The sequence below is a fragment of the Cucumis sativus genome, chromosome 2, assembly GCF_000004075.3.
Source record: "Cucumis sativus cultivar 9930 chromosome 2, Cucumber_9930_V3, whole genome shotgun sequence".
Classification (NCBI taxonomy): Eukaryota; Viridiplantae; Streptophyta; class Magnoliopsida; order Cucurbitales; family Cucurbitaceae; genus Cucumis; species Cucumis sativus.
This window is the reverse complement of record NC_026656.2, coordinates 6129956-6253196: the sequence shown is the minus strand read 5'-3', so window position 1 is coordinate 6253196 and position 123241 is coordinate 6129956. Positions and strand designations below refer to the sequence as shown.

General features: G+C 33.8%; 7 protein-coding genes, 2 long non-coding RNA genes and 1 other non-coding gene across 18 annotated transcripts in view; 4 read left to right on the top strand and 6 right to left on the bottom strand.

Annotated features, from left to right (window-relative positions):
- Nucleotides 1–2063: 2063 nt before the first annotated feature.
- LOC101220950 (cleavage and polyadenylation specificity factor subunit 1) lies at nucleotides 2064–51982 on the bottom strand. Of its 4 annotated transcripts, XM_011650696.2 has the most exons (26): nucleotides 51525–51982; nucleotides 51126–51272; nucleotides 50457–50610; nucleotides 50070–50205; nucleotides 43277–43422; nucleotides 39574–39669; nucleotides 39345–39397; nucleotides 38453–38584; nucleotides 38280–38331; nucleotides 38002–38121; nucleotides 32943–33077; nucleotides 28495–28623; nucleotides 28328–28405; nucleotides 27534–27674; nucleotides 26030–26124; nucleotides 21687–21883; nucleotides 13741–14522; nucleotides 11621–11701; nucleotides 11470–11535; nucleotides 11301–11378; nucleotides 7386–7613; nucleotides 3882–4013; nucleotides 3512–3688; nucleotides 3203–3388; nucleotides 2706–3088; nucleotides 2064–2480 (listed from the first exon to the last, which is right to left on the bottom strand). In XM_011650696.2, the coding sequence occupies exons 1-26, from the start codon at nucleotides 51842–51844 to the stop codon at nucleotides 2366–2368; spliced, it is 4359 nt and encodes a 1452-aa protein (XP_011648998.1). In that variant the 5' UTR covers nucleotides 51845–51982; the 3' UTR covers nucleotides 2064–2365. The 4 variants fall into 4 exon arrangements, with proteins under 4 accessions (XP_011648998.1, XP_031736800.1, XP_031736799.1 ...); XM_031880940.1 differs by lacking the exons at nucleotides 50457–50610; nucleotides 51126–51272; nucleotides 51525–51982 and having other exon boundaries at nucleotides 43277–43384; nucleotides 50070–50204; XM_031880939.1 differs by lacking the exons at nucleotides 50070–50205; nucleotides 50457–50610; nucleotides 51126–51272; nucleotides 51525–51982 and adding an exon at nucleotides 48002–48348.
- LOC116402304 lies at nucleotides 38974–39052 on the top strand. Its single transcript, XR_004214816.1, has one exon. It is a non-coding gene; the product is annotated as a small nucleolar RNA Z195/SNORD33/SNORD32 family (small nucleolar RNA).
- A 5880-nt stretch (nucleotides 51983–57862) lies between the features above and the next one.
- LOC101221419 (probable auxin efflux carrier component 1d) lies at nucleotides 57863–64320 on the bottom strand. Its single transcript, XM_011650695.2, has 5 exons — nucleotides 63321–64320; nucleotides 62883–62997; nucleotides 59950–60193; nucleotides 59485–59561; nucleotides 57863–58215 (listed from the first exon to the last, which is right to left on the bottom strand). The coding sequence occupies exons 1-5, from the start codon at nucleotides 64069–64071 to the stop codon at nucleotides 58143–58145; spliced, it is 1260 nt and encodes a 419-aa protein (XP_011648997.2). The 5' UTR covers nucleotides 64072–64320; the 3' UTR covers nucleotides 57863–58142.
- A 5153-nt stretch (nucleotides 64321–69473) lies between these two features.
- On the bottom strand, nucleotides 69474–76973 carry LOC101221660 (TMV resistance protein N). Of its 3 annotated transcripts, XR_004214766.1 has the most exons (7): nucleotides 76189–76973; nucleotides 73210–74341; nucleotides 72824–73114; nucleotides 72189–72595; nucleotides 71174–71514; nucleotides 70995–71087; nucleotides 70121–70257 (listed from the first exon to the last, which is right to left on the bottom strand). XR_004214766.1 is itself a non-coding variant. In XM_031881574.1 (6 exons), the coding sequence occupies exons 1-6, from the start codon at nucleotides 76680–76682 to the stop codon at nucleotides 69601–69603; spliced, it is 3501 nt and encodes a 1166-aa protein (XP_031737434.1). In that variant the 5' UTR covers nucleotides 76683–76962; the 3' UTR covers nucleotides 69474–69600. The 3 variants fall into 3 exon arrangements, 2 of the variants coding, with proteins under 2 accessions (XP_031737434.1, XP_031737435.1); XM_031881574.1 differs by having other exon boundaries at nucleotides 69474–70257; nucleotides 70995–71514; nucleotides 76189–76962; XM_031881575.1 differs by lacking the exon at nucleotides 70121–70257 and having other exon boundaries at nucleotides 70918–71087.
- Nucleotides 76974–80356: 3383 nt separating this feature from the next.
- Nucleotides 80357–81670, top strand: LOC101208674 (photosystem I reaction center subunit XI, chloroplastic-like). The gene is made up of 2 exons (NM_001280718.1): nucleotides 80357–80535; nucleotides 81039–81670. Exons 1-2 carry the CDS (start codon nucleotides 80374–80376, stop codon nucleotides 81528–81530), a joined length of 654 nt encoding a protein of 217 aa, NP_001267647.1. The 5' UTR covers nucleotides 80357–80373; the 3' UTR covers nucleotides 81531–81670.
- On the bottom strand, nucleotides 81646–92705 carry LOC101208917 (putative pentatricopeptide repeat-containing protein At3g23330). The gene is given in 11 exon segments (XM_011650694.2): nucleotides 81646–81729; nucleotides 82758–84983; nucleotides 86826–87014; nucleotides 87443–87502; nucleotides 87613–87696; nucleotides 88496–88584; nucleotides 90567–90639; nucleotides 90813–90911; nucleotides 91128–91268; nucleotides 92198–92263; nucleotides 92361–92705. Coding segments are annotated over 10 exon segments (3054 nt in total). The 5' UTR covers nucleotides 92454–92705; the 3' UTR covers nucleotides 81646–81729; nucleotides 82758–82823.
- Nucleotides 92706–92896: 191 nt separating this feature from the next.
- LOC116402250 lies at nucleotides 92897–94670 on the top strand. Its single transcript, XR_004214741.1, has 3 exons — nucleotides 92897–93515; nucleotides 93660–93879; nucleotides 93972–94670. It is a non-coding gene; the product is annotated as an uncharacterized LOC116402250 (long non-coding RNA).
- Nucleotides 94671–104766: 10096 nt separating this feature from the next.
- Nucleotides 104767–105822, top strand: LOC101209160. Its single transcript, XR_968661.2, has 2 exons — nucleotides 104767–105155; nucleotides 105304–105822. It is a non-coding gene; the product is annotated as an uncharacterized LOC101209160 (long non-coding RNA).
- Nucleotides 105823–110891: 5069 nt separating this feature from the next.
- Nucleotides 110892–118216, bottom strand: LOC101221890 (ABC transporter B family member 21). Of its 4 annotated transcripts, none has more exons than XM_031881328.1 (13): nucleotides 118004–118216; nucleotides 116338–116700; nucleotides 116179–116233; nucleotides 115918–116093; nucleotides 115598–115819; nucleotides 115159–115397; nucleotides 114531–115056; nucleotides 114171–114444; nucleotides 113038–113921; nucleotides 112694–112960; nucleotides 112326–112589; nucleotides 111928–112221; nucleotides 110892–111753 (listed from the first exon to the last, which is right to left on the bottom strand). In XM_031881328.1, exons 2-13 carry the CDS (start codon nucleotides 116665–116667, stop codon nucleotides 111388–111390), a joined length of 3897 nt encoding a protein of 1298 aa, XP_031737188.1. In that variant the 5' UTR covers nucleotides 116668–116700; nucleotides 118004–118216; the 3' UTR covers nucleotides 110892–111387. The 4 variants fall into 4 exon arrangements, with proteins under 4 accessions (XP_031737188.1, XP_031737189.1, XP_031737187.1 ...); XM_031881329.1 differs by having other exon boundaries at nucleotides 116338–116695; XM_031881327.1 differs by having other exon boundaries at nucleotides 118111–118205.
- Nucleotides 118217–119087: 871 nt separating this feature from the next.
- Nucleotides 119088–123241, bottom strand: part of LOC101209574 (ABC transporter B family member 4) — a 6277-nt gene continuing 2123 nt past the window's right edge. The window contains exons 6-13 of the mRNA XM_004152781.3: nucleotides 123132–123241; nucleotides 122505–123030; nucleotides 122148–122421; nucleotides 121099–121982; nucleotides 120755–121021; nucleotides 120390–120653; nucleotides 119992–120285; nucleotides 119088–119814 (exon numbers count right to left, since the gene is read on the bottom strand). The exon at nucleotides 123132–123241 is cut by the window's right edge and continues 129 nt beyond it. Coding sequence (XP_004152829.3) covers nucleotides 119449–119814; nucleotides 119992–120285; nucleotides 120390–120653; nucleotides 120755–121021; nucleotides 121099–121982; nucleotides 122148–122421; nucleotides 122505–123030; nucleotides 123132–123241 — 2985 coding nt within the window. The 3' untranslated portion in view covers nucleotides 119088–119448. The remainder of the gene's footprint in view (nucleotides 119815–119991; nucleotides 120286–120389; nucleotides 120654–120754; nucleotides 121022–121098; nucleotides 121983–122147; nucleotides 122422–122504; nucleotides 123031–123131) is intronic.

Here is a 123241-nt window from a genome sequence, read left to right as displayed (position 1 = left end):
AGTCATTCCTAGCATATATATGCATGGCGTCAAAAAAAGAAAATTATTATTTAATTTTCATTTTCCTCGATGCGTGGAATTTTTACGTCGGGATAATATCCTTATTTTCTCGTAGTCAACCTCCCCTTTGGTTTGCTCGAGGTTGTAAGTAGTTTAATAGAGAAACTCTAAACTTCCCTCTTATCAACTTGTGCTACCATTGTTACAAATTTAGGTAGAACTGGTTAACTTATTTATTTAAAATTCGGCAAAAAAAATAAGAAAAAAATTTGTCGACTAGTCAACCAAGAAAAATAGACAATATTTAAAGTAACAACTAGGTTGTGTGCCATTATTTTTCTAATTACTTATTTTTCTTTCATTGTGTTTAACTAAAATTAAGTTAACTATAAAGGACAAATAGTCCATCTGAGGTCAATAATTCGTATCAAATACGTCTAAGACATCCATACTTCCAGATAACTCTCCAATACATATCTAATAAACGATTTGTCGTATTTGTTTTTATGCTAATATATCTAATATGTATCTTACAAATGATTTAATGTAACTATTTTTCTGCTAACTTTTTTCTAGAAAAAAAAGATAAGCAACTCATGTAATATTTTTCAATTCAAAGTTAAACAATCTATGTCATGCCCCGCTCCAAAGTGGCTTTCCTTGCAACCAAGTGGAGGCATGCCGCCTATACCTTTACTGCGTACTATTTATAAGGTAACGTGTTAAACACCTAGTAAGCCGTATAGCTTTCTTATTTTTTTCTTCTCATATTGTTGCTATATTTTCCTTTTGTTATTAATTTTTCTTAAATGAAATCTCTCCCCTCATCTTAGCGGCCAATGCAATACCACTACTTTATTTTTTTAATAATCACACTTTTAATTCCTCCAATTTAGAGTATTATAAAAAACAAATCTCCATTTTAATTTATTTTTTATTGGCTAAAAAATGCTCTTAAAAGACAAATATCTAGTTTATGATTTTTTTTAAAAAAAATTTTGTTAATTTTTTTTGCTTTTTAACTTTTCGTTCCACCATTCTAATACATACATACTCTTCCAAATTCCCAACACTCATTTGACATGCAAATTCAGTTTACATGTAACTATTGTACTTAAATTAGACAAAGTATAATTATTGATATAATCAATAACCCTACACCACACTTTAACAATCATAGAACATATGAGTTGAGTGTGCAAAAAAAATAGAGACTAAAATTGGCCATCAGAGTTGGTCGTGTGAAGTTGGTTGTCAAAGCTGAAAAATAAGTTGTCAGTATTAGTTGTATGAGTTGTCGTCAAAGATGGATGTTGGCATTATAATTGATCGTCGGAGTTGGCTATGTGATGGTCATCGCGAGAATTGTTATTGGAGTAATTGTTAGAACCCAAAATTGGTTGTCGATACTAGTCACAAAAGTTGTAATCAAAGTGGTTGTCAGATTCTACAATTGATCGTCGAAGTTGGTTATTGGAGTTGTTAATGGAGTGATTGCCAAACTTTAGAATTAGTTGTCAGTTGTTCACTAAACCTATCATTAAAGCCTAAAGTTGGTCATCAGAGTTGGCCATGTGAAAATGGACATTAGAGTTGGTTTCCAAAGTGTGACAACAATACATTTAGAATAAGATGAATATATACAACTTAGTTTTTAACTAGAATACATATGGAAAAAAAATTAATTAAACATACAAATCAGACATGAAATTATATTTCCTAACGCACAGACCAAACATAAGAATATACTTCCTAATAGTAAACAATGATTTAATTTTTTGTAATGATCTTAGATTAGAGTTATTTTCAAACCTAACAAAATGAATTAAAATATTTTCAAAATACAGTAGAATATCAAAATTTATCTCCAACGAATTGCAATAAACCAAAATAAACTATTGTTTGTATCTATTTGTACCATGATAGTATAAATAGTAGTTTATCTTGATCTATGGTGGTCTATCACATATAAATTGGAATATTTTACTAAATTTGCAAATATTTTTTAAGAAGCTTTTATCTTTAGAAATAATTTTCACAAGTTAAGCTACAGCTCCAGATACTTACTTGATGGATAACTTTGAGGCAAAGGATCTAGTACAGATACAATATTAGAATAATAAAGAAAATTTTCATGTATTCTTGTTCTATGGCTATTGGACATATATGACCCGAAAATGAAGTCATAGTGTGCATTAAAATACAGCATTGGAAACCCACAAAACTGGAGTAAATACAACAGTTCTCTCTCGGTCTCTCCTTTAAAGGCTGAGAATGGGCTGTGCATTATTTGTTTGAACTAATCTTACAACAAAAATGCAAACTTAACTGTAATACACCGCTATACAATCTGAGTCTCGTACAGTTATAAGAAACTTGTTCCCAGAGAGAGGTCATTCAAGTTTGAGAGAATCTGCGAACGAGTTGTCCCGATTTGGTGAGCAATATCAAGCTGCTCCTCCAACGGTAGCATCTCATAGCTGCCATAATGGGAATATAATTCAGGTATTAACCACAGAATAGAAGCAAGCAGCAAGAAAAGTCAAGTTCAGATTTCGTCTTCTAATTCCAACTGTCTTTCGAGTGTCCAATTTATTTATCACTAACTACATTGGCATTAGACGACTTTTTTATTTCATTCACATTTAGTCTAACGTCTAAAGCAATGAACATATGAGTCGCTGAGAAGGCTTAAGACAACTTACTGGCACAGTAATTCACAATCAACTATGCTATCTGGCCCACGTCGATGAACCTTTCCATTTGAATGAAACTGGCGGAAAGACCTTGGGTTTAAACCACCAACATGGGGAACGGCATCACCAAGCTTCTTTTGTAATGACTGCAGTCTTCGAAATGTGAGTTCATCAAGAGGCGCAATACAACCAATACTTCCATCAAGGGTGCCAAATAACAAAGCGAAGCGATTGGTCTTGTCAGAAACTGTACTGCATGCTTTGTCCGAACTGGTAGACAACATCTGTAGCCGTAGAAACTTCGTCACGTGAGCACCGACATGAAATTCAGCTCTTGATAGAAGCTTCTGCCCTTTCCAACTTTCGGTTGACTTTGGTGCATAATAAAATATCTGTGGTGGTAAAGATATAAAATATTCGAACACACAAACAAGTATGTTACTTCATTGTAAAGTTCAGTTTACTCAGGAAATAAAGGGAGAGCAATACTCAAAAAAGAAACTTACCTGAATATTCTTCTGATCATCAGAAACAGTAAGGCTAAGAGTGCTTCCATCAATCAGAAATTCTGTTGCATAGCAGTCTAGAGAACCAAAATCCTTCGCCAACAAGCTCAGTTGAGCTCCCTGTTCTTTCCAACTCAAAAAGTAAATGCTCTTGTGTATATCACCAAGAAGTATAAAATTCTTGACCTGCAGCAGTTCCCATACACACACTAAGACATTAATAGCAGTACTCAAGACATATGCCTAGATTTAACATGTAAATATCATAAATATAACTAAGAGATAAAGTGCAGAAAAAGTAGAACGTACAATATTCAAGCTCACAACATATAAGGGTGGAACATCATAAAATGCAATGCCATTCAACTCTGCACCAGTCCATTTGTGCAAGATTATTTTAGGACCAGAAGCTATCAATAGATGACCTTGCAGAGAGGCTAAAGCAGAAATAGCACCCTTCAATTCTTTCGAATAAACCTCTGAAACCTGATACAAGACAAGAACCAAAGGTTGAAATATCAATGAGCAAACATTGAAAGAATGTTTTGAAGTTGGAACTTCCCAAGTTTTCAGATAGCAACCTTCAAAATTTATGTTCCTAGATTAACCCAAAAAAAAGAAACACATAGATTAATAATTATATAGTAAAATATATGATAGAAAGTTTAGAACAATGTACCAAGGTCTGTGAATTATCAGCATCTTTTCCAACAGAAAATAAAAGCACTCTTCCTCTTGCAGCAACATCCTCCCCTTGCACATATGCAGTTCCAACTGCTAAAAGTGTTTCATTCTCTTTCGTGGTTGTGTTCTACAAAAAAGGGGGAAAAAAAGCGTACTATGTCAATTTCTTTCGTTCTTTTTTTAATAAAACCAAAAGACAGATATAGAAAGTTATAGAAATCAATTTAGTGCATTAAAGCAAAAGGCACTTACTAATGACATTTTCAAAGCTTCCTACCTCTCCTCTATCTCTCTTACCCAAATTAATCTTCCCTATATCTCCCCAAAGAATTTCACAAGTCAACCTTCCTAACTGATCAAAATTGTTGGGTCTAACACAACTGCACGTTAACTAGACCTCCCATACTCCCTAGTCCCTACATTGATACAGTTTCGTAATTGGAGATCTATTAGAAAGCTAACTCAAGAAACAGAGAAAGGGTGCTTCTTACTTATTATTTTATTGGAATAAGAAAACAAGTCTTTGTTCAGAAAAATGAAAGGAAAAAACAAGAACACGCCAAAAGGAAGAAAACAACTGACCAAGAGAAACCTAAACTAACAAAAAAGGGTTTGAATCCAATCAAGTAGTATCTTACTGATTACTACAAAAAGTCTTCGAAGCATATGCCCATAATCTAGGAAGCATGGGCACGGACACGAGACACATGACAGGAGACAATATGACATGGCAATGTGCCAATTTTTGAAAATGTAGGACACAACACGCTGGGAAAATTATTTTTATTGAGTAATAAGAATTATTGATACTAGTTTTTTTTATTAGTTATTAAAAATAACCATTTTAAAAAATAATAATAAAAGAAAATAAAAGGTCATTTAAAACAGAAAAAATAACCAGCGCCACATCAAATGAAATGGGATTTAATAAGGCCTATTGCTTATTCCCCCACGCCTAACGCCTACAGCTTCATCCTTGATTGTGCTCTCCCTTCCCCTATGTTGGAGTTGCACACCAACCGCCTCTCTCTATTGTCGTCCAGTTGTTCAACCTTCTTCTGCCCACCGCCCCTCTCTGCAGTTGTTCAACCTTCCTCCATCTACCATCTATCTCCATCGTCGCCGTTTGGTTTGAAAGGTTTGGTTTTTGGGTCTATGTATGTCTGATGTCATGTCCTCACGTGTCCAAAATTAAAACATAATAACAAAGGCCACACAAATTTTCACGTATCCGATACATGTCAAGAGCATGTCCGACGTATGCATGTCTAATACGAACACTTTGCCCAAAGTCACGAGTCTGTGCTTCCTAGCCCATAACAAAGATGTTAAATCTATTGATATTCTTAAATTTGAGAGGATATGAAGTTTATCGGCCATTATCAATCTTTCTGTTAAATCATTGATTCACCCAAAAGCTTAAGCTGATGGGTGAAGGAAAATTTAATATCACATCCTCTACCCCACCATTGTCGCTATTCAACACACACTTGTGGGCTGGAAATATGTAGCATGACAAAGAAGTAAAAATTATATTAATTGAAAAAGAAAAAACATATGACCTAGACAACTTGCTTTGATACTATCTTAGACCTAAAAGCTTAAGTTGATGGGGGAAGGAAATCTAATTTTATATCATCCAACATTTTCATGTGTGCAACTTACCATTGATTAATTCCTCTTTTGTATTATATTTTCTTGTATTTGTTGTGTTATATTTGCCAAAATTATTTTTTCCATATCTATAATAGGTTACTCTTCTGTTTAAGAAAACCCTTCTCTCTTCCTGAAATAGATAAAATTTACATTCTTTGGCTTTGTATCGGAGAAGGTTCTTGAAACCCGAAAAAAACCTAATGTTTTGAAAACCTAAAAAAGCTTAAAACTCTAACAGCCCACCTCCCGCTACGTGCTCCACCGCCTCAAGGGTTGTCACGCTGACCGTACTCAATGAACACAGAAGAACTTGGTTTGAACTTGCCACATGTCTTCAGGTATTTATGGACTTGCCATCTAATTTTGAGGTATTTCCAATTAGGTATTTATCGACTAGCCACCTAGTTTTGAGGTACATCTCGGGATTAGCAAAGTGTGCAAGCTAAAGAGATCATTATACGATCTCAAACATTCTCCTAGATCTTCATTTGAATGATGTGAAAAGGCAGTCACGAGCTGTTGATTAAGTCAAAGTCAAGCTGAACATACGATGTGCTATAGACATACCTGAAATGCCAAGGTTATGGTTTTGATAGTTTATGTTAATGATATCATTTTTATAGGCAATGAAGAGATAGGATTGTGCCAGCTAGCATTCAATTGAGACAAACCTAATGCACTAATGCCATGTGAATTTTCTATAGTACTGAATAATCAGAATACATAACAACCTTTTACACTGGTCAATGAATAGATACCAAAATACTAATGACGGAAAAGTACACAAAAGGAAAATAATAGATAGGAATAAACCTAATTTAGTAATAAACCCCAATTTCCTTTTAACAAGTCCCAGATTCTTTGTTTCATCAGATCAAACTGTTCTCTCACACAACTTGGTAAGTTTTTCTATTCTCTTAAAAAGTCCCAAGAGCATCTCCTTCATTCTCCCTCTCATTCGACTCCATTCTTTCTTCCTTCTGTCATGCCATTTTTCTAGTTCGCCCCAAGATTTTCATGCTAAGATACCAATTGGTCTCTTACAAACATCTCCAACAGCCCAAAATAAAGAGTTAAGAAAGGAGAACTTGACAATGATGTATGAAGACTAAGGGTTAAGTGGGTAATTAGATAATATTGAAGGTTAATTCCCTTTTTACCCCCAATTGTAATAGAATTCTATAAATAGGAGACTTCTCCTCATGTATGAAACATATAATTCATTCTAATAAAAAATCCATAATCTTGGTTCTTGGAGAATTTCTCCTTGAGGTTACTTAGATTACATCAGACAATGAAGAAAAGAACAAATCGGCAAACCAGCACCAGGGAGCTGGAATTCCTACCTAAAAGCTTCACTACTTTTACTCAAAATTACCCCCCCTAAAAAATCCTTAAAATGTTCTTTCTATACCCCGCTGCTGACTCTCCTCCAACGAATTTGGCAGTGGTTGTCTCATGTATAATTCCCTTTTTACCCTTCCGTTTCTAGGTGTATATAATCGAGAGTCTACCAAGTTAGTTACTGGATGTTGTATAAATAGTAAGAGGATGAGTGCGTAAAGGGAAAACTATTCTGCAGAGAGATCTAGGGCTTGAGTGAGAGCACTCAAGAGGGTGGTTCCAAGTTCCTTTATACTGGGTTAGATTGTAGTTTCCTCTTTAATTCTCATTATACTTTAGATCTTGATTCTTGTTAGGAAGTATCCTAACATAATACTCTTTCTTTTCTCTTCAACTATTAACTCACCATACCCTATCCCTGTGAGCTAGAATTTTTTGGAAAATAGGATCATCAAAAATGACTAACAAGGGAAAGGAAAGAAAAGCAAAAAGAACTGACCAACAGTGTAACAACTCGAATGGTAAGGGCATTTTCAGAACTGTGCATAGCAATTGTAGCCCTAGTTTGCCAAGGGCCCCCAGATTTTTCTGGTTCCAAAATCCGAATCTCAAACTCTTCCACAGAGTAAGTTTGTTGCAGCTCATCAGCACTCAAGTTATGATTCTCAACGTGACCAACATCTTGATCAACCATTGATGAAAGCACTTGATTCAATGGCTTCTGAACCTGCAGAATATATGACATCACTGTTACAGCATAAGTTTGCACTCCAATAGGAAAGAAAAACATAAATATATTAAATTAGGTTCCACAGATGTCAAATCATGAGTTGATCATCATATTGTGGGGTAAGAATCAACATCAATAGTAATCAAAAGGAAAATTCTATCTTTCCAAATGAAGAGTATATAATTGATTTATAGGAAGAAATCCATCTTAAACTGAATATGAAAAACAATATTTGTTGGAATTTCCATTGTAAAAACATTCATTGATAAATATTCTACTTTATTGTTATTATTATTTTCCATAAATGTAAGAGGTCTTTCTCCTAAATAAGAAGACCTAAGATTGTGAAAATAGAGTAAGAGATTATTTCTTTCCCCTCAAATTTAAGTACATATAATTATAATGATGATTTGTTATTGTCTGGAAAAGTACAATTTTCTACCTTACAGCGACCAGCTTTCATAATTCACAGCTAATAGAAACAGGATTGGAGAAGGAAGAACATAGAAAAGAAATGAATATGTGAGCAATGCAAGAATAACTATTTGAATACAGTGGTAACGAATCCACTTCCTTCTTCAACACTTTGCTCAAGCAGATTTGTACTATTAGCATCCTTACCGTTGTCGTAATCTTACAACAGCTAGCATCTTGAAAATGGTTGGGGTACGAAGTACCTTCCCCAATATTTTCCACTTTGTTTCCATTTTATAAATAAAGAAAAATAATGTTTATCAGGTTAGAACTGAATTCTGAGTAACTGCAAATACTAATAGCTATGTCGTCACAAACTCGTTTCATCAGTTTTATATTCTCAATTTTCAAATCCACTCAACTTCAAAAATCTCCAATTATTCACAAATTCCTTGTCTTTTTACTTTAAACTTTGCCTCAGTAGTTGATCTGGCAATCCTTTTTCATTTCTTTTATTTATCTGTCTTTAAATAGTAAGCATATTTCATGTAAACAATCAAACTGGCTGAATATGTACTCTAAGACCCCTTATGGATCTTAAATCATCAATTCAACCAAAAAACTTAAGATACCAGGTGAGGGTAAATTAAATATAATATCTAACACTCCCCTTCACTAGTGGACTTGAATTATGAAAAAAGGTCCAAACAAGTGGAAATTAATTTTAATTGGAGAAGAAACAACAACGCATGGTATTGAACCAAGGACATCCTGCAACAGCTTACTTTGATACCATCTTAAATCACCAATTCAACCCAAAAGCTTAAGCTTATGGACGAAGACAAATTTAATTATATATCACTAACACTTCCCTTCACTTGTAGACTTGAAATATTTGAAAGGCTCAACAATTGGAAATCAACTTTAATTGAGGAAAAAACAACAATTCATAAGCTTGAACACAGGACCTCTGAACTACCTACTTTGACGATACCTTCCTTAAATAACCAATTCAACCAAAAAGCATTTTTTATTATATCTACGAGTGTCTGGGTCAACTTACATGCACCTCAACTAATCTCACGAGACAACCTGCCTGACCCTACAACATTTGGATGTAAAAAAACTCGTAGAAAATTAGTTCCTAGGTAGGGCCACCATGAATTGAACCCATGACCTCTTAATTAGATATTGAGACTGTCTCCTTTTTACCACTAGGTCAACCCATGATGGTTTCAATCAATCCAAAACCTTAAGCTAGTAGGTGAATGTAAATTAAATATAATATCTAACAACTATATATTTCCCCAAGCAAATGTCTTCATCAAATCTTCCTCTTGAGTTTCGTAACGGTAAAAAACAATCCCATCTCTATTACCTCATGGGTTCAACCCCAAACTAGTCAAGTATATATATACATACATATATATATATATATGTAGGCCTAGAATGCTTCCTCAAGAATTTAACCAAAAGTTCAATAGTACAATACTTTCTCCTGACATCTCCCGTGATTCTAGAAATTGAGAGCACAATGAGGTGCGATAGTCTTCCACACCTTAAGAGTTTTTTTTTTGGTGTTTTCTCTTCATTCTATCACAATAGTATTATCTTCTTTGGTTTTTCTCAATCTCTCATCTCATGAAGATTAATTTTTTTTTAAAAAAAAAAAGGAAAAAAGTAAAAAAGAAAAAGAAAGTGGAGGTCTTGTATATTAATTAGGTCAATAAGTTTCTTTTCATTATATCAATGAAATTTTTGTTTCATTTTTAAGAAAATAAACAAGATCTTTCCAAAACTTGGCTGAAAGTTGGAGGGTTGCTTTTTGTGTTGATTCTTGGATTGATAATCTCCCTTTTAAGTGTAGGGTTCCCAGATCTCCATAGAATTGTCCAGATTCCTAATGGTTCAGTTGCTGATCATTGGGACCATAATTGTTCGTCGTGGGCTCCTTTCTTCCGAAGGCTTCTCAAGGATGATGAAATTGCAGATTTCCAATCTTTACTGCTTGATTTCAAGATTTCAGGTGAAAGACAGTCCGAATAAGAGGTTTTGGTCTCTTGATTCCAGCGGGTTGTTGATGTAATATAGAATAGTTAGTACAACAGTTTAGTTGTTTAAACTGTTAACTGTTAAAACCATTTCATAAAAACAGTTATATCAACTACTTGTAACTACTTACACATTTTTAATATATACCCCTTCTCTTAGCCATTAGAGGCAGAGAATTCATTTGAGAAAAGATTACTCCTACTTGAATTACATCAGTTGTTTTCTGTCAAATCACTTGTTAGACATCTAACCATGTCATCCCCCCATTGAGAGAATTGGTAAAAGCTTTGTGCAAATTCACAGAACACTCTGGTTTGGATAATGATTAAAAAGGCACTTGAATTGTGCAGAAGTGATTCAACAAGAATTGCCCTCCTACAGTTTATCTCTATCAATCAGCCCCTTGTGTTTGGCAGCCAGTGAGCACTTACAGCATCTATTCTTTACCTGCCCCTTTGAGTTTACATATTGGGTAAAACTGTTTGACTTTTTCGGTTTGAATTGGGTGTTTGATAAAGATTTACTTAGCGATGTGCATCAACTTCTTTTAGGTATAAAGCTGAAAAGACAAGCTAATTTACTTTCGCTCAATGCTGTAAAAGCACTCCTTTCTGAGTTGTGGTTTGAACGAAACCAGAGTAATTTTCAAGAGAAGGTAGCCCCCTGGTCTGATTGATTTGAAGTAGTTAGGCTCAATGCCTCTAAATGGTGTGTTATCTCTAAAGAGTTCAAGGATTACTCGGTGCAAGACATAGTCCTTAATTGGAGAGCTTTCTTCCAGCGTTGGATGTTTTATGGAGTTTGTATCTGTTTATAGAGTTCATCTAGAGGGTCTTTTTGTTTCTGTACTAGTATTTGCATTGAATCTTTTTGTAAGAAGTGCTGATTTAGTATGGATTAATTACTTTTGTTAGTTTGAGTGCACTAAGGGGTTGTCAACCTAGTTGAGATGCTCGGGTGTGCCTCCTGATCCTTAGATTCTCTTTTTGCTTTGTGTATAATCCTCTTGTACTTTGAGCTTTATTAATAAAGAGTTTTGTTTCCTTTTAAAAAAAAGAATTAAGTCAATTCATATAGAACCAGAAACAAAGACAATAAAAAAAAATCCACCGATGAACTCTGTGCATGATGTCATCCACAGTCAGAAAGGAATCCGCTGAAGTGAACATATGAAAGGGAAAAAAAAAGTTGAAATAACTAAGATATAGAAATACTCACGGGCGCTGAAATTATAACAGGGTACAGATTCTTTTCGTGGAAGTAAGTCACCTGGTGTGGAGTTCCTTTCAGTGGAACCTGAGCAAAGTCGAATATTGTGCACCAGTTGTGGTTAATGAAAGACAAACAGATTCAAATAAAAATAAGATTAAGGGAGGGAAAAACATACTTTCTGTACCGGCCAGTAATTATCATAGTTCGATGTAGATGGAAGTTGACAAATCTTCAAAACACCCTAGACATGCAAATACCAGTAAGAATCATACTCAATAATTGTGGTGAAAAAGTGACAAAAACAGGACACTATAAGAATATCTAACCTGTGATGTGACATATATAAGTCCATGGTTACAGTTTACATTATGTAGCACGGCAAAGGCAACAATGGGTCCATCACATAGCTGGGAAAGACAAGGCCGTTCTCAGTAACGAAATTACACATTATTTTTCAATTGCCATAAAGTAAATCCAGACTGAAAGAGAGAAGGAAAAAGAATTAAAAGACTCGGAGTTAAAGAATATGCCACCTGTATTCCTGAAATATATTTTTAAGTATCATATTATTTTCATTTTGAACCCTTCAATCAAACATTTACATTTTTTTTAATAAGCTACAAACTTTTAACTAATTAATGATAAGGAACAAAAATGTTCAAAGGAGATCCAATAAATTGAGTTAAGGAAAACAAAAGAGTGTCTTAATGAATAAAAAATATTATTTAAAGAACAAATCACAAAAAAATAGAGAGAGCACTCTTGTGAAGCATTAGACTTATAGCCCAATCAAAATATTCAAACCAACATCATGACTGAATCAAACATTTTCTTGGTTGATTATTTCCTCAAAGAACATTTTAAACACTAAAATTATCCACAAGTACAAAGACTATTGTACAATTAGTCTATTGTACATTGAGTTCTTATTATTAATAAAGAAGTTTGTCTCCATTTCAAAAAAAAAAAATACTATTATACAAATCAACAGTGAACCGGTGGTTATCAATTTTTTTAACTGCTGTGGCTTTCATTGAAAAGGATAAAGGAAAGAATACACCGGCAAACAAGAAACGCCCACAAAAAGGGGAGACCCACACTGATCTTATACAACAAGACCTAACAAATAATTACAAAAAACAGCTTTGCTACCAACACCCACAACGACACATTAAATCCAATAGCAGCCAAACCCTCTAAAAATTCCATTGTTCTTTTCTCCCTAAAGGCACCACAAAATAGTGCACATCCCTGCCTGTCACAACAAATAGCCCATCTCGTGAAAGGAAAGATGGAGAAAAATCACATCGATCATCTCTTATAACCCCCATGTGATGCAATAGTCTTTAGTACTTATACTAAGAATTCTCCAAGATTCTTAGTCTACATTGGTATAAGAGCAACATCCTAGGCCAACATTGACAACCACCGGTGGAAGATCGAAATACTTTTGGCGACACAGATTGCAAGAGGGAGCCTCGTGAGCTGTGTTGTTGATGGATAGCACACATCAAATTAGGGGGAACCTTGAAATTTCAAGAAATAGAGAAGAAACCAAAGGCTTTTCAAGATTTTGCAAGAATAGACTATTGCATATCAAAGAAGATGTCCAAGAAAAAATTCAGCAATCGGTGTAGTGGTGTAGGCAAGAAAGTCAGTTTTACTTCCAAAAACAGTGTTGGGATTCTGACTGAAGTGATTAAGATGAAGAATTCAAACCCACGAATTTTGCTCATGTCTGAAGTTCTTAAAGAAGTATCATTATCCACAAGGAAAATTTGATTATAATGATTCTAGTGATTGCAACAATGTTTCTAAGGCCATCTGGGACAGAACAAGAAGGTGATTTAGACCAACAATCGAATCAAATCCGTTTTTCCAGAAATCAACGTAAAGATCGGGAGTTAGGCGATTTAGACCAAAGAACACTCATGAACCATCCCAACACTTATGAACCATACCAACACCAATAGGGAGATAGGAACATTTTCAAGAGAAAATAAATATTCAATAAAAACAAACATCAGGACTGTTGGTATACATTCAAACACTTCGGAACCAACAAAGGAAGTTGTTCCCATAAATTGGATTGTAGGAATTTGGTAATCCGGAGTATTTTGAATGCTTAAAACTTTGGCTATCAATGACTTCTTTGTTTGACATGGTTGCTTACTGGTAAATAAAAAAGAAAAACAAAAGCAGTTGATATAAACCAAATGATGTGAAGAACCCCACATAAAACCCAAAAAGAAAAAAAAAGACAAAATAGATAGGAGCTCATCAGGAAAGAAAATGACAATGAACATCTATCGTGTGGGAACACCAGGTTGCTCCATAAACCAAATGATTGAACTAATATTTCTGAACAACATTACAACAAAAAGGAATGCCAAAAACTTATGTTATCTAGACCTCATGCACTAATAGATATAGACTAGACAAGTACCTGTGGGTGAACTCGAAGCCGTTCTCTGAACACCATAAACCAAGCAGGTCTTGACCCACAGAGAAATAGCCCCTGATAACCAGAAATATTTTTGAAAATAGATAATCTACAAGACAAGGTTCCATTTGGCATATCTTCCCTTCCTTGTATGTCCAAAGGGACACGAAGAAATCTCAAATTTCTTAATCTAGAAGAACTCATATTGCTTGAGCTAACAGAATTGTCAATGGAAACCGAATCATCAATTTTAGAGGCACTGTCTGTACTCTCAAATAAATAAGCATGGTAACAAAGGATTGTCCCGTCTGTCAATATTCCAAAAAGAAATGGGCGGCTATGCTGCCCTGACCACCTCTGCATGGCTACCTCAATGACCTTCATATTTTGTGAACTTTCGTTCCTACCATGGCTTATCAATTCCTGAGAATTTTGATCGACCTCAGAAGATTTCTGCAAGTCTGATATTTGATGATCAACTAAATGCGATTTTCCAGAAACAAATTTATCCACATAGAAAACGCTAGTGAAATTTGGTACGTCAAATATTTCAAGGTCTCCATTATCATAACAAGCAACACAATATATGTCCCCCTGATCTTGGAGTGAGCCATCGGTACCATCAATTGTCTCACCAACTCCTGTGGAAAGCCATGCGTCTGTACTTGTCATTCGTAGCCACGGTTCAATGCCCTTATCCTGATAAAGAGTACAAGAAGATACACATTTTTTTGAACTCCCAAAAGCAGCTGGTGCAGATACAGAAACTGAGCAAGAAGAAGAATCTGCAACAAAAGAAAACCACGTTAAATGTTGACATGAAACAAAATATTTCAAACATAAATGGCAATCATAATATTCCCTTATCCTTAAATAAAAGATAAACACAAAGCCCTACTACACAATTTTTACCCCAGGAACGTAAACAAGGACATGTGACACAAGACACAAACCACCCATGGGTTGTTAACTTGTGAAATGGAAAGTGTATCAAAACGTATTGTGTATAGTAAGTTTCAAATTACGAAATACCATTTAAATAAATATATATAAAAAAAAGCTGAAAATAGAGAAATAAATAAGCAACATTAAATAACTCCAAAATAAATATAAAACATAAAGTAACATTAAATAACTCCAAAATAAATATAAAATATAAAGTAACATTAAATAACTTCAAAGTATGGAAAAACTTCAACTAACATCAACCATTGAGTTCAAAATCATTTGACAAAAGACGAAAAATATAATTAAAAAATAAACAAAATTGAACAAGTTGCCAAGATTGAAAAAAATGAAAAGTCACATCAGCTTTCTTAAATGGCATGTTTATAAGAGAGAATGGAAGGTGCATGCTTTAAATGATATTGTGAATATTTTTTGTTATAATAAATAAAATAACCATCATGGATTAGCTTAGGGGTAAAAAAAGAGACATAGTCTTGATAACTAACTAAGAGGCTATGGATTCAGTCCAGGGTAATAACCCTACCTCAAAATTAATTTCCTACGAGTTTCCTTGCCCCCCAAATGTTGAGGGTTAGGTGGGTTGTCCCGTGAAATTAGTCGAGGTGTGCGTAAGTTGGCCTAAAAACTTACAAATATCAGAAAACAAAACTATCACAAACCAACCCATCTTACCAATTTCCTCCTTTTTTTTTTTCTATTGTGCATTCACTTTCTTCTTCAATGAGAAACCCTATCCACCTCTATCATATTTAACAATCTTCCGTTCATCTTTCATTTTAAAATTTTCTTCAGGTCACCAGTAGGCCAATAATGCATGTTTTGAGATTTTATGTCCATGCTACATTGTTGCTAAACACTGCAACCCAAAACTAATATTTTCCCTACAGTTTCTTATAGGTTTACTACTTCATATGAGTCACACAATTCAATATCCTAATTCTTAGGATAAAAGCAATTTTCGACTCAAAACCACAATTCGAATCATTTTTCTTTCAATTTGTTTCAAGCAGTGTCAAAAACTACAGAGGATGAACTCTTCTTGACATTTAAAGAAACAAGACTTTTCAATGAAGCGTGTCTATGCTCAAAGTACAAAAGAGGAAACAAAACAGAACTCAAACTTGCCAATAGAAAAAGAGTAATACAAGACTAAACAAAGATTTAAACACTAGAAGAAGAGAGAAGCAATCCAGTTTAGACAAATGTATTGAATTGATTAATTGGCAATGTATTTGGAAAGTGAGTAGCACCATGTAGAATCTTTAACCCGCACAATCTCATAACAATCAAACTAAGGATGTGGCTTATCATGTATTGAATTGAACCCAACACTTTGTGAACCCAGAAATGTATTGAATTGATTAATCGGTGGGATTCAAAAACTCCATGATATAGGCCTCTTAGGGAGAATGATCTTGAGGATATCAGAGGGATCTTCACTGTAAGTCAAGCTCATATTGGGTTCGCAAAGAAGATGATGTCTTCTAGGAAGATTTCAACAACCTGTGGGTTCTTTCTCAATTATTTGTATTTAATGAGTAGAAGGAAATCACAGAAGTTCTGAGAAAGCACTTAAATTCTAACATAATCGGGAAATTGGAGGAATTCATTGAAGAGTCTGCAAAGTGACAATCTTTTGGACCCTACCACCAAAAATTTGAAAAAATGGGACAAATATAAGCATACTAGACCCTTGTTGATGAAAGGTTTTGGCAGTTGGATCAGTATCAAAAATCTTCCACTCAAGTATTGGAGCTGAAGAACCTTTTTTTTAAAAAAAGGGAGACAAACTTCAATATTAATAAAAAGAACTCAATGCACAAGAGAAATATACACCGAGCATAATAAAGAAGTCTAAACAAGCAAAAGAAAAACTAGAGGATGAAAAGGTGCACTCGAATATCTCAACTAGGTTGACACCCCCTTAGCACCAAAACATCATATCCCAAATAAGACTACCCTATTACACAATGAGATTGAAGTCCAGCCTGATACAATGAGAGTGAAATCTGGCCTATTATAGCAAAACTATACGACCAGTGAAAACTAGAAAAGAAAATAGGGCAGAAATACAATGTTGGACAGTACAATGGCTGAGTCTTCTGAACACAAAGAAAATACGAATGTGAGAATAAGAAAGAAGGCATAGAAAGAACGTTTGAGGTTAGGAAACCACTTCGAGAGCTTTGAAGAAATAGCATCAGAAATTTCGAATTTGTTAATATGTTCTGAAACTTGCATTCGTGTTAAAAGGAATATTTGCGATTTCATGCCAGCAACTAATGGGATTACGGATTTCAAGCAAGGAAACATCTTTTTAAATTTCAATGATATTGAGGTTATGGATCCTCCGTCTAATATCTCTCAGGGTCATTTGTTAAAAAAAATTCCAAACCCAGTGAACCTTCCTAGAATGAAGCAATTATTACAAGATGAAGAAGCAGAAGTTGACATTTTTTATCAATTCTGAAACAGAGTATTTGAAATTGATTCAACATGAGCCGACCTTTTCAAGAAATCCATTTGAGGCTCTCAATAAGTTGAAAAGTCAAGAAGAAGAGGCCTTCCCAGCACCAGAGGCAATTTCCAACGGCCCAAGGGTTTCAAACTTTCAAAATTCCTCCACAAACATGAGCAAAGAAGTTGAAGAAACGCATTTATTCTGGAAAGAGAATAATGATCCATTGGCCACTAATAACAAAAATAGAGAAAGACAAAGCCTCGAGGAATGGTTCTTACTCCAAAGAGAAGTCCGTCGAAATTCCTAGTAATGAAGTCCATACGCCAAACCCACATCATAGACATTCTCTCCCTCCTTTGTTTAATATTAATGGGCCGAAATTCAAAAGTCTATTTCTCCCAAATTTTCTCTATCGTTTAATAAGAATGTCAATAGTCTCATCGACCCTGAATTGACAAATATTGACATTCCATACAAAGAGTTGGCCATTATCTCATCACTTCCTAAGGACAGATAGGGCGAGGTATCACCTTCATCTTCAGTGCATGCAGCAAAAACAAAATAAAAAAGAAATCGTCCAACCCATCCAGATTTTATACAAAATATTTCCTCAGAAGAAAACACCCTTCAATAGTGCATTGACCGCACTCCTAAATTCGGATATACTTGATGGTTGCAGCTTTAAGTCTCAAGTATCTAGAATTTCAAACCCAGGGACCTCTCCAATACAAGTCATCCCCTTCGAAAACCAATCCAAATTTATGAGAAGCTTTGTTGCATGCGATCTCAACTTCCTGAACACAGTTAACATATCAATGCCTCCTTCCCAATCAGTCCGTTTATTCAATCACTCAACCTTCACCATTCCTAACTCCAAGATAAACCTTTTGAGAGGTACTCCACACTCCCAGCCGGTTAGCTCTGATAAAAAGGAGAGGGAAGTTGAATTTGATTCCCCTTTCAAGGTCAGTGGTGAGGACTCAGAAGGGGGCCAATAGATCATGAGGATATGGCACAAGGAGACTTAAATGGCATGGTTCTTTCGACTTTGTTTTCAGAAGCAGAACTAAATAATAACATACAGGGTGCTCAATGCTTTTCCCAACTAAAGCCATCAGAATTACCTGACCATCTGGTTTCCATTGTTCAGGATTGCGGTATAATTCATCATCTGCCTCTACTTTAGATCACACTGGTGTCTTGGAACACAAGGGCTTAAAACACTTGTCTAACGGATTGCCCTAAAAAGATTACTCGACAGGATCCACCTAAATGAAGTCTTTGTACTCAAGAATTCAGAGAAAAGTGTATTTTGTTCATTTAGAATCAGAGTAAAGCTACATATATATAGAGAGAGAACAAAGAAACCCTAGACTGTATGTACAATTACAATAAAGGACATATAATATAAATATATATCATAATACTCTCCCTCAAGCTTGAGCAAATATGTCGATCATGTCCAGCTTATTGCACAGATAGCTTATTCTTGCTCCATTTACAGCTTTGATCAAAATATCTCCAAATTGTTTCCAATCTTCACATATCCTGTGGACACTAACCCTTCTTGGACTTTCTCACGAATAAAGTGTCAATCCACCTCAATATGTTTAGTTCGTTCATGAAATACTGGATTAGATGCAATGAGTGCAGCTTGATTATCAAACCATAATTTAGCTGGCACTATAATACTGATACCATAATTTAGCTGGCCCTGTAATACTTAATTGTTGAATCCATACTATTTCGCACACAGATTGTGTCATAGCTCTATATTTTGACTCAACACTCGAACGAGAAATAACATTTTGTTTCTTACTCTTCCATGATACCAAGTTTCCGTCGACAAAGACACTACCTCGAAGTCGATCTCCTATCCTCACGAGATCCAACTCAATCAACATCAGAAGAACATTCAACTCTTGTATGTTTATGATCTTAATATAAGATCCCACGTCCAAGAGCAACATTCAGATGTCACGGAATTTGCTCTACTGCAGCCCAATGATCCACTGTAAGGGATGACATGAACTAACTTACAACACTTAACCAATAGTTCAACTTCCCAACTAATCTCCTATATCTTTCAAGATTTTTACATAATTCTCCTCCTTTAACAAGTTGTTGATTTGACATCATCAGAGTACCACTTAGTTTGGCTCCTAATTTTCTTGTCTCATACAACAAATCAAGTACATATTTTCGTTGAGACAAATAAATACTTTTCTTGGCCCAAATCTTTTGTATGAAACGGACCCTGGAGGAAAGTTTTGAGAGACAAAATACCTGAAGCATCATTTCCAGTAATAACAATATAATCAACATAAACAACTAGTAAAACTATACCATTGTCAAATCGACAATAAAAAAAAGAATGATCAAATGTACTCTTCTAAATACCAAAGCGTACAAGAACTTGACTAATCTTACCAAACTACACACGTGAACTCTGTTCAAACCATACAAAAATTTTCAAAGGCAACATACTTTATCACTCTCCCCTTGAGCAACAAACCCAACAACAAACCCAAGTGGTTGCTCTATATAAACTTCCACTTGAAGATCACCATGCAGAAAAGCATTTTTAATGTCAAGTTGATGCAAAGGCCATTTACATTGGCAGCCATGGAAAGAAATAGGCAGATGGAAGTTAATTTGGCAACTGGAGAAAATGTATCTGAATAATCAATTCCATAGATTTAGGCATAACCTTTGGCAACAAGACGAGCTTTCAATCGAGCCACTGTTCCATTAGGATTCACCTTGACAACAAACACCCATTTACAATCCATGGCCTTCTTTCCTGTAGAACAAGATACCAAATCCCAAGTACCATTATCATCTAAAGCAGTCATCTCCTAAATCATTGCATTTCGCCAACCAGGATGAGATAAAGCTTCATGAATAGGTCTGGAATCAAGAGACGCAATAAAAGCATATGTAGGAGGAGACAACTAGTGATAGGAAACAAAGGAAGAAACAAGGTAAGTACACGTGCATTTACCTTTGCAAAAAGCAATGGGAAGATCACCACTTGGTCCCAGATCGCGTGATAAAGGAGGCATTGATGGAGGACATGAGTCTGAAGGTTGTGGTGGAGGTGGTCAGAGTAAACTCGAGAATGCAATGGACGGGAAGAAGACGCAACAGAGGAAGAGGATGATGTGGGAGAGGTAACCTCATATATAAAAAGATTGTCATCCTCCCCCTAACACGAACTCGATGGTGATGAAGTAAAGGATGAGACAATTGCTAGGCGAGGAAGCTAAGTAAGGCGTTTAATTTAAGTTGTTTTAATTTTGCATTGAGAATGTAGGTAAATTGTGTTGTGGACCGCATGGTTAAAGTTAATAAAAGAAGTTGTTTACATATCTGTTGCGTTATGATGTACCTTATTGCCTAAACTTTTAATTTAAGTTAAGTGTCAAGTTATCACGCAATTAAGCTAAGCTTAAGGACTAAAGCTGAGCGTTCTGGCGTTTTGCTTTAGAGACGTCAAGATTGCTCAAGTTACATCGTGTGCCGCATTGTAAGATTTTGGACGCGTGCGAGGCGAGGCGTGACATCAACCATGGAGTTTATAAGGCGAATCGTAGCCATGGAGTTTTCAGCATCCCATGCAACAAACAAAACGTCATTTAAGATTTGGGTCAATTTTCTCTCCGATGTAGCCATTTTCCTTCCCCATGAATATACCATACAACACTTTGTGACCAACAAAGAAAGACGTCCCCATTAAGTTAGATCGTGGTTCTTTGGACAGTGGGGCTATTGGAGTGGCTACGGTTGTCAAGTTTAGCCATATCTGAGTTAGTATTCGAGATAGCTGAAGCATCAAGGGTAAAAAGAAGATAAGAGAAAACAGAACTAGAAAAAGCAATAAAGCAATCCTATGACCAATGGTAGATGGCGGCGGAAGGCAACGAGGATGAATGACCGTCGATAACCCCAAAACAGTGAGCAACACCACGCAACGAAAAATAATAATCATAATTTTGCAACGAGAAGCGGACGTTCGACAAGGTGATCAACGACGAAAAACGATCAGAGAGGGAAGGACCAACGGCAACGATGCACAATGGCGGCAGCAAGCAAGGTAGCAGCAATGGCGGAGGATAAGAACTCTAGGGTTTCAAAAAGTAAGATTATTTTTTGTCAAACACTCAATAAATATAATTCTCTCTATATTCCTCTTAGGAAGAAGAGTTCACTTAAATAGAGGAAAAACTCATTATAAATAAGGAAAGTAGAAATTTGACAAATATAATATAATGAATACAATAAAATATTAACAACAAAGAAAATAATGAGCATTAACAAACAATAAAATTTAGTTGAGCAAACACACTTCTTAGCAAGAAGCAAATAACGTGACAATATTAAATCAATACACAATCTTGTTAAATACCAAAAGAACCATAAGATAATGGGTTGTAAATTCAATTATATCAACCCACTGAAACAAATCTAGTGTGATACAAATTGTCTCCATTCACAATTTGAAAATCCTTCAACATACCTCCAACCAGTAACCGAATACTCCCATCTGTCATAGTCAGCAAAACATATGGATCACTAATAGATGCAGATAACACGGTACAGCCTTCAGAGGCATTTCCAGATTCATTGCCATTGACTACCAAGTTCAAATCTTGAGTCATAAAAGACCCATCCAAAATTCGTGCACCACTTTCATAAACCTGGATAACTCGACGCCTAAACAGGCAAACGGGAGATCAAAACATTGAATAAAAATTACCTTACAATTCTTCAAAAGATACATTGCCCAGCAATGATAATTAAATAAAGAGAAACAAGTTATATACAAACCAAAAATTAAATAAAAATAAAAAATAGAAACCATTATTCTTTATCAAAACAATGGGTAAAAAATCAAGCTAACGCATTCAGCTGTAAATTGAGAATTAATTTAGATACATTCCTTGTATATTTTGTAACTTTTTTTTATTTTTGTTTCTTTTCTTTTGGAAATGGAAACAAGTCTTTTAATTGACATAATGAAAATGAGTTAAAAGGCTCAAATTACAATGATACATATAAAGATAAAATACAAACGAAGAAATTGAAACAATAAGAACAAAACCAAAAAAGAAACTAATCCCAAACCCACCCACCCCCAGGTTTGTTCTCTCTCCTCTCTCCTCCACTTCCCTCCCACAACCTTTCACCTTGCCTCTGGCACTCCTTTATCCCCGGCAATTCTCCATTAGATAGAGCAGTCCACCATTCACCTCTTCTTAAACAATTCTCATCTATCTGGAGGGATATATGGAAGTGGTAAGCAGCAAAGGAGTTGATTCCAACTACTGCACCTGGTTCGAAAATGGGTTTTCCAACATCGTAGATGTAGACTTCAAAAAAATACTCAAGGTCACAAACACACAGTTAAAGTGGTTCATAGAGTCCATCAACGAACTGGTTCGGGGTGTAAACGTGAATACTCTTGGAGAATATAAGGATCATATTATTAGTTAGACTGAAGATACATATATATAAGTAACAAAGAAACACTAATCTAGGGAATGTGAAATTACAATAAAGGACGACAATACATAATTACGATAAAGAAAATATTATAATTGTTGATTTTATGGAATCAATCTATATTTTATTAATTACTTAATAGAGATACAAGTCTATATATAACCATAGAGAAATACACTTAAGGAAATAATATCAAATAATATCTCCAGAATAATATCTCCTAAGAATAATATCTCCTAAGAATAATCTAATTATATTAATAATAATAATATAAACACATATTATAACACTCCCCCTCAAGCTGGAGCAAATATGTCAATCATGCCTATCTTGTTGCACAAATAGCTTATTCCTACTCCTTTTCCTACTTTGGTAAGGATATCCCCCAATTGGTCTTCTGTTTTCACATATGCCGTAGAAATCAACACTTCTATTTTCTCGCGAATAAAATGACGATCCACTTCAATATGTTTAGTTCGTTCATGAAATATTGGGTTGGATGCAATGTGAAGGGCAACTTGATTATCACACCATAGTTTAGTTGGTCTAGTAAAACTAAAGCCAATAGATTGTACCGTAGCTCTATACTCTAACTCAGCACTCGAACGTGAAACAACATTTTTTTCTTGTTTTTCCATGACACTTTGTTGCCTCCAACAAAAACACAATTTCCAGAGGTCGATCTTGTTGGTGATATATAATTAAATTTGCCTTCAACCACAAGCTTAAGCTTTTGGATGAATTGGTGGTTTAATATGGTATCAGAGCAGGTGGTCCAAGGAGGTCCTGTGTTCAAGCCCCTGCATTGTCGTTTCCTCCCCAATTAAAATCAATTTCCACTTATTGGGACTTTCAAAGATTTCAAACCCAAAAGTGAGGTAAAATTGATTCCACTTGTCGGGCCTTTCAAATATTTTAAGCCCACAAGTGAGGGGGAGTGTTGGTGATATATAATTAAATTTACCTTCAACCACAAGCTTAAGCTTCTGGATGAATTGGTGGTTTAATAGATCTGATTTTCTTTGCGAGATCCAGCCCAATCAGCATCTGAAAAACATTCAACCCTTGTATGACCGTGATCTTTATATAAGATCCCACATCCAGGTGCAACTTTTAGATAGCATAGGATTTGTTTTACTGCAGCCCAATGATCCGCTCTCCACGAAGACAAACTCTCACTATACTCACAAAATAGGCAATGTCAGGTTGTGTCACTATTAAATAGTTCAACTTTCCCACCAATCTTCTATATGTCTCAAGATCTTTAAACAATTCTCCCTCCTTGGCAAGTTTCAAATTTGGTATCATTGGAGTACTACATGGTTTGACTCCTGCTTTACCTATCTCATACAACAAATAAAGCACATATTTTCGTTTGGACAGATAAATGTCTTTCTTGCTTGTCATTACTTCAATACCCAAAAAATATTTCAATACCCTCAAATCTTTGGTATGAAATTGACCCTAGAGGGGAGTTTTGAGAGAAGATATACCTGGCACATCATTTCCAGTTATAACTATATCATCAACATATACAACAAGCAAAGTAATACCACTCTCAGATCGTCGATACAGAATGATCAGATGTACTTTTCTTTGTACCAAAACACTCGAGTGCTTGACTAAACTTACCAAACCATGCACGAGGATTTTGTTTCAACCCATACAAAGACTTTCGAAGGCGACATACCTTATCACACTCCCCCTGGACAACAAACCCAGGTGCTTGCTCCATACAATCTTCTTCTTGAAAATCACCATGAAGAAAGCATTTTTAACATTGAGTTGATGCAAGAGCTAACTGTGAGTAGAAACCATGGAAAGAAAGAATCAAATGGAAGTTAACTTGGTAATAGGAGAAAATGTATCAAAATAATCGATCCCATAGATTTCGGCATAACCTTTGGCAACGAGACAAGCTTTCAACTGGGCGATTGTTCCATTGAGATTGACCTTTATAGCAAACACCCACTTACACCCAATCGCCTTCTTTTCGATCGAATGCGAAACCAAATCCCAAGTACCATTCTCATCCAAAGTAGTCATCTCCTCAATCATTGCACTACGCCACCCATGATGAGATAAAACTTCACGAATAGAGTTAGGAATAGATGTGGAATCAAGAGATGTAATAAAGGAATACGTCGGAGAGGACAAGTAGGTATATGAAACAAACAAAGAAATACGATAAGTACAACTGTGTTTACCTTTGCGAAGGGCATGGGAAGATCATCACTAGGTCCTAGATCAAATGGAGAAAAAGTTTGTGGTTGACATGATTCTGAAGGTTGTTGTGCAGGACACCTCAAGTAGACACGACGAATAGGTGGGCTGGAGAGAAGAGAAAGAGAGGAAGGTAGGAAAAAGGGCAATGCAAGAGAGGTAATCTCATGGAGAAAAAAATCGTCGTTCTCCTCCTAACTCGAACTAGACAACAGTTGACTAAAAGGTAGAGTTTCAAAAAATGTAACATTAGGAGATCTCAGATATCTATTCAGAGTAGGACAATAACAATTGTACTCCTTTTGAACATGCAAATAGCCTAAGAAAATGCATTTCAAAGACTGTGGATTTAACTTAGTACGATAAGGACGAGCATCCCAAAAGGACACAATGAGGAATCTCACCATTGAGAACAAAGGTAGGTATTCGATTAATTAGGAAGCAAGAAGTGGAAATAGCATCGGCCCAAAAGGGCTTCAAAACATGCATCTGAAATGATAAAGCACGAGCTGTTTCAAGTAGATGCCTATTTTTTCTTTCAGCGACTCCATTTTTAGATGGAGCATCGGCATAAAAGGATTGATTAATGATGCCAAGATCACGCAAGTACCTACTAAATGCACCCCCTTGATCCTTAGGCCTTTTTGTTCTATGTTCTCTCTATAATTCTCTTGTACTTTGAGCATTAGCCTCATTTCAATCATTAATGAAGGGGCATGTTTCCTTTTTTAAAAAAATCTCTATATTCAAAATGTAACCAACTATATAAACATTTTTTTATAAATTTAAGGTTTTATTTTTGGATTTGTCAGATAGATTTTATTTTTTTATTTGTTAGATTTAAAGGATCACTATCAATAGCAAAATTTTATTTGTTTTATGTGATTTCCTTCCTAGTATAGAAAACTATTTGTTATCAATTAATCCTTGGTATATACAAACCCAAAGGAGTTTTGTAGTTCCCTACCTTTTTTTATGAATAAAATTTTAGTGTTTTTCTTAAACCTTTGCCTAATCCATGTTGATGGCACAATTGTGAGCAGTTTCTAAAACAACATAAAAGAGGACATCCTCCTAGACTCTCATGTAGCCAATACTAGATATTTTACATAACTGAAATATGGTAGAACTCACCTTCCAAACAAGTTGCCTGCAGCGATTGTTCTCCCATGCACAAAGTAGTCAACACTCTCAGTCACTTCAGTTAGGAGTTCTCCAGTTACAAGTACCTGCGCAATTAACAAATACAATGGTTATAGCATTGAGAACGACCATACCTATAAATATATTGGTCACTGATAATGTACTTTGTCTATTGATGTATATAGTCAACTATTAATTTTCGATGTTTACTAATGGGAGAAGAGATTGCAGAGTTTCAAGAGATGATTGGTTTAATTTCAGTAAGGAGGGTATCAGAGACACTTGACAAAAAAATGTGGTCTTTAGAGAGTAACGAAATGTTCTCGATTGAATATCTTACAATTCATCTTTCCCCCTCTCACCTTTAGATAATGTGTTGCACTTGGCTTTAGGAAAGACTAAAAGTCCAAGAAAGAGTGAATATTCTAGTTTGGATTTTGTTATTCGATGAATTGAATGTGTCAACTATTTTGCAGTGAGAATTGCCAAGTTGCCTTTCCCCTTCAATCTGTCGATTTTGTCTTCTCCACCTTTAACATGCCATAGGTGTTTCACAAGGTGTTTAGAGAATCGGTTAGACATTTTCTAGGAGGGCCTTATTTTAATAAGACCTCTTAGATAATATGGGGGAATGAAGTCAAAGCATTATTGACAAATTTGTGGTTTGAAAGAAACCAAAAGGACTTTTCATAACAAATCTCTAGGTTGGCTAGATCGCTTTAAAGTTGCTCATAGAAACACCTCATTGTGGTGCAAAATCTAAGGATGTTGATATGTACAGCATTTCTGAACTAAACCTGAATTGGAATGCCTTCATTGCAGCAAACTAACCAGGGTTTAGGGTCAATTAGTCTGCTGCTTCATTTATTCACACTACTTTACAGTTTGGATATTTTGTGCATTCGGGCTTGTTTCCTTGGATTACCATACATTCTTATTCATGTTGTCAAGTCCATTTCTTTGGCCTCAGTTTTCATGTATTTACTAGTTTGTACAGATATGATGAGAATGCCAAGGGGGTGTCAACCTAGTTGAGATTTTCGGATGCATCTACCGTTCCTTAGGTTCTTTTGCTCATAGTATAACTCTCTTGTATTGTGATCTTTTGTCTCATTACTATCATTAATAAAACAGACTTGTTTCCCTTTCAGAAAAAAAAAAAAAGAAACTCAATGAAAACTATTTGCTAAAAGGTTATATTTTTCTTGTCCTACTCATTGAGTCTTGTCGTTTAAAGTAGTGCAAGTGGAGTTCACTATGATTTTTAGAATCATGAGAAAAATAAATTCAACACCAAAACCTATAAACATCTTAAAGCTAAACTCAAATCATGAAAGGGAAAAAAGGTAGTTTGCACTTCGCTCTAGTTGTAGAGGGGAGGGACGTTTATTTTTCTTTAAATATAGAGAGGAGGGTCATTTAGTTCCAGGTCCATATTTCAAGTCCCAACTTGTTTAGTTTTTTCTTTAAAATTAAGAAAGAGAATATAAATTACCATTGTGCGAGCCTCAAGGCTTATGATCAAATATGCATGATATTCATCATCATCAGGAACCATTCTAGAAGAATCAGCAATACTACCACGAGTATTTTTGTGGTAAACAGTCCAAATGCCTTTACAACCTGGCAGCTCAACCTGAAAATCCCATAAACGAACATATACAAATGTCACATATGGCGACTGCAATCACGGTAGGTCAAGCCAGCTTGTCAACAAACCAAGAAAACATTAGCAGATAATCAGGACTTTCTTTTCAAGGATTTATACAGTTGATTTCATTTTCACCGATAGACTAATTGTTCTCAACAATCAAACAACAACAACGTTGTAGGTCAGGTGGATTGTCCCGTGAGATTAGTTAAGGTGCGAGTAAGCTGGCCCGAACACTCACAAATATAAAAGACAAGAAAACCAATAACAATGGTTCAGTGATAGGACTGGCATCATTTGCAAACTATTCAAACAGAAATCATAGTTTTTAACATTACAATAAAGGACCAAAGGACCGGACAAGTTATACCATGACATGTCATAAAAATTCTGCTTACTCTGTCCTTTTACTTTCAAATGATACAATTTTTCATTGAATTAATGTAAGAGGCGGATATTAGAGATACAGGTAAACCAATGCCCAAACGGAAGGTGAGGGAAAAATAAAAGATACAACAATTCTAAGGTGGAAAGATACTATCATTCCAGTTTAAACACACGTCCTGAATAGGAAATCCAGCAAAGAGCTCGTAAATAGAGAATCATAAGGAAGGATTACAATCATCACAATAATATACCTCGGTAATCATTTCAGGGCGAATTGACTGGCGAAGAATGCATAATGCCCCATTTTTACCATGACCCGAACAACAAACCTAAAAATTATCGAACATGAGAAATTACGCATCTACTTCAACTAAATACTAGAACTATGTAGATTTATTCATAATTATTGGTTACTAACGAGTTCATAATTGCTTTGTTTGGCAATTCCAGTGGCATTAGGATCTGCATTAATTCTTAAACCGTAGGAGAAATCCTTCAGAGGTCCAATATTGATCAATGAGTCTCTAACAGCAAAAGAAAAAATTTTCTGCGTGCATGAAAAGGACCTGATGTCAGAAAGCAAAGCAGCAAGAATTCATATAAGACTATAATATTCTGAGTAAAACAATGTAGATTTATTCTCTTGGTAATGATTCACTAGAGAAACTAACCTACTTTTAACGATATAAGAATTAACCATTGGATTGAAACAGTGAATAGATACAAAAATGTTCTAAGAAAACAAACTTCTAGAAATTAAATATATAAAGAGAATCTGAATCGATACACACAATCTCTAGCATGATTTTAAGCGGTCTGTTTCAGTCACACCCACATTGTACTACACATGTTTTGCCTCTTGTGTAAGAGAAGCTAGACAAATAATTCAAGACTAGGAAAATAAGTTAACCAGAACATGGAGTGGAAATGTCCTAGAGCTATTCTAGCTAGAGTGAGAGATTTTTCTACCTCTTTTATAGATGATTAATTCCTCAAGTCAACCCTTTTGTTTGATGATTGTGCTTTGATCAAGTTGGACCAAGGAACATTGGAGGATTCCATAGTCCTTGGAAATGGCAGGAAATAGGAGCGTTTCATTTATAATTCGACTCAAATGTTATCACTAATCCCTTATTTGTTAATAATGCATTGATTGAGATACGTCGTATACCTTTAAGTGAGCTCATTGATAACCCAGGTAAACGGCAAGAGTTTGGTGTTTTCCATTTAAAGATCGAAAAACGGTTTCATAGTATACCAATTTTGTGAAGGGCTATGGAGGTTGGATTTCAATAAAAAATCTACCACTAGACTACTGGTGCAGACAAACATTTGAATTAATTGGAGTTCACTTCGAACGCTTTGAAAATATTGCAATGAAAACTTTCAATCTCATTAGTATTTTTTTTTTAAATGATACAAGTCTCACTATTATTAATATTGAAAAATAAATAGACAAAGCTCAATCATAAGGGTTATACAAAGAACAATAGGGGGAGGGAGGATCATTCTCATTAATATTCTAGAGGCTAAAATAGAAGTAAAGGAGAATCTTTGTGGATTCATTCCGGCAAACACGAAATAACAAATGAAAAGAAAGGAAATATATTCTTAAATTTTGGAGACATCTTCAGTTGTTCCACCCAACAATGTACAAGGAGAGCTACTTTTCAAGATTTTTCAAATCCATTGGACATCATTAGATTAAATCAAGTTATGATAGATGAAGGGATAAAAGGAAAATCATTGGGGATCTAAGTTCCATTTTCTTCTCCCTTCAAGATTCATTCCAAGTAAGCAAAGATTTCCTTCTCATCCTCCTGAAAATAAAACTAGACTCAAGCTCAGCATCCTTTGGAGACTCACTGAAACTCCAAGAAATTATCAAAACCAGGGGAGGCGCAACTTTCCGAAACTCATTCTTGGCCAGGCGTTAACTTCATTAAACAGACAGTTAGAATATTAAAAAAAAACACTCCAAATCTGAAACTCCTTCAGGGTGAAATTGACAGAGGGCGAATGAAGATCTTCAAGTTCCAAGCCAACTCGGGGTGGATCTTCAACTGTGACAATTGGCCTTATTCAGGAGGGCACTCTACCCATGGAATCTGCTCAGAGTAAATATACAAGGTTGGTTCTCCTTCTGTAGAATGCTGGAAAAGAATGTAGACATAGTAGATTACTCTTGTTGGTTCTCAGCCATTTCTACTAAAGCTCCCTTCCAGCCTTCAGTGGAAAAACAAAGTTATGCTGCTACTGTTAAATCCAAAATCTCAAACCAATCAGTATCTAAGTCTGGAAAAATGGAACCACACCTAGATTCCAACCATAGAGATCCTTCTTAGGTCTCCATTTGTCATCCCCCTTCAATTTAAAAACAATGATTAATTAAAAACCATGAGGTGGCTAAGCTTAACTTTGATAACCTTTGGATTATTTCAAAACTTTTTGTTTATGATGATTGGAGATGAATCCGCAAATTTCTAGAATCAAAATTCCAAACCAACATTGTTATTAGCCCCCTTTATGATTACAACGCACTAATCAACCTTGATCAAGGCTCCCTTAATGACTTAATTAGTGCAATGAGAAAATGGCAGACATGGGGCAAATTTCACCTTAAATTTGAAAAGTGGGACAGTTCGAAACACAGTAGGCCACTAATGTTGAAAGGCTATGGAGGTTGGATTAAAGTGAAGAACCTTCCCCTTGATTTCTGGTGTGGAATATTTTCGAAGCAATTGGAGACCATTTGGAGGACTCATAGAAATAGCCACTGAAACCCTTAATTTTACCAATTATAGTGAAGCCCACATTAAGGTCAAGAAGAACTAGTGTGGTCTTGTTCCCTCAACGATCGAAATTTCAGACCAAATGAGGGGAAACATATTTCTACATTTTGGAGACTTTGAGTTTCTAAGCCCTCCTTTTTCCAGAAAATCCCCCAGCGTGCAAGATGTTTACAGGAATTTTGTTGACCGGCTGAGGATAAGAGAAGCTTTGCTTGATGAGTGTGATCTCTCCTCCTTCCGACCAGTACTTAATGTACCAAGATCAGTTTTTGCAATCTTACCAAAATGCAGAAACCCTTTTCAATCTCTGCAACATTTTCCAACCATATGTCCAGCGCCGGAGAAGATGAAAGGTTCTGATTCACAGGTGGCAGCCAACTCCATTTGAGAACCTGAACAGGCTCCACTTTTAATTAATGAAACCCCTAATGGTCACAGCTGAATCAAAAAGAAACTAGGGCCCACAAAAAGAAATCAACTTCCCATTAATTCGGCAGTTGTAAATCTAAGTAGAGAGAGAATAAATGGTAAATCCATTTAATTACTATCATCAAAATTATGAAATTTCCTCAAAAGGAATTAAAGATAACAGTTTTCCCTCCAACCAACGGCAGTTTTCTAATCTGACCTCCACAACTCCTTCAGTTTATGCTTATGCAACAAGACTAATTCTTCACAAGGTGACATATCTCTCCAAGTACAAGTTCTGAAAATTCTGAAGCACTATTCTCGGAAGCATACATCTTTTAATAAGTTATGAACTGCCTTATTGGAGTCTGAATTGAATGAAGGTTGTGGCATCAAAATTCTGAAGCACTATTCTTGGAAGCATACCTCTCATAGCTTATCTCCAAATGTTTGTCCTATGTGTTTGCAGGATTCTGAAGATTTACAGCATCTGTCTTTTAAGTGTTCCTTCGCAGAGAATTGTTGGCTTGACCTCTTAGGATGTTTCAACATCAGTTGGACTTTTCACTCTGGATTCAAGAAAAATGTAAAGCAGCTACTAATCGGCCGGAATTATAACAAAAAAATCAAGATTGGCCCTTCTTTCAGAAATTTGGTTTGAATGAAATCCAAGAATTTTTCAAAACAAGTCCTCCAATTGGATGATTAGATTGGAATGTGCTAAAATCAACGCATCCTCTTGGTGCTCCTTAGCTAAAGCTTTTGAAGCCTACTCCATCCAAAACATTAGCCTTAACTGGCACGAGTTCATCTTTGATTAGATAATATTATGCTTCTTATAGTCTTCTTTAAATGTTGTATTTTTCCACTCCTAGTTGTCCTTGTTCTTTTGTACTTCAATCTAAGTTCGGAAGTGAAAAAAGTGCTATGGGGTGTAAACCTAGTTGAGATGTCTGGGTGCACTTACTTACCCTTATGGCTTAGATTTTGTATCTTCATTGTACCCAACACAATATTGTCTATTCATATTATTAATGAAGAGGCTTGTCTCATTTTTCAAAAAATAAATGAGACTAATGCTTGAAGTGCAAAAAAATTATACTAAGAGCAAAAAGGACAGGGAAAAAAATATAGCCCAAACTGAAACTGAAACAAGCAGATGCAGACAACTCAACTAAGACGACACCTAAAACAATCACAAGCAACAATCAAAGGTGATGTAATTGTCAATTGAACACCTCCTTTTGCCTTTCATAGTACTTTGACTGATTAATATGAAACCATTATGGATACCCTTTAATGGACACATTTTGGACACCCTTTAATGGACACATTTTGGACACCTTCTTTTGGGCTTTTGCCTTCCATTGTATGATTATTAAAGGACACGTTTTGAAAAGGATTTGCACGTCGAAACCAATACCAACTCTTGGACTTCTTTCAGAATTTCTAAGCGCCTCTGTATTCTCTCTAATGAGTAAAGTACTGTCGTTGCTTTTCTGATTTATCCATATAGGTAAAAGATTTTGTAGACAAAAAGAGAGAGAATAGAGCTTTTTATTGAAATGATGGAAAGAGATTAATGCATAGAAGTAAAAGGTAAATGAAATAAGTGAAAAGGGTTAAGAAAGATTGAATATTGTTCACATAGTTAATTCTATAAAACCTGAGCAGACTCTGTATTATTTGCAGCCGAACCATACAAGGATAGCTCATCTCCTCCAACCATATCTTGTAGAGCATCAGAAGATGACCTACGCATTCGCTTGGCTGTATGTGCATCAACTTCAATATCTCCACCCTATAAAGTGTACAAATTATTAATATGCATGGCACTTGAGATGTTCATGAAAAGAAATTTTCAAATTATTATAACAAACTGACTCCAAAATTTATCAGTAAATAAATTTCTTTGTTCACAATCAAAGGAAAATCAAATAAAACTTCATTATCTCCCATCAATTCAACTTATCCAGGTAAGACTTTAAACCGTTGGAGGGAATGAAAATATCATCCTAATGGAAAATTTTCCTTAACCAGCTTCGACAGTCCACAAATTACCAATCAGAATATAAGTTCATGGAATATAAATTTTATATGTAACAAATGAACTTATTCAACTCCATGCTTTATTAATAAATGAACTTCCTTCTTCTCAATGAACGGTCATATGCTGATATTTATTTATAATAGAAGGAATCTTCTTCGATTAAAAAGCACATGCTAACAGCAAATAAACAGAACCTTCATTATTAAAAATAATAAAAGTAGTAATGTTGGTGCATAAAGTTAAATGCCATAGAAGTAAGTGAGTTGGAAACAAGAGAGTAAGAATCGTTAAATCACAAATTGACCAACAAGCTTAGGTTGAAGAGTTATTGGAAATCGTCTAAACGAGAAAATTTCCAAGTCTCCTTTATTAATTAATAATGAAAAGAAAGCTCAAAATACATTTATACAATGAGCAAATAACTTAAAGATCAGTAGCTGCATCAGAACATCAACTAGGTTGACACCCCATGGCACCCTCATCTAGGAAGCACGAACACGAACACCGACACGTGACACAAGACATGACCATACGCCCAATTTTCAGAAAAGTAGGACACGTCACGTTCGGGACACGTTATTTTTTAAAATTATACATATATATGAATATATGTAGATACATAGATATATAGTATTTTTATAAAAACAATACTGTTATTAAAAATTATGCTTTTATTAATTATTTTAAATACTAGTATTGAAAATAAGAAGACAAGATATACGTGGAATACCTTAGTATAGGGAGAAAAAACCACGATAGAAGCAGCACTTATTATTTTCAATAATCAAAAGAGTACAATAAGGGAGAATATATCTATAAGCAATAATAAGCCCCGACAAATAAGGAAATAAAACTAGGGTACAATAAATTACACAAATACCCTTGATGCTATAAAAACTCCATTAGCCTCTAATTTTCAACCTCCCCCTCAAGTTGGAGCGTAGATGTCAATTAGGCCCAACTTGCTAACACAACAATCAAAGCTCTGCCCGAGTAACCCTTTGGTGAGGATGTCAACAATTTGTTGACTAGAAGGAATGTACAGGATACAAATAGAGTCACTGTCAAGTTTCTCCTTTATAAAATGTTTGTCTATCTCTACATGTTTCTGTCATGTAGAACTGAGTTATTGGCTATGATTATAGCAGCTTTATTGTCACAGAAGAGCTTCATAGATAACTCAGTCCAGCTTAAGATCAAACAAAACACTTTGCATCTAGATCTTTTCACAAATTTCCAAACTCATAGCCCTGTATTCGACTTCAGCACTACTCCTAGCGACAACACCCTGCTTCTTACTCCTCCAAGTAACAAGATTACCCCACACAAAGCTACAGTAACTTGAAGTGGACTTTCTGTCAGTAATTGATCTTGCACAATCAGAGTCGATATAAACCTCAATACATTTTCTGTCAGTTTTTCGAAACACCAGATCTTTACTTGAAGTAGTTTTCAAGTATCTCAGAATGTGATTCACAACTTCTGTGTATTCTTCATAGGTGCTTGCATAAACTGACAAACAGTGCTAACTACATAGAAGATTTCCCAGTTTTGCATTGAATTCCATACGGGTATCGACAGGTCTGCATCCAATCATGTTTCCATTAACAAGTCAAGAGTATACTTTCTTTGTGAAACGGAGATCCCTCAATCGTGTCACCTCCATCCCAAGGAAGTATTTCAAATTCTTTAGGTCTTTGATTTCAAACTCGTCACCCATTTTCTTTTTCAACCTGGTAATCTCAACAATATTGTCTCCTAACAAGACAATATCACCACATGCACAATCAACACAACAATTTTCCCAAATTCAGACCTTTTTGTAAACAGTATGATCACCTGAGAAAAGCCTCGAGATTTCACAAAGGTAGTAAATCTATCAAACCATGCCCTAGGAGATTGTTTCAAACCATAAAGAGATTTTTGAAGCTTACAAACTTGGTGGTCAAACTAAACTTCAAAGCTTGGAGGACTCATTTACACTTCTTCCAAATCACCATAAAGGAAAGCAGTTTTTACATCAGGTTGGTAGCGAAGCCACTCTTTATTGACTGCAACAGATAAAAGAACCCTGACTCTTTGGCACAGGGAAAAGGTCAATGATTAATCAACCCCATAAGTCTGAGTGAACCCTTTTGCAACAAGCCTACCTTCTGTGTTTAAGATCCCATCTGATTTGTACTTCAAAGTGAACACCCATATGCATCTCACTGTCTTATGCTCTTTAGGAAGAGTGCAAAGATTTCATGTCTTATTCTTCTCAAGTGCTCCCATTTCTTCCATGACAGCAATCTTCCACTTAGGACTTTCTATAGCTTCATGTATGTTCTTTGGTATTGTTGCAGTGTCGAGACTTGCAGTAAGCGTCATAAACTTAGGCGATAGATTATTGTAAGTATGTAGTTACACATAGATTGTTTTGTACAAGACCTAGTACCTTTTCTCAAGGCAATGGCATGTCAAGAGAGGGATCATAGCTCTCCAGCTTATATGAGTCATCTGGGCTAGTCTCACACACCTGAGTGTCTGTTAGAGTTTCATCCCTTCTAGCAATCCTATTCTCTCCTAGGATTGTCATATTAGTTATGTCAACCTCAACCACATCAACAATATCGTTCTCAACACACAAGTTATTATTGTTAAGTTCAATAGTCCCTTTAGCTTGTGTTGGTTTAGATTCATGAACCAAAGCTGACGGAAGAGTAGGGGGCACCATTTCCTTTTGAAGATTCTGTGTGTAGTAAGTTATCTAGGGGACTTGGTTGGTGGGTAAAACGGTGTCATGAATAATGAGTTCAAGAGGCTCATTAGGGGATATTGGTACGAAAGGAATGGGATTTATCAATGAGGAGAAAGACCCAAATGAGATGGGTATGATCATTAATAAAGGTTACAAACAAACATTTCTCTAGAGCGGTAGTGACAAGTGAGGGCCCTCAAAACATAACTATGAATGTGGGTAAATGACTGGGTAGGTTTGTAGGTTTGAGACGGAAACAAAACTCCGTGTTGTTTTGCACGAATACACACATCACAAGACAGAGGAGATATCTACTTTACAAAATATGTGAGGAAATAGATATTTCATATATTAAACGTTTGGGTGACCAAGACGAAAGTGCACAACATACAATCTTTTTCAGAAGTAAAAAATAAGATGACAGCAAACTAGTCCTACAACAATCCCTTGAGGAAGCATCATCACCAAGGAGATAGGGTCACGTACTAGGTCGGGTAGAGACAATTATCTTCCCCGAGCTCAAGTCCTAAAAAGAAACAGTATCATGTGAGAAGACAGCTTGACAAAGTAAATCCCTGGATATCTTACTGATAGATAGTAAATTGTAAGATATCTTAGGCACATGTAACACATTCGGTAAAATGAGACTATCAAAAGGGGAAATATGACCCTTGTCAGCAGTAGGAGCAAAGGACCCATTTGCAATCCTAATTCTTTCATTGCCAACACATAGGAGATATGATATAAAATATTCAGAGGATCCAGTTAAATGGTTTGCAGCACCTGACCTGTTTCAAAGTTTCAAGTCTTAGGGAAACCATTTTATAAACTATAAAGTTTTAAATCTAAAAAATAGGTACATTTTGGGGAAACAATTAGGTTGTGGACAATTCGGTGTCATTTGATCATGTTCTGATAGGATGGCTAGTGAGATGTTGGCTTGCAGGTCCAGGATAGATTGATGACCGTCGATGATGTGCACAGTGTTAAGCTTGAGATTGAAATAACGTCTAGATTGTCAAGCCATCCAAATGTTGTAATTCTAAAGGCAGACTACGAGGAGGGAGAATGTGTGGACTTTACTAATGGAGTTATGTGATAAAGGGATGCTCTTCCACTCCAAATCTTGACTGGGTATGAAAATCACCAACACCTCGATAGTTGTCCGGTATACGCTGGTGAGGAAGATAATGGTTCGGTTGCAGATATGACAAGGTTATGGGCTACAGCGACGCATAGACAATAGGGTGTTGCGACTGAAGGTAAACTTCACTTGTCAACGTGTGCAACTGCAGGAAAAGGCTCATGAGGAACCTTCGAGTGCTACATCGACGCAGAAGAAGGCTCATGTCAGCGCGTGGGGGATCTTCGGTTGCAGATCTGGTGGCACATGGACTTCAAAAGGTTGCAACTTGAGGGTTTCATTCAACTGCTTGTGCAGCTAAAGGTAGGGGTTCGCTTGAGCTGTCTAAAGCTAGCGGAAGAGGTCCTCCATGGCAGCGGCTATCCTTGCATCCACAGCGACAGCAACGGTGGCTTCAATGACTGTGGTTTTGTCAACAGTGGTTTCCTTTGCATGGGTTCCATCAAGAGTTGTGTCATCTAAGGTTTTTCCATTATTCCGCTCTGATACCATATAGAAAATAATGACAAAAGCTAACACACAAGATTATGTGGAAACCCTAGTTCAGAGAGAAAAACCACAGTATTGTTTTCTTATTATTTTCTAATCATCACAAAAGATACAATAGAGGAAAATAAATAAACAACAAGAGCTTATTATAAAAAATGAAAGAATATTAGGGCAAATCTACCCTTGGGCTTAAGCCCACTAATTCTAACGATATCTAACACTTTCACAAAATACAAGAGAACAACATTAACTAGAAGTGTGCAAGGTAAGCAACAAAAGTAAGTTTATGGATCCCAACACACCTCGTCCTTTAAATTGGATGCCAATCCTGAGGATCCCACTCCACAACTAAACTGCACAAGTAAACTATCTCCCAATCGACTGCCCAGAAAAAATAATGAATTTCCAATTGATGCAATGCCCTACGTATCATTCCAACAAGATATACATAAAGATCAGTTTCAATATTCTGTCAAGCTCCCTATCGATAATAAAAGAGAACTTATATACTCATACATAAACCTCGTTTATTAATCAAACTAGAAACTAAAATGGTAGGATAAAGTAGCATCAAACTAACCGATGTGAGTACTGAAGCTTTAGACTTCGAAAGGTCAAGTCTCTGCACAACCCTGCAAATCAACAGATTATTATTCCGTCCTCAAAATGTTAGCATGAGAGAAGCTGACAATTATGATGGTGATGCTATGAAATCGGAAATATATGGGCATCATGAAAAATGGAAGTGCTCACCGTCCATCATAGACAAGTGCCAGCAATAATAGCTCCCCAGTCTTGGTTGACAGCAAGGCCACATCATTTACCAACCATGTAGCATTGGCAGCGTCCAATTCCACATTAAAATTTGATCTAGGCATATCTTGACTGAATTATGATGAAACCATAAGTTTGTGACAAAGCAAAAACCAAGGGATGAAAAGGCTAGACCAAAAATAAACAAAAAACAAAAAAGATGAAATGCCCCACAAAAAGGTATTATATTGCACACCACTCCAAGAAGAAAGGAACCATGAAAGAACAAGAAGACAACGTCCATGAGATAAACAGGTGAAAGAAACCAAACGGAGGGTACTGCATACCACAATCCTCCATAAAGGAATGTGAATGTCATTCGTAACTTAAAAAATCAAATGGAGGAAATGAAATCCACCTTGGGATATGAATTTGCAAAGACCATGACTGATATAGAAAAAAACTCATCAACCCTAAATATCTCAAACATTCAAGAAAACAGAACAATATTCAGTTCCAAGAGTAGGTGTGATGATTATAACCCCCATCATTTCTGCATTTGAATGATGAATATTTTCATGCACTACCATCTGACCTTAGGTGTATATCAAAAAAAATGTTCAGTTCAATGAGTACATTATCCAGCGTTAATGAACTGAATGCCAAAATTGATTTGCATTCTAGTTATTATCTTATATAGGCATGCAACATATTATTCAAACAAAAAAGAATGATTTACATGATGTCAGATATCCCAGCATGAATACCAACTAAAAACTGATAAATGCTTTCCAATTTCAAGGAGAAGAAGAGGTTGCAAATGTTCACGAAAAAATAAATGAAAAAAGCAGATAAATAAACAAAGAAAATGGAAATGAGAGAGAAATGCAACCTGCTATCGGCAGAAACAGCATAATTATTCAAAGCCAACATGCATGAAGCTGACTGAAATAGAGAGCCAGCATGTTAGATTGACACAATATGACAAAACTCCAGAGTAAGTAATCAAAATATAAACTGGAGAAACCCATATACGACAAGGCCACACACAAAAAATTACTTCAGCTCTTCTTTTTGGGAAGAAGACAAATACTTTGTTCACTAAAAAGTACATGAGTTACCTGACTGTTATAATGTATACTATTTGCACTGATGACAAGTACACCACCAATTGGCGATGGCACCGCAAGCAGCTTGTAAGCATCATGAGGTAGGTTCTACATCACAGAGGAAAAAGGAAAAAGCAATTGAAGGAAAATTAGTGTCGACTGCAAGAGTTCTAAGAAAAGAAAGATTAATAGTAACGTATAAGTAATTAAAACCACCTCACCTCACCAAAACCATAGCAATTGAACATTGACCATCTTGATCAAACATTAATCATTTCGAAACTTTTTGCACAACTACCACCATTTCCACTTATTTTAAATTAAGGCCATATGATTAACCATGTTTTAGATCACTTCAATTAGACAAAGAAATCAGTGGTAACTCAAAAAATGAAGGGAACAGATGGACAATTGTGTCGAGAAGTGATAGACCATAGCAATATGTCAAAGATCAAAGGAAGGCCAGAGGATTTTCCCCTGATACAGTGCAGCACACATACAGCACTCAATTTAAATAATAATATCATTATTACATTTTTTTATGAAAATAATACTTTTATTGTAAAAAATTAAAGAATACAAGGGCATACAAAAAACCGACCCACAAAAGAAGGGAGCACTCTCTATAGAGCGGTACTCCAACCATGCAAAATAACACCTATAGCATAGTTACAAAAAGTCTTCAAAACGAAACATGAAAACAAATGAGGGACTAAACCTCCCTAGGTTCGCGCTCCACTTGCCCAACAAAACCCAAAACAATGGTTCACTCCTGCAAGCTGTAGAAAAAACGACCCTTCTCACCACAAAGCAGGTTAAGAAGAAAGCCCGCAATCATCACACAAACATCTCTGTTATGAGTAACCATGATCCCAAACGTCGAATAGAAATAATTCTAAACTCCACTAAAAAACTCACAATGCCAAATAATACAATCCATGTTTCTCCATCTCTCAACAAAGAATACAACAAAAAGTAGCAGCGAGGGAAACTTCCTCTTAAGCCAATCCATCTTGTTAGCACGGCCGTATAAAACTTGGCAAGTAAAGAACCTCACTTTCCAAGGAATTTTAAAACTCTATAACACCAAAAAAATCAATAAACCTATGGGAGAAAGATCAACCAAATTACACGAGGAGGAACCCCTCCAAAGGATCAAGGCTCCATATCCTCACATCTCTTCTCCCACACCTAAAGGGATGACCATCAAGTAAAGAAAGAATAGAGACCACTTTCTGTCATTTCCCTGTGGGAAAGAGCCCATAAAACTCAAAAGATTGAACAAGAGCTCCCAAACCACACAAGAAAGTCATAAAAAAATGATTTTTATGAGCAAACAAATCGTCCAAATGTAAAGAATTGTGTATTTATTTATTCATTACTATTGTAGATATGATTGAAGTGTGTCTTTATGTATCAAGGTCTTTTAGGTAGATATTTAATTTATGTATCAAGGTTTTTTTATGTAACTTATTATTTTATAGATTTTTCTCCTAGTTTGTTACTAACCCTAGGTTGCCAAATTTGTAGCTTTAAAAGGTCATCTCACCTGATGAGTGAAATAAGAAGTTATTATTCTTCTCAAATCAATGAGACGAAGAAACAATGAACAAATAGGACTCTTCCTACCCAATGATATTTCTAAAAATATGTATCTCTCCTCTCCCTCACCACACAACGGACCAAATGAATAAAAGAAAGGATCTCTCTTGAAATATTCCTCCACAAGTTTCCCTAAGTACCACATGTAGAGCTTTAACATGTTGGAAATCGCAGACCATTTATCAAATTCAACACGCCTTGATACAATCCAAAGATAGATAAAAATTTCTTCAAATACTTCAAAATTCTTTTGAATCCAATACTCCAACTTACTTTGTTTAGCGGGTCTTAAAACAGTCTTAAAACAGGGGTTGATTTCCGGCTGAAATCCTCTTGAACGATCAAGCTCTGTTTTTCTTAAGGTAGAACAGTGTAGCTTGCATGCCTCACTTTACTCACAATATTGACAAGGTTGAATCCTTTCTTTGAAAGTTCATAAAATGTCAGCTCTCTTCTTAGGATAGGAAGTGAAACATAATCATCCTTCAAATTTAAAACTCCCAAAGCATATCAGCAAAAATTTGCCACTCCTTGGTTGAAGCCCCCGTTGGAACGTGAATAAAGAATCTACGCCCTGAGGAAGGCCAAACTACGCATAGCCAACCCAATGAGGTATTGATCTTGGACAATTATGTTTAACCAGAATCGCCTCTTCCATTCCTTACAAAATAACTTGATAAAGAAGTCATAGTCAAATATGAGACATTTTCCACAAACCAAATTAGTTGTGAATTAGAGAGAACAAGATGCTTGCTGGCTTCCATGCAGAAATGAACTTCATTAACTCTACAACTATTCACTTCCATTTCTTAGACTTGTCGAGATGAAAGTTGGGCGAACGTTGTGGTCGAAGCTAGAGCAGTTATGAGTCGATGATCAAGTTTACTAAGTGGGGAGGTGGGGAAAGGAAGGAGGAACAAGGCTTACCCCTGAGGAAGGAACAAGGCTTACTACAGACAAAAGATCATGGTCTCTCAAGCCAAGTGATTCGTTCTCTGTTAAATCTTTGGTCAATCACCTCTCCTTGGCTTCATTTATTGATAATTCATTGCAAATAAGTTTATGGAAATCAAAAAGTCCAAGGAGAGTGAATATTTCTACATGGATCATGCTGTTTGGCAGCTTGAATTTGCATCAGTCATGCAAAGAAAGCTTCCCACTCACTATATTTCACTTCATATATCTCCTCTTTTTCTTAGAAGCCAGGAGGATCTCCATCACCTATTATTCGAATGTGTTTATGCAGTTAATTGTTGGAGCCGGCTCTTCCATACCTTTAATCTCTGTTGGGTTTTCGATAATGACTAAGAATAATGTGCTCCAAATACTTGTTGGTCCAGCCCTGTAGAAGAAAGCTTACTTGCTGTGGTCAGTGTGGTGTAGGGCAGTCAAGGCCTTGTTAATGGAGTTATGATTTTGAAAAGGATACGAGTCTCACTAATATTAATATTCAAAATAGAGAGAAAGCTCAATGTATATAAGGGTATACATAGAGCAAAAGGAGGGAGGATCAGCACACGCACACGCACGCACCCAAGCATCTCAACTAGGTTAGTGGAATTATGGTTTTAAAGAAATAAGAGGGCTTTCCACAACAAGACTTCATGTTGGATGGATCGCTATGAATTTGCCCGTCTGAATGCTACATTCTGGTGTTCCTTATCCAAAGCCTTTCAAGATTACTCCTTGCAAGAAATCATAGTGAATTGGCAGGCTTCATATTCCCTCCACGTTGATGCTATGTCCTACCTTCGGTGGATCTTTTATTCTCAGTTTGTGCAGGGCTTGTGTTTTTAGTCCCTGTTTTCAGTTTCATTATGACTTCATTATATTTTGATTACTGGACTTTTTTAGCCCATGTACACTTCTTTTATTTCTTCCCATGTATTTTGTTTAGATTTCTTATGTGATTTAAGCTATAATTTGACCCCAAAAATAATGCTGTATTTGTAATTTCAACACTCAATAAAACTAAGGGCCAACTCAACAAATATACTGGTTAAGGAAAAGATTTAAATGCAATATATTATTTGATAAAAAAAATATATCTGTACAGTTTAAGTTGGTGAACTTTTTGAGAGTCCTAGTAAGACTTATCCAACTTTATACTTACACTGGCAGACCATATTAGAGGATGTTGCTTCAATGTTGTGCTAATACTTAGTGCAGAAACCATACACGTGTGATGCTTCCAAGAAACACGACCAGCCCAGGTAAGTTCCTGTTCATGAAGGATCACCATCACAGGTTCAATATAACCTAAAAGGGGAGAAATCTTCCGTCAAAAACATCAAACAAGAAAAAAAACCATTCAAGATTTAATCTTTAAATGAAAACCGGAGCTATATTTTAAAAATAAAATAAAATTTAAAAAATCACTAAACAAGTGAAAAGTTATAATGTGAAAATGTATCAAAATCATCAGCCTCAACCTAGGAAGCACGGACACCAACACGCAACACGATAAGGCGGTACCCCAATTTCTAAAGAAGTAGAACATGACACATTGGGGACGTTATTATCATTCTTTATATATATGTATATGTTTAATGATACTGTCATTAAAAATAATGTTTTTATTAATTTAAAATACTAGTTTTCTATTAAGTACTAAAAATAATTAATATTTTGTTTTTTTTTTTAAACAGAGACAAACCTCTTCATTAATAATGGAAAATGAGACTAATGCAAGAGCAAAATAAGAAAAGACAAAAACATCCAAACAAACTGCCCAAGATGATCTCGGCCAATACAAGGGAAAACGACCAAAACAAACAATCGCAAAGAAACAAGCTAAAAAAGCGAAATCCAACAAAAGAAATTGAAGCTAAAACAGCACCAAGAAGAGATCTAAATACAAAGCATAACAAAATAACTTTCTCAAAAGGAAAACATTTGAATCTTCAATCTAGAGACTAGCAAAAAGATGAAACTGGCAATCTCAAAGCTATCATGCCAAAGTAGTCCAAAATCAGAAGAGGCATCAAAAAATCTTTCCAAATATCAGAACAAAGTGGCTTCACCTGTCCCCCTCATGAGAGAAAAACCCGAAGCGACTAAAGAAGGACCAAAATTCAGAAGAAGGCATTTAAACGACTGAGACAAATTTTGCTTTCTAATGGTTTGGCTTCCACTACCCAACAGTGAAACTACAAGCCATTCGTTTGACTGACACATGGCCTTTTGGCCATACCAGGTCTCCAAAAGCTACATTCCAGCCCAGATTTTCTCGTAGTCTAACTTCTACTTCTTCCCCAGAATCTAATATTCCACAGGGTATTTCTGGAAGCAACAAAAAAGAAAGAAAGAAGCACCCTAGTTAACAAGTTTCTCTACCCACCTATCAAAAGGAAACCCCAGTGTTTTAGGAAATTTTACAAAAAAGGTTGTACCTCCTTTTGCAACACCTCAACACCCCACATTGAATCTTCAAATACAAAGTTTGATATTCTAGTTGAAAACACATCCCCCAGGCGTGTAGAAGTATTAAATAATATTCAACAAAATATTTCTCTTGTAAAGCCACTCTAATAGATTCCAACGCCTTTTTTTACCATAACACGATTCATGATGAACAATATAATCTCAAACCATAGTTTCTGGCAATGAAGACTTCCAAATATGAGTTGCACGAAACATAAACATTCTCTCCTACTGAACTAAATACTTTTTGGCAGTTACCATTAAAAGCTAGCAATACTTTACCATACGAACCATGAGCAAAACTTTTCTTCAACACATACCTCAACTTTAGGAATTGATTCAAGCAAACCAATAAAACTATCAAAGCCTTCAAGATTAAAACACTGAACTTTAAATCATATCTTCTTTTTTTTTTCAAACAAAGAAAAGCCATTCCACCCAAAGGTCATCCTGAGCAAAGCCATTCCACCCCAAGATCATCCCAAACAAGGCCAGTCCACAACGAGATCTTCCAAAGATACATCAAAACTACCCAAAAACTTTCAACTTCTCTTTCTGATTTCTCTTACTATATTGGAATAATATTGGACTAACAACATGAGAGGGCTGAACTACTAATTTAAGCCAATAATTCCACAATCATTAACTATTGGCAACAAATCCTTTGGCAGATACAGGGGAACTTTATTTGGAGGGAAGTCTTCATCATTAAACAGAGCATTAAGATCCACCTCTTCAATTTCTGAGTCTAATTTAAGGTCACACGCACTGAGAGCACCGGCTGATTCTTCACTACTAACACTGAATGGAGAGGAAATATCAAGCTGGTTCTTGAAAGAATAATCAGCTTTGCAAGGGGAGCCTTGCAGAATAGAAGCCTTTGTGTTAGTGATGGTGGATTTAGAAAAAATGAAAGCTCAGATGTAGAATCTACATTTATTGACCTAATGAAGCATTCAGGGACCTAAACTTTAGAGTTGTATACTTCCAGAAGATCCGGGCTTCTATCAAAAATGGAGTGCTTGATGGGACGGATCCAAAGGGGGAACTCTAAGATCACAAACCCCATTTAATTTAAATTTTAGTAGGGCAGTCCAAATATTGTTGGAGGGATCGGTAGGATTTAGGAATTCAAAACCTCCAAAATGGAGGTAGATATTTCTCCCTTTAAGGTCAGTAACTTCAATCGTGGACGGCACAAAACCACATAAGTTCTACTTAACTTGAATCCGGGCTTCACTTACGTTGGTTAAGTTCAGAGATTCAGAGGTTATATCCGTGAGACTTCCAAAGTGATCCCTAGTAACCTCAAAGGTACTTCTACACCAGTAATCCAAAGGGAGGTTTTTAATCTTGAGCCAACTTCCATAGCCTTTTTTAACAAGCAGCCGGCTATGTTTGAGGTTATCCCATCTTTCGAATTTGAAGTGAAAATTCCCCAGGCCTGCCATTTACCTTCCTCACGGATGAAGTCAAATATTGATCCTTGGTCAATGCTAATGAGGGCATTCTCATCATAAAGAAAATTTATAAAAAAAATCGTTTGGAAAGAACTTCCAGCCTCTTAAGAATCAGCCTCCAAGCGTCTTATAATCCATAGAATTTCAAAATTACAACTTCATGGTTCTTAATCAACCGTTGCTTCTGTTTTGGAGGGGAGAATGGTTGGGCACTTGAAGCTTCCCATTTTAACTAGGAATCTAACCGATTTCCTTGGTTTTGGACCTTGGAGCAGAGAAATTAGACAGACTAGATTGTCATTCCAACGTAACTTATTTTTCCTCTCATATTCGAAGAAGGAATCTTGGAGATATTATCAGAATACCATCTAGCGTAATCCAATTTTTCGACAAATTTTCCCAGCATCGTACAGAACAATTTCCAACCTTGCGATCTTTTCCTAAGCACACTCTAATATTGAAAAGACCCCCTGAGTATGGTCATTGATCGCAACTTAGAATCCATCTAGACTTAGCTTGAAACTTCAAAATTCTCACTCTTCCTCTGTCAATGTCCCCGAGTTTCCTAATATGGTTGTCCACCAAAATTCTGAGTAAGTCAACAATTACTCAATGAGTCCATCTAAGTTGACTATCAGAAAGAGAGATGCTTCTGCCAGCTTCTACATCTTCAATAAAGCAAACATCTTCCTCTTTCCAAATGCAATAGTGTGACTGATCAATTTTGCAACTAACAACCTCCCTGTTGTGCTTTGAGAATTAAAAAAGAGGTCTGCTGAGAAACTCGGCTCTCGGAGAGGGGAGAGAGGAGGGAGGAGAGAGGGGAGAGAACTTACCTTGCTCAACTATCCAGAAAACCTCCCCCTGTAATCTAGTTCTACTTGGAAACTTGCTTGCAAAGGTATTTTAATTATTAAAAATAATCTTTTTTGTAAATATTAATAAAGAAAAGGAAAAAGGCATTTAAAAGAAAGAAAAAAATGAGGATCCCATCTAAGAAAAACAACCCACGGCCACATCATAAAACAGATGTAAATGAGGCCCAGTGGCACATTTAAAAGAAAAAAAATCCTAACCCTAATTCTGCCCTTCCCCTTCCTATTAAGACCCACAAACACATAAAAGAAAAAAAAAACAGAAATGCAAGAGAAACCATAGTCATTGGCATGGAGGTCTGAGTTTGAGAAAGGAGGAATATTGGTGGGGTTTGAAAGCAGCAGAAAGAGAAAGCCGACATGAATGATGAACAATGGTCATCTGGAAAGGAGATGAGCAGCCGTCATCCGAGGAGGAGTTGAGCAGTAGTCATCCAGCAAGAAGAAAGTTGGTCGTTCAGAGTGTGTCTCAAGCGTGTCCCCGAGTGTCAGATTTAAAAAGATAACAAAAAAATCAGATATACAATTTTGTGTGTCAGACGCATGTCATGCAAGTGTCAATGTTGGACACACTTCATCTAAAATGAAGTGTCCATGCTTCCTAGGCCTCAACTCTAACCAAAAGAATAGAACCCCGCACATGAAAATGTAAATATAAACTTTGCACCAAAAACTCATGGAATACAAGAGGTTCAAGGGATTCTAGTCTGAGACTTCTAGTCAAAAAGTTCTTAAATCAAGCATGTTCCCTTGTTTGCTCTTGTTTAATAAAGAAGCAAGGGGAATATGAAAAGATGTCGAATTATAATTTGCAAGCAGACACATCAAAGAGATTTCTATTGCTAAATAATCATAACGATGTGGAGAGGATATTACATTTCCTTTAGATCATGGGTTTTGTTTGATGGGTATGAATATTTGATGTAGGGTTCTGGGCTTTCTTTTTAATTATGTTGATGTTTTTTTTTTAAACAAAAACAGAGGTTTTTATTGATAAAACAAAAAGAGTCTAATGATGCTCAAATTACAATGAAACGTAAAATTAAAAGCAATCTAGGTTGAAGGGATCAACAAGCGCACCAAGATATTTCAACTAGGTTGACACAACCATAGCACCCTCGTCATATCCATAAAGGAAATTCTTCTAATGAGAAGAGATACAAGTTTCCAGAAACTACAAATAAAAAACAATAAATATAACTTAGATGACAAATGTCATAATTAGATGGAAGAGATGAAAGCATTTCAATTAAGCAAATATCCTGTATGGAGTAATTTGTGGAAACATTGGATTGGGAGCACCATGTCGAGCCTAAGAGGCAGCTGAATCTACGCAGTTTGACCAAACTGTAAGATTGTTGTGAAATCCCTCTTATTCCATTCAACCAAAATCTCTAAAAGTAAGTCCTGGTTGGTCATTTTGTTCAGCCGGTTTTGTTGGTTGTTAGCTTGGAGTTATTTGGTTGTTAGCTTCAAGCTCTTCTGTATTTTCCCTTCAAATTAAATGGAATAGAATATTTTTTATTCCTACATTATTGTTAGATACAAAAGCCTTCTTATATAGGAGATAGGCTAATTACATAAAAAAGGAAAGAATTATAAAGAGAAAAAAATAAAATAAAATAAAATCGTAGATAATTTTACAATTAAATCTTATTTACATCCAACACTCCCCCTCAAGCTGATTTAAATATATCTTCCATTGCCAGCTTGGATATCATTCTCTCGAACTATACTTTTGGTAGCCCTTTAGTCAACACATTGGCAACTTGTTCTGAAGTTTCTCCTTTATAGAATGTTTATCAATTTCAAGGTCTTATCATATAAAATTGGATTAGGGACTATAGAAATAGCAGCTTTGTTGACACAATATACACGTATAGGTATCTTTTAAGAGACATTTAGTTCTTCTAGTAATCTTTTTATCCATATTCCTTCACAAATACCAAGAGCTAGAGCTCTAAACTCTGCTTCAGCACTACTGCTTGAATATGTTTCAAGTTCGTAGGGAGTATATGACTCATCCAATGATTTTCTTGAATCAGCCAGTCTTGGACGTTCTTCTTGGGCTATAAAAATCCATTCTTAATGATTCTTGATAATTCTTTAATTCATCCAACTCTCATACGTCAATTTCTTGGAAAAATGAGTTTGATTGGATAGTTGGGCCCTTTTTCAATATTGTTGCTTTCTTATTCCATCCCAAACTGCCTTAGAAACATCATCAGTGTCACTAGAATCACTAATCAAATTTCAAATGTGGAGAATGATCTTTGAGAAAATCAAGCACGGGAAAAATTAGTATGTTGGAAATCAGTTTTAAATTTTTGGATTTTAGATAAGAGTTTAGATATAGATAGTATCTAACATTATATTTAAATTTTATTATTTTTTTCATAGCTCCTTTTAAATTTTAGATTTTAGAAAATGTTTAGATCTGGCTGTGAAATCTAAAACATTTTAGAATTTTTCTAAACATTATATTTTAGAATTTTTCTAAACATTTTCTACCCATAGATATTATATTTTAGAAAATGTTTAGATATTAGATTTTAGAATTTTGTAATCCAATCCTTTTAATGAGACAACTCTGGGTGTGAAAAGGAATTCTAAAATTCCCTTATTAATTAGAAAAGGTAGGTCATGAGCATAATGCAAAACTAGGGTCTCTTTGTTTTTTTATATCCGTGAGTGTCTGGATCAACTTAAGCGCACATCGACTAATCTTATGGGTCAATCCGTCTGACCCTACAATATTTGGGTGTCAAGAAAACTCGTAGGAAATTAATTCCTAGGTAGGTAGCCACCATTGATTGAACTCATGACCTCTTAGTTAGTCATTGAGACTATGTCTCCTTTTTTACCACTAGGCTAACCCATGATGGTTCTAGAGCCTCTTGATACACCATTTATCCCAAATAAACTATATATTCTTTCAAAGAGAAACTTTATGAACAATGCATACAAATGAAGAATGATCAATGTCATCAAAATTATTAAAATTCTCATAATGGTTGCCATAATTAAAATGCTATAGGACACAAAGAATCGAGACAATATAATAATAGCTTAAAAAAAATAAGACGTGAGTAAGAATAAAGTAGGATCAGTATGATAGAAAACCAAGGAATTTTCAATATACACTCACCGTGTACAAATACAAAATCTTTTACATGCTTCACATCCAAATCCCTTAGGTTAATGAGGTATGACGATTCCACTCGAGCAGAAATTGCACCTGTATTACCAAAAGCTTCATCGTCCACAACCAAACCGGAACCAGCCTAACAAACAAATCATGAGAAACCAAACTCTCATTTAAGGCAAAACAAGAAAAAGTCCAAAGCAAGGAGCCGAAGAAAACAAACATGTTTCAATCTTTAATCTATACGAAGGAATGGTTGAAATTTTTTCATTGATGGTTGATCTCACCTTTCAAACTTATGGAACTTTAATGTATCTTTAATGTACAAACAAAGCATGCATTATATTGTCTTGCACAACCAAATAAAAGAGATTGAAAGGCAAAAGGCACCTGAGAAGCCTTAAGTATTATCATTTGCAAACCATAGACAAGAACTCCTCCACACCTGCCTTGAGGGTCAACCTTTACTACTGGACCTCTTGCAAATGATTCTCGACCTCTTTTCAAATGAAGCCATTGAGGGCCATCAAAGCAATGCATTGAGCTACAAACAAAAATTTCTACTCAATAATGATTGTCAAATGCCAAAAAAATTTAGACGACTAAAATAATAAATAACCAGAGTATCATCTTCCACAAGTTCTTTCCAAGATGGTATCTTTGCATATCTATCTGGTGGAGGAAGGAAGAAAAAAATTAGGAAGTTATTTGGAGAGGCAGGATTATTACATGCATAACAAACAAGTATTTGTCTTGATATTTAAGTCATAATAAAATTGGAGCCCAAGAAGCATTTTTGGTCAACCAGGTTACTAGACAACGAAAATCAACAACAATTGAGGAAGTGGAGAAAGACTAGGACCATGTGCATTTGGAATGATTTACAAAAGGAAATACCAAAAGCTTAAAATTTATACATCCCATGTAATTGTAATTATTTTTTATAATCACACTATCTTTGTTTGAAAGTTCAAACACCTGCACGTGTGAATGAATAAATGATTGTAGAGAACTATCAAAAAAGGAAAAATAAATATCTAGTTCCTTTCCTCCACCCACCTTGTACGGAGACTATGGGTAGAATCATCAAACTCTAGCACTGAAATTTTTGCTTCTTGAAAGACTAATATAATCGAATCTCTCTTCTTGGAACCATCACCTCCTCTACTAGACAAAATTGCCATGGACTCAACATTACCATGCAACCTGCAACAAGACGCAAGAATAGTAAATTACCACTAAACAAAAATAGCAAGTGCTTACCCAATATACAGTCATTTTTGTATTCGATTATAAGAAAAACTATCACTCATCAACGAGAAGTAAAAAACGCGACGCAACAAAAAGACCAGAGATTGAGGAGCTAGCAAAAAGCTGTTCCATTACGCATGTATATTCTAACAAGCTAGCAATAAGATTGAAATGGTTGGGTATACATGCACAAAACACGGAGCATACCTGTAGTGGCAAACAAGCTCGAGTGAGGCCCCAGAGACACCATCCATAATGCCACCGCGTCTGACTTCTCCTGAGCTTTTTGATTCTCTTCCACCTTCCTCTAGTACCCTAACAACATAAACCTCGAGGACATTGCCGGCGGTGACAACAAGATTGGGAACTGGACCAATATCTCGGCGGGGGTGCCAGTCGGAGTCAAGATCGTCAGAGTGAGATGTGACGGCGGGGACGAAGTCGGCGCGAGAATGGGTGATGTAGGCTGAATCACAATTCTCAATGCCCGTAGGCCAGTGCATCATTCTATAAGCGGCGAAACTCATTTTGTTGGAGAGTGAGTAGGAAATGAGTGACAATGGGGAGGATGAAAGAAAGATATGAAAGTAGAGAGTTTGAGGGATTTATGAGCGTGTAGGGAAGAACGGGCAGTCGGACTAGGGCTTTGGAGGGGTTTCGTTTGCTTTGGCGGGAGGGGTTTTTATTTTGCTTTTTCAATTTAATTTTAGGTTTTTTAAAAAAATAATTTTCTTTTTAAATATTTTTTTTATCCTTGCAATTCAAAATTAATTTCGATATTTTCAATTTCCAAACTTAGTTTTATTCACTTTACAAGGGTTATTGTTTTATTTTCGTTACCATTTTTACCATCAAATTTAGAAAAATCAAAACAATAATTCAAATGTATTACTTGAAAATTCGATGACAGACAAATAGTCGTTCTAAATATGAAACTCGCCTTATTCAACAAAACTGAAAAAAAAAAAAAAAAAAAAAAAACTGTATAACATTTAAGCGAAAGTGGTCTTGAAAGGAAGTTCCCCTATGGCAATCACGTATCATTCTTGTCCCTCTTCAGTATGCCTCTTGTATTACATTTACCTGAAAAGTTAAACATAAAATGATGAATATAAATATACCAAGCAAGAGACCCACTGCTGGTCTCGTTAGGGGTAAAATTATTAACTTTCTAATTGAGAGGTACTTTGCATCATAACAGTCATGTGATCCCGTATGATGCACATAATCAGTCTAGTGCTCCCAAAGAATGCACATATCAGTATAGTGCTTTCGAAGGATGCAGTTATCAGTCTAGCGCTCCAAAGGATACACAACAGGTGGTGATCCCGTGGGACATCTGTAAGGCATACTGCCCTATAGATACAACTAACAATTCTCCTCAGTCTATTCTAACCATTTAAGCAGTCAGTTCATAATACTGTCCAAGCTACCATCATCATATAATCATTTCAGTCCAACACAAATACAGTCAATTTACCCATACTGACACATAATCAATCAGTAGCACAATAGTACATCCATCTCTACTCCTGTTACTGACTCCATATTAGTGGCACCTTTGTCTTGGTCATGCTTCTTTTGAAAACTTTGTCATTTAATTTATGCTAACAATTTGAATAATGTCAGTAAGCTGTTTGTTCCTTTTAATTGTTTAAATTGCAAACTTGCTAAGCAATCTACTTTGTTCTTTTCTTACTCTACTTCTATATGTTATAAACCTTTTGACTTAATTCGTTATGTTATTTGGGGTCCTACCCCCACTACCACCATCTATGGTTACCGCTATTATGTTATTTTCATTGATGATTTCTCTCAATTTACATGGATTTACTTTCTTAAACATCACTCTAAATTATCACGCACTTGTATTGAGTTTGCTAACATGATTCACACTCAATTCTCTTGTTCTATTAAAATCCTTCGCACTTATAATGTCTTGGAGTATAAAGACTTCACTCTCTTTTCTTTTCTCTCTCAACAGGACACTCTTGTTCAGCGCTCGTGTTCTCACACTTCTCAACAAAATGGATGTGTTGAGCACAAACATCATCACATTCTTGACTCTGTATGTGTCGTCATTCTTTATGCTTCTTGTCCTAAAAATTTTTGGGGTGAAGCAGTCCTTACATCCGTATATACGATCAACTGTCTTATTTTTTCTGTTCTTCAGAACATCTTTCCATTAGAAATACTTTATGGTACTTCTCCCAACTGCTCTAACCTTAAAGTTTTCAGTTGTGCTTGCTTTGTTCTTCTCCATCATCATGAACACACTAAACTTGAACCACGTGCCCACCTTCGTTGATTTCTTGTCTATGACACTGGGACCCTATTTCCAATATATTTGTATATCTCGCCATGTCACTTTTTGGGAGCATATTATGTTCTATCGCTTGTCCTCCATTCACACCTCCTTCTTCAGTCCTCGTTCTTTCTTCATTTATACATATGTTGATCTTTTTTCTCTCTCTGAGTCCTCTCCTGATACAGAGCTTGCTCAATATGCACCTGCTTCTGCAAACACGAACCAGTCATACGTCTTTAATGATGGTCCTGAACCTACTCCATATATCCCTCTTCGTCGTTCTACATGGGTAAGAGAATCTCTCATCCATCTCCAAGATTATCATTATTTTTCCAGTATTGTCTCTCTTGTTGAACATACATCTTATCAAGAGACTAGTACTGACCCTTTATGGAAGCAAGGAATAAATGATGAATTACAAGCTCTTGAAAAGACGTACACTTGGGACTATATTGATTTACCTCCTGGTAAAAGACTCATTGGCTGCAAGTGGATTTATAAAATCAAAACTCACTCTGATGGTACTATTGAACATTATAAGGCTTGACTTGTTGCAAAATGATACTCGCAAAAATATGGTATTGACTATCAAGAAACATTTGCTTATGTGGATCGCATGATGTATGTTCGAAGTCTATCAGTCGTTGTTGCTGTCAAGCAATGGCCTCTTCTTCATATGGATGTAAAAAATGTGTTCCTTAATGGAACTCTTTATGAAGAAGTCAATATGAAGCCACCTCCTAGTACGTCTCCACCTCCTCATAAGGTGTGCCTTTTGCATCGAGCATTATATCGTTTGAAACAGGCTCTACGAGCTTCGTTTGCAACATTTAGCTCTAGCATTACTCAACTTGGATTTGCTTCTAGCCCCCATGACACTAAGCTCATTACTTGCCACACACCCTAGGGTATTCTTCTTCTTCTTCTCTATGTTGATGACATGATTATTACTGGTAATGATCCTCAAGCCATATTCGATCTCTAACAGTATCTTGGTCAACACTTTGAAATGAAAGATCTTGGATCTCTCAGTTACTTTCTTGGCCTTAAAGTCTCTAGAAGTTCATATGGGTATCGATTGTCTCAAGCCAAATATGTCTCTGATCTTTAAGTCCGATCAGGAATCATTGTCTCCTACACAACTTCGATGCCATTAGATCCCAATGTTCATCTAACTCCTTATGATGGTGTTCCACTTGAAGATATGAGTTTGTACCGACAACTTGTTGGCAGTCTCATCTGTCTAACAATGACTCATTTGAACATTCCTATGTTGTTCACATTGTCAGCCAATTTATGGTTGCTCCTCGCACCATCCACTTTACTGTTGTGTTGCGTATCTTTCGCTATATCAAGGGAACTTTAAGGCATGGACTTCAAATTTTCTTCTCAATCATCTCTCGTATCATTTGGCTACTCTAATACAGATTGGACTGAGGATCCTATTGATAGACGATCTATAACATGTTACGATTTCTACTTAGAAGATTCTCTCATCTCTTGGCGTGGTAAGAAACAAAGTGCTGTCTCTCGTTCCAGCACTGAATCAGAATATTGTGCTCTTGTTGATGCTACCGCTGAACTCCTCTGGCTCCGTTGGCTCATTATTGATATGGGTGTTCCTCAACAGGGTCCCACCTTCCTTCATTGTGACAATCGTAGTGCCATCCAGATTTCTTACAATTATGTTTTTCATGAGCATACGAAGCACATTGAAAATGACTGTCACTTTATTCGTCGTCATCTCTTGAGCAACACTCTCCTTTTACGTTATGTTTCCACTACTAAGCAACCAACAAATATCTTCACCAAAACCCTACCACCTAGTCACTTGAGTCAGCTCCTTACCAAACTCAAGCTGACAGCCACTATATCACATTGAGTTAGTTTGAGGGAGGGTATTAATGTAAATTACACATTTTAGGCAAAATATCATTTCTTACCTTATTTAGTTGTACATGTTGTCTATATCTTCAACTTATCCCTTTGTAAAGTATATACAACATTTCATCAATAAAACAAATAAAGCACACTGATGATGAAATAGAGTAATCACCTAATTGATTAGAGAAGCATTTCTACTGTGCAATTTTCAGATAAACAGAGCAGCAAGGAAGATGAGCTTTTGAAACAAATCGATAATGAAGAGTTTGAGATTCATTTCGAGGGAGATTGTTAGTGGAGGTTACTTGGAAATAGAGGAACGAAATGGCTAAGAGTCTGATGAAATGGTTGATTCCGGCTAATTCGAGATTGAACCACCATATAGTAATGTAGGCGATTATATTGGGGAAGTACATAGGAACGATTGCAACGAGAACTGCAGCCACAACCTTGCTCACCGATCATGGCAATGATGCTAGTTTGAAAGAATTTACGAAGCTAATGAAGACAAAAGAAAGGTAACATTATTGTTATTTAGTAATTATTTAACTGATTGTTGTTTTAGTATCTTTAAGCATCCATTTTTATTTTCAAATTTAGTGAGATTTTGTTGAATTTTATGCTTTGACTTAACTTTTTTGTTTTTATCAAGTGTTTTGAAAATTTTGGTGTGAAAATTGTATCAATGATAATATAAATAAATAAATATATATATATATATATATTATATATATATATATATATATATATATATATATATATACATATGTATTTTAATTTGAAAGGTATTTATGAAACTTCATAATTACTTTTTAAACAAAACTTTAACGATTTTCATTCCGAACTAAAGGTAAGAAAATTAACGGTAATAATATTTTTTTAACCATTTTTGAAAATTTAAAGAAAATTTTGAAACTTTACAAATAAGAGTTAATGGGCATTTTTTTTATAACTTAACCTTATGTTAATTAATTAGTCCAGTTTGTTCGGTAACAATTAGATTTTTTGTTCCTTTGAAATTTACACTTGTTTTATCCCAAATTTGCAATTATGACTGTCATGTTTGGTGAATGAATACTTGAATTTCTTATTAGACTCTACATAAATACAAGTTTTTTAGAACTATTTTTTTAAGTTTTCAAATTTAGGTTTGATTTGCGAAAACATTAGTAAAAATGAGAAATTGCATCAAATGACAAAAACATTTAAAGAAAAAGAAAAACAGCTCATGGTATCAACTTTTTGCATATGGCGAATATGGCAAAACTAGTGAGATCAAACGGCTATCAGACAGTAATCATAGGGCTATCAAAGGGTCACTACTTCTAAATTTGCTACTTTAAGTCAAAATGTTGTGATATGAGTTCTATCATCATAATTTTTTTTGTTATTTTTGTAAAAACCCCAAAATAAAAACCTAAAAACTTGGGTAGAAGTAGTGTCATCATTAGTATAATTTTCAAAAATCAAAATTCAAAACTCAAAATGATGTATAGTCACTAATTTGGTTTTTTATTTTTCAAAATTAAACTCATAAACAATCTTTTCCTTTCTAAATTTCATGTTTTGTTATCTAATGTATATCTTCAATGTTTTAAAATATCAAGTCAAGTTTTAAAAGCTAGAAAAAAAAAATCATTTTGAAGAACTATTGTTTTGTTTTTGATATTTGACTAAAGAAAAAGACTAGAGGCAAGGAATGAATGGCACACCAAATATTTCAACTAGCTTGACACATCCTTGGTACTTTCATCATGTCTCGATTCAAAAGGATATATATATCATTGAGCAATAATGAATATACAAAAGCAAAGATGTTCAAAGTCGAATCAACAAAAAAGAGGACATGCTAGATAAAAGTCTTCCAATTGAGAGTTATGCGAGAAGCATCGTAGTTACAAAAAAAAAAAAAAAATTAGATCTAGAGTACACCAATGGGCAACAAGATAAAGTATGTCTTACCAAAGTTGACCCGGTGGCTTCTCTTCATCTTTAAATGTAGCTAAAAATTTAACTCTTACTTTAAAAAGATGAAAATCACACAGTAAAAAAAGTGGAGTGTAAATGAGACTTATATTTCAAACCAAAAAAACAAAAAATTAAATAGTTACTCAACCGAGTCGAAAATTGTTACCAAACACAAAACCTATTTTAACATTTTAAATTCATATAAATATAGCTAATTTAAGCGCAACTCAACTCGTTTATGCATATACTCTTAATTCAAAAGGTTTGAGGTTTAAATTTTCGAGGATCTTTATAAATAATATATATATAATCAATAAAATGATTGTTATTAAAAAAATTATATTGTACATCTTCTAGTTTGTGTAGTAGGGTTGGAAAATGGAACTATACAAAGACGGTAGTAGCCTTCATTTACTTAGCTATAGTTTGAATTTGATATTAAAAGAAGAGTTTGTACACAAATACAAAAGCATCACAATTTAGAACATTGTACATAAAAATAAAATCCAATATGTAAGGTAACATATGTGAGGAATGGAATTAAACAAAGTATACATTAGATAGAGACAATAATACATAGTGTGTGTCTACAAACACAATTTAATTGGAGTGCCCAAAATCTCAGCTTTTAATAACTCTTCAGGACTTCCAGTTTTTGCTTTTGTTTAAAAAATGGCCCCCAGAAGCAGATAATAACACAGAATTATTGGGAAGGCAATCAACATTCCAACAACCACCCTTTACACACAAAATATAACATATAAATACATTAGGGATATCAACATATATACATATAACAAAATATCATATCAACACATATAAGTTGAGTTATTAAACTTGAATTCTTCTACTTTCATTTTAATGGGGTTTCCTGTTTTCTCTCTCTCTCTATATATATATATAAACAATAACATTATGGAATCCAGTTTAAACAAGACTTCAAATTAATGTATTTGGATCTAATATTATTTATTAATTAAACCTTTTAAGTGAATTGGATTATATTTATTAATCTTTTAAAATCTGTTTAAATGTAATTTTATATTTTTAATTTTGGGACGATCCAGATTTTAAGAAAACAAACTTAGTTTTTAACTGTATTTAATAATTACCAAGATTAACAAGTTTGTTTACGTTAAAGGGTATTTAAAATTTGAAAAAAAAACATTCTTTTCTTGGTATCAATTTAAATAAGGGACGTTTTCAAATATATGGTAATTAACCAAAATATTTTCAAAATATAGTAAATTTTCAGATTCTATTAATGATAGACATCGATAAACTTTTATGATTAATGTCTATCAGTGCATTTAATAGACATTGATAGACTTCTATCGGTGTCTAATTTATCAATATTTATCGTTGATATAACATGATATTTTGTTATATTTTGTAAATATTTTCAACAATTCTATCATTTTTAATAATTTTTCTTTAAAAAACTAATGTTACCAAAATTAATTGAAAAGTAGTGGTTTGAATTTTTACCTATTTATGTAACAAAAAATAAATAACAAAATATTAAAATTATTTATAAATATAGCAAAAGTCATCGAACTCTCTACCGTTTACTTAATCTTCTTGTTTTTTAATATATATTTCATTAATAGTTTCATTTTTTTTGTATCATTGTTCTTCTTTTTCTAATTGCATTTGGAAAGAAACCAAGAATGAAGTTGGCAAACAAAATAACTCGTTTGTGGTTGTTATAATTATTTGTAAGTATAAAATAGTTTTGGACTTTTCAATTCAAGAAATCAATAAATATATGTTAATTACTAATATGTTATGCTCACACACAATATCATTTAATATTTATCATTAAGCACGAATTGTATGATTGATTTATATACCAAACGTTAATTACCCAACTTTTAAGTTTAAGTTTATCATTGCTTGTTGATTTAGAAGTTTTAACCATACCCTAATCTTTTAATTAATGCAATGCATATAAAAAAAATTGCTAAAAAAATGTAGTAATGATTTTGGATGAAATGAAACACTTACGAAGTACTTAGTACGTTTGGATGAACATTGTATTCCTTAGCCAATACAAATGAAACAACTCCTTGAGGAAAAGCAGCCTAACACATCATAAATTCAAGTTCAAAATTAAGAAAATAAAAAACAAAATGAGAATCATTGATTAAAAAAAGAGCCATTAATGGATAATATTACAAAAAAAATCAAGATGTTTACCAATAATATAACAAACTTATAAAACCTATTAATAATATATACTGATTAAATTTTTTTATTATATTTGTAAATCTTTTGAGAGTTTTACTTTTTTTTCTAATTTTAATCTCCTTTATTAATATAAATTGTAATTATAATATAATTGGCCAAGATAATGTAATCTAGAAATAAAATTAGAATGGTTTGTATCTTTTTAATGTATCATTTTCAATCACTTTCGCTAATTCAAACAATATAAATTAATACGAAAGAGTTTAGAGAGCCAAGTAAAACCTGAATAATAGCGGTATGCAATGCAATCCCACGAAGGTTGATGAGTTTGGAAATGGCAGCTATGAGCATGGGACTAACGAGGAACCGAACAAGCATGGCGGAGGCAGCTTCGGACAGCGAACAAGCAATGATGTTTGGTTGTGTTGCCATGAAAATGCCTAAGGTGAACATGGAGAGAGCTTGGCCTGTGTCTGATAACATTAATACGCATCTTTGCAACACTGTAGGCATTTTTATGTCATACCTGCATTGCATTCATGCATGCATTACTTAATTACAAAAATTTTAATATGATTTTGGAGAATAGAAAGAAATTATAAGAGATATTAACGTTATGATTGAATTTTGTTTTCAAAAGAATTAGGGTTTTATTAACGTACGATGTGGGATTGTTTGAAAACTTTCGTTTATTTACTTTACATTTGATTCTTTTTCTTGCTCTTGATTAATAAAAAAATAGAGAGATTTTTTTTTTTGGAAATATTATTAAAATAATCTTCTTATAATTCATTTTCTACAACATATTTATTGCAGATCATATAAGAAAAAGTTGATAGAGTAAGTGCATGCTTTTGATTACATTTTTTTAAAAAATAATAACTTAAAAATACAGCAGAATTAATGAAATGGATATGTTTTAAAAATTCTAAAATATTTTTTTAAACAAATTTTGCTCTCATTCGATGATTATTTTGTTTTAAATTCCTTCATGAGATAGTCTTCACTGATGATTTAAAAAATCAATTAGCCAAGATTTTAAAATTAAAATAAGGTAGTTGTTAAATTCTTGTTTTTTTAGAATTTGGCTAAAAATGGGATGATTGTTTTTGTCATAACATATGGAAATCATTATATGAAATGAGAAGAAAATAGACTAAATTTTCAAAAATAAAAAATAAAAATGGACGAAAATACATTTTACCATTAATATATATTAAAGAAAATCATGAATATCTAGTTTGGAGTTCCAAACCATCCCTTAAACTTTGAAAAGTTTCACCATACTCTTACAAAATAAACAAATAATTAATGCTTAGATGTTAGTATAATCAATTTCTTTAAAACGACCTTGAATTGAAAAAAACTAATTTTAAAAAACTTATTTAAATACATTTTTTCATATAAATACCTTCATTTTTCAACCGTTTATCAATTAATTTTTCACCAACAGAAAAATAAATTAAAACTTCAAGTTAAAGCATAAAATTAACTTTTATTGTACAATATTTTTTTTACAACAGTCTCACACCACATTTTGAAATCAAAGTTTCCCTTAAAACTCAATAAAAAGATGAACCATATACAGAAAAGGATTGACAAAAAAAATCTTCTTCAATCACGAATGATTCTTATTAACTAATTGCAATAAATATAGTACGTAATTTGAAACATGAAAAGTCCTAGTCACTACAGATTTATTGACAGACTTGTTTCCATATTATCTTTAATTTTCTGATCTCCTACAAGCAACACTATCGTCAAGATTATGATCCAAATCTTAATGAATTTCTTATTCTCGACTTGGATCACTTTTGATTCATTAAACTCAAACAACATATTAGTCGCACACTCAATTATTAACGTATAATCTTGTTAAAATATTTAAATCTCAATGAACTTGGATGTTCGTGTTTAAGTTAATATTCCTTAAAGAAGTATTTTTTAGATAAAAGAAAGATCAAATAGTTAACACAAACCAATAAAATCAACGTCAAGAAATGAATGAAGGGACGAGGGAAATGAAGGAGAAAGTAGAGAGGATTGAAGAAGAAAGAGCAAAAAGAGAAAGAACAGAAGTGTTGGATCATATATATTTAAGTACGTCAGAGAGAGAATAGAATATAGGAAAGTGATATGGTGTAGATAAGCATTAAATGTATTTGTATTTTATTTTCCAAAGGTTAGAGTTACTCATGCAACCACTTTACATAAGTTTAATGGTACCATATATGGTAGTAAGGAAACCTTTCAACAAAAGTTTAATGGTACCATATGGTACTAAGGAAACCTTTTAAACTTTCGTTGAACTACTCTAAGGGTTTGGAAATTTAATTAAACTTTACTAATTTGTAAAGCTTAAAGTTATTATTTATTTATGTATTTTTAGTATAACAATAGTTAAAATAAATAATAAAATATCATCTATAAAATGGAAAGTCATGTTATTTATTATCACGGATAAGCTAAACTCAAATCAATTTAGGTTTTATTTTTTATATTTTGATAGTTAAAAGATTAATTTTTTCATAAAAATTTGGTAAGATGATAAAATATGTGACAACCAATCATAATTATAAATGCATGTACCATCCATACAAACAAAGCTAATACAACTATGGCAACTATTTAAGTAATTAATAACTGGTAAATGATGAAATTATAATTTTTGTAATGATTTAAGAACATACGTTTTTTAATATTAAAAGATTATAATTATGACTTAGACTATGGTTGATAAGTAGCATTATGGTTGATAATTACATCTATCCTTTTTTCTTTTTTTCTTTTTTAAAATACAAGCTTATAAATATTAATAATTCTAAATATAATAAAATCAAATAGTGAAAATAAAAGCTAATATTTATTTTTGATTATTAGTGAAGAATGGTAAAAACCATATTAAATAATTGTGAACGTCACACACACAACTTTTAAAAATAGAAAACAAAAAAGAAATCATAAGATCAAACTAAGTAATGTAACACATTAGATTGATACTTGAGTTTACGCTAGTTCGTGTTTTAATTTGAAGGTTGTAAAGTAGGTTTTTTTTTGAGGAAAAAAATTGATTGGTTAGAGTGAACGTATATATAATATAGGTAGTTGAAAATATTTAAGAATTAAGATAGAAAGGCATTAAGAAATGAATAAATAGATGGAAATGAAAGAAATGGTTAGAAGTAATGAAAACAAAGTAAATAAAGGGATAATACTTGAATGATAGGAGAGACCAAATGATGCCAACTAAACTTGAATAAGTAATGGGATTTCTTCTAATCTTCTTCCACACCATGTAAACTACAAGTTTTGTCATTCCACTTCTTCCTCCTAATACCAAAAAAAAATAATTAAAATTTAATAGATAGCGTTAATAGATTCTAAAATTTTAATGAAAGAAAAATGAAAAAAATTGTTATATATAATAAAATATAGTTAAAAATATTTAATATATAGTTTTATAAAAATTGGATGAATTTTTTGTTATATTTTATAGATAATTTTATTATTTTATAAATTTTCAAAATCACCCTTCAAACAATTCTATTTATAATTGTAATGTTTTTGATAATTATATTTGGTTATTTATTTATTGAAAGTAATAAATGAAGTTACTAGAAATGATTTAATGAATGGATTATTGAACAAAATACCTTTGGAGGAAAAAGTATCCTCCGATTGATCATTTTCCTTCTCAGCCTCTACAATCACCCCTATATGTCTAGAACCACCATCGCCGTCGGCCGAAACTATCTCTTTCACCGGAAAACCACCATTACCATTACCTTCACTTCCAACTTCACCATCGCCATCAACACACCCAACACTCACCTCTGTTTTATCTGGAAAAACCTGTTTCAATCCATTTAAATCCACCAAACCACACTCTCCACCACCACCCCTCCGATCCTCCTCCGCCGCCACAATCATTCTCGCAGCCCTATACTCGAACAGAACAATCAACACATTGATCCAAATGGCGTTCTGAAAAACCAGAGTCTGAATCATGAAACCAACCGAACCTTGGCCGTACATCGCCGTCGTCATTGGAAGGCCGATGATGAGCGTATTGGGAAGAGAAGAGAGAGAGAAGAGAGTAATCATCCAATCGAGAGAGGCGTTGGTACAGAGCAATTTCCAGAGGAACAGAGCGGCGAGGGAAATAAGCTTCTGAAGTGAATCGGCGGCGAAGAGTTTGAGATTAATGGTAAGGAGATTGTTGGAAGAGATTACTTGGAAGCAGAGGAATGGAATGGCGAGGGTTCTAACGAAGCGGCTGATTCCGGCGGATTGGTCGGGGGTGAAGAGGTTGAACCACCGTACAGTAATGTAGGCTATTGTTAGTGGGAAGTACATTGGGACGATTGCGCTGAGAATGTTGATAACATCCTTGCCGGCAATCATGGCTATAGAGGCAGTTTGAAGGTGGTGATAATGGAGGAATTTTTTAGAGATAGTGAAGAGAGAAGAAAGATAACATTTATATTTATAGGCTTCCAAAATTGCATGTAACTCTCCCTCTCTCTCTTAAATAAAAAGAATAACGGTTGAGTGTATTGTCCAGTTTTAATTCAACTTCACATCTCTTATCTCATAATTGGATTTTAGTTTTAAGAAAATGTTTCATACTTTAGAGTATATATTTATAAATCATAAAACAACTCTTTCTTATCTATTAAGATTTAGTTCATCCTAAGCTATTATTAATTTATTAAAGAATATAATTTATGTTTAAAAGTTTAATAACTAAGACGAACAGTAAAATAACATTTTGAACTTATTAAATAGAGAAGACTATTCAATTTTATTATATGATTTCAAATTCACCTAACTTCCTTCATAATCTTGATTTTAACTTTGAATTTTCAAAAGTGTGAAATATGGGATAGAAAAAAAAACTTATTAAGAATAATAATATTTCCTGTTATAAACTCAATTCAATTATAAAATGACAGATATATACATGTTATGGGTAGAATCAACTAGCTATAGATAGCTTCTAAAGAGTCGTTAGAAGGTTTAAAGAACTTAGTGGGCCTACAAAGAGAACATAAAAGAGTTGCACAAGGAGCCTAAGAGAGGTGTTTATAGAAAGCTTAGAAGCTTTAGTGGAGCCTAAGAGTATAACCTTAGGAGATAATTAATTTAAGAGCACACGTGGAGAAAGAGCTTAGAGAGGAGAGTGTAGGATCCCATGGGGTAGGCTTAAGAGGAGCTCATGGAAGGCCTAGTAGAGAGGAGAGCTCAATAAGAGCTTAGAGAAGCCTAGGAGAGGAGAGCTAAAGGGGAATTCAGAGGAGCCTAAAAGAAAGATCAAGAGGAACACCCATGGGGAGCACTAGCTTAAATAACTTATTATTAGCACCAATGACATAAGCTAAAAAATGGAGTATGCTCATAGGAACAAATTAGGGAGAGTTTAACTTAAGAGAAGCTCAGAAGAGCCTATGGGGGAATTCTAAAGGAGAACCCATAGAGAAGAGCTTAAATAACTTAGTAGGACCTATGAAGTAAGCACAAAAAAAAAAAAAAAAACATAGCTAAGAAGAGCTCACAACAGGAGAATGATCCCTAAAAGAAAGCTTACGACGGAAACCCTAGCCTTCTAAGATGAGCTCATAAGAGAGGTACCCACACGAGAGAACTTGACCTCCTAAAAAGAGGTCACAGGAGAAGGGGACCCTCAAGGGAAAACGTAGCCTCCTAGGTGAAACGACCACATAAGGAGGAGGACCCATAGGAGAGAGTACAGAACTCAAAGAACTCATAAAAGAAGATATCTAAACAATTAAATATGAAACTATTTGAATTCCAAGCGAATTAGTGCTATAAATTAGAAATGGTTGAGAATTTGGACAGGTGCACCTAATTATATATTTTTCATATGTTGTGATAATTACGACAATGGTGAAACTGCCCATCCATCACTAACTTAACAATTTTTTGAATTTAAGAGTAGCATCACGAGCCTAAGTAATTGATTTAATCTACCACCCTATATAAACAACCAAAGTTATTGGTTGGAGAAATGTCTGCATGTAATATCCTACTATTTTTTCTAGTGTTTAGTTACTTAGAAACACAAGATTGACTTAAATGTTGGAGTATATATGTGTGGACTAGACATCACATTCATACTTACCTTCTTTTGTTTTGTAGCTACTCAAACATCGCTCTCCCAATAAAATAACTTTCATGTGTGTTGATTTTTTTTGTCGTTGGCATCAAGAATATATACTTGAATCAAAGTGCCAACACTTGTTTACCTTTAATTAACACAACTTAAAAGTAATTTAATTTAGAAATGTGTTAGACAAAAATGATAAGAAGGCCAAAATTACATCACATGACAAAAAATTAGAAAAATCATAACATATCTTTTTTTACTTATTTCAAATATAACAAATATGAAAAATAATTAGATATATCAAACGGCTATTAGAGAGTTATTCACTTTTAAATTTGTACTTTTACAATTTAGAAAACGTAATAACATGTGTCCTACTATACATATTTATTCTTTTGCTATTTTTGCAAACACCCTTAAAACATAAAACTTTACCATTTTTCAAAAACATCAAATAAAAACTTTCTTCTTCTTTATTTATATTTATTTCTACGTTTTACAATCTTGATAAAAGAGAGAAATTAATTACATACTTCAGAAAAGGATTCATCTACCGATGTTTTATGTGCTTATATTTATTATATATGTTTTCTTTTCATATTTTTTAAAAACATTCAAGGAAAATTTAGTTATCCCACAATTTCAATGGTTAAGGGATATATGCTTTTACTCAAATTGCATCAATTTCGAGTTTTTTTCGAACTCACGTGTTATTATCTATATATATAAAATAAGATACCTTTTATTTTCGGTGGCTCAATTCTAATAAATCTAAAACTATATGTGATGAGCTTCGAACAATCATAAGTTGAATGACTTTTTAAAACTTTTTCTAAGAAGTACTATTCAAGAAAACTAATATAAATATACAAATGTGAGGAAAAGATAAATCTCAAATAGTAAGGAATGAAAGGAGGAAGTTAAGATAATTTCTTAATTTGAGCTGAAGCATTTATCTTTTTGAGGTAAAGAACAAGAGACCATAAATGTTGGCACACATACTTGTATGAATTCTGTTTAAGAAATGAAAAAGAAAATACATTCATTGACTTGTTAAAGAGATCGATGTGGAGGGGCTGCATGCAATCGTCTAAGCCCCTAGCTACCTCTAATGGTCTATATATGTTTTCTTTGACCAAGAAGAAAAAGAGAGAAAAGAAGATGAGGTTCAATGAATTTGAAGACATTGAATTTGTTATAAAGAAGGCCAGATGGTGATTGATGCATGAAAAATAGTTACTAATGAATTTAATTTGCATGCAATGAAACATCACATTTTCTTTCTTGGAAAAATTGAATTCATAAAACGTGTCAATATGAAGTATTCAAAATTTTGATACATGCTTCCTCATAATTCACCCTCTTTGCTTATCAACAAAAAAAATAAAAGCAAAAAAGAATTCACACTTATCTTTATCATTCCTTCCCTATCATACAAATTCAAAAGAATATATTTCGGAGTTTTTCCAAAAAAAATATATATATATATATGGTAATAAAGTACATGTCATAACATTTTTTAAATTTATAAAAGTAGCAAAATTTAAAAGTGATAACTCTTTGATAGCCTTTCGATACCCGTTTGATATCATTAATTACTTGTCATAGTTGCCATATACGCAATAGACAAAAAAGAGGTGCAATAGACTGCTTTTTATTTTTTTTGTGATATGTGTTTTGTAAATTGTTTTATGAATAAAATTTGTTACACTTTTTTTATGATGGAACCTGGGTTATTTCAAATCAGTACATTGGAGAATGCTGACAACATGACATGTGAGGCTTTTGGATTATCCTTAATGGAATTCAATGCAATCTCACGCCCTTTTCAAGCCTTGTCATAGCTTACATTCACTTAATGACGAATCTTTATATAATTAATAACGTCAGAAGGACGACATGAAACATTGTTATTCATTTTAAAAAATGACTTCGTATAACTCATGAACAATCAAAGATGTTGCTTGCCTTTGGTCATTTTTAACAATGTCTACAGTACATTAGTGGGTATCTGTGATTTTACAAACCATCCAAATATCACTTTTTTTTTTTAATACGGAAGCACCTGAATATCAAGGACAAGACATAAATCCTTACAATGAATATCAAACGAGGTACAATTGGACCTATAATAGTATCAAGTTCAGAACTATTGTTCACAACAAGCAAATAAATAGTTTTCTTCAACACTGATTTACTTCTAAACATTAATCCCACTTTAATAGATATTCTAACATGCGGCGATTCAAAGACATCTATCAACGTCAATAATCTCTGTTTCATGATGTGAATCTTAAGGTATGAGTACTTCACTGTTCAAATACAATGTATTTTCAGCAGCACTGGTCGATACAAAGTCAACAACCACAAGCAAATCATTATCAAGAAATTTCGACAAAACTAACATAAGCATTCCAATAAATGGTCAAACACAACACATAAAAATTTGAAGATGAGAAAAGTCTACCTTAATCAATGTATTCTACAAATATTTGAAACGAAAATGAAAATGGAACATATATCCTCAACAACACAATAATTGAAATACCGGAAAGATTCAACCCATCTACTATCCAAAATAGTCGTTACTTGTTGTAAAGTCATAACAAAAACTCGTTATGATCCTACTATTGTCTTAAAAAACTAATGCTAAATGATGTAGTGTAAATATTGTAATTAATTGACAAAAACTCTTAAACAAATAAGTTAAAATTTACAAATTTTAAAAATACACATTTTCAAATTTTAGAATCATAAAATCAAATAACATTAGTAATGATATTTTAAAATATTATAAAAAAATACACATCTTCGAAATATTTTTTAAAGATAAATATAAATAACATACATTTTAGATAATAATTTTCAAAACATATACAGTTTAATACATACATACATGTATATATATATATATATATATATATTTAAAATATATACAACTACCATCCAAATACACATTTTAAAATAAAAAAGAATATAATATATTAATAAATGTAATATGGATACTAAATATGGGCTAAATTGTCATAATCTAATCTAAAATATAATTCAAATTTATTTTAAAAACATATATTATGTATTATTTAATTATAATCGTTAGAATGGTTAATAAATAGTTTATAATATCACAAACCAAAAATCTAGAAGATATATTTGCCATTATTATGGAAGGAGATTGCTCCAATCTCGTCCAACAAAAAAATTACAGATTTAGTTAATTATGATCTACTAATGAGCAAAATACAGTGTACTTTGAATCTATGAATTATCTATAGTCAGAGGCATAGTCGAGATTCATATAATTAAATAAATGTGTACCCTATTAGGCCGAAGCCCTAAGCATAAGTCTAATAGGCAAATGGACCCAAGCCCATCTAAATTTGGTCCTCAAAAAATCTTCTATAAATAGAAGGAATAGTTTCAAATTTAGTAATTAGATTTAAAATTTAGCACCTTTCTAGTACACAAATAACTCTCGATCAACTCAACTCTAATTTTCATAGACCAATTTTGTTTTTAGTTAAAATTCATTTATTTTATTTTGGTACCCAATCACACTTTTAAAAGGATCGGTGGTGACGGGCTCCTTTATGTCTTTTATTTTTAAAATTAATCATTTTTTAGAACGTCCGCCACCTCCTGGAGTGTTGAGCACTTGAGAACATATTGCCATGCATTCTCAACATAATTAACTTTATCTTTTTATACTCACAAATTAAAAGTATATAAGACACAAACCTCTAAGACTAATAATCATTTAGATCTATTTACACTTTTCACCAAATTCCTCCAAATATTTACATAGCTCAAAATCCTAAACCTATGGGGTTTGTTTTTTCACTCAAACTACCATATTGGATCATCAAAATCAATGACAAACCCAAAACCAAAATAGAGATGATAAAAGAATACCTAAGCAACCATGGAGAAGTAGTATTAGAGCCACTCTCTTGCATTTGTTGATCAACAACATGATATGTAGAATCGTCATTGTCATGGTCGTTGCTAGCACCACCTTGTTCTTCCACCACCATCGATGGGGCAAAACTCACGATTGGCTGAGGTTCATCTAAATGATACACCAACCGAACTCCATAGGCATTGGCATTAGGAATGTGAAGCTCTATGTCGTCCCCAGGGTTGAGACAATAACCATAAGAGAAGGGAAGGTGGATGGCCCAAATGTGGTGAGCATGGATGTTGAGGGAGTCATAGTGGAGGCCAAGCATTCGGTAGATATGCGTTCGGGATGAGGTTCTGTTGATGATACGGAGAGATGGGGAGTGGTTTATGTCAGTGATCAAGTGAGTGAAAATGGCAAAGATTGTGAGGCCAAGAAGAATGTTATTGTTGATGTTGGGAACTTGGAAGGTTAAGGGTGGGTGTGTGGTGAAGAAGTGTAAGCATTTGGGGAGTTGGTTGCCTGCTACACACAAGCTGCCTAAGCCATCCCCACTCCATTTCTGTGCCAAAGGAAAATAACATAAAGTATTTCTTACAGTTCAAATAAAGAGGGAGAAACAGAAGAGGAAAAAAGATCTAAAACTAAGCTTATAAAGATAATAAAATTTGAAAGATAAAAAAGTAATCTTTCAACAACTTTTTTTTGTTTAGTTAAAGTTAATACAAATCTTACAAAGGGTAGAAAGTCAACCCAAATTTCAAAAATCAAAGATAGTCTAAATAGTTACCAAATAGAGGATTAGAGTTTGCTTTAACTCACCCTTAAAATTCTTAGAATCTAAATATTATATAAATATGTAGTTAAAAAAGAAATTATATTCTTTAATCCACATATTTAATTTTATTTAGGATTTAATACTTTACAAGTTTTAATTGACATTCGAATATCGTAAAGTCAAAGTGTGCATGCAAGTTGTTCAAACAATCACATATATCAAATATTATTTTTATACAATTTTTTTTAAAAATTGTTTGGCTTCGATCTTTGGAACTCTATCAGCCAATAATAGGAAGATCTTCAAAGTGATTTTAAAATTTTTTTTCAAATATGATCCCCAAGATTAGGATGAATTTCACAATTATCATTGCTACACATACAGTATGTGTATGTAATAATGTATATAGTGATCATATCGAAACTAAAATGGTAAAATAGTTCCTAAATTGATACTATATATAAGTGAAAAACTGTAAAACCAAATTTGTAATTTAACAACAAATAAGAGGAAGAAGAAACCTCAAGAAGGCTCATCCTAAAGTCAGTAGAGAGATTCGAACAACCGGCCATACGAATATTAGTAGAGCACTCCAATTTGTCCAATCCACAAACCTCAAGCAATGCACAACAATTGGTGAGAATCATATTAGGTGCTCTTTCAAACATGGAAACATCAGGAGTTCTCACCAATGACTTACAACTGGTAGCACAAAAACTTCTCATATTCTTTGGAAATTCTTGGATGAACTCAAGCCTCCCACAATTCTCCACATTCAGCTCATTCAGTTTCAAAAGTCCACAAAGTTCAGTCCCCAAAACCCTCAAATTTTTGTTGCCTCCAAGATTCAACTTCTTTAGTTCACTCAAGCTCCCAATGTCAATTGGAAGTGACTCGAGATTGCAATTTTGTAGACTCAACTCTGTTAGAGAGCTCAAACCTTGTAATGAAGATGGAAGAGTTAGGGCTGTGCATGTTTGGTTTGGTCTTGGCAATGCCCATGAAACCAGCCTCCATGGCAGCGATGCCGAGCTTCCCGATCTACGTTAAGAATGTACATGAAAGATAGTGTGAATAGTCAAGGACATCAAATTAATTTTTAAAAAAATTTGAAGAAATTTCATTATTTTTGCGACATATTAATTAAGTTGATGTGTTTATTGGGAGGCTATTTAAAGTATATCAGTTTTGTTGTTCATTCAACATTAGGTCTTTGTTTTCCTTTCAAGTTCAGTTAGAAAGTCTTTTTAAATTTTGTTGTTAATGTATTGAATTGCATGTTCAAAGACATTCAAGTAAGACTGATCAATCATATCTTGTAGAGTGCTTTTTTAACTATTTAGCCAAGGCAATTTTGTGTCTAATCCAAACCCTAGAGTTGATATCAAACTAATTTGGGAGCGAGTTATAGTGTTTGAGAATTAGGGGTTGAAATTCTCACTTTAGTTCACTAGAGTTTTTCCTATTAGGTGTGTTTGACAACTTTTTCAAAAGAAAATAATGTTTTAAAGTTGAATAGCACTAGATTTATTTGTTTCCTTGTTGTTACTCTAAATTTCTTCTAATAACAGCTTAAATAACTTTTCAATTTAATTTAATGGTGGATTAATTTAGTTTATAAGCTCAAGATATTTCAAAGCTTAGGCGCTCCATTAATTTAATATTTGATCATATAGCTCACATATATATTGTTACAAAATAAAAGATCAACATACCCTGATCTGCAGTTACAACCACATAGAGACAAGTCAGTGAGTTTCTTCAACTTGACAATGGAGAAAGGAATGTGGGATATGGCGGTTCGGTCAGCGAGAAGGGTGGTGAGGGACTCAAGGTGACCGAGGTCGTCGTGGAGGCAGTCGATCTTGGAGCAGCCAGAGATGATGAAAGTTTGGAGGGAGTGGAGGTTGTAGATGGAGGTTGGTAAAGACGAGAGATTTGTACAGTTTTGGAGGTTGATGAGATGAAGCTTACAAAGTTGACCAATGGAGGGGTGGAGGCTTGATAAGGCTGTGCAATTCTTGAGTTTTAGCTGCTCTAGGTTTGGGAGCTTTGTGAAGTTTGGGGACTTCTTTAGCTTTTCAGAGTGGCTTAGGTTTAGAACTTTTAGATTCTCAAGAATCTGCCCAAAACATACGCGAGAGAGATGTAGTTAAAAATGTTATGGAATATTGAAAAAAAAATATAAGAACTAAAGGTATAGCATTTTGAAATTGAAAAAACATAGAGGAAAATTAAGCCCTAAACGGACGAGAAAAGTAATTTTTCCAAAAATGGATGAATAATCATTTATATATATATGTATATATAAAAGTAAAATGGTAATTATTAAATAATTGTATAAATTTACCTGTGAATCCCTCCAAGTCCAAGGGTGTATCAAGCTGCTATATCTCATGTCAATGGCAACAAGGTTTCCTTGATAAAATGAGCTTGGAATAGACTTCAAAGGGAATCCATGCCAACAAATCCACCTTAATTCTTTGCTTATTATATGCTCAAAATTACTTCCAATGAGATGCACATAGTTGAGTTTGAGTAACCTTAGATTTCTCATTTTCCCAAATGCTTCCAATCTGAATTTCTCCTTGTTATTTCCTTTACCCATGTCTATTGCAAGTCCTTCAATGTTTTCACTTCCCTGTTAAGTGATCACTACAACTATATTAGATATTAAATGAGTAGTGTAGGTGGAGATATAATTAATATAGATCATGAAGTAATAATTAAAGTTACGTTCTGATGGAGTAAGATTTTGAGAGCCTCATGATAAAGCCAAACCCTGGACCGTCTAGCAGGTTCCTTCACACATGTTTGCCTCACAATCTCCCTCCCCATGTCCCTAACCAAATCATGCATCTTCAACCTCCCACTCCAAAACTCAACACCAACCAAACACCTCCATTTCAACCCTCTCAATCCACTTTCTCCATACATTCCACATCCATCCATAATCTTCACTACCAATTCCTCTTTCATTCCCACAAAATAGCAACATACATCAAGAAATATCTCCCTCTCCATCTCATCTCTCAATCCTTCAAACCCTATTCGAAGCTTCTCTTGCAAATCCCACGCCGGAATCCTCTTCAATCTCTCCATCGCTGATCTCCATTCCTCCATCGGTCTCCCTCCGAAGAATGACCCACCCAGGATTTCCAGAGCTAGAGGAAGGCTTCCGCAGTACGAAACGATGGATTTCGAACATTCCAAAAGCTCCTCTGGTGGATTTTGCTCCCGGAATGCGTGGTAGCTAAAAAGCTCCAACGATTCCTCGTCGTTCAGTAGATTGGATTCCATGTTGTAAACTTCGTCGACTTTTAGAGTGTCCAAAATTTGTTTGTTTCGTGTTGTGATTATGATTCGGCTTCCGTCTCCAAACCATCTTCGGTCCCGTATTGCTAGTGCATTTGCTTGTTCGATACGATCCAGGTCGTCGAGGACTACCAAGACCTTTTTGTTTTGGAGTCTTTCCTGCATCCGAACGACGGTGGAGTCGGTGGTGGTTGAGGAACGAGAGCGGAGGTTTGTGGCGATGAGGAGATCGGAGAGGAGAGTTTGTTGGAGTCGAAGGAGACCGTCGGGAGAGGAGGTAGAGAGGGAGTTGATGTTGGGGAGAAAAGATCTAGAATTGAAGAAGTGGAAGAAGTGGTTGAAGAGTGCTTTAGAGAGAGTGGTTTTCCCAATGCCGCTCATGCCATAGATGCCGAGGACGAGAGTGGAGTGGTTTGTAGAAATGGCCATTAATGAGATCAAGTGTTTGAGGCGAAGATCAATGCCAACAGGGTAGATGGCGACTTCCAAATATGTCACTCGCAGTTCGCTTTGAACCCTTTCCACTATTTTCTGTATGAATTTTCCTTCATGCCTGTTGTCAATGTGAACAATCAGAAATATTTTGCCATAATTAAGATATATACACAAATCAGTCCGCTACCATGATCAATATCTTCTAGCACCAATAAAGTCCCCTCTTCGTTATGTGTTTTTTGTATATGAAAAAATAATATAATGCTAGCTAGCTAGAAGCTCAATGGCAAAACATAATATAATGAAGCTTTTATTACATTTTTCTCCAGCACCTCAGTTGGCTGTCATGCCCATAAATTATGTCCTCCCAGTACTTTTCCCCTACTAATAAAATTCCTAGAGAAAGAAGAACAAAAGAGAGAAAACCTTTGATGGAGAAGATGATATGAAAAGTACAAATATCATATTTTTAATCATATAAGAATGGACAGAGACTTTGAACTCAAATTAATTATTTAAAAAATATAAGAATCGAAATGAAACAATCATTGAAATAAAAGAATTAGGAAAGTAATATTTTAACAAAGAAAATGTGTTTTCAAAATTAATATTACATTAAACATATTTAACCAAAGTATACTACTAACCAATTGGAAACTTCAAGGAGCTTTCTTTAAACACAACTCATTTTATTTTTTATTTCTTGTTTCATCTTTCTTCTATAAAAAGAAAAAAGAAAAAAATAAAAATAAAAGGAAGAGTACTTGGAATAGTTTTCTTTTGTGACGATTTCTTTTTCTATGTTTTTTATTCTTTTTATGCTAATTCAATGATCCATGGTTTTCAAAATCATAAATCAATTTAACAATAAAGTCGAATTTTCAAAATCATATTCCATGCTACTATTATCCTACTTTCTTGTCTCTATCAATGGCAACATTTTTTCTTGCTTGGGGGAACTTAATCGTGAAATTCAATGGCATGTTTGCATAATGGATTTTCAAATACTTTAAAACATGTCCTTTTTTTAATTACTTCAAATCAAAATATGATTAATTAAAAGTTTAAAATTAAATATTAAACTAATTTTGATGTATTTTCAAAAATAGAAAGAAAATAAACTAACTTAATTTACAAATATGACAAACTGTTAAAGTCTCATTGGTAGATAACAATATTTCATGGACACTAATAGATATATAGAAAATTAATTTTAATTAATGCAGTTTTCTAATTTTTGTATTCAATGAACTAGGAATTAAAATACATTTTAAAACTTTTAAATAAAGAAAAGGTCAAACCACATAATAAAACCTAAATTTTGATTTAATTAACCTTAAATTGCATTCAATAGAATTTGAAAATATAGTGAAGAGAAGAACAAAACTCCAAGTCATAGATTAACCACCCAACACCTATATGAAATTGAAAATATATTTTTCTTTATTCATGAAAGATTAGTCATGAGCTTAATAAGATTTAATGTAATGTAATTGAAGAGAACAACTTTGAACTTTTAGTTTACAGAAACAAAAATGGAGTTAAAACTCCAAATATAGGAATAACTTAAAATATTTAAAGTTGTATTTGAGATAAATGAGTATCAAATATATTCCTATACACCAAATTGATAAATGAGAATTTAAAATGTGATGAAATTGAAATATGTCTCTTCAGACTTCAACCAAAATGTTCAGAGAAAGTGGAAACCATACAGCTTTAATTTTATTCCATAAACTTTTCATAAAAAATCACTCCTTAAATTGTATCTAAAAAAATTGTTTCTCTTTAATAATACATTTTCAAAATTCTATACCATTTATTTGAGTTTTTTTTTTAAAAAAACAAATTTGGTAAATAGTTTCGATTTTTTTTTTATTATTACCATTTTGCCCGTTGCTATTGCAATTTTATGAGAAAAAGGTAAATAAAATGATGGAAAATAATAATAATAATAATAGGTACCCATCGGCTAGCTGCCTCAAGTCCCAGCCGGACAAGCTAGCGGCCTCCGTGAGCGCCGCCCTCCACCGCAGGACCTCCACCGAATTTACACCATATCTCTTCTCGTGCTTCTCAAACGCGGCCGCAAACCTCCCCATCTGCTTCCGAACGTCCGACGGATCAACCTCATAGAAGATCGGAAGGACCAGTTGGCCATCCGCGGTCCGGCAATCCATGATCTCGGCGATCTCCCCTAGGCACCACTGTGAGTCGGCATAGCCACTGGAGAACACCACGACCGCTATCCTCGATTTTTTAATCGCTACCACGAGCTCTGAGCGTACGGCGTCTCCTTGCCGGAGTTCGACGTCGTCACGAAACGTGTTGACTCCGGCAGCATCGAGGGCTTGGTAAAGGTGTTTGGTGAACTTCGGACGAGTGTCCTCACCTCTAAAGCTTAAGAAAACGTCGTACGTCCAGCGTCTGGTGGTCGGAGATGATGCGGCGTCCACCATTGATGGAACCTTGATGGTTAGGCGTATGGAGAAGTAATGGTGATACGGTCATGAGAAACAACCAGATTGCAACTTAGCTCATAAGATATATAAAGAGGGGTTTTAAAAAGTCAAATTAATTTTTTTTTTCTTATAATATGATTTATGGTTCTAATGGGAAATTTGGAAGGGGTGGCAAAGGGAATTAAGAAAATTTGGAGGCTATTCCTCAGATTTTAATTTTGCAAATATAGACCAAAATATTCAGATTCAAATTGTGTTCTTCTCTTTATTCCCATTTTGCCCTTTTTAACAATTGTATTTTTTTTCTTTCTTTTCTTTTTCATCTTTTTCTTCTTGTGCCCATTCTCATGCATACAATTATTCTTCATTTTTCACCATTAAATTAATTTCTTATTAAGAGCAAATTCAAATAAAAAAATACTTTCATTTTTCTAATTTGTGTTCTTTCATTTTGCTCCACAAATTCCCTTTTTCTTTTTATGTGCATTATGATGGAGCACTAAGAAGATCATTTTGAATTGAATTTATATATATAAATGTATTTGGAAAATATTTCAAATGCAATTATACTTAAAATATTCTGAATTTTTTTTGTCAAAATGTTTTAAATACGTTATGAATTGATCTTTACAATTGTTATTTGATTTGTAAGTTATTTTCATTACATATTAGGTATTAGACTTACGGTTTAGGGTTTTACAACGAAACAAATGAATATATATATATCTATATCAAATAGTAATCAAACACCAATCAAATAAGCATCAAATAACAAATAAATATACAATAACAATTAAACAACAATCAATATCAAATAGCAATAAGGCGTGTCGAAGAAAAGAAGATGAAATCAGAGGCAATCAAACAATAAAAAAATAGTTTAAACAAGAGTGGCAAAATAATTTACAAAAATTGGGGTGCATAGTCCTTAACAATATGGATCATTGTTTGATTTTCATTTAATATTTATTGTTATATGATTGTGGTTGTCTAACTACTATATGATATACTAATTGTGAATGGTAGTTTAATTATTGCATGATTGTTATTTGGTACTTATTTTTAATTTAATTGTCATCTTATATTAATTTTCTATTTAATGGTGGTTTGATTGTTATTTGATATTTATTGAAAAAGTATTAGTTTGATTACAATCTAAGATTATTTGTTAATTATACAAATTGATATATGATAATGATTGTCAAATTGTCAATCATATACCAATCACTTGACAATCAGATTAGTAACCACATGACAATTAGATTCCAATCGGATAAAAATCACAAACTAATAAGAGCATCTTTGGGGATAGAGGTGGAGTGAGATATAATTGTTCATTCCTTTGTTTTGGGGCCATATTTAACCTACATATCTTTTCTATTCTTCAATTCTAAAGTTATTTGTTTCAAGGGTTGGAAAGTTCATCGACTAACTTTCAAACACCACCTCAGCTAGTAGTCACCTGTCAATATCCGTCTACCACCTCCAGTGACTCCACCAGCAAACTTCCAACAACAAACTCCGGCTACCATCGCCATCAAACAACCTTAAAAAGTTTTCATAAAAACTTTTTTAGTATGTATGACATGTTGGCTTTTTGACCCTTAATCTCAAATTAATTTATTTTAATTATTTAGTCAATTAAAACCATAATTTCAAGTCAATGTTTACATTAGTTAGCTACCACCAAAACAAACACAATTCTAAGTCAAAACCTAACATCTTTTTTGTAGTGTGAGACTCACGTACCTCGCAACGTTACCGTCTATTGTTGAAAAGAATTGTTATAAATTATATAATATTAAAAAATAATTAATAATGGTTTGTTTTTAAGGTATGTTTATTAAAGGGGGAAATGGGGAAAAGTTAAATTATATGAATAATAGTAGTAATATAAATGATGAAAAATGTTTGAAAGATGAATTTGGGAGATTTACATGTGTTTCTTTACTACTAATGGCATAAGGGTTGATTGGAAACCACAGATTAAAAGCAAAAGGGAAATAGGCAAAGAATAAAGGAAGAATCACACACTACTTGACATTTCCCATCAATGATTTTGAAAAATCACAATGTACATTTCCCCTCAACTTTATTGTATTATTTTTCAATCTGCATACATTATTGTTCAAGTAAATTAAATACCAAATTTGATTAAAAGCAACTTAGCAATGTTATTTTCATTCTAATTGCATCAATTCAAATGGTGTCTAAGAAGAAACGAAAGGAAGCAAAACAAATGAAATTAGTAGGTATTGATCTAGTGCAGGTAACATTGTAAGTATCTCCATGGCCATTGGAGACACACTTTAGGGTAATGGATCCATATTCACCTAAATACTATTTTCACAATATTTGAGTTATTAATCTTAATTTCAAATTGTTTACCAACTAGTGAGAAATCTAATTATTCAACTAAATCAAAACTCATTTAAGTAAATATTCAACTCAAACATGGATATAACTAAGAATATTCAATTCTTAATTTCATTATTTTTTATAAAAATACCGATGTCGATGAATTTTTAAAATATTTCATCCATTTTGCATCTATTTTAACAAATAATTAAAATATTTGATAAAAAAATAAGAAAAATTTACCACAATTTGATTGGACACTTGAGTGAAAGTGAGAGATGCATAAAGCATATAATAAAATATAAAGATCAAAACTAAAAATGAGAATATTAAAAAGTTGACAAACCAAAAGAAAAAAAGAAAAATTGCATAGATTCCTGATGGTTACATGTGTAAAAGAAAATTAAACCATTTCAGCATCTAAGAAAAATAAACTGTTAAAGGGAAAAATCAATGGAGAAAATTGGTCTTCAAGCTTCCACTTTTAAATAAACACAACCGATTAAATGTCTTTATGTGGATGAAAGCATTGAGATTTCAACAGAAATTTATATTATAATATGAGCTTATTACTACTTAGGTGAGTATATATATGGTTGATATATCAGTATGGATGAAATAACTTTTTATAATGATTCCAAAACTATTATTTAAATAGAGATACGTAAGAATGTTTAACAAAGCTATGACCATGAATGGCGTGATAGTGGCCTAGAAGTTGAGACTCGAACACCACTACGTCGTTCAAAGCTCATTTCAAATTTGTATTTCAATCCAAAATTCTAATAAATTTCTACTCCAAGTAAGAAAGTTTAGAGATGCTTTTTTGATTTAGAAACAAAAAGAATGGTAAATAATTAAAAGAATCCACTTTAGAATTTACGAACCAACCCCAGTCCATTTACCAAATAGGGGGAGAGGGCCAAATCTAAATCTTTTCAAGTTCCAAATCCATATGGTTCATCTTAAGAGAGAAGAGATCCAAATCCAAATCTTTGAAGCTCACATGGGCTATAGCCCATTCTCATGAGATAGAGAGAGAGAGAGACAGAGAGAGAGAGAGAGAGAGAGAAAGCCAAATCCAAATCTCTGATTTTCTCATGAGAGAGAAAGGAATGGATAAGGGATAAGGTTACGTGGCAAGTTCTATCCAATGAGAAGAGAAAGGTTTGATCAACCACAGCCTCCCACAAATTTCCATGGCCAGTGGCAACCAACAACAAGAACTTAAACTAACCCCCAAAACCAAATCTAAAAATCTCACCTCAATCTTCTTCTCTGCCACTGATCCTTCCACAAGCCAAAGGCAGCAGAAGCAAAAGCAGCAGCCATGGCCACTGCAACCTCTCCCATTGCCAGCCAGCTCAGTTCCAGCTTCGCTTCATCCAACACGAGAGCTTTGATCTCTCCTAAAGGCCTCTCCGCTTCGCCCCTCCGACGCATCCCTACAAGAACACACTCCTTCACCATCAGAGCCATCCAAGCTGATAAGGTAATATAAGCAATACCATTTCTCAATTTTACATCATCTCCCTCTCTGTGGAGCTTTTAAGATATATATATTATATACCGTGTAATGTAATACTATTTCAAGGGATATTAACTTCAATCTCAACGAATCAGAGTAATATAAACGTATTAGTTGTATAAAAATTTAAAGAGTATATTTGAGAGTGCTTTTAATGTAAGTGTGTGTGGGACTTAAGAGGAGAGTTAACCAGAAAAAATCTTTAAAATTTTATGTAAGGATATTAAGATGAAGAGAGTGAACATAAGTATGGCTCAAGGATAATTAGCATGTACACCTTCCATTATGGAGGATACCCAAATTGAAGAAGCCTGTAACGATTCGGTAGAGAAAAGATCCGTTAGTGAGAGAAAAATTGATGCAGAAAATGTATGTGAAGAGATTAATTAGATAAAAAAATAAAATGCAAATTGAATAAAAAAAACATGCCATGCAAAGATGTTAATGAGGTATTGAAACTGTTGCAGCCGACTTTCCAAGTGATTCAGCCGATCAATGGAGACCCATTCATTGGAAGCCTTGAGACTCCAGTAACCTCAAGCCCACTGATAGCATGGTATCTTTCAAACCTCCCAGCCTACAGAACAGCAGTCAGCCCATTGCTGAGGGGAATAGAAGTGGGCCTGGCTCACGGTTTCTTTCTGGTTGGTCCATTTGTCAAAGCTGGCCCTCTAAGGAACACAGCCTACGCCGGAGGAGCAGGCTCGCTGGCTGCTGGGGGTCTCATTGTCATTTTGAGCGTCTGCTTGACAATGTATGGTGTTGCATCATTCAATGAAGGAGAGCCATCTACCGCACCATCATTGACTTTGACTGGCCGGAAGAAGACCCCTGATCCTCTCCAAACAGCCGATGGGTGGGCAAAATTCTCAGGCGGGTTTTTCTTCGGTGGTATCTCCGGTGTGATCTGGGCATACTTCCTCCTCTATGTCTTGGACCTCCCTTACTACGTCAAGTAGATTTTGTATCATTTTCTGTTTCTACAATGCAACTTCCATGTCTGTATTATGGAAACATAAAATTGTATATTTTCTGCCAAACCTCTTTGTTAGATCCTTTGTGATTGCATATCGATTTCCTTTTTGGAACTGTTATGTATGTACTCTACTTCCATTTGCTTCTTCACAAACAATAGCTTCTGTGCCACTGCATTAAAAACTGGTAGGAGGAGAATATCAACAATACGATGGTACTTTTTTCTTTTCTGTCATAAGAGAAATAACATATAGAAGTTATCGAGAAAAAAAAGATATCAAAATCAATGACGATTAATGTTTCTAATCATAGAAAAACATTCATTTGCCCTGTCATGAGTACACAAGTGATTGAGAAAAATGTTCAACATGTTAACACTTAAGAATCTTCTGCCCTTGCATTTCTTCAATGTGCCTCATAAGCACTGTTGAAGTGCCTAGAGGGAATTTGAAGAATAGAAAGTGCTTTCCATTAAAAATGTCTTGAAAATTTCTGGAGCACTTTAAACTATTTTTAAACACTTCCTTCAAAACCACTAATAAAGTTATCAAAAGTCATAACATGATTCTTACAATGTGTAAGAGGATTTCTGTAAGCAATACTTCTCCACTCTTCCGGTTAAACATCAATATGATTAACATTTTGTTTCTGAAACTGTTGTTGAGGTGGTGGTAAGACTGATCCATTGGGGTTCAGACCATAGTATCTTCAATTCACTATTCTTTCCTGATGGAAATCAAGTGGTAAAGGTTGTCACTTAGTTCACCAGGTAATTGCTGGCTCATTCATTTACATAAATCTCCAATCACGTTCATGGTATCCCGTTTGTATATATATGGGTTGAACTACCTAGAATTAACTTCAACCCTTCAGTTCAGGGATGTAACTTGTGAAGTTCACTGTTATATGCAATTCAGGTTTCGGAACTGCACAGCGTTGATACATCTAAGAAGAAGAATAATGTGATTTTGGCTTTTTCTAATGAATTTATTGTCTTGCTTCCCCCAGCTGCGTTGTGAACTCCAGGCAGATTAACTTAGTATTATCCATGAAAATTGATGTGTATTATTAACAATAGAGTTGTTAGATTGTTATTTTTCTGTTGCACAGTTATTAGTTAATCTGTTAGACAGTTATCAGTTACTACCAAGCATCTATAAATACCAAGCTTGGTTGATGTAAATATTTTGTACAGAAATAAAGGAACTTACTGCAGTTAGTAAGATTTTCTCCTAAGTTCTGCTTTCTCTGTTATGCATTGGATTCTCTTTCCCAGCTCACCAATAATCACCACAAGAGCAATGACCGGAATTGAAATGATGGAAACGATAAATATCTCGAACAATGATCTCTCTGCCTAAAAGTTGAGATGTTAACTTCATAAAGTTATGACAATCAGTACATATCCGAAGGTTCTTCATGATTCGGATTGGAATGGCAGAACCCAAGCTGATTATACCATAAGCAACTGCAAGCTTTTCACTATGCCAACCAAGAAGCACTTCACCCTGTTCTTCTTCTACATCCTGCATCACCAATTTCACATCATGCAAGTACCCGATTTCCTTCAACCTTCCAATTAGCTTGTCCAGATATTCATATATTTGAGCATGTTGAGGGTGTGATTGGTCTCCTGCAACGAAAGAGTGGACTTGATTTTTCAAATGAATCCAAGATTGACCAGGTGTTTTGTTAATCCCACTGTGTTGCATAGATCTTCTTGCTCTTGAAGCTTCTTCCCACTTTTGACTGCCGGAGCACATGTTTGATAGTAAAACGTAAGACCCTTCATCTTGTGGTTTGAGTCTAAACAATTTTTCAGAAACCCACTTCCCCATTTCAAGGTCCCTGTAAAGCCGACAGGATGAGAGGAATGCCTTCCAAACTGCACTAAGGTGTGATAAATCATTCTCATAGATGAATTCTTTGACTTCATTCAAGAGTCCAGCTCGGCCGTAAAGATCCACCATACAAGTGTAATGCTCAACCTTAGGCTTGATTGCATAAACATCTTTCATCATATTAAAATATAGATGACCATCTTCAAGCAGCCCCGCGTGACTGCAAGCTGTTAAAACTCCTATAAAAGTGACCTCATTTGGTATAATTCCCTCATATCTCATCTGTTCAAACAGTCTAATGGCTTCCTTACCATGCCCGTGTAAAGCACATCCAACGATCATGGAAGTCCATATTACAACATTTAAGTAATTGGTCATTTGGTCAAAAATTCGATGGGCACAATCCAAACTCCCACCTTTAGCGTACATGTCAATCAAGGAGGAAGCCAAGTGAGCATCAAGTTGTTCCACAGTTTTATGAATGAATCCATGGACTTGACGTCCAAGCTCCAAAACACCAGCATTAGAACAAGCAGACACAACATTTGCAATGGTAAATTTGTCCATTAGAACCCGTTCACGGACCATAGACACAAAAGTTTTGAAGGCATCTTCATATTTGCCATTTCGGACATATCCATACACCATTGAGCTCCGCGAAACAATTTCTGTCATCGTGTCACTGCATACAATATTGGAACTTTGTTTTGTTGCAAAACCTGAAGGCAGTCGACTATATATCACTGATGCTTTTTCCAAATTTCCACATTTAATGTACATATTTATCAGTGCACTCTTTACAAATCCATCATTATGAAGACCACACCTGACAATTCGGCCATGTACCTGTCTACCTAGCTCAAGAATCAGTAAAGAAGAAACCACACTCAAAGCTATGGAAGAAGTAAAATTGTTAAACTCAGATTCGTTCTCCACCATTTCATAGAGTAGCTCCAATGCTGCATTCAAATACCCACCTTGCATTAGCCCACATATAATTGTATTCCAACTCGCAGCATTTCTGCAGGGCAAGTTTCTGAATAAATGAAGAGATTTGTTAACATCACAACTACGGACGTACACACCAAGTATTATGTTGTCAGTATCAGTACTCTTTTCTCTCATTGAATCATACAACTTTCTGGCATAAACAAATTCATCAAACTTAGCATACAAATCAAGCATAGAATTCTCCAAGACAACATCTAATTTAACCCCATTTCTCAGTATCCATCCATGAATTCCCTTACCCATTCGCACATCACCTACTTTAGAGCAAAGTTTAAGAACAGTAGACAAAGTAAAGTGATTTGGAGAAACACCTTCAACCAGCATTTCTCTAAACAGTTGCAATGCCATTCCAGAAGAATTGACTCTAGAAAAACCCGATATAAGGGCCGTCCATGTAAGTACATCTCTATTGGGCATTTCGTCGAACAGTTTCTGAGCATCGTTTAATTTCTCAGATTTTACATAAGAGGTCAAAACAAACTTGCCTGATACAAAAATAGAACCAATCTTGACCATTTTGGCATGAAGGGTATTGGATGAAAAATGATTTGAAGTGTGGTAGGAAAATGACTTGAACAAGTGATGCTCAGACAAGTTGAATGATATGATTTTATGGGTCATTGTACCTTGAGAAATAGAATGAGAAAGTTTCAGAAAAGCAGGAGAAGGAAAGCAAGAACTGCTTAGATTCATCCACCTCATCTTAAACTACCTTGTTCAAGAAAGTAGGAAAAACCCAAAAAGCCGAATTCAAATCCATCAAACCAAAGCCATTTGAAGACTGAAGCAATGGACAGTCTTGAATCCCCGCAGGCCGCAGCCGAACTTAGTAATTTATAATTTTTTTTTATAACTTTTTTATTTTAGAAACACTTATATTAACAAAAAATAAGTTATTAAAAGTATATTTAACATGTGTCTAACCAATTCTTGCATTACTAAAATATTGATTTTCAATGATTAAAGAGTATATTCAATAGTGATTCTAAAAATGATGATAACAACTTTAACCATTTTAAATCACTTCCAATAGTAAGGAGCTATTTGGGGCATTGAGTTGAAATAGGATGTTTGGAGTTCATATGCTTTGACAATTTATATGGATGGAGACTTCATATGTTCGTGTTCGTGTTTGGAGTGAATTTGTTTTTTCTGAATTTATATGTATGTGTTTTGGGTGCAGTGTTGAAATTATATGTTAGTCCTATCAAGTAAGTACAAATAATACATCTTCATTGATTTTGGTGATAATAGTTAAGAAACAATTGTTCTTCTAAATGCTTGTGACAAATAAGTCTATATGAATGACCAAATCATTCTTACACAACTTCTCAATATCAAATTACTATAAAAGACAATTATTAAGCATTATAAACTAGTAATTCAATTTTGTACTTAAAAACACGGTCAACCAAGGTGTTTTTCTAGTACTTAAAAGCATTTGTTATTGTAGTTGATTATCAAATATGATTTGCGTTGAAGTTTATCGTAGAGAGGTGGTTGTCGGAGTCCGAAGTTGAAGGTGGTTGTGGAAATTGATTATCAAATGTGATCTTCACCAAAGTTTGCAGCCATAGGTGGTTGTTGGAGACAAAAGTTGGTTTCACAAAATTGATCTTGAAAATGGTCGATAGAGTTTGTTGTTCGAAGCCTGAAATTCATTGCACGAAGTTGGTCATCGATGTTGATTTTCATCGGAGTTTCTTATTGGAGACCAAAATTGATTGTCATGGTCGGTTGTGCACGGTGGTAGTTAAATGTGGTCATTGAAGTTTTCCATCAAAGGTGGTTGTCAAAGCTGAAGATCGATTGTCAAAGGTAGTTTCTGGAGTTGAAATCAATCGTCGGAAGTTGTTACTAGAGCCAAAAAAATAATCGTTGAAGTTGGATGTGTGAAAATGATAATTGCCAATGATGGTTGATGGATGATTCCATTGGAAACATTAAGAAAGGAGAGTTGGTGTGAGAATCTATAATATACTAACTCAACTCCACCGACATATATCGTTGGTGGGTCATACAATCCATGGGTATGGTGTGTCAAATACTCCCAAAGGTCATGAATTAATTATCCATACTTTTAGTCTGAGTGCATTTTGACAATAGTAAGGAGGGGACAAACAACATTACAAATTCGAAATTAAGGTATCCATAAAACAATATATATATATATATATATATATATATATTTAAAAAGGCATTTAGGAGAGTACAAAAGGGTAATGAATTTGCTTTTGAACTATAGAGTTAGAATCGGTACATAAGATATGTATTTTTGTATGCTAGACCAATACAAGAAAGGGCCAATGCCAAGATATCTGACTTCCAAAAGCTACTAAAATTGTAAAAAAAGAAAAAAAAAAAGTTGGAATGAATGAAGAAAAACAAAATGACATACAAAAAAGTGAGCAATTGTGAGGTTAAAACTTATAGAGGTGGGAAAAAATAGGAAGACAAGGAGAAGCCAAGGAAGAGCAAGCCTCCAACAGTTGCAACTGTGCCTTGAGATATCTTTGATGCCAACATGCTTCCACCAATCACAGCCATTGATGTACAGATTGAATGCCCCAATATGGCTCCCACAGCCACTCCTAGTGCATTTTTGTGTGTTGCTAGCTGCAATGGGGAACCCCCACACAACATGGCAGATTCTTAAATAAAATAGCTAGCTATGACTTAAATTCTTCTTGATCTTTCATTCCATTAAATACAGTAGTTATGGCTTAAATGCTTCTTGATCTATCTATTATTCCATCTTGATCTCTATGCTTTTTCAACATTCTGAATTTTGTAGGGAAAAACAGTTCTACTTCTAGTCATAAACTCAAAAGAGATTTCTTTTCTTCCTTTTCTTGAAGTCACATGTTAATTCAGATTCATTTCATGCTAAATGATTAATGAAAATTAAAATGTGAGGTATGGTTATTGCTTCTAGAATATAAAAACTATCGAAACCATGGTTAAATCCTTCCATGGAAATAAGAAATGGAAACTAACCAGGACCAACTAGATCAAATAATATCCAATTCTATTAAAGAACTTACAGCAATTGTTGCAATCTGACTCCGATCCCCCCATTCAGCAAGAAATGTCAAAATGAATGACTGCAAACCCAAAACAATCTCCAAAATCAGCTTTTTATATAAATATTTGAAGCTAATAGATGGATGAGGAACATTTTAATGTTAAATCAGTGATATATAAGTTTGTGGACCTCCAAGAATATGGGTGTGCAAAATCGCAGAAAGAAGCGGCGGAAGGTCGTCTTGGATTGTCCAGCCTCAAGTTTCTCCTCTACCTTTACACATGATTAGAAGTCAACTTAGCAAATAAGAGTATACACAGGCGCCGTTCTCACATTGACTGAACAAAGATCATCAACCTATACTAACACACAAGGAAAGGCTAATCGATAAACAGACAAAAATTATTGATCCTAAAGATTAGATTCCATATGTAGCTAAAACAGCCACGTGCTTGCTTAAGAATTGAGATCAAGATGGGGGGGCATGAATTGTAGATATTTTCTAACTTGGGGTATAAAAAACAAGCAACAATCTTCAGAATGGCTCCAAATATTTTTATAACCCTACAAGGAGAAATATAGTGTAGAGAACAAAAAACTAGAAATCCAAATCAATGAATAGCAGATAGCAACTAACATCAGTATCAAACATGACATCTAGACATGCGAAAGGGTTGTGAATATATAGACGCATATGTAAGGCATATAACAGTCCACCATGTAAACATTGCAATCCCGCATGCTAAACATGGTCCTCCAGTATTGAACTAGCTATCTATCCGTTTTCACACTGTATTTCTATTTATTAAATAACAGATAAATGCCTCAAATAAATGGTATTAACAACAGGGGAAAAGATAAACTACCCAAACATCAGTGCATGTATTATGATTATCTACATATTATGGATAGTGAAGCTCCAAAACTTTTATTAAAAGAATGCCCAATAGAAACAAGGAGTTTCAAGACAAAGAATTAACACCAGACGACAAAAAAAAAATGCAGACACAAATCCATAGAGAATAAAGATAAACAAGCATCAAACTGCAAAAAGATGTTAACGATAGCATACTTCTTCCATTTCCTTTTTTGTTGAAGATTTTTCTGATTTGGATCTCCAAGCAATGTAAAGTAACCGCAAGCCAAAAAATGCATATAGAACTGCAGAAAACAATATAAAAATGTAGGCCGACATCACTATAATTGATATCAGATGAAATGAACCACAGCAAAAACTTTAGCAAAAGTATGTGACTTGGACAGAGTCACAGTCAACAAAGTATAGCTTCATCATCTGGAGAGAGTATTATTACAACAACAGCCAAAATGACAAGAATCAGTGGTTTAAGCGATTCATCAATTTAAATTTAATATGTGAGTGTACATAAAGTGCAGGATCAAAAGACAACAGATTAAAGCAACCCCAGCTTTATATAAAGTTGTTTACGTGATGCATGACTCCTATAAAATTTTATCTTAACCACCGTTTGAATTCACTGAGCTTGTTAAGTTCATAATTAGAGAAAAAGAAGGGTTTGCATTAATGTAAGCCATTATGACACTGTGGCACACTTATTAAATTGATTAATCTAAAATATTGAATTAGATAAAATCCATAGTCAAAAGAGTGGGTTAGTATCTTCAGTTAAGTGCCTGAAAGTATGAGGTTCAGCTACAGTGGTAGTACCACCTCCTAAAGTGTAAAACTTGAACCCAAACCCAAAACTATGGAGTGCACTTTCATTGTAAACGTAGCACCTACAGGTTTCTCGTAAATAATTCTAACACTGGAGAATTCAAATTAGTACAATAATTTTAAAACCAAAATTTTGAAGATATATTTCCTTCCAAGAAGGATCATATAGAAATAACCCAAAAGATAATTTGATAATTTAAATTCACCCAAAAATGAAATAAAACAGAAAGCTAACCGAGGTTGATTGAGTCGAACTGTTTTGGTTGAAATTGAAACCAGTTGCATTTAAGCCCAAGCAAATTTAATTCTATAACTATCTTGACCATGTTGGCTAGTTCACAGCTTTAACTTGACCAAACTATTTTAAACTGGTTAAGTTGATTAAATAACTGTCTGAAGGTGGTTTAATTCAATTCCAATTTAGTGTGAGCGTGTAGTCCAACTTTCTGACCTAGGCTTTGAATTATTTTATAAAGCATCAATTATGATAATTGATTTGATTCATTCAACAAAATTAAGGGAAACAAAAATGTAAGCACCCATTTGGCCCAACAACTTCTTAAGTTGGTGACTTGGTGTAAACAACCCAATTTCACATTTATCGAGTAACTCCATATTCCCATTTTGTTATATTTTTCACATTTACCAAGGAACTCCATCTTCCTTAATTTACTTTTCACAATTATGGAGAAACTTAATCTTACAACTCTTCATCCCAAACAAAAATTTACTAACTCCAGCATATTAGTAGGATCCATATTTACTCCTCTCATTTGACCAAACGCCTTCTGAGGGAAAAATATTCTTTTGGTTTATAAATTATAAGTCTAGTTTCCATTTGGTATCTAAGTTTCAAAATGTTACATTTTTAGACTTTTAGTTTAATTTCCATTTAATCCCTAGATTTCAAAATGTTACTATTGTTTATATATTCATGATTGTTCGCGCTAGCGTAAGCATATCTCGACTAATCTCACTAAACAACCCATTTGATCTACAACATTTGGATGTCAAGGAAACTTGTAAGATATTAACTCTTGGGTAGGAAGCAATCATGGATTTAAACCATTACCTGTTAGCCCTTTATCAAAATCATGCCCAACTTTTTACCATTGGGCCAATCCCTGATGGTCTCAAAATGTTGCAGTTTAGTTTCCATTTGGTCCTTAGATTCTCAATACTTTACACTTTTAGTACAAAATGTTACCATTTAACCTTGAGTTTTGAGTCTAGTAACCATGAGGTCTATGGCTCGAATTCCTCCACCCCAATTGTTGTACTAAAAAAAAGAATGAATACTGTACACCTGAGTATACTAGTAATCATGAGATCTACGGCTCAAATTCTCCCACCCCCAATTATTGTACTAAAAGAAATGAATGAATAGCATCATACAGCACTCTATAAATAGATATACTCCAAAGTGAGTAAAATACTATGTACGTACCTGTAGCAGCATTATTGGTATGTTTCCTTGATATCAAATTCGGCACTATCCTACCTAAACCAGTTGAAAGTACCTAATGCACATCAAAATAGTTCTACTCTTATTCACCAGAACAAAAATATTGGCGTGCAGTTACTAAACATTCCAAGAAAACAAATACAGAAACATACCAAAAAATTAAGCTAGAAACTTAAAGTAAATTTTATCCTAGGAGCTAGATGAAAATGAAAAACTTGTGAAACTTACTGTCATTACAATCAGGGCAGCGAGCGCACCAGACAAAACAATGGACTTGGGGTGGCGCATAGCCATAAGTGCAGCAATTATAAATGTCTCATCTCCAATCTACACACAATTGTTTTCAGAAAAGTTAAAATGATACAACTTGAACAAACAAGAAGTTAGATAAAAAACTTCCATTTCCAATCTTTCGGTCTTTTCAGTACATGCTGATAAGTCCATTGAAATGAAACTGCACAAATTTCACCCTAGTGCATTTTGTAAATGGACCCAATTTTTCGGAAAATGTTCACTAGTGGGTAAAGAATCAATTAGACCAACCTCACTGACAAGTATCATGGACAAACTTGCAAAAAATGCGTCAAAAACTCCAAGACCAATAGAGTCCATGTCAAGATTAAGATCTTCTGAGTCAACACCATCCTTTTTTGTGGCTACTGTATCACTGTTGCTCCACGACATCTAATGAAGGGAAATATGAAAACAACATTATGAAAGAACTGAAATTAGAATTTAAAGAAGAAAAGGAAAAGGAAATGATCAATTGGGGCTCGTGTTTTGATCCCGAAGTCTTTTAGCTTTCAGAATGGCCAAACAAGAAGCTCCATACAAGAAAAGAGTCATTTCACAAAATAACAGCCAATGTCAAAAAAAAAAAAAAGGAAAAAAGGAAAAAAAAAAAAACTCTAATAATTAGTTTATGTTGCTAGTTCCTTAAACTGATTGGAAGCTTTACTAAAATTCCCCAATTGCTGGCTAACAAAGCATGCCTTTTACATACTATGTCAAAGAAATAATATCAGAAAACATAATTTCAAATGTTTTGTCCGTAGTTCTGAAAATAATACTCCACTTTCAATTACTAATTGCTTCTAAAGTATGAAGTAATTTAAGCAAATTACATTTCTTCTAGTTAATATAAATTGTTGAGAAAAGTGAAAAACTCACGAATATTATGTTTCAAACACCTTTTGAAATTGAACACAACACTCAAAAGTCACATTCTGGAAACACTCCCAACAAACTCCTAAATAATCCTAAACCCAAGTCAGTTGGCCTTCTTCAAGTTCTCCAAAAACAAAACCAGCACCACCTTGTAAAATCATTACCATCTTCCTCACAGTCCCCCCGGAATTACAATTGGTTTTTTCATTTTCACGCACAAGCAGGTAGTAAAAGGTATTGAAAGCTCAAGAGTATATCTCAATAGACAATAGTTAGTTCTATTAACAATGTACAAGAAGGAAAACGATTAAGTCAAAAAGCACAAAGATCTCAATCTCAATATAACCCCAAACCAACCTCCGGCCATGGCCGACACGTAATTCCACATACACCACAGAAACCGCTATATAGAAAGCATAAGAAGAATGACAAGGAATCGTACTGACCTTGCTACGTCGACCGAGATCTTTAGGTCCATCCAAGTCATCTTTCTCCACTTCCGCAGAATACACCTGAAAAACACCAAAGAAGCAATAAAAATCAAACCCCATTAAGAACGCCATAAGAAAGAAAAAGAAACACAAGGGAAGAGAAATGTAAGATGAATACCTGATGGGAGGCAAAGAGAGAGAGAAAAAGAAGGAAGAGGAGAAAAGAAGCAGAGAAAGAGAGGGTTGCAGTAGGGTTTGAACGCAAACCCATTGAAGAAAAAGGATTAAGAAGATAGTGGTGGGTGGAATTAGTTGTTTGTAGAGAGGGGGATCTGAATTGGAGAAGAAATTGAGAGGGTGGGATCTCTCAATTGAAAAGGAAGATCAGATCTGCATAACTTTGCTGCAATTGTACATCACCACAATTTGAATTTGCAAAGAGAGAGAGAGAGAGAGAGAGAGATGGTGGAGATCCTTCTTGGAAGCTAGAGATCCACCATAGCCAAAATCATGGAAGGTTTGATTTATTTAGTTATTTAAATTTTATTTTCAGAGTTAATGTGTTTGACCCAAGGTGTTAGAAAGTGGTGAATTAAAGAAGCGTTTTTTCCTTTTTCATGGCTGATTGATTCTAATTTCTATCTCCTAAACCCTTTTTTTATCCTTTTTTTTTATTATTATTTACTTTTCTTATATTTTCATTTGAGTTTTTTTTGGAAAAATATATTTGATTTTTTTATATAATAGGTTAAATTCAAATATTTAAAACCTACCTAACTCAATAATTTTTTGAAGCCAAGAGATCAAGTACAACTAACTTTTTTTTTTCTTTTTTTTACCAAAATATATATATATATATATATATATATATATATATATATATATTTATGTATAGTGTGAGATAGTTCACTCACACTACACTCATTTCAAGGACCAACTCCCTTTATAATATTTATGTGCAAAGGAAACTTATGGATTGAATTTATTCTCTCTAAGTCCTTTATTAATCTTCTCCCCCACTTTAGAGAGTTGTTCCCTAAAGGCTATAGGTGAAAAATAGGGAATAGGTCAAGAGCATGCATTTATAAGGATTCGTGATTGGAGGTTGGTAGCTTTAAAACTCATATATGTGTGAACATATCTTTGGAATCGAAACGTGTTTGTGACCTCCTTGATTTTGAGGTTGTCAATTTGGAGGTCACAATTGACGGCCTTTAGTTTGAGGCTAAAGTTGTAGAGGTCGGTGTGGAAGCTTAAGGTTGAGTGAAGATCTTCTTTCAAAAAACCATCAAGAATATCATCCCCACCATATGTAGCATTTCCAAGAGAGAGGGTCTCTACTATTCCTCTGTGCTTGTTTTCCCAGAAAATTCATGGAGTTTGTTGCTCATGTCTTTTTTATTGCAATTTTTGGAAAGGTGTTTGGCTTCATTTGTTACCTTTCTTACATCACTTTCTTCTTCTTCTTTTTGTCAAGGATTGTTGGAGCCCAATCAACTATTGGAATGGAACATGGAAGGAGCTTTTTGGTTCGAAGCGGGAGTCCACAACCATTCTTGTGTGGGACTGCGATACTACTGAAATGTGGTGAATTTTTGTGCTTCTAGTCCTGATGAAGCTTTAATGAGAAATGTTTTGTCACACATCAAGGAGTTCTTGCTATTGAGGCTCCTTGGTTGTCTAAAGCCGCGAACCAGGTAAGTCATGGATCATGGTCTCCTCTTAGGTCTAGTTTCTAAAAGATCAACATAAATGATGCCTCCTAAGTTGATGACCATTTATCTGGCAGAATTAATTGGGTGGTTCGTGACTCCATTGAATCTCTTGTTCTTATTGGGTGTGAGCTAGTGAGTTCGGATTGGAGCATTAACAATGTGCAACGAAGAGTTCGTAATCCAAAGCAATGAGAATTACATAAAGAATAGGAAATCATCAAGGGTAAGTTTTTCTTTCCTAATTTCTCCTAATTAGAAAAACATACTTCGGTTTAATTTGTTGCTTATCCTAAATAGTCAAACACCAAATATTTAATTCCCGTTCCACAACTTGATATCTTGAAATAAACAACAACTAAGTATTTCTCTTCAAATTTTCTTACTATAACACAATCAAAATCAAAGTTTTTTTTCCATAATAAAAATCCATTTTTAGCATTTACCGTAGTTCTGTCTCTCCCTGCTTAATTTAATTTAGTTATAATCTTGTATTTTTGTCACCGTGAACTCTAGCAAAATAAAATTAATAAAGAGGAGGGTTAGGAATGGGCAAGATTGTGAGTGATACAATTATAAAAGTAAATTTGTGGAGCTCAAGCATTCTTTCGACTTAGATCTAGAAGATAAAATATATATACGGAGTTGTAAGACTAATCCGACAACCCGAATAACTTGAACTACTCAACCCATATAATAAGGGTTGGATTGTGTTGAGTTGATTTTTCTTTCTAGATGAGATTGGATCTCAGGTTAGGGTTAAAAAATTCGCGCAACATATATATATATATATATATAATTTATTTATATTTATATTATTTAATTTATTATTATTATTTTAGTAAATGGAAAAGAACTAGATCACATTGTGCCTCATCTCTCAGTCTTACCGTCTCCTTCAGTCCTTCACATCTCTCACTCTCAGACTTTTCACGTCGCGCCTCATCCGATCTTCGACTCACCGTCTCCTTCTCATCTCTCAAACTCTTCACGCCGCACCTTGTCTTAACTTCTGATCATCTCTGATATTCACTGTCTCCTTCTCAATCTCCAGTGTTTGAATGTCAGTGATTATTTATTGTGAGCTTTTTTTTCTTCATTGAAAATTTAGTAGATCTTCCTTTTTTTTTTTAGTGTTTTTGTGTTTTATTACTAAGAGTGGAATGATGAGATTAGAAAAGGAAAAGTTGTATCTAGAACGTCTAACACTTTATTTTGCAAAATCAAAATTCACGTAGAAAACAATATAATCCAACAACCCAGTCCAACCCAACCCATATTTTAACAGTTAGGTTGGATTGGAAATACTATTCAGGCTATTCGAGTTGCCAACCCAACCAATACAAAAATATGAGTTGGATTAGAATAGAAATGTCCCTCAACCCAATTCAACATGTTTTCATGCACCCTTACACAAATATATATAAATAGAAAATTTTAAAAAGTATATTGCCCTAACATCAAATAACATCCTCCTTGATTCAATTGGTATTAGCGTATGTTGAGGATCAACAACAGTTCGAATCTCACACCCAATGCACTAAAAAACAATAAGATAACGATTGAAATTCAAAATAACATATTGCAAAAACACACATTCTAGCATTTGTCCATACCTTGTTGTCTACCACCCATGCCTTACATATGTTGGCACTAGAAGAAGTTATCATGTTTTAATATTGAGAAGGAAAATATATATTTATGTAACACCAGGACGATGTCAATTATATATGAATGATGTAATTGATTACTTGTTATTTGCAAATTAAATAATACAATTAAATACATTTTTACCTTCATAAATATGAGAAAGTCAATCTTATTCATTAGTGAGTTATGAATTCCATTTATTATTTGATGTATGTAGGTGAGAGAATGACCTATTTGAATCAATTTATACATTTGAGGATCAATAATATACTTTAGCTGCGGGGTGTAATTAAGCCTCCTTGTTGGCTCATGCTCACATTAAAATAATCAATTTTGTTTAAACAAATCTTAAATGTAAAGGTGAAAAATAAATTTAATTTTAGGTGTTCAAATTAATATCTAATATATTGGAGTATACTAGTCGAAAACATGAAAGTTATATTTATTGTATATTTGATCAATTAAATATTTAATAGGTTAAATGTGAGGATTTTTTTTAAAAATAAAACAAATCGAAAAAGATTTACGATGTATAGAATAATTTTGAAAATGGAAAAAGTTCATGCGATTATTTGGTACACGATCGTCATGTACATCCAACCGTTTTTTCAAGATCTTTTATATTTGTTAGATTTGGTTGTGGCCAAATCTAAATGATACCAATATCCTAACATTTTTTGTTCAAGATCATTACAAAGATTTTTTATATTTGAACATAATAACACTTAAAAAAAATTAATACAAGATTTATGATTGATTGAAAACAAAGATCATGATTTCAAAAAAATATAAAAGAAAAATTGCAGAAAAAAGAAAAAGAAAGACGATGGAAAGGAAAAGAAAAATTGTAGAAGAACAAAGAAGATAGAAAGAAAAGACAAATTTGAAATATTTAAAACAAATAGATAACGGTAAGAATAGCAAAATTCGTGATAGCATTTGGAAGAATAGCAAAAAGCGACGGGAATAAGAAAAATAGCAAATACCGTATAATTAAAATCGAACTCCTACACACAATTAACACCTATCAACCTCAAACTCCCATAAGTTGTAGAAACTATTGGAGCTTCCAGCTCGTCCCTTTCAAACCCTTCAATCGTGAAATTCTTTAGAAACATCGCTCGACCTTTCTATCCTCTTGCCCATGACTAAAGTCGTGAAAGTTGACTAAACCCGACTCCAACAAATATCGAATGTCAGAACCCGTCGCAAAGCTGTCAAAATGAACGTTCGAAGCCATCATAATAAGCCCCAAAACTTTTAGTTTTTGTTTGCCTCGAAACCCACAACTAAACCTTTGACGTCTTCCTCTCCATCGATCAATGCCTTTCTTTTCGTTGGAACGTTGAAAACCGTTGCACCACACTCTTCTCTATCAATCTTTTTTGCTAGAAAAAACTCTCTCTAGTATGTTTTTCAGCTTGTCGTTGCCTCCTCTTCCTATCTGTCCAACTTCTTTTCTTTTCTCTAATTTAAAAGACCTAAAGAAGAAGATTCAATTAATTGCATAAATGTTGCTGAGACATAATTACAATTCTACCTTCAACATAAAACTCATTTTAAACCATTTAAATATATATCATTTTTCTACGGAGACCTAGCAAAAATATAAAATCGAAAGTTTTCCATCTTTGAGATACTTTTAAAATCTTTTATGTTTACGTTTTTCAATTTATATGTCTTCAAGATTGGTGATTTGTTAAAATTGAGTTATCCTTAGTGATTAACTGACGAGATATAATATTTAATGAATGAGTAAAAAAACGAAGAAGAGGAAAAAAAATATTTAAGGTCATTTAAGGAATGGTAATAGTTATTGATATTATTAATAAATTGTTTAAAATATAACAAACCCCAAAATCTAGCATATATATTTTTCATTATTACTGGGGATGTTGCTCAACAAAATAGCAAATTTAGTTCAGATTTATCAAATTTTTTAGCTATGATTATCCGAATGGTACTATATCTTGATGACCAAAATTTTTACCTTTTTGTGTGTCTCTCAAATCTACTCGACATCATTCATACTCGACATATATTATGTTTGAAAAATCTTAATTTTATTGGTTATTATAAAATTTGGTTAGTTAAACAAGCATGATTATGATCCAATGACATTATTTAGGAAATTGTTCTTATTGTTGGTTTTGTAACAAATTCATCTTAATGTTAAGTTTTTTGGATTGTAAAAGTATATGATTATATGAGCAAATAAATATTAATATTTGAACATGCGATCATGATATAGAACGAATAGTTTATCACATTATTTTAAAAACATAAAATTACAATGTAATTGTGTGAGCAACATATGCTATACATTATGTCAAATACTGTGGAACTAATCCGAAAAGAATAATATGTCATGTAGTATGTACAATACACGATAACTCTATAAAAATCAACGCAATCAAACCTGGTCAATTTAACCAATATATCGATTTTGTTAAATTAAGAAAATTGAAGTTATTAAATTGGTAAAAATAAATAGATATTCGTAATTAGTATTATTTTAGGGAATGTTCTAAAATTTGAATTCAAATTGTTTGGAATATAAAGAACCCGAAAATGTTGTATTTATCTTTGACATTATTTTACGGAGAGGATCTAAAATTTAAATTCAAATTGTTATTAAAAATCAACCAAAATAAGTGGATAATAGTAATTATCACGATTTTAAGGGATTAAAAAAACTTAAATTCAAATTGTTATTAAAAATATATATTGTGTATTATTTAATAACTTTTTTATAAATATTTTGGAATATAAGTTGTTTAATTTTAAGTTATAACAATTTAGGGTCTGTTTGGATTGCCCGTAAAACAAAATGGTTTTTTAAAATACATTTTCTATAAAATGAGTTTAAAATCTAAACACTTATATGTTTGGTTTGATTTCTTTGTAAATGTTTATATGCAAAATCGTGTTTGGTTTATCCTATACTAACAAATGTATATACTTAGATCAAATTACCATAAAAGACTATTAAACATTATGAACTAATTCCATGAAGGAATACATCCATTTTGAATCATTTTTTCATAAATATATTTTAAAATTAATCGTAGGTTACTTGAAATTATTAACTTTTTAGTTACTTAAAACGAAACATTAATTTTATTTTTTTATTAATAATTCGATTTTTAGAAGCACATATATCTTGAAATGTAAATACATAACCATAAAAAAATAATTAATTTCCAATAACAACAAAATATAAATAAAAACAATAATTACATAGGTATTATGATCGAGTTTTTGATTTTGTTATATGGGTTATAAATATTTGGATACTGTCTTATATTTATGAATATTAACGTTAGTAATTGATGCAATAAAAAATAATATATATATGAAATTTATGGGCCTAATTTGGGCATTGGGCCTAATGATTCAAAGTTGGATGAAATAAAGTGTTACTTTGAGTCGAGGAATGGATAAAACATAGTTTGTTGGACATTTGACAAGGGTCTACCTCAATCTAAGTTGTTGACTCGAGCCTAACCGAGACTCGTCACCTTTTCGGTATCAACTATCAATCTCAACATATTGTGTTTTTTCTTAATTTTGTTATGTTGATAATAAAGAATCATGATATTACAAACTTTTTGACCAAATATATGCATTATTCTAAACAATAGACAAAATTTAGAAGTTCATTCGTATGAATGAAAAGTCTCTTACTATATTATTGATGTCATTCACATAATATTTATGAGGCTACAATTGTGAATAATGAAATATTATAGTTTGAGCATTAAATAACTAATTAATGAGAGTTTGGTGGAGGTGTTGAAGTTTTTTTTATTCAAGTGAGCTAGAGGTGGAGGACCTTCGTTATACACACCAACAACTCTCTTCAACACAATTCATGATTACTTCCATTAATTCTTTGTTTTGGTTCAACTTCAAAAATTAGGTATGTTTAGCAACTGTTCAACGAAATGAAAGCAATATATATATATATATAGTTTAGCAAATTTTGGGATAGTCGCAAATTTAACATTAGATTCAAAATAATTAAGTATATAACAACATTTTAAAAAATTTATAAATATAGCAAAATTTATCAAATTCTATCACTGATAAGACCATGCGAAGTCTATCAATAATACAAAAAAAGATTATTCTAAAATTTTAGTTAAAAGTAAATTTTGTTTTTTTAAATTAAATATTAGTAAAAAGTAAATTAAAAAAAGAGATTATTTTTTGTATTCATAGATTTATATATATATATTTTTAAAAGAAGTCAAATGGTTATCAAATCATGTTATCAATGTTCTCTCACTATCCTCTCAAAAACCTCTCTCAATTTCTATACTTCAATTTTCTATCAATTAAGTAGCTTTTAATATATGTTCTTGAAAATGAAAGACTTGATACTTAAAAACATCAATCACATTGATAGCATAAATACTTTATCTTCAAACAAACTATTTGTCCTTTTTTCTTTTGTTCTCCAAGGGCTGCCAATATCTATATTATATGCATAGCCTTCTGTCACTCTACTTGCCACTTTGTCCACCCTCTAAGTTTCATTGTCTCCCATCCGTTATTTTATGTTATGATTGACCTAATACAAGCTTTGTCTAGACGTGAATAATAGATTTTCGAATGACTCTAAAATCACTTTAGTATGATCTTGTTTTCTTTTCAATGTCCCCTCGTTGCCAATCAAAATGAATAATTCAAGTGGTTAAAAGATTCTCGTCATCAACTTCACTAGTATAAGCACTCTTCTGAACCTATAGGATCCTCAAACAATAGTTATTGCCCACGAATAAAACTATGTATAGTGTTGAGTTAACGTAATAGAGACCTATTTATATCATATTCAAAAGTCAATAACCTATTATAAAAATTTGGAAAAAGTATCTTTTTGGTCCATAGGTTTTTGATTTTTTTAAAAAGTTAACTGTGATGTGGATGAAAAACAGTAAAATTAATTAACTATAATTCATTTAAATTAACTAATACCGACATTAGAGCTAAAATAAATGCAAATGGTGTATTTAATGAAAAGACAATGTTAAGAGTGTTATGGACGATATAGGAAGAATATTCAAATCTCAAATGTAAAATTGTAACGTTACGAGAGATGTAAAACCTAAGGATTGAAAGTGTAATATTTTGAAACCTAAGGACCAAACAGGAACTAAGACCTAAAATTTAAGGTTTGAAAATGAAGTACAAAAGACTGTTTTTCGAATATAGCAAAATGATCCAAATTAAAATACATATAGATATGACAAATACCACTAATAGATGTTGATAGACATCGATAAACTATTACCAACTATCGTTGATAAATATTGATAGATGTTTAGATTGAAATTTTGCTATTTAAAATAATTTTTCATTACAAAATGTAATTTTAAGAGACCCAAAATAGATTAATTAGGCTAAATTACAAAAAGAAAAGTATAATTAAACCTTGCTATTTGCTTGGAAAAAAACATATAATTTTCAAAAGTTGCATTGTTATTGTTTCATTCATGTTTCAAAACTAAAAAAAAAAAAAAAAATCTATTGGAATGGTAGATAGAAATTAAAATGGTAATTTGAAATGTTTGATAGAAATTGAAAAACTTTATAATGATAATTTTGTAATGAAATGTAAAAGGTAATATTGTAATTTTTGATATTTAGAGAAAAAAAAAACAACACAAAGAGTATTTTTATAATTTAGCCAAAGGCTCTACACACCCAATTGGTAAATTAACTACAAAATTGAACTTTAATGAAAAATAGTCATATCTCAACCGGAATAGTTTAAGTATATCATTCATAAAATATTTACGTTTCGTATCACAAATTGAAAAAGCCTATAAAATTTACTATCTTTTAAACAAAATTTAGGTTTGTTCTTCCTTTTCATCGTCTTTCTACTATTCTCTTATGTGATAATTTTTCTTTCTCTTCTACTGCAATTTTTTAAAATATTTTCATTTGCCTTTCCTTTTTATATTCTTTTTTCTGTAATTTTTCTTTTCCTTCCTATCTTATTTTTCTCTTCTTTTGTACTTTTTTTCTTTTCATTTCCATCGTTTTTTACTTTCTTCGGTAATTTTTTATATTTTCTTTTAAACTATTATTTGGTTCAAAATCGTGTGACAAATATAAAAGATGGTGAAAAAAAATGGATAATGGATTGCTAAACGGTTGTGTACAAAAGCAGCTAAATCTAAATGATCGTGTTCCAAATATAAACGATCATGTACTAAATATAAATGATCGTGTACAAAAAAATCTTAAAAAAAATAGTTGAGATTTAGCTATCCTAATTTAAACGATCAAATCTAAATGATCATGTACAAATTTTTTTGAAAAAAATCATTTAGATTTGGCTACCAAAATTTAAACGATTAAATTAAACGATCGTGTGACAAATCTAAACAATCGTGTATAAAAAAAATCTTTAAAGAAATCATTTAGATTTGACTACCCAAAGTCAAATCTAAACGATCGTATAAGAAAGAATAACCAAATCTAAACGATTGTGTTTCCAATTATATTATGAGTTTGATGCCAATTAATCACGGGTCATTTTTGAAAATTTTCATTGTGGACCTGTAGGCTTTTTTCGTTTTCAAAATTATTCTATACAATGTAAATATTTTGTCTATTTATTTTAATTTTAAAAAGACCCCTATATTTAATTTGAGCATAATTCAACCTAAACTATCTTAACAAGTTTTTTTATTCTAAATTATACTAGAATGAACTATAAGATAACAATCAAGACATAGACCAACTTCAACCCATAGTGTAAAAATTAAGTAGACATAAAAGGGACCTACGAGAATTTCTTGAACCATACAAGAGTTAATTTTTTAAACTGTAACTTGGAAAATTTGTACGAATGACCCATTCGGCAGGTCCAATATGTTAAGTGATCCATTTTTTAAAAAGATAATGCCAACTAACCCTCACTTATGTCATAACATTACCGGAGTACGTACTTTGCCCTCACATTTTTGTCTTGCTCTCGCTATACCACAATCTTGATGTCTCGATTGGAATTTGACCTACGACGTAATTGATTGTTAAACTACGAACAATTTGACAATATTTTATAAAATAAAAATGAATAATATAACACTGAACCAAAACAAACAGGAAGTCATGTTGTGTTTGAATTGAAGCTTCATTTGAACGGTGCATTATTTGTTAACGAAGTTCTTCTTAATGGTGATTTGTTGAACGAAATTTCCAGAACTCAACAAGCCTTTATGCAAACGGAAATTTTATTCCATTTTTTAGGTGTTTGTAAGAGTTCTGGCATATGAAAATCAAAGATCGGGGAGAGAGCGTTACAAGTAAAAGGATGTAAATCGAGATGTAGGGAGAGCGAGCCAATGAGACAGTGAGACAACATTCGAGCGAGACAACATGACACATTCGAGCGAGACATTAAGTTGATGCCAAGATGACACAAAAGTGTTTACTTGTTTGACACGGAGGGGTTGGGATGAAAACCAAAGTTTGTACATTCGGAGTGAGCTGAACATGAATTATGGTGAGTACGAAGAACTTAAAGATTACATAGACATGATTACAAAGATCAATTATGCCGACTTTGATGTAGTAATGAGAGCTAGTTAAATATTAACTTGATTTTGAAGCCCCTTTATAATATATAAGGAACGATGAAATGTCATTGCTTTTCTTCTTTTCAAAGATGATCTTAGTAGAGTTCAATTATTCGTAACACTGAATCACATGAAGAGGAAAATTTAAGAAGAGGTCTTGGAAATATGAATTATGATGGTATGTGTGTAGATAAACAATACGATGAATCATATCAATATGCTCAAGTAGAGGATGGTATTCTATTGTCTATGAACAATATTTCAACATTATCACTCGATCACAACCACACAAATCAATGGAAATTGGAAAGAGGAATCCAATTCAACCAATTAGAGGTATCTATTAATAAGAGAACCACATGATTGAATTCAGTGGACTGTGGGAACATTCGGGAGCTCACAACAGTTTAAAGCAGAGACTGCTTATCCTAAGAATGATAGGTATTTGTTCACTACCCTAGGCTTCCTATTTATTTATGGACGTGAATTGAGGCGTTGGACTCCCATAAAAAAGAGATTAGAAGAAGACCTCAATGAACAAAGGGACTTGACCTTTGAGTCAGACAAGCTTGATAAATCAGTTCTTCGGTTAAAAAATATGATGAATAGTCAGATGGAACCCTTATATCCGAAGGAGGCTCCATAAGACAAGTCTGAAGGTGCCTTATGACAGGTTTGAAGGACTATCCATTAGGGGGTATCACTGATCAATTTATAAGAGCATTTGGCTTGATTATAATGGCGACTATTATCTTATATTAGCAGAGTCCTTTACATGACACCAATAAGTGTGTTGTAATGATGTGCATTGTAACCCTACAGAACCATGTGGTCCTAGACTTACTTCAGTTGTCTCACAACCTTCATTGTCAAGTTGTAGATCATAGTTCATTATGCCTGGTACATCTTCATCTAGGACAAACATAGAAGTTGGTGAACTATTTTTTAGTAAGGTAAACTTGAAAATAAGATTGTCTATTATGTCCATCGACACACCAATTTTGAATACAGAGTTTAGAAGTATAGCAAGTCCTTGTTCGATGTCAAATGTATCGAGGATAATTGTACGTGGAGCTCGTGTGCAACAAAACCACAATAGTGTGGTATGTTCAAGATCACAAAGTATGCGAGCTAGTTCACACACATGTTCTATTAGAATTCTAAATTTTGTCCCGCATAGCATAAATAAAGATTCAACTAGTTACAAATCTTCAAAAAAAAAAAAAAAAAAAGTAGAAATTAGTAAATCATTATGTTTTTTCTCTCATTCGAATATGTCTTGCTAAAATAAGTCATGCTAGTCTCGTATATATGCGTCCATAGGCTCACTTATAAGTCTCTCCCTAAGCTTGTATCACTTTACATATTGAGCCAACCGAATAGATTATTTGTAAAAAATTTCTTTGTAACTTCTTTAGCTGAACACCTCTAACTTATATATGTTAACTTGAGCATAACTCAATCGAGTTTTAAACTAAACAATGATTATAATAGATGTTTTATTATAAGTTATACTCGAATAGGACTATCAATTAATGACGAAGACATAGGTCAATTTGAACCCATAAAGTAATATTTCAAATAAAGAAAGAAAGGAAAAAAGAAAGATATTAATAATTGTGTTGACTTGTAATATTTGAAAGAAACATGCAACAACATTGTTTATTTTAATTGAAAGAAAGGACCAAACAATGAGAAATTTGCCCACAACGTACAATCACTCTTCACGAGGCCCATTCTTTCTCCTTCCGGCCAATTCTTCTTCTTCTTCTTCTTCTTCTTCTTCTAACTCCACAAATCCTCTTGCAAAACCCTCTTTCAAATTCAATCCTCAGATCTAATCAATTGGAAGTTTTTAAGAACTTCCCATGAAAAACATCTTCACTCATTTCTAGCTCCTTCTCAGAACCCACCATTTCCCCCTTTTTCCTCATAATGTCTTCTTATGGGGTTTTATTTTCTTTCATTCTCTTGCTCTTTCTTGCTCAAAACGCCATTGAAGGGACCTCAATCCACGTAAGCACTCGAATTCCACTTCTCTTCAAATCCCTCAGTTCCAAAATTCGAAACCCCATTTCTTTCCCTCTCCCCTAAATCGATTTCATCAATGTTCTGTTTCTGAGATTGAATACTGAGCTGATTGTTTGTGTTTGTTGTTTCTTAGGTTAATGAGTCCGATCAAGAACCGATAATGGTACCATTGATGGAGACGACGACGACGACGGCGATGATGATGAACAGCGGTGGCCGGAGACAGCTGAAGAGCTTCCAAATATGTGCTCTCTGTACTTGCTGTGGTGGCGCTAGAGGAATGTGCCTTCCATCGCCTTGTTGCTATGCTATAAACTGTAACATTCCTAATAGGCCTTTTGGGTTTTGCTCTTTTACTCCAAAGACATGTAACTGCTTTGGCTGTCATATTTAAGCTATTTTACTTCTTATTCTTCACCATATTTCTCTCTATTTATGTCATTGAAAATTGTTTATTGTTGGATCTCTGAAATTGTGGAATATATGTTCTAAAATTGTTCATTGTTCATGGGTTTGGCTTGTGATTGTAGCATAGCATGGTGCCATTGTCGAGCTTTTTAGAAGAGAATGTTCCAAGATTTGGCTTGTTTGTTGGGCACTGTTGATACCTCCATTGTGTTTAAATCTAAACGCCTTTTTCTTGCTTTTGATTTATTTGTTTGTTTCTGAGTTGGGTTTTGTGAGACACTGCAAAATAATCCAAACTGACTTCTCTTTTTCATTACAATCATTCCCTTTTCTACAACTGTTCTGATTCATTCTATCATACTCTTTTTCTTTCAACTTTTGAAATTGGTCCAGTGATGACGCTCTATTTCATGTAGATTATTAGAATGGTTAGTAGCGGAAAAATTCAAGAGAAAATCAATATTAAGAATTAGAGTGGAGGACGTCATATCGCTACAAAAGTACAGAATTGTTCTAATACTTATTTTGTTACTTTGATTAGCTTTTTCATGATTAAGCAGACATTGCAGATTAAAAAAGTATGTGTGTGTATATATTATTATATATATGTCATGTCATGCTCAGACCCAACTTTCCCATCAAAGTGAAGGCAGTGGGGTTGCTCTGCAACAACAACATGACAATCATTTGTTGAAATTTGTAGCACAAACAGATATCAGCTCAAAGAAAGGTGCAAATTTCTACCTCCTTTTATCTCTCCCCCCCCCCTCTTCTCTTCTTCCATCTCTCTTTTAGAATTTTCAGGGGTGTTTGACCTAAACTCAATCAATATGAATTTGTATTCAAAAATTGTAACATCTTAGTTTTTCGATAATTGTAAAAAGAAAAAACTCGAGTAATCAATAATTATGAAAAGTAGAAAAAGATGGGAAGATACACCAAGATTTTTATTGGTTTTGTATTTGTTGTTAATTGTTATTAGATGAAATTACAATAAGCACCCGTAGACAATAGCTATATTAGCTCTTATCACTGCACAAAATGGGTAATATACACTAATTAACTCATCATCCTTTCTCCAAGTAATTTGATTCAAATAATCATCCCTAACCATACAAAATTGTTGCAATAAAGCCTTACTGTCATAAATATATGGTAGTGGTTGAATTTAATTACAATAATGTGATAAGTTGGAGTGCATAGTAATTGCAACCACTCCATAATTTAGGGTAGGCTTATAGTTTTCTTCCAACGTTCAAATAAATTCCTTTCGTTCCTAAATTTTGAGACAGATTGGTTCTTAAAATCTCATTTTTGTGTTTAAAAAATCTCTAAACTTTTACAATCTTAAACATTTGATTTTTTATCGATTGAGAATAACTCAATTAATATAAAAATATATATTCTTAATCAAAATGTTGAAAGTGTGTTTTTTTTCATTTGATTCTTTTAATAGCTGCGAGTCTTGTTGGACACAAAAATCAATTCTATGTAACTTATTAAAATAATGTTAGATACGTCACGGTTTTATTAAGATTAAGATTGGTTAGATACAAAATTAAAATTTCAAAGACATATTAGACCGTATATGAATATATTATATGCAAATTTGAAAGTACATGTTTGTAATTTAATTTATTTTTTAATGCTTCAAAAAAGATAGCCTATCTTTTTTTAAGCTAAATTAAACAAAATACCCTTAAACTTTCTAAAAGTTTCGAAAGAAAATTACTTCTGAGTGCTTTTATTATTTGTATATAAACACAAACTGTTATTACTCGTGACAACCGTAAATATTGTTATTAGTAAGGATAAGTTATGTTTGAAGTGTTATAGAAAGTTGGAAGTACATTTAGGGGTTAGGGTGATGCATAAGATGATAGGTCAAAGGAAAGAAGATGTGAGTTTGATGAAGTGTGAAGAAAAAGAGGAGGTTGAAAAGAAAGATTTTAATGTGTGGTGGTAGATGATAAGATATATGAGAGAGGGAATTAATGAATATAGGTGTAGGCAACCAAATAATGAAGAGAAGTTAGTTGGGGTAGTAGCCCATTAAACCTTATCCTTCCTTTTTCACTTCCACCAATTGGATCCTCATGTGCTACTTTCTTTATTACTTTTTAATGCACACATTTCTCTCTTTTTTTGCTCTTTTATGTCAACCATTACTACAAATAATCCCACCACCTCTATACCCTCTACAACTTTTAATTCTAATCTTACAAATAGTCCTTTCTTCACACTTCTACTTCACCTAAATCACACTATAACATATTTATTGAACTAATAATTGATTCGTTTCGTACCTTCTTCTAGATACATGACGACTGCAGTTTCAAAAAAATAATAGCTCGACAAATATATTATAACATAGTATGCATTATGTTTGATGTAATGTTTTAAGTCACCTTTTGTAGATGTTACGTCCGCTCGTTTACTTGCAAATTAGTCAACTTATTTGTCCATGTAGATGTAATAGCTAAAGTTTGAAGATACGTGATAAAGGAAAAAAAAGAAAAAAACTACTTTAAAGTTACAAATTGGTAGAAGTAAAAACTTTGTAAATCGGCAGATTTAGATTGATTATCTTGCTATATTTGTAAATATTTTGATTTATTTTACTAGGTTTCGAAAACAACGGGATTTTATTTTTGGGTGTTTGATGTGTAAGTTTAACAACCCATGTGATGGTACCTGTGACACATAAAACAAACAGTTGGTGGGCATTCTATTTTAGAACCTACCAAAATGCTTCACATTCACACATATCCATTCCTAGACATGAACTTAGCCCCACCATTTCCATTCATTCATCTCTAATATTATTCTTTCATGGCTTTCTTTTCTTAATCTCATCCCAAAATGGGTTTTGTCTTATAATTCATTTTTTCTTCCATCTTTAGTGCCAATTCAGTACAATAATTCTAATTAGCATCAATCACTTTTTTCTCTACCTATTGTCTCTTTTATGTATATAAGGTTCTTGTATGTCCTGTTAATCCAATTTATGTGTATCGAATTAACATTAATGATTGTGGGTTCTTATGATAAGAAGTAAAAGTTTAGGGATATAATCAAACTTATTAAAGTTAATATGATGTATATAAAGAAAATCATCTTAATTTCTTTTGCTTTTATTTTAGCTACACTACATTTTTTAGTGATATAGTATGGTAGATTAATTGAAGTCTATCACACATGGATCGTGATAGAAGTTTATCATTAATGTTACTAATCATATAGAGCGATAAAAATTTATATAATTGATAAACAGAGGGAGAAGTCTATTATTGATATACATGTTCATTCCATCACTTTAGTTGTAGAAAACTTTTATTTATTAATTAAAGTCTCAACAATAATAATAGCTTATCGAGAGTTCGAAATAACAAAAAGAAAAAGTGTTATTACTTATGTTTACATTTGATGGACACCTTATTATACCGTTTATTGTATAAAATTGATTATTAATGACTTAGGTAACTTAATCTTAATCTTGAACTAATTACGAAATCCTGTTCATATGGAACTATCCCTAGATCTGCATAAATGATAGTAGCTCAACAGGGTGGATAACCAGAGACATATGGTGCAACACATAATTTACTTCCACTAATTTTGCTGGACATTTCTACTGTATTCCATCAGTGTGGCACCTCAGCTCCTTGCAAAACGCCTAGCCTAGCCTTGCCTTCTAAAATGCCTAAGACATGCCCTTAGAGGTTCATATGACACCTTTTGTCACCTAGTCATGTCTAAAACACCTAACCACCAGCCATTCTTTAATTCACCTCGTCGTCAACCTCCCAAACTTCAACACTTAGGATTTTCTTCAACTCTTCTTTCCACCAAACAACCTAAACATGACAAAACAACAACTTCCCTTCAACTAAACTTAGTTTTCCTTTAAAACTTAGAAATCCTCAAGTAAGGTTAGGTCTAGGGTTTCCACCAGCTCTATTCGGTAGTTCCATTCCTCATTCTCCTTCAAGGCCTAAGCGGTCAGAGCTAAGTCCATTATCCCATTTCCTTAATTGATTGAAAGTAAAACCAGAATTACCTTTAGCTTTCACATTTTTGTTTTGTCGCCCACCACAAACTATCCTTCCTATTCCTCTTGGCTCTGCCTCTTATTCTCAAACGTCAAACTTCCAATCGACTATCTTCATCAATAAGCAACCGTCGTCAGCCACTGCTTCCCTTCGTCCACGGTTGACAATCTCTCGCCCATCAATTTTTTGTCCATTGTCCATCGTCCCCAATCGTTTGGTAAATTTTCTTTTTAGCTTTCACTTTTTTTTTCTTTCAAAAAGTCAAAATTTTGTTTAGCAAATAACTGAATAAGCATTGGTTAAGGAAAAAGATTCAAACTTTTATTGTTTACAGAATAAATATTGTATTTTTAAAAGGGTTTTAACTACTATGACTTAAAATGTTATATATATTGCATGATAGATTCAAATGGTCAATTTACCCATCTTTATTATTAATAATGTATTAAAAATGGAAAAAGAAAAAGAAAAAAAATGAACCATGATTAAAATTTGCATTTATTAGATATCTTACCTAAATTGATAAGTGATTAATTGTGTTATGTTAATATTATAATCAAAATTACCCTTTAATCATTTTTCTTTTGATGATTTTGTTAAAAAATTCTTCCCTTCCAATTTCACTCTCACTTTTAAGCTCTCTCTCCATCCATTCTTTGTTTTGTTTTGCATTGTTTTTCATATATTCCACGTAATTATAGTATATATTGAATAATACAGTGTATATTTTATGAATGAAAGATTTTAATATCAATTTGTTTATGTATTTTATTTAAAATATTCATATCTTACGTAATAAATAATACGTTATGTTTGAAACAATAGTGATTATGTATGAAAGTTGTTTATGTTCATAGGAACATGAATGAGAAAAAATTATAATAAGTATAGGTAATATATGCCTTTAAAACGTTAGTTGTTCTATGGTATATGTAATGTTGAGAAAAAGTGGATATGCTTGCGATGTAGAGGCGTCGATGAAAGATTGAAGATCTAGGGAATTGTATGAAAAAGTAGTTGAATGAGGAAGATATGTTAAATTGCTTTATGAATAATATATATGAAATAATACATTGTATATTTTATGAATGAAAGGTTACCTTATCAATTTGTTAAATTTTGAAAAAATAGTGATCATGTATGATGAATAGTATATTGAATGTAATAAATTGAGAAACTTTGATTAGCATAGTAGATGAAAATTTATGGAAATAAAACAATTGAATTAAAAGCTGGAATATAAATATTTCAAATCAAAGTGTGAAACAACATACAAAAAATCTAATAATAAGAAGGAAAAATTAGTTCAATAAGGAAAACTTGCGTCTCTTTCGGTTTTGACCAACACATCCACATTTAACGCATATCTTGAAACTCCATTTTAGAAGTAATTCTAATCTTCTTTGTTCGACCAACTGAACATTTTACATTCGATGAAAGGATGACAACTTCAATTTTTTTTTTGTCCTTCGATCCAAGGGTTAATGGCTAATATCTCTCTTCGATGGTACGTTGAGGTTCGCATAATTTACGAGAGGTCTCTCAAGACCTATGAGAACATCATTTATTTAAAATGATGACATTAGTACTAAGAGGACTTGAGAGACCTCTCTTAAATTATGTGAACCTCAACCTACTATCGAAGAGATATATTAGCCATTAAACTCATTCTTTCAAAAGAACAAAAAAAAAAAAAAAACTAAACTATACATGTATATATGTATAAAAGAGAAATGATAATTGTAGGAAAATGGTGATTAAGCTGCTGATGAAGATGAAGCATTTGTGTGAAGGTGAACTAAGGAAGCATAAAATCCATCTTTGATATTAATCAAAGTATCATGCTTTCCTTTTTCAACTATCACTCCATTTTTTACCACCGCAATTATATCAGCATTTTTCACAGTACTTAATCTATGAGCTATCACTATAGTTGTTCTGTTCACCATCACCTTGTCTAATGCATCTTGAACCACTCTTTCTGATTCCGCATCAAGTGCACTTGTTGCCTCATCAAACAACAAAATCTTCGGCCTCTTGATTATCGCTCGTGCAATCGCTACTCGCTGCTTCTGCCCTCCTGATAGCTGAGCTCCTCTCTCTCCCACCATCGAGTCATAGCCCTGCTCATTTTGCATTCATGAGTTTGTTAAAATAGTTAATGAATGTCCTGTGTTTAAACTCTTTGTGGTGTTATTTTTTTCTCAATCAAGTAGTGTTCTAGTTGTGAAAAAGTATGATAATTACATATATGAAGTTATATGATGATGAACGACAAAAGTATTCATTTTTCTCACCTGATGCAAACTACTGATGAACTTGTGAGCATTGGATAATTCAGCTGCAGCAATTATTTCAGCCTCAGTTGCATCTCCTCCCTTCCCGTATGCTATGTTAGAGCGAATTGTGTCATTGAAAAGGACTGGTTCTTGGCTCACTAATCCCATTTGTTGTCTCAACCATTTGACTTGAAACTTGTGAATCTCAATTCCATCGAGTGTTATACTACCCGAATCGGGATCATAAAACCTTTGTAAAAGAGAGATAACAGTGGATTTTCCACAACCACTTTCTCCAACCAAAGCAATAGTCTAAAAGAAAAAGCACATGGGAAACCAAAATGAAAACTTGTGTTTAGTTTTTTTCAAAGGAAATTTAAAGTAATAAGAAAAGAAAAATAAAAAAAATCAAATACCTTCCCAGATCGAATGGTCAAGCTGAGGTCTCGAAGAATTTGAACATCTGGTCTAGAAGGATACTTGAAGCTTACATGCCGAAACTCGATTTCACCTTTCAAATTTTCATACATTTCACCTGTTTCAACACTCGGGTCAATTTCTGATTTACGATCAATCATGGAAAATATGGAAGCAGTGGCTTCTTTTGCCTTGGTAGAATCAGGTGCAAGTGAGCTTGATTGAGAAATGGCAAAAGCAGCCATTGTCAAAGCAAAGAAAACCTGTCAATGACATTTATGATTACTAACTAGAAACTAATAAACAAGGGTTGTGTAGTCGATTACGAAAGTTAAAAGAAATGATCATCAGTTCAACAGATACTTACTTGAAAAACGTCGGAGAAAGTGGCTTTGCCATCTTGAACGAAATGAGCACCAGCAAAGAATGTTGCAGCATAGACTGAAAACAATAAAAAGAATGATACTCCAAATCCAGTCCCACTGATCAAACCTTGTCTTATTCCTGCCTTCATCGGACCTTCACATTTCTTTTTATAAAGTAGCATCACCTTTTCTTCTGCACAAAATGATGCAACTGTTCTTATACTCCCCACCGCATCGGTAGCAACCTGGCTGGCTTGTTCGTACATCAACTGCCAAGCAATAAACAATGTCAATGAATAGTTATAGTAACACTTCAACCTATATATTCGTTAGTTTTAGATTCTACCTTTGCATCTGCACTAAATCCTTTCAAAAACTTCATTTGGACAAAGCCGTTGAGACCAAGAAGTGGAAACATGGCTAGGACTATCAAAGCCAACTGCCAACTTGCAACAAAAGCAATGACTAAACCAGCTGTAACTGTTGCTAGACTCTCGACAAGTTGACTTAGCGCATCCCCGACCAACGAACGTACAGTTGCAGCATTTGCCGAGAGCCTTGCACCTATTGAACCGCTAGAATTTTCAGTCCTATCAAACCAACCAACCTCCATGTTAACTATGTTTTGAAAACAAAGCAATCTAATCCGTTGTATTAACTTGCAACCCGCCACAGAAAAGAAGTATGTTTTCGCTGGAGCAGCCAGTAATGATGCTATACCAAGGAACATCAATATCATTGCCCAAAATTTCGATTCTTTTTTTACTTTATCCGGTGGTTTGTAAAATGTTTCGATCGCATTGGCAAATAGTAAGCCGAAAATTGGAAGAATGACCCCATTGATGATGGCAGCCATAGATCCAAGTACAAGTATGGGAATTTCAGGCTTATTGAGGAATACAAGTCGACGAAGTGGGACTGGTGGTGATCGTTCTTTGGTGTCGACAGATGCACTTTCATCTGCAATAGGAACATCTGTGATAGGAACCCCTGCAGGTAAACCAAAAGAAACTGAAAAAGAGTGGCGGCTGCTGTTTCCTACTCCAGATGATTCTCTGCTAAGGGACCGTGTCATCGGTGCTCCTTTGCTATATCGTCTAAACGATCCCGATTTACTTTCTTGTTTAACTTTATCAATTCCTGCTTCTTGGGACTCTTGGTTGACTTCTTGCAGCCTAATAAGTTGTGAGTATGGTCCTTCAGGATCCTTAAGTAGTTCTGTGTGAGAGCCTAATGGATCAAACAAAGTCAATTAGTAGACGACTTAGAGACCAAAAATGTTCTGAAGAACAATTATCAGTTTTTTTTTGTCTAAAACTTGACCTTACAAAAGCGAACTGTTATGAAACTTCTTGCTGTAGAAATTAGTTTAACTAATCAAACCGACTGAACTATGAGATAATAATCGACTCACTGGGGAAGCAATATGGGTGGGAGCGATAGAACAAAAAAAGTTGAAAAGAAAAAACTTCTTAGTACCTTTTTCAACCAACTTTCCTTTATGAATGACAGCAATCATATCTGCATTTCTTACTGTGCTAAGACGATGAGCAACGATTACCGTAGTTCGATTAACCATGATTCGGTCCAATGCTTCTTGCACAACATGCTCGGATTCAGCATCAAGTGCACTTGTAGCTTCATCTAGAAGCAAAATTCTCGGATCTTTCAAAATTGCTCTAGCAATGGCAACTCTTTGCTTTTGACCACCAGAAAGTTGAGTTCCATGTGCACCAACAAGTGTGTTCAGTCCCTGGACGCAATTTTAGCTCTATATATTAGAATAACATAAGAAATACTACTATTAATGCATTAAACTCTCGGAGCGAATTTTGATACCTGAGGTAATTTGTCGATAAATTTCGAAGCATTGGCAAGTTCAGCTGCTATTTTTATCTCTTCCATGGTTGCGCCATCTTTTCCGTAAGCGATGTTATCCATTATGCTAGATGCAAACAACACAGGTTCTTGGCTGACAAGACCAATTTTGATTCTAATCCATTTTAGTTGAAACTCTTTGAGGTTGATGCCATCAATAAGAACTTCACCCATACTTGGATCATAGAATCTCTCAATCAAACTTATCACAGTTGATTTCCCACTTCCACTTTGTCCAACCAAAGCAGCAGTCGTCCCACTCGGAATTTTTAGGGAAAACCCATTGAAAATCTGCTCATTTGGTCTAGTAGGATAGCTAAAATGAATATCTCTCAATTCTATGTCGCCCGAAATGTCGTCTAATATCTTTCCTTCCATGTCGTAAGCATCGATTAGCGGCTTCCTCTTGATTGTTTCAAACATTTTAAAGGCTGCAGCTCGGCCAGCAGCAAATGCACTTAGGCATGGAGATGCTTGGCCCAAAGACCTGATAGAAACATTGAGCACAAAGCAAGTATATATTAAAAGGGAATTCAGCTGATAAACTTTGTAATGTGTACGTAGTGAAAGAAATGCAAATAAAGCCCACATGGAACCAGTTATTACGGCAATGAGCACGTTCAGAACTTCGCCTCCGGTGTATCCTTTATCCAGTATCAACTTTGCACCATACCATATAGCCAATGAATCGCTGAAGAGAAGTACTGCTGAAACAGTGCCAAAACCGATTCCCACGGCCAAACCTTCGTGAACACCCGATCGATAAGCATTTACAAGAAATTTTTTATAATTTGTCACAGCTTGTTTCTCACCGGTAAATGAGACAACCTACAAAGAATTAAAGTATCAACTTCAAGAGTAAGAAGTCCTAAAGAACATGTTTGAGTACCATATAGCTAACACATTGTTTGTAAGCCATGTGCTATTTCTACACTGTTCGTGTTTCTTGCTTGTCGATTTGTTTCTGTCATAACAAAACAAATAATCCAAAAAAATAAACTATGATGTTTGGACAATATATAACATACAGTTCTAATTGAGCTGATTGTTTGCTCAACGACGTCGGCTGCTTTTGCATAAGCATTTTGACCACGATATGCCATTTTCGTAACAATGATCGACGTAATACCCCCAAAAATCACAAGGAGAGGAAAGGAGGATAACATGACCAGTGTTAAAAGCCACCCTTTAATGAAAGCTATTATAAAGCCTCCAAAGAATGTTGATACAAGTTGTATACATTTTCCAACCTGAATGAAGAAGATAAGAATTTCTTAAACACTATCACTCACGAATATATACATGTAATGGGGTTTTAAGCTTAATTTTCATACTAAAATGTTGTTACCTTCTCCCCCATTGCATCTTGTATAAGAACAGTGTCTCCTGACATCCTCTCGACCACCTCTCCGGTGTTCGTTTCCATGTCAAAGAAAGAAACATCCTGTCTCAATATAGTTTTGAGATACAAACCCCTTATTCTTGAAGCTTGCCTCTCCCCTGTAACCATCCAACTAGACACCTCTGATACATGTAAACAAACAAAGAATTAAACAACCATAATATATATCTTGAACTCAATAAAACTTGGTACCGAAAAATTTCTTACGGATGAAAGCCGCTACGCCACATCCAATTCCTAAGTACACAAATTTAAGGCAGACCTGCACAACATTTTGAGGAGGTAACAAAGTTAATGAAATGAAGTTTGTTCATGGTGTAGGAATACAAAAATGGATTCTTCATAAATCATAACATATAGTTTCACCTTTGAAACTACTTTAACTATGTTTGAGCTGCTTTGGTTAACACCAAATGAATCTGTCAATTCTCCAAACACAATAGTCATAAGGGGTAGACTGAGTCCATTCCCTATGGCGCCAATGGAGCCAATGATCATCAAAAGAACATCGTTTGAATCTGCAAATGAGAATAACTTATAGAATGGAACTGAATTCGTCTTCCCATCACCATTTTTGTTGTTAAAATCTTGTTGGTTTTCATTGTTGTTGGAGCTTTTCTCAGTTTCGTTGGCTCTTGATGAGGTTGGTTGATGTGTATTATTTGAGTTTCCATCTACACCATTTTTTATCTCCATTTTTGGTGTCCTCAATTTTAACTCTACACTACACTAAGAAAATATCACACAAAGAGAATGGTGAGTATTAAAACAATCCATTTGGATTTAAACTTTTTAAAGCCTTTTGGAAATAGGTAAGAGTCTTCTCAAAAAACTCAAACTAGTCTTTGAACCATGAAATCAATAATACAACAAAAAAAGAAAAAACTCACCTCAATCAAAAAATATTTTTTATAGTTGCAAATTTAACAATTAGATTCAAAATAATTAAGTAAAAATTTACAAATATAGCAAAATTTATCAAATTCTATCACCGATAGACCATATTGTAAATATTGGTTTATATATCACTTATAGATTATACGAGTTTATCAATGACTCAAGTCTATCCGTGATAGTTTTGTTATATTTGCAATTTTTTTTAAAAATATTCTTATAATCTTAATTATTATTCATCAAATGACCATCAATTACAATTATCCTTTCATTATTACTTTATACTGTTTAACAATGGTTCTTGACAGAAAATGAAACAAACTTGTAACATAAAAACTTTTAAGAAAGTGTTCAAGGGAAAATTAATTTTTAAGAAAGTGTTTAAGTGAAAATTAATTTTTGAAAAAACACTTTCTTTCTGGTCAACGTCTAGTAGGATTTTATTATTTCCCTTTATTCAGTAGTTTTATTATTATTATTTTGGACTTTGAGGATATTAGTTTATTATTATTGTTCTTCTTCTTCTTATTATTTTCTTTTTATTTTGGACTTTGAGGATAGTTTAGGATTTTATGGGTGATTATGAGTGATTGAACTCAATTTATCATGATAGATGTAATCTTTTAGTTTTGATGTTTGATTAATTTGAAGTCTTTTATGGCAACACTCATTGATAATGTGTTCTTATACTCAGTTTAAATTTAAATTCAAACTTTCATTTAAGATATTTAAGATAAATTAAGTGTTAGTAATGCATAGTATTGAATTGAACTAGAAATCCAATTGTAAGTCAAACACAGTTCCAGCTTTGCATGGTACTAAAATCACACTATTACTTCTTTTCTCTCCTATCAAAAGAGAAAGTATGATTAGAGTTGATAAATTCTGGAAGAAAGAAGAAGAAAACAACAAGTTGAGATGACATGCAAAAGATAAAAAGAGAGAAAAAAGGATGAAAAGCATGATTTAAGATGAAGAAAGGCTCAAATAATAATAATCTTCACATGAAAGAAATCAGCACCAAATTAAAACATAATATTGGGAAGAGGAAAAATGGTTGAGAACCAGAAGAAAGGTGAGAAAAGAAGAAAAGGAAGAAGGAAGAAGAAGAAGGTGAAGGCAAAAGGCAAAGTAATACCTGAAAAAACAAAAAGATAAAAGATGAACGTTAAAGCACCATTATATCCTTTTGAAAGAGAATTAGAAAGAGAGAACCCTTTTGGGACTTTCCTCAACAAAACCTACCATCTCCTCTTTCCTTCATTCCCAACAACAAAGCTTTTCTTCTTCCTTCTTTCTTCTTTCCTTTTACCTTCGTTTTATTGAAAATTCATATTCAAAAGTCAAACTTAGAATATTAAGAAATGCAAAGATCCAAATGCACTGAACCCAAACCAAAATCAATGTCCAAAGACTAATATTTATTGGGTTTTTGCTCAATTTTCAATTTTCTAAAAATAAAAACAATACTGTCTCTTTTAGGTTTGGTTGGGAACCAATTTTCCAATTTCCTTTTTATTTTTTAAAGTCAAGTCTATATTTTCTAAACAAAAACAAGAGTTTTGAAAACTATTTGTTTTAGTTTTCAAATTTGGGTTTGATTTGCTTTTCGGGACATAGGTAAAAAATTAAAATATATATTGTTGAAAACATTGGTAAAGAGTAGAAAACGAAGCTAAATATTTAGAGTGGAATAAATGTTTATAGAGTTAATTTTCAAAAACTCAACACTAAAAACTAAATGGTACGGTACTAAACCGGCTTCACTTCATCTTTTCGAAATTTTTTTCTTTCTCGAATAAAGTTTTTTAAACAAAACAACAAAGATTGGAAAGATAGAGAGATCACTTCACATTTTCTTTGAAGACATATGGATTAAGAGCAAAGGAAACTTAATGTTATCTAATGTAATATTTAAGTCATAAACACGTGTTTTTGATAAAGATTTTGGGACCATACTTAAGATTTTTTTTTTCTCTTTTCTCAACTTGGACATTTTCTTTTGGCTATTTAATATTTTCACTACTTTTGAAAACTTGGAACTCATATATATGACGAAAGAAGAAACTTAAAGAAATGAGCCATCTACGACTTGCTTTGTTTCATAAATTTTAATATAAGGATTAGCCTTGAATTATTTGGGTTGCTTAAAGTAAATGAATATATATTATATTGCATAATAGAAATAAAATAATAGACCTAAAGAGAATCCAAGGATAATAAGTGATTGAGATGTTTTTGATTATGAATATTGTAAAGAAAAAGGGAAATTAGGATGCCTTTTAATCCCCAGTTTGTCCTAATTAAATGGTCCATTGGGTAGTATTTAATTGAACTAACACAACAATTCAAAGAATTAAGCTCACTCTTTCACTACATTAAACTTAACCCATACAACTTGTGTTGAGTATTTTTGGATGCATCACTTGGGCAGTACCAATATTTGATAATATAATCCATTAGAAATCCCCCCCACCAATAAAAAACAAAAAGAATTACTAACACTCTTCACTCTTTCAAAATAAAAATACAAGATTATACATGTATGTATAAAAGAAAAACATAGGTTGAAGAAAATGGTGATTATGCTGCTGATGAAGATGAAGCATTTGTGTGAAGTTGAACTAAGGAAGCATAAAATCCATCTTTGATATTAATCAAACTATCATGCTTTCCTTTTTCAACTATCACTCCATTTTTTACCACTGCAATTATATCAGCATTTTTCACAGTACTTAATCTATGAGCTACCACTATGGTTGTTCTGTTCACCATCACCTTGTCCAATGCATCTTGAACCACTCTTTCTGATTCTGCATCAAGTGCACTCGTCGCCTCATCTAACAACAAGATCTTCGGGCTCTTGATTATCGCTCGTGCAATTGCTACTCGTTGCTTCTGCCCTCCCGATAGTTGAGCTCCTCTCTCTCCCACCATCGAGTCATAGCCCTGCTCATATTGCATTCATGAGTTTGTTAAAATATTTAATGAATGTTCTGTGCTTGAACTCTTTATAGTGTTATTTTATTCACAATCAAGGAGTGTTCTAGTCGTGAAGAAGTATGATAATTACATATATGAAGAAGTTATATGATGATGAACAACAAAAGTATTCATTTTTCTCACCTGATGCAAACTACTGATGAACTTGTGAGCATTGGACAATTCAGCTGCAGCGATTATTTCAGTCTCCGTTGCATCTCCTCCCTTCCCATATGCTATGTTAGCTCGGATCGTGTCATTGAAAAGGATCGGTTCTTGGCTCACTAAACCCATTTGTTGTCTCAACCATTTAACTTGAAACTTGTGAATCTCAATTCCATCAAGTGTTATGCTACCAGAATCAGGATCATAAAACCTTTGTAATAGAGAGATGACAGTGGATTTTCCACAACCACTTTCTCCAACTAGAGCAACAGTCTAGAAAAAAGGAAGCCCATAGAGAAACCAAAATGAAAACTTGCACATAGATTTTTCAGATAAAAATTAAAATTAAAGTAATAGGAAAAGTAAAAAATATATACCTTCCCAGATCGGATGGTCAAGCTGAGGTCTCGAAGAATTTGAACATCTGGTCTAGAAGGATACTTGAAACTTACATGTCGAAACTCGATCTCACCCTTAAAATTTTCCAATGTTTCGCCTGTTTCAACACTCGGATTGATTTCTGATTTACGATCAATCATGGAAAATATGGAAGCAGTGGCTTCTTTTGCTTTGGTAGAATCAGGTGCAAGTGAACTTGATTGAGAAATGGCAAAAGCAGCCATTGTCAAAGCAAAGAAAACCTGCCAATGACATTTATGATTACTAACTAGCAACTAATAAACAAGGCTTGTGTTGTCGATTACGAAAGAAAGAAAGGATCATCAGTTCAACAGGTACTTACTCGAAAAATGTCAGAGAAAGTGGCTTTGCCATCTTGAACGAAATGAGCACCGGCAAAGAATGTTGCAGCATAGACTGCAAACAATAAAAAGAATGATACTCCAAATCCAGTCCCACTGATCAAACCTTGTCTTATTCCTGCCTTCATTGGACCTTCACATTTCTTTTTGTAAAGTAGCATCACCTTTTCTTCTGCACAAAATGATGCGACTGTTCTTATACTCCCCACCGCATCGGTAGCAACCTGGCTGGCTTGTTCGTACATCAACTGCCAAGCAATAAACAATGTCAATGAATAATTATAGTAACACTTCAACCTACATATTAGTTAGTTTAAGATTCTACCTTTGCATCTGCACTAAATCCTTTCAAAAACTTCATTTGTACATAGCCGTTAAGCCCAAGAAGTGGAAACATGGCGAGGACTATAAAAGCCAACTGCCAACTTGAAGCAAAAGCAATGACTAAACCAGCTGTAACTGCTGCGAGATTCTCAACAAGTTGACTTAGTGCATCCCCAACCAGTGCACGCACAGTTGCAGCATTTGCTGAGAGCCTAGCACCTATTGAACCACTAGAATTTTCGGTTCTATCAAACCAACCAACCTCCATGTTAACTATGTTTTGAAAACAAAGCAATCTAATCCGTTGTATTAACTTGCAACCAGCCACAGAAAAGAAGTATGTTCTTGCTGGAGCTGCCACTAATGACGCTATACCAAGCAACATCATTATCAATGCCCAAAATCTAGAATCCTTTTTGAGTTTATCCGGCGGTTTGTAAAATGTTTCGATGGCATTGGCAAATATTAACCCGAAAAGTGGAAGAATGACACCATTGATGATGGCAGCCACAGATCCAAGTACAAGTATGGGAATTTCAGGCTTATTGAGGAGTGCAAGTCGACGAAGTGGGACTGGAGGTGATCGTTCTTTGGTGTCGACAGATGCACTTTCATCAGCCATTGGAACATCTGTAATAGGAACTCCCGCAGGTAAACCAAATGAAACTGAGAAAGAGTGGCGGCTGCTGTTACCTACACCAGATGATCCTCTACTAATGGATCGTGCCATCAACACTCCTTTGCTATATCGTCTAAACGATCCCGATATACTTTCTTGTTTAACTTTATCAATTCCAGCTTCTTGAGACTCTTGGTTGACTTCTTGCAGCTTAATAAGTTGTGAGTAAGGTCCTTCAGGATCCTTAAGTAGTTCTGTGTGAGAGCCTGATAAATCAAAGTCAACCTATCAGACTTAAAGAGATCAGAAACTTATTGGTGTAGAAAATAGTTTAATCAATCAAAACGGACCACACTACCAGATCATAATCCACCCAATAGGGTAGCAATATGGGAGTGATAGAACAAAAAGAAAAGACAACTTCTTGGTACCTTTTTCAACCATCTTTCCTTTATGAATGACAGCAATCATATCTGCATTTCTTACGGTGCTTAGACGATGTGCAACAATTACCGTAGTTCGATTAACCATGATTCGGTCCAATGCCTCTTGCACGACATGCTCGGATTCAGCATCAAGTGCACTTGTAGCTTCATCTAGAAGTAAGATTCGTGGATCTTTCAAAATTGCTCTAGCAATGGCAACTCTTTGCTTTTGACCACCAGAAAGTTGAGTTCCATGAGCACCAACAAGTGTGTCCAGTCCCTGAATGCAATCAAGCTCTTAGTATTAGAAAAACATTCGAAAACATACCATTTATGCATTAAACTCATAGCAAATGTTGACACCTGGGGTAGTTTGTCGATAAATTTTGACGCATTGGCAAGTTCAGCTGCTGCTTTTATCTCTTCCATGGTTGCACCATCTTTTCCATAGGCGATGTTATCCTTTATGCTAGATGCAAACAAAACAGGTTCTTGGCTGACAAGACCAATTTTGCTTCTAATCCATTTTAGTTGAAACTCTTTGAGGTTGATGCCATCAATAAGAACTTCACCCATACTTGGATCATAGAATCTCTCAATCAAACTTATCACAGTTGATTTTCCACTTCCACTTTGCCCAACCAAAGCAGCAGTCGTCCCACTCGGAATTTTTAGGGAAAATCCATTGAAAATATTCTCATTTGGTCTCGTAGGATAGCTAAAATGAACATCTTTCAATTCTATATCACCTGTAATGTCGTCTAATGTCTTTCCTTTCATGTCATAAGCATCAATGAGAGGTATCCTCTTGATAGTTTCAAACATTTTAAATGCTGCAGCTCGACCAGCAGCAAATGCACTTAAGCATGGAGATGCTTGGCCTAAAGACCTGATGAAAATATTGAGCACAATTAGATATATATTCAAGCTAAGTGAAATTAGTTGAGAAACTTTGTAATGTGTAGTAAAAGAAATGTAAATAAAGCTCACATGGAACCAGTTAGCACGGCAATGACCACGTTAAGAACTTCGCCTCCAGTGTATCCTTTATCCAATACCAACTTTGCACCATACCATATAGCCAATGAATAGCTGAAGAA

Excerpts from the sequence above, each read along its gene's own strand:
- LOC101220950 (XM_011650696.2), bottom strand. The coding sequence starts at position 51,844 with ATGAGTTTCGCCGCTTATAGAATGATGCACTGGCCTACGGGCATTGAG. Across the intron at positions 38,585-39,344 it reads GCTGTTTCTGCCGATAGCAG|TCAAGATATGCCTAGATCAA; the intron begins GTTGCATTTCTC and ends ATCATAATTCAG. Across the intron at positions 11,536-11,620 it reads TTATATATGTCACATCACAG|GGTGTTTTGAAGATTTGTCA; the intron begins GTTAGATATTCT and ends TTGCATGTCTAG.
- LOC101221890 (XM_031881327.1), bottom strand. Across the intron at positions 115,820-115,917 it reads AAGATGCAATGGGGGAGAAG|GTTGGAAAATGTATACAACT; the intron begins GTAACAACATTT and ends TTCTTCATTCAG. Across the intron at positions 113,922-114,170 it reads AGGAAAGTTGGTTGAAAAAG|GCTCTCACACAGAACTACTT; the intron begins GTACTAAGAAGT and ends TTGATCCATTAG.
- LOC101221660 (XM_031881574.1), bottom strand. The coding sequence starts at position 76,682 with ATGGTGGACGCCGCATCATCTCCGACCACCAGACGCTGGACGTACGAC. Across the intron at positions 74,342-76,188 it reads TTGAGGCAGCTAGCCGATGG|GCATGAAGGAAAATTCATAC; the intron begins GTACCTATTATT and ends CATTGACAACAG. Across the intron at positions 71,515-72,188 it reads GGTTGTAACTGCAGATCAGG|ATCGGGAAGCTCGGCATCGC; the intron begins GTATGTTGATCT and ends TTCTTAACGTAG.
- LOC101208674 (NM_001280718.1), top strand. The coding sequence starts at position 80,374 with ATGGCCACTGCAACCTCTCCCATTGCCAGCCAGCTCAGTTCCAGCTTC. Across the intron at positions 80,536-81,038 it reads GAGCCATCCAAGCTGATAAG|CCGACTTTCCAAGTGATTCA; the intron begins GTAATATAAGCA and ends AAACTGTTGCAG.
- LOC101221419 (XM_011650695.2), bottom strand. The coding sequence starts at position 64,071 with ATGATTGCCGGCAAGGATGTTATCAACATTCTCAGCGCAATCGTCCCA. Across the intron at positions 62,998-63,320 it reads GGATACTTTTTCCTCCAAAG|GAGGAAGAAGTGGAATGACA; the intron begins GTATTTTGTTCA and ends TTTTGGTATTAG. Across the intron at positions 59,562-59,949 it reads TGCATACCGCTATTATTCAG|GCTGCTTTTCCTCAAGGAGT; the intron begins GTTTTACTTGGC and ends ATGATGTGTTAG.